Source organism: Sander lucioperca, chromosome 2 (assembly GCF_008315115.2).
Source record: "Sander lucioperca isolate FBNREF2018 chromosome 2, SLUC_FBN_1.2, whole genome shotgun sequence".
Taxonomy (NCBI): Eukaryota; Metazoa; Chordata; class Actinopteri; order Perciformes; family Percidae; genus Sander; species Sander lucioperca.
The window spans coordinates 5,340,466-5,472,399 of NC_050174.1; the positions used below are offsets into that span (position 1 = coordinate 5,340,466).

Here is a 131,934-nt window from a genome sequence, read left to right on the forward strand (position 1 = left end):
AGCTTGAAAGATTTATTTTTTATTAAAATGTCTGTTACACACATTCATGGTCCCCTGAAGATGAATTGTAATCTTTCCCAGACCTTTCATCTAGCGCCATCATCTGGTCAAATTTTCATTTTATCCAATACTTTATTGGTTTATGACCAATACCTGCAAAACTATTGGAATTGATTCCCATCAACCTCAGCTTTACTTTGTGATTAGTGCTAATCAGCAAATGTTAGCATGCTTACACGTCATTATATAAATTATACCTGCTTAACATCAATATTCTATCAATCTGTCTATCTATCTATCAATCAATCTATCTACCTATCTACTTTTCTTTCTTTCTATATGCTAGCATTAACATTGTGAGCATGTTGATGTAAGCATTTCAGCCTCACAGAGCTGCTAGCATGGCTGTAGACTGTTAATCTTGTTTATAAGTGTAATGTCAAGGCCAGGTACAACCTCCAATCTTTAAAAAAAATAATGAATTCTTCACCTTCTTCATTTTTCTTTTCTTATAATTTGATAGAAAAAGACAGAGCGTGCACACGTGATGATAAATACTGAGGTGCTGCGAATGGATCACGCCTAATAAGGCATAAAGCAAAGAGCAATATAACTCTCTCTTTACTTATATAAGACAGAGGCTACATATATCGACAGTATGCTCCGAAGCTGCCCTCATACTGCTGCTCTGTAGGAGAATTATTTATTTCTTGCTCTGTTCCTGGAGGATGTTGTTGACAGTGTCTCATCTCACTGTTTGAGTACCACTGGCTTCCATTAGGGCAGGAATTGCAATGTGATGTCTTTGTTGGAGGTTCACCAGTTACACTATATTCAAAAGCTTTGAAAGCAGAAGTAATACTGAGGCAAGAAAGGAAACATTTATTGTTTATGAATGTGGTGTCACACAGGTCCTGTCAGAAAAAGAACAGGGAGGTGAGGTGTTTGTATGAGGTCTTTGAAATAATCCTGCCTCCCCTCTTCTCTTTCAACAGGCAGCTGGACTTTGGAATTGTTCCCATCAAGAACAATCTGCACATTCGTGTAAAAGCAATACATTGCAATTGCAAAAGACAGTCTAACATTCCACATAACAACTAGGTTTTACATTTGTGATGCCCACTGTAGTTTATATTGTTATAAAAATGTACAGAATAACATTTTTGTGTCTCAGTGCAAAAGATATATTCGAAAAGAATTTCAGAAAAGCCGTGCCCTTGATAAACATCCCCCAACGTCTCCCCCTGATCTGTGCCCCAACAGTAAAATAATTGGCCTATTCACAAGACCACCAATAAATAACCAACAGAAGCAGTATTACAGTCACCGTCAGATAGCAGCAGTGTTTCAGCTTTGACTTTAAATACATATTCACAAACACAGTGTGTCACTGTACACCCACAATTCATCAGAACAACTTTAACTATAGATAATAATAATTACAGTTGTATTGATAGTAATTACCATGACAATAACAACCAAAAAAAAAGTGTCACATCTGCATTAAAGTATTTACATTGCTTTTTCAAGTTCTGTGGCTTAATTTCCCGTGTGTGAATTTCCCAAGTAAAAGAAGGCAATGAAGTGTCTCTAAGGTAAAAGGCTGGGAGAGGGGAGTTTATTAGCTGGTACAGATGCTGTTGATGGAGATGATGGCGGGGTCCACCAGTCCCAGCTCCTCATGCTCGTTAACACACAGCTGATAGCCGCAGCCCCGCCTACGCTTCAGCGGGGTCACCTTGGCGTCGGGCTTGGCGCGTGGTGGCAGGAGGAAGCCAACGCTCCCCGCGATCAGCATGTGCCAGATGCTGTGGATGTAGAAGTAGTTCTCCTCTGTCTCCACGAAGGCATAGAGGGCCACGGCAGACGTGGCAATCATGGTTCCCGGGAAGAGGAAGAACACCCACCGCTTCCAGGTGGGCGGGTAGCAACGCCGCCGACGGATGGTGCGCACCGTCTGACAGACACATAAAACAATGTTTTCAACTTTACCATTTAGACCTATTTTCTTTAATTAAGTTTAAAATAACAAACTAAAGTCCAACTCTATTTCATAGTTTATGTGGTAACAGCTAGTTTTAGTTTTTACATTCCTTAAATGGAGTGAATATCAAACTAAAAAGGCACAAAAAGCCTGCACAATTGGGTCATATGTAAGATGAAAATGGGTCCATTTGATGAATACCCACTAATTTATTTGAGCTTCTTTATTTGAACACTATGTCAATAACCTAAAATACTGACCTGTTCACTACTCAGCAAAGCTAAAACAATGCTTCTCCAGGCTGCACGTATGTGAATGCGTACAGGTGTTGTTCGGACACGTTTGTGTGTGTGTTTGGGGGTATAACATACGTGTCTAAAGTGTCATGTTTAGCAAACCACTGTGTAAAGACAACGCAGAAGAAATCAGGAAATGGAAACAAATTGCACTCTGGTAACAGTGTGAACAAACCACTACATCCACGAAACACGAAAGAAATTTGGATTTCACTGCAAGTTGGAGCAATGACAGGATGGCCATCATTATTAAGTACCTTAAAGGTGCTCTAAGCAATGTTGGGTGACGGCACTTCTGTTGACTTTCAAAGTATTTTCAAACAAAACAAGGCTAGCTCGCCCCTCCCTCTTCCTCATCCCGTCCCCTCTCCCTCTCTTCCGTGCTTCCGCGCACTAACCCCTCAACCCCCACCCCCAAATCCTTCTTGTCGGTTATTGGCTGGAACGCTGGAAGACTGTTTGTTATGTTTGGTGGTGCAGGTTGGCCAGTTTGTTTTTGTTGCCATTTGTGGAGCCTGGGCTGTCTACAGAGACCGCTTTTTTACAGTGTGTTAGGGGACAGACAGCTTGCGGATAGTGAGGAGATGTTTGCTGTATGTGACAAAAAATGTTGTAGCCTAAAAAACGCGTGACATTAAAAAGGAATTTAGATTCCTATGCTCTGCTAGAAGATCACTGGCAGTAGTATGCTGAAACGTATGACCAAACTCTTTTTCTGAAATAAACAAAGTGCAGATCAGCACTACATGTTGTTGAGATTTGGGAGGTATGCACAAAAAGCTTTAATTCCAGTTTAAGACACTGTCTAACTGTGTGCTATGCAATAAAACTGAAAAATAAAATGTTTTTCTGTAATTAGTCTCAAGTTAAACAGTCCTTTCCAAAACACTTACAAATAAATAACAGTTGTATATCAATTTCTTTCCAGAAAATGATTAGAAACTAAGGGACCCTTACAATTTTACATTATTATTTTATTTATTTTACAATTGATCTCAAAGGCCCGCGTGTTTAATGCTCTCCTTTCCTTAATTTAATGAACACATTTCATGCCGAAATAGGATATTGAATTGGGAGATCACACAGGGAGCAGTCATTCAAAAATGGAGCGCAATGGGATTTGAGTGAGGGAGCAGCAGGCAGTTTACTTTGATTGGAAGAACAGAGGGATGGGATTCTTAATAAATCTCCGTTGGTTTTATTGTCTGAAATTTGCATTCATGCCTACTGCTGCAGCATAAAGTCCATCACAATGATCATAATCAGCTGACAGATGTTTTAAATTGATCATCAGTGATTGGCCCGTCACCACTTTGGCTATTTTGCTATTTATGCTCGTGTTCTGTTTGGCAGTAACTGTATATGATGTCTCTATTTGTTTAATACAGATAATGTGCTTATTCTTTGCTGAATGTGTGGCACAGAGAGACATTTTATTTTGTTTCTTTCTAAACAGTGTTTGGAGAGTGCTTCATTATTGGATTCAGTCTCTATTTTCATCGGTTCATAAACATTGATAGCTTGCATTAGATTTATTTTCCCAAAACATTACCATAAAGAATCCCGACCTTGTCAAGGGAAATGCAAGCTGTTCATGAATGACACAAATTAAATGCATTCTATGAATGTATAATGAATACATAAATGGTTTTGATTAAGTTATTATGATGCATACATTTTAGGATAAAGACTAATAATTTACATGAAGCCAAGTAAAAAAAAAACATGAAATGTTTTGTTACTGCTCCACTCCCTTTGGAACTGTACATTTTTCTGGTTAGGACTAACAATTTCAGACTAGGATGGTGTTTTCATGCATAAGGACCTCATTTATTTTGGAGGGTTAGGAATATTTGGCATTGACAGATTTGAACTTATCCCTTTCTTCTTACTGTTCATGACACCTCTGCAAAGTAGAAGATGCTCCGTGCCCTTCACTTGACTGATCTAATTCGGTTGTGTCTGGGAACATTCAGAATGCCAGGCTTTGCAGAAACATGACAAGTTGAAATGAAAGGGCTCTTGTAGAAAATGTGTGGCGCTCAAACTCAGAGGTGCAGCACTGAGGAAAGAGTGCTGAAATGCAGACATACGCTATGGAACAGCTGATAAATTATGAAGTGTCACGTAATCAAAGCATGCGCACAGACTTATCTTTAAAAAAAATGGCAACATTAGCATAACATCCAAGTTACTTTTGTGGCTAGTTACTGTGTGGTTCATTGCCATAGGAAGATTGTGTCTTATTGTTTCAGTGATTTTGACACTGCATACAATCTGTGTATACTTCTATTGTGATATTGACACAGTATACCAGACCATAATATTTCAAATTTGTCAAATAACATATGTCAACAAGCCATCTATAATTGAATTACAACCAGCCAAATAGTGGAAGCCAATGGCTTTATGTAAACATCCAAATACATAATACATTTGAATGATACAGTAGTGCCCTGCATGAATTCTGAAGCGCTGTTGTTAATCTCAGGAGAAAAGACTCTCACTATGCTTATATATACTGTCCTACCTCTGGTGCTTAAACTGGAGGGTTTACATGGTGAATTAAACAGTACATCATCTTCCACAGTTTCTGTAGGATCCTCCAGCTCACATACAGATAACTCTCAGAGCTACAACTCCCACACTTTATTCAAAGCAAAGCTTTCTCCAAGGCAGCCTCAACTCTTGTTTTCAAACTCATGTCAGAGGTTTGGTGTTAAAGGCTTTTTTTCCCAAGAACCTTGCCTGAAAGACTATTATTTTTTATCTTTTCAGTTCAGGGAGCACAATATGACTCGGAGAAGAGTCAGTGGAAGTACAAGCTGACTTATAATGGAACTACAACCCATGACTAATACCCGCAGGCTGAAAAACTTTTAAAGCCCCTTCCATGCTAATGTAAAATAGCTTCATTGGTCAGAAACCCACTGTTTTTAACCATGCACATGTTCCAGCCCCATGTTCCAGCTCTAAGCTCAAATAATGGATTAAATCATTTTACACTTACTAGCATATGCAACAATAGAGGGACAGTGCTGGCACATTTCATCTGCATGTTTGAACAAGCTTGTCTATGAATGTCAAACACACGTGTATTAAAATTAATCATCTTTTATTCTGTGTAGAAATCCCTTGTAGACCAGTTGTTCACACACTGTAAGACGTAATATTTTGGGGGAAATACAAGATTAAAAATGTAATGTTATAATTTTGTCAAACAGAAACATACTGAATGCTACAAATAGGTTTATTAAATGACTTTGTTTTCTGCTATATTACCATCAACTGTTTAACTTGGTAATTTTTTTTTTTTTAAGATTATTTTTATATATATATATATATATATATACATTTTAGGCCTTTATTTCCACAGGACAGATGAAGACATGAAAGGGGAGAGAGAGGGGGAATGACATGCAGCAAAGGGCCGAACCCGCGGCCACCGCGCTGAGGAGCAAACCCCTATACATGTGCGCCCACTCCACCAACTGAGCTAACCCGGCCACACGGCTACTGTTTTTAAATGCAAGTAGACTCATTATGGAATAAACCCACTTTTAGCTCTAGGCTACTGGTCTACTGTGCAGTAAATATATGAGTTTCCCTTACCCATGCCACGGCCATGATGCCCAAAGCAAACAGGCTGGGCCCCAGCAGGTTCCACAGACCGTGACGGTCTAGCTGCAAAGCCATAGACAGAGACATCGCCCCCAGCAGATACAGCACCTTGACAAAAAAAACACATGGATCAATAACGGCACTTCATAAAACATTTTTGACACTGTTACATCCGCAGTAAATAGCAGGATATTTCTGATGTCAGAAAAATATTTTCGCTTTTCATGTAAGAAAAATGCTGACAAAAGCCGAGACAGCTTTTAGTCACTGTATGTATTGTGGACCTACATGCACCTGTGTCCTGTTTTTTTTTGGGATGTGAGAGTTCTACTTTTCCTAACACAGGTGGGGCATTCATGGAAGTCTAGTGTAGAACTGTGTTGCTGCTGCAATAAAAGCTTGAATGTACTACAAACAGGCAGGAGGAAGAAAGATAGTGCTGTAGTACTGTGGGTGCAAGTTCGGTAAGGTTAAGTAAAATAAATAGTAAAGTGAAGAAGAATTTAAATAGTAGTAGTTATTTGGTACTGGTCACCATGGTAATGCAATATGAACTCTAGCTTGAAAAGTGTTTCTTGTTGGCATTGTGATATAGCCAGCAGGCTAAATTAGAAAACTATATATCAGTATATTAATGGTTAGGGCTGGATGTGTTCTAAATTTTCTAATTTTTAACCAATTTAATGAAGAGATCAACACCAACAATAAATTGATCCTACTAGCATGTATTGTCTGTGTAGCTTGATACAGCTTCCTCCATTGTTCAAAAACACATCAATGAGCCACACTATTGCACTGGGTGGCGTGTTCCTTCATTATCTTGCACACACACACACACACACACACACACACACACACACACACACACACACACACACACACACACACACACAGTATTTCATTTTGACTCAATCCCACATACTGTCCTGAGGCCTGTACTACGAAGCAAGATTTGGCGTTAACAAGGTAACTTCAGGTTCAACCCAGGGTTTTGTGTATCACGACGGTGGATCACTTGTTACCGGGTTAAATCGTCGTGGTAACTTATGCTGAATACTTAACCTGCTCGGGAGCAGGTTATGTTCGAGATTAGAGATCAACTAGTGTAAAAGCACCACCTACTGACCAATCAATACTCGATTGATAACGACGTTACAGTGTTCTTTGAAGATCCGGTGGAGCGCGGTGCGCGGAGAGAGAGAGGTGAGCTCATAAAAGTTAAAACATTTAGAGACCGACAACCCCGTTAACATTCCCTGATGGGTATTTTTTATGAAAGATATATATTTTCAGTGGAGGGAAATATGTATAGGCTATTTGTCGGCTTTTTGAAAATTCTGGATTTCCAGGGTAGCCAATGCCACACATCGGTTTGAATTATGTTTTTATATTTTTTTTATTTTCTCTCACGATCGCTTACCACTGCCAGGGTTGCAACTGCTAATATTATAGGCTAAAGCAATGAAAGTTTATGAAAAGCAAAAGTGTAATTATGGTCAGATCTTGTGCCTGACTGATGGGGAAGTGATATTGATAAGCTTTTTTTTGCCAGCTTTCCTTCCTGCGTTTTGCCTGTAAAACCGTGTCTGTGTTCTTCATATTTATGTAGAATTATAGTTTGCTCTTCTTATGTAAAATATGCAGCTCTGGTAGATGTTTGCAATTGGTCATGCTGTGCAAACAGCGCCTCTTTTATGTGAACGCGCACGTCGCTGGATTGGGAAACCCTGGGTTGATTGAACTAGTTGTTAACCACCGTCGTGACACAGCTTAAGCGGGACCGCGGTTGTTAGGTTAGGTGAAGCCGGGTAACTGAAATAAATCCAGGGCATGTTGATCTTGATTCGTAGTATAGGCCTCAGGTGTAGTAAATATGCACCAGAGCAACAAATGTGGTTTAATCTTCAGCTGAAAATAGACCTCCACAAATACGCTATTTATTCCTGTTTGAATAATACAAAACTGCAGTGCCCAGATGTTTTAGGAGATAAGCCTTTTTTAAGTAAACAATATCTTAGTGATCCATTGTTAAATATTTACATATTTTAAAAACAATGGGCTTAGGGTTAAGTACCATAGAAAGGGCAGTGAAGTCAGAAAGTATTGAGAGACGGTTCAACACGTTGTTTGTAAGAAAGAAATATTAAATAATGCCAGACTTATCCTGTAATGTTAACAGCCACTACTACAGCTGGCTTTTACAAAAATCATGCAAATTTGTGTTAAAAAAGAGAAGCCTGCCATTATGTAAATATGCCATCAGTTTAATGTATCAGTGAGGGAACGGTCAGTACAAAAAATATTGTCTTTTGAAGTCTGTTGAAGTCCAAATAAATATGTGTAGATATAAATAAGTGCTCTCAGAGTAATACCCAACTAAACTTCCTATATATAAGTGAGAGCCACAATATAACAAAGAAAACAAAACGCTGATAGGCCCATGCTATAAATAATGCCATTTTAACTTTTTTTTTGTCAAGCTTACAATTTGACATAAAGCCACAGGATATAAAATGGATAAAGTGAGAGGGAAAAAATCAATAAGATGTGCCACACATACTTTGGGAGAACCTAAGCCTGCGCAGGATGTCGGAGGTCTACAATCTTCTGTCTGGAAGGGAACGTGAGGAGAAATTGGGGATTTTTGAGCGGGGAAGGGATGACCTGTGCTGCAGGAGAACAGAACTAATTGGCACAGACCAAGGGGTAGAGGATCAGCGTAGTGTAGCCCGAGGACTCTGTGCAGCAACAATCATCACTCATACTGCACCGCTGGATCAAACTGGGGCACCCAAAAATGCATGTAAACATGTATTGTTGTATGCAGGCATGAATGCATGGATGCTCACAGGCAAGGGTTTCGCTGTAATGAATTATTATCTGTCTTGGTGACAGACGAGCCTTTGGAAATTCTGCAGTCAGATGATCAGGTTTTAAAATCTCCAAGGAGTGCCCAACTTATTTTGGTGAGAACAATGTTATCATAACCGCTCAGTAAAAGAGGGCCAAAACTACAAAGATGAGAACCAAGTTGTAATAAAACGTAATTATCCTTTAAATTTATGTTTATGATTCTGACGGAGTGACTATTAGCGAGTTGAAATTAATAACTTTCTATATGTGAACGAGCAAAAATGCCCTTGCAAGATATTCTGCTGACATATTTGTGATGACTTCTAGACCTTTGAAGGTCCATAAGTCTCACACACACACACACACACACACACACACACACACACACACACACATGCACACTATCAGGTGCTCCTAGGTCCTTCACCCTCTACTGCTGCTGCGGTCATAGACATAAACAAACAAACACACACATACACAAACAAACAACCGCACACAAACACACACACACACACACACACACACACACACACACACACACACACACTGAGTCTCGCTAGTACACAAACACACACATCTCCACTTCCCAGTCCTGACATGTGCGATTTGATTAGTGACTGCGTACTGCAGTGCTCAGCAAAAATGAAAACTCTAGAGGACAGCAGATGTTCGTATACTCTCCCTCCCTCCCACTACTCCGCCCCTCCCCCTCTGTCTCATTTATGGACATGGGCACACACACATTACACATACACCCACAGACACACACTTTCCCTAAGACTGCTTTGTGTCTTCAAGCATCTTGATCTGCCATCTTGGTGTGCAGCCAGGGAATGACCCAGGGAGAAGGTGCACCTGTTAGTGTTTACTGTTATCCACCGCAATATGTCAACAACCAGAGAATTTAGCACCAGGCATCGCTGATTCTAACACATTGAGCTTTTAATTATTGACTACAAATTGAGGCATATGCTGTACTCATTTGTATCTTTACTTCACAGCTCTTCAGCTCTACCTTTTAGTCCTCTAACCCCTCTTTGCTTTAGGGTTTATCTCAAGTTGTCGACCACTAACATGGAACTCTCAGCCAAGGTGCTGCCAGACTGCAACATATGACAGTAGACAGGCATTAGGGTCAGAAGATGTCTAGTTTCAGACGTCAGTACCACTGCCCACTTCTAATATTTTGCCAAGCAAATCACACTGTTCTGGAGTTGCTCTTGTGAATGGCTGGCTTCTTTGTTTAGAAGCACAATCGAGCCAATCAGACGGTGGCGAAGACGGTTCAACACAAATACAAAAACCATCTCGGACACCATAAATCAGAACCTTTTGTGGGAAGATCTAAAGGTGGTGACATAGGATGCACTCCACATGGCCTTGTCGATGTGCAGCTGTTTACATTGCATCAAATATTTATATTCAATTATATATTATTATAATTATTCATATTAAATTATAAATAATTTTAGATAATATATATCAAAAAGCTCACAAGTTTTATTAAAGTGGAAACAAAATGGTCATTCAGCTGGACTGTCATTACAAATGTGCCTACACTCAGCTACAACTACAGTTCCATTAAATTTTTCCTTCAACTATGTCACTTGACTCTCCTTTAAGGATAATTAGGATGAACTACAGTATGCGCCTACCTGTTTGATGATGGACTTTAGCCTGGCCATCGCAATGACAGTGACCCACACTGACATGAGCGACCCGAGGAAATCACAGAACTGCAGGACGTCATACTCCATGATGCAAAAGACCACAATACCCGGCTGGTCACATGCATGGTAGAACTGTCAGAGAGGGAAAAGGCAGTGAGTGGTCAGACCAACCAGCAGATATGTCTGAAAAAACATCAAAAATTGGTTCAGTAAAATTTAGGGCTGTCAAACGATATTTTTTTTTTAATCGCGATTAGTGGCTGAATTTCTATAGTTAATCGCGATTAATCGCATATTTTATCACATGATTAAAATTCTATTATTTTGCATTTCAGAACAGTTTTTAAGTACATATTAACAATCGAAAGCAATTCTTACCAGTGTATCTTGATTGGGAATCAAATGAATGCAAAGAAAGTTACTTTATGAACTTGATTTTAAGATTTGTAATTATTTATTTATTGTAAACAAAAGAAAAATGTGTGAATCTGTCATTATTGCACAATTCCTCCAATTACCTAACTAAAAAACTAAAAATCCCTATCCTTACTAGAGTCAATATAGTGTTTAGTAACTCCTAAATAATGTTGATGACTCACTGACATCCAGTGATCACCGGTTAATGAGACAGCGTTTGCAGCACTTTGCAGCTGTTCCAGTGTGGCTGCTTTCTCCGTGTCATACAGGCTGTGTATCCGTGAAAACTACTGTTCCCCTCGACGGCAACGAGACAGGTCAGAACATGCCAACCGTAGTACGTCTTTAAGACCCGAGTCCTCTACGATACTGACAGGTCTGCAGTTAGTTGCCATCCGTTTCGCAAGAGCTGTAGTAATTTTTTGGGATTTGGTTTCATCCACAGGTCGGCAAGTAGCACTCTCCAAAATAGTGCTTTGCCTGAGTGGGTAGCATGCTAGCGGGTAGCATCACGTTAACTGTACTACTATGCTTAGCTCCGTAGGTGGTAGCTCAAGCTTGACGTGCTTGGGTGATATTTTAATTTGGCTTTACACAATGTGCATATGGCTTTCGCCTTGTCTACCGGGAGTTTTGGAAAATAAAAAGTGCCATTCAGGATTGCTGCTGTCTTTCTCCATCATGCCTGCAGCCTGCAGCAGCAGGATGTGTTACGAGGAAGTGGCAGCTTGATGATAAGTAATGGTGCTGCAAAGGGTCAAAATGGTAGCCTGTTAGGCACGACGCAAAGCCGAGTGAAGTGTAAAATAAATTAATAAATGCCGGCATGCGATTAATGCGATTAAAAAAAATTAATCGCATCGCGTCGGCCCTTAATCGCATCGCGATCAACGCGTTGAGTATTTTCTTACCTGACAACACACTAACATACACACTATTAAGTGATGGTCTGGTTTGGTCTATATATATATATATATATATATATATATATACAAGGCATGAAATTGGCACCCGCCCACCCGCCAAATGCGGGTAACTTTTGTGATTGGCGGGTGAAACTGTCAATCTACCTGCCTGGCGGGTAGCCAATGAGAATTGAGTGATTCAGACACCTAACTATCGGTAAGCAGCGTACGCCGTTGTTTACGGGCCTGGTCCAATCAGGGGCCCGCATTACTGGAAGACATTGATTGACAGCCTATCGCATTTTCAATACTCACACAATCCCAGCAGTCCCATGTGCAGCCACTGACCAAGCGGGAGTGAGAACCCTCTTAATACATCCATGGTGAGAACAGGTAAAGTTAATTTCCTAGTTTCTGATATGAAGACGAGACGTGTGTGTGACTCGAACATCTCACATTTACCAACAAAACGTACAGCGAAAGACCGTGCAAAACATTTCAGACCGTCCTGTCAACATGTATACAATTTAACATTAATGTACGCTGTCACTGAAGCTGCTGCTGTTTCAATACTGTCGGCTCTCTGCAGCGGGCGGGGCTGCTCCGTTTCCCCCGTGACTGACGCGCACACACACACACACAATCACACGCAAACACACGCACAGACACACACACAAACGCACACGGTGGATGCAGGAAAAAACGCAGATGAGACCTACAGGATGACCTAAATTGAGGACAGCTTCTCTCGTTATTGTAAGTGTAATGATAAGTTAAAGTCCAACAAGTACTTTATCAAACCGTATGACTGTGTGTCCCTGGCCAGGATAGGAAATTAACTAACAATGTAAAGATTAACAAGCCACTGACAATGACAGATATGTTCATATTTGATTCATTCAATACATTCTTATTTTGTGTCTTAAATCCACCAGCCTTTTTCATATTTTACCAACATTTGCAGCATCCTGAGCCTTTTTGGTAAGGTTCCTAGGAAATCTCAGCCCAGAATAATGAATTAATAGTAATAAGTATTATTCTCCCCAAAACAAGTTTCCTTTTTATTTATTTTTTTATTTTTAAGAACTATACAAAAAAGATTCATGTGTTATGGTGCGCATTCACCATTGTTTTGTTGTTGTTGTGGTGCGCGTAGGCTACTCCTGATTTTGTCAGTCATCTCATCTCTTATAGGCAGTGGCGTAACGAGCCAACACCGGGCCCCTATGCAGGATTATCAAGGCGGGCCCCCATACTACAGCACGTAATGACGGCGCAATGTCCACGAGTAGGCTACCATCAATAGGACAGGATAGGATCATAGAGACACACCAATTCCTGTTTTTCTTTATGACACAAAAAAAAAGTGGCTGGTAAAAAGTCCCTGTGGCAGGTGGATTTAAAAATCCACCTGCCACAGTGGCCGGTGGTCAAAAAAGTTAACTTCATGCCCTGTATATATATATATATCCACCACTGTCACATCCTGATTACTTTCTGGAAACAAATGCTTTTGTGTTTGTACATGCTTTAATAATTTCAAGTTATTGTCAATTTTTGAAAGTTTTTTTCAAAAAATATAAATGTCTAAACATAATTCCCACATATTATTAGAAAAAAATACATACATCCTAAAGATTCACTGTGACAGATAAAAGATGATTTATAAAATCCAACAATTAATATTTTATGTGGCTTAGTATTCTATGCACTAAAAAGGTATGTATAAAGGCTTTAGGCACACGTTATTGAAGGCCCAGTTTACTATGCAACTTTATTTTATACAATACATGTAGTAGGGGGTCCCTGCTCCATCTCTCTTTTAGTTAAGGGGTCCTTGGCTTAAAAAAACATTAAAGACCACTGTTATAGAGACATGCACTACTGTGTTAGTGTGGCAGTCACTCACAGTGGAAAAGAACATGGTGAAAATGTAGACTGAAGCCTCCAGCAAGTAGTGGCTTCGGATGGCGATGGCCACAGGCGGGACGAACATCAGGTTACTGAGACAGAGCAGCAGGGTGGAGAGGAGCTGGAAACTGTAGGAATAGGCCTCCGAGTTGTCTGTGCATCCCCAGCCATCCCAGCCTAACACACACGTGCGCGCACACCACACACACACACACACACACACACACACACACACAGTCAGTACTGTACTGTATGATGGTCTAAGGAAGTAGAGATCTAAGAGAGTAGAGAGCTTTTGTGTCTGCAGTCTTTATAGGTTGGAAAGAACTGGAGTTAAAGGAGTTTTCACTTCCTGAAACGCTAAAAAAAAACTAGGAAAATCTTCTTGAACTTTTTACCTTAATGGATGAGAAGGAGCTCTACTGTTAATGAATCGGGTTGTTTCAAAAGCTCATCCCTTTAGAATTTTTAGTATCTCTTAAAATGGATAAAATATTTATCTCTTGACAAGATCAATGCTCCATCGGCCCTTTCTTATAAACATACATTTCTCTGTGAAAAATCAAAAACAGATCTGTGTGAAGTTGTTTGTCTTGTAAGGAATAAAGGCACCTGGTGTGAACTCCCTCTTATGTTAAAACACCCCCGCTTTGCCACTTGAATTGGATCCTTATCAAGTAGTTGATTGGATAAGACAGTGAGAATTAAATATTCGTGAGCACTGTTGAACGGAGGGTTTGTGGTGTGAGACGTGCCAAGGGCGAGTGCTGAATGCAAAGCGCCTGCCAGGAAGCAGTTACACATGTGAAGTATGACAACGGCTTTAACTATAGAGAAAGCAGTCCCGATAAAAGAAGATCAAAGGCAGGATTTTAAGTTTCATAAGCTCTTCTTTTATTGAAAAGCTGTTCGTAATTAAGAGTGTGTTTTATTGGCTTATATTAGAAGATTAATACCAGGCGGCTGTATGACTCATTGTACAGCAGCACATACAATTTAATTGCTTTCAATTCTGAAAAGAGACCTCACCTTGCTCTCTCTCGTTTTCTTGTCACTCTGCATGATCTGCATGATCTTCCAACAAATTAGAAATTCTTTGCCACAGTGATGACCCAGTTCCTCACAGAAAGTTGTATCTTATCTTGTATGCAAACAAAGCTTTTGACGGCTGAAAATCAATTCCACTTATTAATTCATGGTCATGCTTTTTGCTAATTATTAATTACTGATGGATAATTAACGGCATTGTTGAGTACACACCAAGTGTATTCATTCATGTATCCACTTCTATCAAACAACTTGCTTTGTTTTGTTGGTAACAGGCTTCCATAACCGTGTTTAGTGAATGGAAATGCAATTTAAAAAGGCGGACATTCGAATACAATCAGATTAAGACATACATAACATAGACATCCTAATTTAAATTGTGTTCACATTCAAATTGTGCACAAATTCAAATCAACAAAGAGGAAAAAAAGCTCCTATGTGAGCCTGAAAAATACACTGACAATGACATGCATTGCAATAGATTTTATAAGTAAATTGTTACCTGCTTTGCATTCACAGGCAGCATAGAGATAGTTGTTTGTGCGCAGAAGCTTGCACTGTCCATACGTCCCACAGTCATTGATGCATGGAGTCAGGTATGCACGCATATACACCTCGGCGGTGACATTGGTGCATGCCTCAAATCTGGAAAAGTCACAGACAGGCAGAACGCAGATAGAGGTGAGCATGAGAAACATCACTGGTAAATTTATCAGTATTAAGGTAGAAAATGTACAGTGGTGAACTGCAACTGTGAACTGCAATGTTTTATTATAAATTAAACTACCCAACAATATAACGGCCTATAAGTCCAGCTGAAAAGTCCACTGCCAAACCTCCCAGATTCAGTCAGTGTGGCTGTAGACTGTCTTATTGTTTTATGTGCCCCAGCACTATGTTGGAGATCAAAAGGTCGTTTTAGGGTTGTCAGAAGTCAGACAACTTTACTCTGTTAAGCTTGTGCAATCTCTAAAAGCATTTACAAAAGTAGTTTTCCACAAATGATGTCTGTGCTTTATAGACCAACAAGGAAGTTAGGGTTCTACTGTGATAGTTTAACCTTCATTAAGTATCTCAGTTAGGTACCACACTTGGATTTCTTTACAATACTCCTATATACGCCTATAATAATATAATAAGAAAGACCTCCATTTGTAATGTCAAAACTTTCTTTTTTGTACTTTTAGAGAACCATTTCAACAAAAATGTACATTTTTATAGGAATTTCATGTACTGATAGAAGTTGTTGTTATGCCATGCTATGAGTTATAACTACAGTGTAGAAACTAACAACTGCACATGAATCTATATATAATTAGTCAATGTCTGATTAGAAAGAAACTTGCATATTTCTGCTTGCATTGTATCCTTTCTAATTGCTCATTCAATCAGGAGGTAACAAATGTGTTTCTTTTCCTTTTCATAGAACCCATTCCTTTAATTGGCACAATTGCTCACTTCCTAATCCCTAAATTATAACACTCAACTTAATTGTAGCCTTGAAGAGCACCTATCATTCACACTACCGCTTTTCATCTCTAACAAGACCTGATTAATTTAACGTGTAAATTTGTGGAAATCTAACACATAGCTACGTGAATGTTTTCCACATTTTCATACCTCAGCAATGCCTTTCATATGAGGATGAGACCATGTACCGTACCATCTGCTATTATTTGTTATTGAAATTCAATTGGAACTCCCAAGTGGCCGGCGACTAAATCTGCTCAATTTCATTCCGTTCACATCTTCGTGCCATTAAGGGTTCGGCAATACAGCTCAATCTGCTGAATAGCTAATACGCTAATACAATGCGTTGGCCAACTTAAAGTAACATTTTTCCCCTCCTTCTCTTTACAACATATCTCACAATGACTTGAAACAACCTTCAGAAAAAGAGTGTGTACTTATTGCACTCATCTGTGGATTAAACTGTAAATGAAGCTGCAGAGAATAGAGATGACTAGATATTTCTATTCAAGAAAAGAAATATATTGTAGGTGCAATGCACTATGGTCTGCTTAGTATACTAAAGATAAAAAAAACTAACATTTCTTCCTGTATGAACGGTGATCATTGTGTCTAAATTCCCCAATATGCAAATGTGGAAGATGAAAAATCTACTTTTTTAAACTTCAAAATCTAACCCTCTTCCATGTCATATGCTAGGTGTGCACCAGAGGCACATTCATGAAGCCAATCCCAAATGAATCTGCTGGGTGACAGATGGGAGAGAATGTGGCTGGATGAGGGAGGCAGCACTGTTTAATCAGTGAGCATGGTGTCTTCATTAGAGCACAGAATTATTAATTTTGGTAAATAGGATTTTTGTACAATGATGTTTTTAAGAGATACTGAATGTCTTATTTTTGCAATTGTCTTCCTATAATTGACAGCAAATATTGTCTCACAGAGGTTGCTTTGGGGCCACTGGGACCAAGCCAAAGAATTAATTATAAGACTGTCAAAAATGTATAAGCTCATAAATTATGTTTTGGAGACTTTATGGGTTGACTACTCCAGAGCACACAATTAACACAATTGTTTCCTTTTTAAAGGTATAAAGGAAATAGTTCAACATTTTGTGAAATCCACTCATTCACTTTCTTGCCGAGAGCTCCAGGAGAAGATAGCTACCACTCTTATTTCTGTATGCTAAATATGGCGCTAGCAGCTGGCTAACTTAGCGTAGAGAACGGAGAAAAAGGTGGCTCTGTCCAAAGGTAAAAAAACACCTACTGACAACTCTAAAGCTCACTATTAACACTAAATATGTTTGCTTAATACGTAAAATGGGGATTTCTTATTTTTTACACGTGTTTGTAAGGGAAACTAGCAGAGACTCTAGGAAGTTACTGGTCCCAAGCAGTCTGGCTCATAACCCAATGTAAAACATTGAATTGTCGTTATAGTTTGGCTTTTGTACGGTTTAAACAAACCAGATATACTGTAACATGTTGATCAGTGAGCTTTAGAGGCACTGTTCTGCTGATTCTTACATTTGAACAGTGCTAGCTGTTTCCCCCTGTTTCCAGTCTTTATGCTAAGCTAATTAAGGCTGGCTGCTGGCAGTAGCTTCATATTTAGCATAGGCCTCCAGCCATGATAGTAGTACTGGTCATCTAAATCACCTCAAGAGCGCAAATAAGCGTATATTATAGTTTAAGTGTCAGACCTTTCCTCTAAAGCTATACAGTGCAGGATTTGGCGGTTGCTGTTGTAAACACATTCAAAGTTGGCCACAAATAAATAAACACACACACACACACACACACACACACACACACACACACACACACACACACACACACACACACACACACACACACACACACACACACACACACACATCTCTGCACAACCCTGGAGTAAGGTGTTGCATTGCCAGATTTTGTGTGAATGCAGCCAAGTGGACATGCTTCATACTGTCCACTGTGGCCTCTCTGAAAAAACCCTGCATAATATACTTTAAAAAAAAACAGCAGTTACTTTTCATGTATAATTCTAAATGCACTTGAGTAAAGTTTTCCAGTGAAGCACAGTGTAACCATATAGAGGATATCTTATAGAAATATAGAATTAGCATTGCCTGTCTTACCCATGTTCAGTGACACATAGAGAGCGCAGACTGAGGTACCAGATGCCTGTTTGCGGATAGGGAATCCTCAATTTGGTGATATTAACAGAGGCATTCACAGAAAGGAAAAACCCGGCCCCCGATTCTGCAACAGGTGAAAAAAAGTGATAGAAACATATTTTAAAACAGAAAAAAATGCATTAACAAGAAGAAGTTACATACATTTACATTTATTTGCTTCTGAAATGTTGCAGTTAAAACATTTGAAATTGTTGAAATAATGGAAGAGTTGAAGTTGCAGTCGAAATACAAATACTGAAAGGAGCTGAAATTCAAACAGATGTGCTAAGTGAAGTTGAAGTGTCAATTTAGGTGTAAGCAGTGAGGTGATGTTGAAGTATAAGTTGCAATGAAACCCCTGACCACTGAACCACTAAAAGGAGTTGAAATGTCAGTCGTGTGTAGGTGATAAATTGAGCTTGAAGTGTTAATTAAAGTGGAAGTCCTGATAGAAATTAGTGCCAGTTCTTAAGATAATGTCAGTTGAAGGTTGGCTGACGTTTAAGCTAAACAGTTGGAGTAAATTGTGTATGAATAGTCAAAGTTTTGGGAGTTAGAGGAGCTGGAGAATGTTTTTGTTGCTCAAATGTGAAGACCTAGAAGAGTCTCACACTCATTTATAAAAAAATATATATATTACTTGTAATCTTAAACATTAATTATAATATGCTATAATAATATAATGGAATATACTGTTTATTAATTTGGGGGTATATTGTCAAAGGTAAATTTGACATACCTGATTCACATTTCAATGAGGAGTTTTCCCGTAAGAAGAGAGGCATCCCATGGTTCAGGCAGCCAAACACTGTGACATTAGCTCCTTTCAGTGTAGACTGCAGGAGGAAACACAAGCAAATGTCATTCATCCATCCAACCATCAACCATCTGCTGCCATCATGCTGGTGAGCTAACACTGTTCATGATTACCTCAGGTGTCATTTATGCCGTCAGATAGTAAACTTTAAAACTAACAAATCAAGTGAAACTGCTCTCACTCTGTCTGCCTGAGGCACCTAAATGAAGATGTTGGCAGTTTATCTCCTTAAAGCATCAATTATACATTAACACGTTCAGGCATAAAAAAAAAACAATCCTGGAGAATTATTCAAGCGTTGGAAGCTGCATCTGCTTATACAAATTGGCTCATTCAGCAGAGAGGTGAAAGGAGACCACTACAGTCCAATTTTGTGTATAAGTAAAAGGACAATGGGAGTACAAATAGCAGCAATAAATTACTGCATCTGTTCATAAAGTATCAGTGTGCACTCAGGCATCAAATCCCGCCGCCCACCCCCCCCACCCACCCACTCCCATGCACAAAATGAGCATAATGTATATGCAGGGAGTTGGCAAAGTTGTTGATTAATGCAATGACTCAACAAACACTTTGCCAGGTGCTGAGATTTCAGACTTCCTAAACTCGCCATCTGGCCTATACTCTCTTGGTAGTAAGACTCAATCACGCCCACTGGCATTTCAAGATAGCCCCTCCCCCCTCCTACCCCCTTTCGTCCCGACTCTGCCCTTCAGTTTGAAGATGAAGAATTGAGTGAGAAACACTCATGGATGGATTACCAGACGGACCAAAGGAAGCCCAGGGGCCTCCAAACTCAGACTCTTTATATGAAGTAACTGTTATCAAAAATTTTGGTTGGTAAGTCAAAGAGCTCAGTAGACATGTTTTTAGTCATGCTAGAAGCTTTGCAATGTCAGCCTCTTGGTTGGCTTGTCCACCACTTTGGTTCAGACTGAAATACTATATCTTGACAGCTATGAAATGGATTGCTATGACATTTACGACAGATATTCAAGGTCCCTAGAGGTGAAATTCTAATGACTTTGGTGATCCTCTGGCTTTTCCTCTAGTGCCAGCAGTTTTCACAGACATTCATGGACCCTAGAGGATGAAGCCTCCTGACTTTGGTGAACCCCTGACTTTTCCTTTTGCTCCACTACGAGGTTGACATTTGGAGATAATAGAAAATAACTTCTAACGACTTTGGTGATGCTCTGACTTTTCCTCTAACACCACCAGCAAAGTCAAAGTTTCTTTTATTCTAGGTTATAGCTCAACATCTATTTGATGAATTGGCACATTTGGCACAGATTCATGGTTCTCAGACAATGTTTACTAATGACTTGTGTGATCCTGTGACCTTTCATTTTGTTCACATAATATAGCTACATAGTGCAAATCCCACACAGTAAAATTCCAGGTGCAGTTTTCAACGAATAGGAAAAGGATGGGCATTGTACACATCTGTGCCCAGGGGTCCCTTTTCCTTAGCTTGCACGGCAGCTGGGTTCTTGCGATATCACGAGATCATGCAGGAATTGCAGGGTCACATATCACACAAAATCATCTTTTCAGGCTTCAAGTAATGCGTTTGTGTCCAAACAACAGGCTGTTCGAAAAATAAGTTTCCCCAAACTTGTTGCCTCTACCCCTGGCCCAGATAAATTGAAAAATTGAGCCAAAGGAAAAATATTTTCTTGTGTTGTGGTTCCAAAAATCTCTTTACATGTTCTTCTGGACACACAGAAAATCTTAAGTGATGACATCATTGTGCATGAGGAGCAACACAGCAAGAACGGCCAGCCAAAAATAAAACCAGTTTCTGAATTTGTTTTACTCTGCCTTAAGCAATTGAAATGAAGAAATAGTAATAAATAACACATCCTATTCTCACTTAGATATGCTAGCGGTTTAGATAAAATTCTTGTAAATTATTTATATATACATATTTATATATCATTCCCTCTCATAAAATCTAAATGATATTCTGAAAACATTTCTATTTCAATCCAAAGTTAAGGCCCCCAAAATATAGGCAGGCTATAAGGTAATTAATAACCTAAAATAAAATTCTTATGGTCTTTTGATTACAGTCATAATTGCAGTCTCTTCTGAAAAAAAAAAACTCATGGCATTTACTATCAGAAACTTAGTCTAAGTGATAAAGACCCAAATTCATGGACACAAAAACCTGGTATCATGGTAAAATATATTTTTTTCCGCCTATTGCCCCATTTCTGAACTCAAAATGGTTTACACAGATGAAAGCGTGAGGCTGTGTGCTTTCAAATGATGTATAGTTCTTAAGTGAGACTTCAACAGGATGCAATTTGGGCCACTACTTATCAATGATGAACATTTATTTAGGTGGCTAAGCTAGAGCCAGGCTACTGCCACTTTCAAGAGTTTATTTCCTCATACTTCAGCTTTAGTCAATAATATATTGTAATTCAGATTATTTACATTGTGTTGACACAAATCATTTAAGCTCAACCTTCAGAATTAGAATCCATAATATCCTATGGCTGGTTTTAAATGATGGCCCCACATGTAACGTGCCCCTCCATCACCTTGGTTCAACAGGATATCAAATTAAGGAAGCAAGATGCTCTCAAGATACAGATGATTATTTTGTGATATGTTTGATTCTTCTCAAATATATCAGCTGAACCACTCATGTGCTGTAGAAACCAGGAAATTCATTTGTTTTCGACTCCACTCTGCCTGTCTGTGTGGAGCTCAAATTAAGATTTACTGATAACTTTGGAGGCTCCAGATGATTTCCCCTCAAGCTGGATGCCGATCCTGCACCCTGCATCTTTACTGTCCTGTAACCAGTGATTCAAAAATGATTTCAATCACTTCTTAAAAGGGCTGTTGTCAGAGCATTGTTGATGAATTATTGTTCAGCTCTTGTTGTGCTTGCCTCTTTTTTTGTTGTGCCCCATTTTAAATTCATGCCTGTAATTTGTTTGGGGTTTTATTTATTGCTGTTACTTGTAAAGCACTTTGTAACATTGTTGTGACCATTGCTACATTAATCACGTTTAATATTGTGATGTATATGCCTGATCCATTAGCAGCTGTTAGTTAGGATTGTGGAACGTGAGTTGCAGAGGAATAATTCAATCAGGAGCGCAACCTTCCAACAATGCAATGCTCAAGGTTACTGACTGATGCAAACTACTGTGGAGGAACTAAGAAAACAAACAAATAATTACTACAACAGGACAGATTTCTGACTTCAAATTTCATAAAAATGCTGCAAATGAAAAAAACTTTTGATGAATGCCAGTTAATCTCTGTTGTTTACTCATGGGGCATCTGCTTTGCTAAATTTCCCAGGAGTTATGCTGATGACATGTGCCAAGAAAGACACAATGTCAACTATAGCAAGAGCATGGATGAAGCTGGCATGTGCACTATATGCTGCACATCCCAGTGCCCAAACTAATTAAAATAAACTCCATGATGAGTTTTAATTTTGCTCAGTGAAATATTAAAATGTCTTCTGTTTTGACTCATACTGGTTTTGCAAATATACCAATGTTGCTAAGCGACAGCTAACATGTTAGTTTTTTCAGTTCAATATCTAATATTTCTAATCAAATTAAACATGTTATAAAGAAGTTCTCAGATGGGGTCCCAAACTTGACATGGAAGATGGATAAATAGGTAAATGAATGAATATATAAGCATGGTGACAAATCATAATTTTGCAACAAAAAAAGAATAGATAAATAGATGAATGGGCATAAATAAAGCATATTATATTTTGATATATTTGATAATAAATAAATGTGGATGTGAATAAATATTGAAATGAATCTATAAATAAATAAATACATACATTACACAATACATACACATAATTTTTCATTATTACTATTTATCTATTGTCATTGCCTATTTATTTGTATTATCTTTTGGCAACATTTCTATTTATTCATTTATTTTTAATCCATCATGCTCATTTATTTATTTATTTATTTATTTGAGCCCCCTGAAACTAACATGTAAAAGCTAACAAGGCGTACAGTGACACAGTCTCAGGAACTAATGCTCATTACAGTGCTTACAATTTCTTTCTCTGCATAAGTCCTACCTGGAGAACACATTGAAAAATGGATCTAAAGTGATTAAAGTGATCCACAGCCAGTTGAGGTATCAGTGCAAATAGAAGCCATATGCATTCCATTCACACTTTCTCACAGAGAGTGATGCAAGGCAGACAAGCAGCTCCAGCTATTGTCTCCTAAAGCCCTGCAAATCTGCCAGAGTCCCCCACTGGCAGCGGCTGACTGGAATCTGCGCCTGTGACAAGCAAGTGACAGATCATCGCCGAGGGGGGATAAATCTGTCCATAGAATAATATAGCATGACAGTCTCTCTGAAGAATACATCTTGTGACTCACACAGCAACAGCAACCAGGTTTCATCACAGCATATTGTCTCTGTTACATCTGCCAAGTTAAAATCAACCAACTATACACACTTCTGCGGTTTGTGGTAGTGGTTGGAAGGGGTCAGGGTCTAGCCCAGGATGAATGAGGCAGGAAAACACCCAGGAGATCGCTATTACAGCGCTAACACAGACACAAACAGAGGTTCTCCTGACGACTGTAGGATGAAGCACACATAAACACAAGGACAACATGGAACTTCACAGAGAAAGGACCAGGATTCCCATTTAAACCCAAGCCGATCTCTTTGAGGTGACAGTAAAGCCACTAACCCACTGTGTCGCCACATCAACCAAGCAATCAATCAATAAACCATCACAATAATTACAGTCAATTAGAGTATTTCCTTTCCTTTAAAGTAAACTATTCCTGTTTTTCGCTGACATTTTGGGAAATAGGGTGTGTGCTTTTTTTACAGGGGGTTAGATGAGAAGACCGATTATCAAGTTTATCTCTGGGTGTTCAGTGGAGATGAAAGATGTGTTTTGCCTAGCTTATCACAAAGTCTGGAAGCAGGGAGAGACAGCATAAAGGCTACATGATAACAACTGCAAACCTGTCTTTTTTACATCAGTCAGGCTGAAACATACGGTTATTTTCATTAATGTTTTAATCTGACATTATGTTCTTGATTGAACAATGAAATAGTTTTTTTCTGTGAAATCTCAGAAAATAGAAACAAAAACTCCAAAAAAGTCAATATCTAGTATAGATATTGACTTTTTTTATACATTCACATTTGAGAAGGTGGAACCAGTAGATCTTTTGTTGTTTTTGCTTAAAAAATGACTTAAATGATTACAAAACTGCTGATTTTTTAAATTGTTTTAAAACTAATCAATTAGCTGACTAATCCTCTCAGCTCTTTTTACATATTGAAGCTTTTTTAGTGACTAATAACACACAGAAAGTCTGTACTTAAAGTGCCGAGGAAGATGACATGATACGATCAAAAAGCTCCAGAGCAGCTTGTGGTGAGATTGTTTTGTTCATTTTAGAGTTGTTGGCTTATTTTTCTTTGTTTCCTCCTGCCTCTGCCATTTGTGCTAAGCTACAGATACTGAAGACAAATCTTTTCTGAATTCAAAGAGATGAAACTGATATCAATCTAACTCCCAGGAAGACAGAAAGAAAAGCATATTTCCCAAAATGTCAGCATATTTCTTTAAACTGAACAATCAAAGATATTTGTGATGGTTTTACTGTATGCTTCATCCTCAAGTTACTTTAACACTGGCTGGCTTGCTTTCTATTAGGAGTAAAATGTCCAAAAGTCCATCAGCCTGTAGCTCTCCAGTTTATGGCTTCAAAGCCACTGCAGGTGCATTCCTAATGCCATTACTATCTGAAGGACAGCCTAACAAAGACATATCAAATCCTGTTTGGCTGATATTTGCATTTTGTTCGCTCTCAATTAGAGACATATGTCACAAGCCCAAACACTGGCGCCTGTTTCATTGTAAAACCTTTTCAGATCCCACAGAAAAATCTATGACTATACGAGCATCCGTATTTTGCAGGCTAGCTCTGCCAGACACAATTCCCTGCACTGTTTAATATTTATTTAACTGATTACTATTCGATCCTTGCGATAGTAAAGCATACAGCAGGTCCAACATCTGTCCAAAACCAAGTTCAGAATCCTCAAGGTGTCTGGTAACCATTATTTTTGGCTGATATATTAGGAATATAGTAGTTATACATACAATAGCCTGTACATGCCTACAAATGTCTCAAGCAATGTCAAGTATCTAAATAAACACTTAATCTTGCATAATCCTTAATTCTTTTGACATATATTTGAAGCTAATTTTACATACAACGTATACCTAATTAAAGTGCCTTGATGATGAAAATAAGCATATTGTGTTTGTCAACTGATCATAAATGAAAACATAATCTTGTTTTCTTGTATACAAATTTTAGTAAACTGTATCGGAAAACATTGACTTTAGTTTGAGTAGTGTTTACATCTTTATAAAAAAAGCCTTCCAACCTATTTGTATAATATCAAATTGTCTTTTAAATGTATATTTAGAATTGGATCACAGACTATGCCTTTAAACAAGCAGTATTAGTGTCATCAGAGCGACTCACCATGTTGAGTTTGAGCTCCATGTTGAGGACGCCTCCACTGTCTAAAACAGGCATCAGGTTGATGGCGAACACAGCGGCCCTGTCCGGTGGGATCGATATATTCGGACCAAAGAAGACGTAGAAGTGCACAGAGAAGGTGTCCAGCTCATTGCGCAGAGTCGGACGGATGGGCCAGCACTTGTTAGTGTCGGCTGTGGGGGCGAGGTAAATAATGCTATCCTCCGAGGTGTGCAGATGACTGGCGTTCTGGCTGGGCAGGGAGGCCACTGAAAGCGTCTCAGACAGGGAGAAACCCATCGCTGTTCCAAAAGACTGAGGCATGTTCATAGAGGAGCTGGGCTGTGCTTGGTCCTTTGACAAATTGGACTTGGAGCAATCTAGTCAGAGGAGAAAGATATCAAATTCACAAAGAAAATCAATCAAACTGATTCCAGTATGATGGATTTTCCCTGGCTTGTTGCAGAAGCTTAAAAAAATGCACCTTGGAACACCTTGTTCAATGTAATAATCCCTATCATAAAGTCAAACAACCAATCCCCAGCAAGCCTCAAACAAAAGGCAATAACCAAGTCAGTTATTTTACTTGGGTTATTATGCATGCTAAGCAACTAAGTCTTTTGCAAATGTTTGAAACGATCCCCTTCGGCTGGCTTCCATAATGTAAACCGCGAGGTTCACCGTTGTACACTGCTTTTTAATGAGACAAAGATTCACAGTAATTGCAAACAGTATGCTTTCACTCAACACAAAGCAACTCTGCAAAATGGTCATTGAGTACCATCACATACTGCCAATCCCCAAGGGGAAAGGATTTCAAAGGCTTTTCTAGCTCAGCCTCGTTTGCATAGTGTTGTCTCTGAAAGGGTTTGAAGTATTTTGATGTCCGTTCAGGCAGCTGAAGCACTCCAAAAAAATAGTGAAATACCAAATGCTGGCTTGAGGCAAATATAACTTTGGTAGAAAAAAAGACAAATCTGTGTGAAATCAGTAAAGACCCAAATATATATTGATTTTTATGCATATGTGTGGGTGGGTGGGAGAGTCGAGGGGCTGTGTAAATATACACATAACATTTACAATCTAAAGCACTGGCTTTCTTTCGCTTTAAAGAACACAACAGAAACTCTCTTCAGTACCCAATCAGCTATTGAGGGCAAGACACCTGCAGTGAAAATACTGTATAAACAACAATAATAAATAATAAAGTGCAACCTACTTTCACTACTTCCTGTCTAGCCAGCGACTGTGATATCTGTAAATTGGACTAAATTCAAATAAGGGCACATATTTCTGAGACGGCTCATAACAACAATAACCAATATAAGCGAGAAAGCATGAGAAGGTGACTCCAGATGGTCTTTTCTCTGAACCTGAGGTCTTCAATTTAAATCCACAAAAGGTCAAGTAAGATCTGCCTGGCAGGCAGGGGGAGAGACAGAGTGTGAATAATTAGTGTCTGTGTTGCCATAGTGACAAAGTGCACTGTACAGTGTCCAACAGAGGGAGGGGATCACTACATGGGAGGGAACTTCCCACAGATTTGTGAGCCATCCCTGTGGAGTGAGCATAAAAAATATCTCAGCTCTCCACAACACCAGAACAGCATGTAGCACTTATGCATGGTATCACTAGCCTCTTAGCAATCCCATACGGATCCCCTCAGTTTGGGCTCTGGTCTTTATTTGAACAAGCCTCTTAATGGTCCGACTGTGTCTGGCTTCCCTTTTCCCATCAAAACACATCTTTAAAATGAATTTCTGCCACAGAAGCATGAGCATCCTGGATACATTTAAAAAGACATTCGGAGATTTTTGGGTGGATCCATAGACAAAATTACACCTCAGAATCAGTCATTTTTTTAAGAGCGCCTGTTCAAAAGAAAGCGACAATCCTTTATACTTTGACTGTACAGTATAATTTTGGATGTTGAATATGATATGCTGCAGAGATCTACTTTGAGCTTTTATTTGGCCTAATTTATGAGTTCTCAGGTTTATATAAAAAAAAGAAAAACACCCCAGTATCATCTTGAATTGCACATCAAAAGCAGCAGGAAGAAAAATGATGAAGAACCCTGGAAGCAAACAGCTCACATATTGTAGCAATGAACATCATCACAATTCATTTTAAAATGATGAGAGAAAAGAAGTATCTAACACCTCTCATAAATAATTAAATAATTTTGTTAAATTGGCAAAATACTCTCTCATTTTACCAAACAGTCTGCACAAACCCCTGATGGGACAAATAACACAAACATTGCAAGTTACTTTCTCATTAAACCAAGAAGACAAGAATACCAGTGGGCTCAAATACCGTGCCTGACATTAACAGTAATAAAACAATAATTAAAAAAAATGCACAACCTACTGATGATTTTTTTTTGCCATTATAGTGATTGTAAAGTTAAGCAATGAACAGAATAACCCACTCAGAAAACAAAGGAACTCATTGAAATTTAATTTCTGCTTCTTTTGATGCGATATGTAAAAAAGTCTTATCCAGCCTACTATTATTGCATCTGTATACAGATACAGGTCTATACTGTCTCTGTTATACCTAAGGATTGTGTAAATGGTTGGATTATATCATCTATAATCTGAAATATATATTGGGGAGCTAGTACTAAGATCAGAGGAAAAGGGTGAAGCTGAATACAATGATTCAGTTACAATTTTTTAAAGACTTAAAGGATAAGGTGAATGGATGAGAGAGGGTATTCTCTTCATCTCAGTATCTCAGTGTTTTATAGTTGTATGTTGTTTATTTTTCTAATATAAAGAATGAATGCATGTTGCTGCTTTATTAAGTAAAGTATGACTTGAAAAGTAAATTGAGCTCTGAACCAACGGAAAATCACAACAACCCAGAGATAAATTTCATAAGATTTATTAATCACATTTTGCCCATAAAACACACTCACCTGTGACCTGCACCCCGATGCGAAAGTATACGTTGCAGTTACTTTGATATCTCTCCACCAGGATGTAGTACCATTGTTCCCAGGCAGGTACGAGAGTTTCTAATTCACAAGGGTTGCACTCCCTGCAGTCGAGGGCACTTGAGTTATGCACCGGTGGAGCTCGCGCTCTTATCTTCAGCACCACGGGACAACTGTCGCCACTCTTGTTCTTGGTGCTGCAGTTTACCAGCTGAACTTTCACCTTTGATATATAATTGGGGATGAACACTCTGCACAGGCACGCACACACACACACACACACACACACACACACACACACACACACAGAGCAAAACACACACACACACACACACACACACACACACACACACACACACATGTTTCAGGCTGTTATAATACCAAGCTAGTCTATACACTATATCAGTAAGAAGAATTTAGAGCAGTACTGTATATAACATGTATTCAAGTTAATGTTTATTAGACACAAAAACTATTCTAAATGAATTATTTTTATGGTAATGTAACACATAATTTGCTGGGTTTTTTTAGCAGGTAAACCCACACCTTTGCAGCAACTTCATAAGTAATAGCTAGCCTGTTCTTAAATAAGAATACTGATATTCTGCAAAGACTGGTGCTTTAAATCAAAAACGTATATTATTTTCATACAGTACATACACACATCAAACACAAAACACATCCAACAACTTACTTTAGGTGTAACTATATCGTACATAATATAATATTTAAACAATATACTCATATTTCAACACCCTTCACATCATTTCTTTTCATGAAGAACTCACATAATACTGACTCTCCTTCCTTTAGGCACCTGCGCCTTCAGAAGATCATGGATAATAGAACATAAACCTTGAAAATTAATATTCCTCTGCTAACAAGACTGGGGTGACTTTTAGAGAAGATAGTTAATAAAGATGCTCAGACTATAAACACACACTTTGAAATGGCATCTTTTTAAAATGAAAATGCAAGATAAGCTTTAAGCTTAAGCATACGCCACTCTCTTACAGTAAATAGTCTACAATTAGGTGCTTGATTTCAAAGCCAACCCATCCTTACTTTTGGTTTTTGGAAGCTCAGTTAGAAGACTTACTTATAAAGTGCAGATCTGTTATGGACGGGGATCATCTGGTCGAAGAAGTATCCAGGATAAAGCACTGAAATCCCAATAAGCCTCTGGACAATGAGCTGAGGTTGAAACAGATACTGGCATTCTTCAGACAGACCCTACAAAAATAACACAGCAGTTGTTTAAATGGTATTTAAGTGGTTAACTCACCAATATTTTAAAAAGCTGTTAAGGAGGAGATTAGATATCATTCAGACTGACTGAAAATTCCTAATGGACTGTGTATATAATGCTTGTCAGCCTCCTGGATTAATATCACTTTGTCCTCCTTCTGCCTGCCACACAGCATAACATGCACACACTATTTCACTCATGTTGTTCTGAACCATTAATGCTTGATATGCATTACTCTGTGAGATGAGCCGAGCAGACAGAACGACTCAGAGCCAGGAGGCCGTGCATTGTTTCTACACATGATCTGCTGTTAAAATTTGTTTTAAAAAGGAACGGGGACGCCTTATGCAACTGATTCAAAAGGACAGGTGTGATTGCCAAATGAGGCCCTTCATTCCTGTCAGCCGATCACTGACCCCGCCTGCTTGAGCCACAATTACTGTGGCATGTCATTAGTCCGGGAGCTGCCGAGGTGACCCTTTGATTTATTACAGCCTGTCAGTTGGACCTGCACATGTGTCTTGTAGAACAAGTTGTGTTTTAATTAAGGCTCAACCAATATGGGGTTTTTAAGGCCAATGATTTTACACTATAAATGCACACATCTTTTGATGGTGTTCAATAGCTTTAAATTTGACCATTTTCATGCCAAAAAAGATATGGGCATTAATTTATTTTTCAGTCTTGGCGAGATTTTAAAACCTCTAAAACCCGATTTAGGCCATAGCACTAAAAAAAAACATTGAAACCCTGACTAATTGCATTACTTCAGCTCTTTCAGTCAGAATAAAGCACTGAGACTATGCAATTTTAGGGAAATCTCTTGGGTATACACTGAGCTTCCACTTTATTAGGTTCACCTGAACAATCTAATGCAATCCACCACAATAGTGCTGCAATAAATGCAACATTTCAGAGGGTATGTATAGCTTTATTGAACTCTATGGTCATTTTTGAGTATGTAGTTAGTAGCGTTAGTGTTATAGTAGTATTGTTGCACAATAAAATGAGATAGAAAGGAACACCTCCCAATAAAATTTTAAGGCTCACATAGGGAGGATGTATTACAGTTTATATGGCATAATATGGCATTAGCCTTTGTCAGCTAAAATAACTTTCTGTGTTTGGTCTTTAGATTATTTAAAATAATTATGCAAATTCTATTATTATTGCCCTACACTTTAATGTAGTTGTACTAACAAACGTCTAAAAGTACAAAGACAGTTGGATGCATGGGTAAACATTTTATATAAATTATTTCTCTTATCACTTCCCATTCATTTCCCGTATTTTTCTATTTGCATGACGTGTTTTGCCTTTAATCAGGATATGACACACCTGGTCTTGATAAGCAAACAATGGAAAAACCATCTGGACAGTTACCAATGCAGGGGACATTTCAGCAAGTCAAAAAAAGAAAGAAGAAAATACAGTTTATCACTGCTCTCTTTGTTTTTGGTTGTTAAATCCTTATATCCTGTGTGCTATGTTCAGTATTTGACTGAGATTGATATAAATGAACCGTGCATTCCCCCTGTTCTGCTTGCATTGCTTCCACCCATGTTTCCTTTCTTAACTGATAACATCACATTTTCATTGCTTAAAAATTGCTTCAGGAAGCAGAATGCGGAAAAGGTATGTTATTTCCATCTATACAGTGTGTCATTGAAGGCAGGTCACATTTTAGCCACATCAGCTTCTATTCTCAGCGCCCCCACAGCAAACTATTCAATGTTGGTAGCAACTTTTGTTGATATTTTTGATTGTTTTGATTGTTGTGTATTCCAGGTGCACTTGTTCCAGCCTGGGGGAATCACAAAGGAAACAACCTTGAACACCATGCCAGTGACAAATACATTGCCTGAAATGGAAATCAGCAGGTGTTTTTATGTGGCCAAATAGGAGAACATGATGAGATGAAGAAAGACTCTCTGACACTGCACTGCCTCTTTAAGCTCTGCAGCACACGCAGGAATACTAATCCCAACGAACACTTACATCATTTTTATTAGATTTTTTTTCGATCATGAAAGAGAGTTAAGTTACCATGAAGAAAATATTATAGATGTACAGTAGATCTCATTTAAATTATCCTACATGACACTTAAATTTGCTTTCATTTTACCAGCCTCAATTGGTGAGTGATGTATAACGTGTGACTGAAGCTTTTCATTTGCTGCATTTGCATGGAATGCTGATGCTTGTTGAGATTGTATCTCCACACTAGCTCTGATTCTAGGGATGACAATGTTGGTCAGACGGTTGGTCCATCACTTTGTTCCGGACTGACATCTCAGCAACTATTGGATGGACTGTTATCAAATTCTGTACAGACATTGATGTTCCTCAGGAGGAAGAATTCCAAGAACTTTTGTTATCCATATAATTTGGTACAAACATTCGTGAAATAACTTTGGCCTATATCAGGTTTCTAATTTGACTAAATACTTGCAAAGCAACATCCGCATCAGCCATCAGCCTAACGACGATAATAAACATTATACCTGCATGTAAGCATTGACACTGTGAGCATGATAGCACGCTCATGTTAGCATTTAGCTCAAAGCATCACCATGCCAATGTATGGTCTGACAGAGCTGCTAGCATGGCTGTAGACTCTTGTTAAAGGATGAATCTGGTGGTTAACCTAAACAGTAAAAGCGACTCATGGCTGAACAGACAAACAAAAGAGAACTATCTACAGAAGACAGTTTTGTCCACTGTTTGTTTATAAGTGGATGTCTGGGAGGTGCAGTGCAGAAACAACAAAGTGACCAATGTTAGCACCAACTACGTTGACAAAAACACAACTTTGTGATTCAAATTCTAATATGAAACAATTATGTTTATTTGTGATAAATGTTCAGGCTCACCTTCACTGAGATCTTGCCTTCATCCTTGGGTAAATGTGCGGCCAGGAACCAGTCTCCAGGGAGCGGGCTGGTCACGTTGAATGCTCCTGTTGTACGGTTTGGAAGAGTCCAGGTAAGAGTCACAGCAAAGGATCCTGGGACGACTGTATCCCGAGGGAAGCGGGTGTACAGGGGATTGATTACTGGAGGAGCCCCAGACCTGAAATACCTGTTAATCACAAAGACAAAATTTAATCCCTGTTAGGCCTAATATTTCCACAAACAACAGGGGCATCTGCCATATACGTATAAAATGCATCCATATGAACAGCTGACAGCATGAGCACAGATGGCATCTTTATTTTTAAAATATGAAAAATTAAAATCCAAAACATTAATATTCATATCCAGCACTACATATTTGAATGTGATAACCATGCCCACATCAATCACAACATCACAGGGACACAGTAGAGTCACCTGAGATACCAGCTCTCATGCTTACCAATATGATAAATATAGACAGGTAAAATTAAAAGTTAATTGCAGCTAATGCTTTGACAGCAGTTCCCTCCATATGTCAAGGCTGCCAGTAATAGATGACATTGCTCAGGTTGAACCAGCTGCTATAACCCTTTGCCCAAAAGGTAATGTGTATAAGATGCTTATTGTTATCTATTTATACCCTAGAGAAGGAGCAGAATTCAGCCTCTAAGTGTCTTACTTGAACAAAAGAAAGGTTTAAGCTAAACACAAGCAACTCCAGAAAGAGAAAAATATGTTATAGTATATAGTCCTTGTCTTACACAGTCACATTGCGGTTTGGGCAGCTGTCTCCAAACGTGCCCCCTTGCTCCTTGAAGGTGATGAGGTTCCATACGGCCATCATGGTGTCGTCAGGCACATTGAAGTGGAACAGTTCCACACTGGCGAAGGAGTTGAAAGCATTCAGCTTACGAGGCGTACGGGTGAAGTATTCTGTCACAAAAAGGCAATCTGTAGGGAACAGAACCAAAGGAAAGCGTCCCTGAATATTTGTGAGGATACATTTAAGGAACACATGGGATATCCATATTTACAGAATTGCACAGCTCTTCTTTGAGTTCACCATGTGTTAGCGTGCTGATGTTTACCATCTTAGTTTAGTGCATTAGCATGCTAACATTTTTGCTAATTTGCACTACACAAACATTTCGGACGAGTTTTGCAGGAATGTAGTCATAAACCAAAGTATAAGACTAATTGAAATTTTGATCTGAAGATGGCGTTAGATAAAAAGTTGGATCATCAATGTAATTAGGATTCATCTCTTGGGAACCATGAGTATCTGTACCAGATTTTGTGCCAATTCATCTAGTAGATGTTGAGATATTTCACAGGAGGAAAACTTTGACCTACTGGTTGAGCTAGAAAAAAAGTAATGAGAATATCAAAACTATTAGAATTCATCCTCTGGGGACTATTGTTTTCTGTACAAAATTGAATGGCAACCCATCCAGACCAGTAGTTGTCGAGAGATTTCAATTCTAAATAATACCAAATACCAAAATACCAAAGTGCCGGACTGATCCACCGAAAGACAGATCAACATTGCCATCTCTAGCCACGCTGCTAGCGTGGCTGACAATGAGTTAAGACTTTTTCTTACTGACAGTACAAACATTTTCCAATTTGTCAGCACTATCGTTCTTGTAAACAGAACAGAGACATAAGCAGACAGGTGTTATCTGCCATATTACACCTACATGAGTCATTGAGCTACACCCAGTGGGTGGCCAAAATCAGGGGGAAATGGAGTGTGAGTCAGTTAATTGCTATACTAGAACGTACGGCATCGCTTAGATAAGTGTTATCATAAATATAAACATAAATGGATATGAACGAAGACAGTGGTTTCATTAGAACAATGTGGAGTCTTGATGTGTTACTGGAGGAGAATGTTTTACATTTGTAGCACACTCCCTTTGTGTTTATGCATATCAAGCTTTTTTACCATCTGTACTTGGAATACCTGTGGTGATGTCGTTCACCGTTTTGTTTCGTTGTGGGGATAATTTATCTCACCTGCAATTTGTACAAAAATAGTAAAATCTCACAAAACAGTTTTGAGGATGCAACGAAAAGCCTGTGCCTCTAAAACAGCATGAGCCCAATTAATTTAAGAGTTTTAGCGAGCTCACTGTACTATAGTATTATAATGCTGTCATTTGCAGCTGCATGGTTTGCTATTGCTTCTGCTTTTTTACCTTAATGATGACACAGAGTAAAGAAAACCATATGACCCTCTACAGTGACAAGGCACTGAGGCGTGGATGCAAAATGAAAAACGGTTTGCTTGAATGTGCAGTGTGTTACAATGTATGTTAGGAAAAAGAGAAAAATTGCTCTGCTCTGCTTCTCTCCCCCACACTATTACCAGTCCTCAAAGCTCGCGCTGGCTCTCACCTATGGAAGCAACCTTGAATACTAAAGACGCAGAATAGGAAGGCAGAAACTCAGAAGAATGAAGCAATCTTACTGTCAAGAGCTAGTTTAATCCAATACAAAGCTCCCAGCCTTAATTTCACTCTCATTCCAGCCTTTCTCTGGTCCGCCATGTGTGTTATATAGTATGTGAGCCTTCTTTACATTAAGGATGTTCTTTGCCCTTTCATTACATGGCTATGGTGTCCTTGAGTGCAGAGAAAGGCGCCTTTAAATAAAATGTATTATTATGTAACTGAGGCTGAGGAGAAACTGGTTCCATGTCACAGACTGAAGTGCTGGTAGAGTGTGGCACTAACAATGCTCGAGTCTTCAGTAAGCTCACCGTATGTTCACCTTGTCTGATTAGAAAGAAACAGACTTCTTCTTCCAGCTTCAGTTCACAGCTAAGACCACTACAAGTTAATAACATACTGTAACCAGTTGATTACTTGTTGACTGGACAGAGGTTAGAGAGGAAAAAGTCCACATCTGGATATTAGACGTGTTGTTAATTGTGATTACACTATTCAAAAGTCTTTAATTAGGATGAATTGTGCATTGCCAAAGGTAAAGTCCCTATTTTTACATCAAAAATAAGCTTTCACACAGTAGTAAGTAGACGTTGCTTCATATTGAAAAACTTTGGAAACCAGTGGTCTAACGAGCTACGCTTTGGTATGTTGAAATGCCTGACAAAGGTCACTGTACCAAAACGTAGCTATTTATTACATTTACCACAAGTGTTGACAGGGTGAAGCAGACTATTTTTAGTCATCATTTATTCTTTTACACACCCGTCTGTATACAGGTGTGCAAAAACACTTCTTTTACTTGTTATTTATATCAGTCAATGGACTGTAAATGGTCAATATTCTGAAATATCATTAAAATGGTAATTGCCACAACCTTGTATTTGCCAGATTTCACATGTCACAATTATGATTCCTAATGTTTTGTAATGTGTGAGGAACAAAAAGGTGGATACAGTTACACTTGTAACTAGCCTTGACAGACTACATCTCAAACATGCCAGCATCTTAGGTTGTTTTGACAAATTAAGTACATGACTAAAACCAACATGCGAAGTATTATTATAGAAAATTAGAATAATAAACTTTAATAATCTATCTTTAAACCCCTTCTATGTGAAAAAAAGAACCTGCAATGGAATTGTCTCAGTGACAATCCAGCAGCCACACGCTGTAACTGCACTCAATGTGAAGGTGGGAACACGCCAAAATATTTAAATATGCTTATTTGTTTGCCAGCTAAATAAAGACATTTAAAGATAAAGGCAGCAGAATGCTTACAGTTGTTCTTACAGCACAGTTCAGAATTCAGTAATCTTCAATGAGCGCCTCCAAACCACTGTTTTACTCTGTTAGAGGCTTAATACAAGCATAATCCTGCTTTTTGTCATCTCAACTAGAGATTTATCCTTTAATGCTTAGCAGGATAGTCTTTAAACCTTATTTTTTGGAACAGCGTAAAGGCTGCTTCTCAAAATTCCTCCTCTTTTAGCATCATTTTGTAGAAGTAAAGACAGATAAAAGAAGGAGAACCATCTGTAAGAACAATGATTAAAAGACAGAATTTGGCGCAAACTGACCATCAATTCCAACTCTTGGTCAAACACACTATTTCAACAGGATAAACTGACTTCCAGCTGATCATCGAGACAATGAGCATTTAAATAAACAAGCTAAAGCACTGAATTCTGCATTCATGACTCAATTGTCAAATATCACTTTGATCCTCCTCACTGTGATACTAAAAAAATAACCCCAGTAATCCACGCAAAAAGGGTAAAGAGAGACATGACTTTAACAAAGTCCAGGGATTTACAAAAACCACTGGAGAGAAACAGCAACAAGTCTGTCACGGGACTGCAACATCCTTAGACAAACCTTTAAGGTCTTTGGTGACCACAGCCAGTACAGCGTGTGCTGTAGGTATGGATTCATTGTTGTCTCACATTTGAGCGCTGAGGTCTTTGTTTGCCTCTGTCTTGAAGCTGTAAAGACATCTTGGTGGTTGGACACCAAAAAACAGAAAAACACCCTTCATGTCTGTCTACATAAGATTTTTTTTCTTTTTTTAAAGGAAATAAATATGCAGAAAGAGAAAAACTTGTTGGGTCACGTCTGATAAAATGAGTCGAAATTTAAAGAATTTCAAAGGTTTCACTTTAATGTTGCAAGATTATTAAGTAAATGTTATTTTTTACAATTAGGGCTAAATTAACATTAGAAATAACAAGGTTTAACTTAAACATTGACCAATTGTCCGATGAATCCGATCATATTCTATATCAGTCTTTGCCTTCTTTAACAAAGCAAAAGATAGACAAACAAATAAACAAACAACCAAAGGCAACAACAATGAAAGCGTCCAGCCTGATGTGTTTTCTTGTGGCCACATTCAGCCCTCAGTATCGTAACGTGCAACCTATAGGAGCATCTGTCAATGTGTTGCGTGACATAATTAGCTGCAACCTTCCCCATGCGTCACGTAACTGAAGCCAGTCTGTGTTCATGAAAACGGTTTTGTTTGGTGGCCGAGACTAAAAGCAGCAGCTGTGAATGTTTAGAAGACTCAAAAGATTCAAACCACAAACGGGATCCGATGCTGCTGCCGCTGCTGCTCTCTGGGAGGATTTCAGCACCCCCGACAAAAGGAACAGCTCCCCGTGAATCAAAGCAACACTCTCACTGAATGGAAACCACTCACCTCCAAGAGCGCACAGATAGGTGTAAACAAGCAAGAGGAGCCTCGGACGGCTACATCCTGAGCTCAGACGCTCCAGTTGCCACATCGTTAAAAGCAAAATATTTAGTGGAGGGCTACAGCCCGGGTGCAGTTCTCAGTCGCTGTGCTGGTCTACATTTTTTCAGATTTTTGCCAACGACCAGCTGTTTGTGCATGACGTAATTCAGACGACGACGGGACAGCGCCTCCCTTTGGCTTTGATTTGACAACCTCAATATGTCGACTTATTTCATTGGACCTCCGGCACTGTCAGTCTGGGGACGGTGTAGACGTAGCCTACATTGCACCACAAGGCTCGTCACTTCGGTGTCCGGGCCACCACACAGCACACAGGGCCGAGTGGGGGAGTACAGAGGCGGCAGCTTCACCCCGGAGGCTGCATCTTCACCCAGGAGCCGGGACATAAAGTTGGGGGGGAGGGAGAGGGAGAGAGAGAGAGAGAGAGAGAGAGAGAGAGAGAGAGAGAGAGAGAGAGAGAGAGTATAAAGCATCTGACCTGGTCTGATCCTGTGCAGCCCCCCTGGACTCATCCGTGCCCTGAGAAATACGACTGTTTATCTTATTGAATTTGCAGCTTCTTCTGCATTGCAGTGTATTGCCTTTGCAACAAAACTTTTGTTTAGAGGATTTCTATCAATTATTACGTTTCAATCAGTAAGCTGTGTCTTTGTATTTTCATTATGTTACCTATGATCCTGTATCTGTGATTGGTGCAATACTTTTTACACCGCACCAGCACTTCCAAATCCATTCTTAGATAGTTGGATTTGGATTTCTGTTACTGTTTAATAACAGTTGAACTGACCCTACATTTTGAGTAGCCTAATTTCACTACACTATAACATATTGAACATTTCTTTTCTTTTAAAATGTGTCCTTATTTGGAGTTAAAACAATGCTTTATAGTCAATTGTTTGTATTTTTGTCACCTTTATCAAATATTCAAGTCGAGTTTGCACCCAATGGTAACTAAACTAAATGTTGACTGTTCCATGTCCAATAATGGCATTAACATAGCTGCACTGAAGTGTAAATAAGAGGGTATAAAAATGATTGCATTTTTGTTATTGTGTTTTATTCAAATTGAAAACAAATCTTGGCAAATCTTTTCCTCCTAAATTAATACACATCAGTTATCTCCTGGACTTTGACATATTCATTTGAAGCATCTCTCTCATGTTCAGCAGTGACTGCAGACTCATTGGGGGAAGAAGAAAATTTTCGGCATCAGACAAAAATCCATTTCCCTGCAGGAGCTGGACATTAAGACTGACTCAACTCCTCAGTCATGATTATTTTTAGGCTGTGGGGTGACTTCAACATGAGTCATAGCTGTCCAAACAGATCTGTCAAGAGAGTGAATGAGCTCCTGATTCAGGTTGGGTAGAATTTATTTGTCGTAAATGAATCATTAAACTGAATTGTTGATACTGAACTAAAGACCGATTTCTAGGAGGTTGAGAGTGATAACTATGCTGAATTTCACTTTGTGACAAATCTTTTGCTGACCTCAAACCAACCCAACACACTTGTTTTGGGGGGTAAATTTGTTCACAGTTAAGTCTACCAATCATCACTACGGCTGCAACTACTGACTACAGAATAGCATTCTATGAATTAACATATTTCAATGAATGTATGAACAGTAAACGGTCACAATGAGCCTCACAAAAGCAACATGCTTTGCAGAGTGACAGGAATATGTGATACTTTAAGATCTTGCCCTCCTCCACAGGAAGGTCCGAAAGAATCATACTTAAGACCTAGAGTTTGTATTTTGTTGTTTGTCCTAACTGGAAGAGTACAGAGTTGACACCATTTCAGACCATCAAGTGTAGTCCAATTTAAAATCAAAAAATATTACAGAAAGTACATTTTGTGACCAAGAAGAAATGAGGTGGATTCTGAAAGAACCTGTAAGATGTGTGGAGCGATGTGTGGAAGTTTTCTTCAAAGTTGTAAAGGTTGCCAGATGCCCTGGATACCACAACCCACGCATAGCAACCCATCATGTATGGCGAGCATGGCCATTAAGCGATGCAATAATAAGCTCAGCTAGAATACAGCTCCATTGTGTCTGACTGAAAAAAAGAAAAAAAAAAAACAGTCTGGCATGTCCTTCTTGCTGAAGACAATATTTATCCCTATAATGCAGTGAAACTTTAAAGATGTATAGCACTGATACAACATTGACACAAAATGGATTTGTAAGAGGAAAAGTATTGTGGTCCTCTAAAGATTAGTGCCAGGTTTGACGCTTGACCCTGTTGAATGTGACACACTGGCTGCACATAGCTGTTTATAAGAGCATCTGTCTGGCAAAGTGTCCTGATTGCCTGTATGCTGGGGAAGGCTGTCATCCTCTAGGTTGTGAAGTGTTGTACAACCTCAAAGCCAAAATGCTCGACAGCAAATCGAAAGCTTGCCAGATATTCTGACAAGACAAAAGGACAACCTCGTCCTTCTGTTAAGAGACCTGGAAGCCACCCAGCGATTAATAATTACCGCAGTTAAGAGCAGTCACGGTCAGGGAGAAAGGTTAGGTCATAAATCTAGAGTGAAATCACACGTTGTTATAAATACCCGATTGATTATACTACATTTACGTAGTCGGTGTCTTTTATTACATATTGTGAAAACAGGCATGAGACAATACTTTTCTGAGTCATCAGAACATTTCTGGAAAGTTTTTCTTCCTTCAATAAAACCTAAACTTTTAAAACTGGTTCATGCTGTTTGGTAATGATCCCACAGTGACATTTGGTGGAAGAAGATGAAGCATAACCAGCGAACCAGTTTTAAAAATTGGTGGTAGGAGGTGGTGGAGGATGTGTGGGTGGCACACACACCATGGCTAGTTATTTTTGCTCTCCCTAAGGTGAGGCTCTCCACAGCCTCAGTGTACCAGCCAAACAATCATACACAGATGAGCATGAAGGGCTTCAAGTTGAGCATTTTAACCAGCTGGCTGCCATTCAAACATTCAAATCTACTGCTGTACTTAATCCTTGGCCACTTAAAGTCCTATGGAGAAAGAATGTAACTTGTTGCTAAAGTAAACTCAGATGGTCCATACCAATATGTGGGCATACCAACTGTGTGCAGCATGTTCAGTTAAAGAGATAAATTGACAAAATGGAAAAGAGGGAGGAAAGGACAGGGTGGCCAGCTGGTAAAGTTAAGCACTCCTCCTCGGTGGCTCAGCTTCAGTACATAGTACACTCTGCCTGTACTATGCAAACTATAAGACTACATCCTATTGCCGCCTGCTATTAACACAATATTTGCACAATTATTAACATGGAAAGCAAATAGACGGCTGGCTCAGAAGGAACAATAAACTAGCACCTCTGGATAAGAGCTTAAGTGGGCATACAAAGATAATTGCACTGAACTTGGACATCTTCAGCTTGGTTTTCCTCAAAACAGCTCCTCTGTCAATACCAGAAGACCACTGTGTTATCACAAAGGCATTTAGCTTGAAAAAGGTTGAGTGTGCTACTACCAACCCTCTAGACTGTGGCCAGTCAGACATTTATAGCTAAACAGCGCCCCCTTATGAATATTGTTTTTCTCTGATATTCCTATATCAGGCACTGCAGGTACTGAGTAGAAGTAATGGTCCTGAATAAAAAGATAGCAACTTGTATGTTTTCACATTTTTATAATTCATCATTTACAGTATTTAGTTTAAAAAAACCCAATCAAAGTTTGAGGGGAAAGAGGAAAAGAATACAGTGAAGTACAGTTTGCATTTACACTGGAAAAGTAACAGTTAAGGCACACCTTATTAGCGGAAATATCCCACAACAGCACATCATCCAATCACGTCCCCACTGATCCCAGGTAGTGTGATTCTACGTAAGTGATTCATCTTTTTTTCTGTGTTTGTTGTTTATAATCTGGTGACACCTCACAAGTAAAACTACAAAGACTAGTTTAAGTACTGCACATGTCCAACTCTAACAGGTAAGTCTTCACCTGTCCAAGCTAAATAAGCATTACATCCTGAACACTCCAAAACGTGTCTTCTTCGTTGGTGCATTCAGTGCTGCACTGAGGCTCAGTCCCAAAACCAGACGAGTATCAGCAGGATCAATAATCCCATCATCCCACAGTCTGTATAAAAAAAAAAAATAATAATAATAAAAAAAAAAGCACCACATTAGATTGCACAATGCACCTCACTTATCTGATGCGTCTTGTAATACTTGTGCAGGTCTTTCATCAATTACTTTATTACAGAAATCAAGATGTTGCTTACTGTACATTCGGTGAATCAGTTTATCACACACACAGAATGATGTATCATGACCAAAGCTCACCTAGCACTAGAGAAGTATGGACTGCCTTCCTCTTCAAACCGCTGCACTATTGGTTTCTTCATGGCGGCCTCTTGCTCTGTTGTGAACTGTGAATAAATTGTTAAAACAAAAAATAATTGGTGCTGTAGGTCTGCAAAACTCAACTGCAGGAAAAATGTTAACAGTCATGTACAGTATAGTCTTGCATTGCAAGACTTTCCTCCACAGCACTGCGGAGGAGGGTCTGGCTAGTCCACACAGCATTCCAGGACAGGAGAAAAACGTGCTCTGGTTTATTGCCATTTCTTTAAACCAATCACAATCGTCTTGGGCGGACTCAATGACGGTGCCGCTGCAAATAGCCTCGGGATGTAACTTGTTTTGGTGGAACATGTGTACGTTCAAAGGTTGTATTAGTCGTGCAACAGAAAACTCAGATTGGACAGATAGTCTAGCTAGCTTGATATACCTGAAGAGATCTGAGGAGCAATTAACAATAGTCCTCATAAATCTACCGAGTTTAGAATGCCAACACAAAGAAAGCGGAAGGTGACGGACATCCGGCTGAATTTCCAGTGGCACCTGAACAATCCTGGAAATGAAATGTCGCAAATATAGACTACTGACTACTGTATTACAATATAGTCTGCATTACAGACAACCGTTTTAGCTAGGTTGACTAAATAAACTAGCAACTGAGGTAACACTGTATGTAGGTTAGACACATTAATTTAATCCTGTGTCCCTGTCAGTCATTCAGTTATCTCTTGTTATATGGCAAATAAAAGTCACAAATTTTCATTTTTGAGTATTTTTAAAATCAAAATCCCTCGACTCGTCTTGAACTATGGGTTGTAGGGCTGCACGATTATGGATGGAAAATGATAATCACGATTATTTTGATCAATACATTGATCACGATTCATTATTACGATTATTTTTTTATTTTAACCAAAACTAATTTTATTGTCACATAGGCTAATTATAACTGCTTTCACGTCCATATTGTGCTACATTCCTGCCAATACAGCCACATTGTGCTACATTCCTCCTTTGTTGAAGGATACTATGAAGGAGTATGCCATTTCAGCTGTTACAGATACAGGCAACGCAATTTTCTGTTCACGTTAACGGCGCATGTTAAAATCCGGTGCCAATAGGGCAATGGTGCCCGGTATCTACCGGACGAAATAGCAACACGGATTACGGTGCCACTTAAATGTCTGCGTTGCGCTCTGATGCTCAAAAACAGACGTTAGAGGCAACAGAAACATCGCTGCATGTCACGCTAGTAAACACTAATAACACGTTACACAGCAGATAACGTTAGCCTACCATTAGCTACAGTAGTAAACACGGCTAAAATACTGACAGCTAAACGGTGTAGTGTGAGCGTGTAGCGGGACGTACAACAGCCTGCCGCTAAAGCTATGAGCTAAAAGACTCAAACTAGTACTGGTCACTGCTGTTGTCTGAAAAACAACACAGACGGGACAAAATGTTGCATTTACTGGTAAACTGGTACACCTTGTGACGACTTATGACCGACTGCTACCTGTTGTGGAATTTTCCTCACGTTACTCTGTCCTCTGTGACTGTCAACATCTAAACTAAACAACTGCGCGGTGCAGGGAACAACTCTGATTGGCTCATGGTGGCACGTGTTCAAAGAGTGGTTTACGCATAGACTGTATATAAGAATGGACCAACAGATCCCGTTGCTCTGGACGGAGACCAGTGAAGGCCGTTAGAAGCACTTTTCTGGTGAGCGCTGAGCGTTACTGCGCAGCCTCCAACTGAGAGAAACGACGTAAATGTGACGTGAGCAACGTGTCTGAAAGTTGTAAGTCTTCTGGTAGCTGTGCCGAGAGAAAACTCAATCATTCCGAATCTTGCAGAGAAGGAGAGCGTAGGTATATGTAAGGAGATAACGTGGACACAGGCTAATTATTGCTAACTAAAATGCTAGTTAACATTAGTAATTACACTTAAACAGCTAATGTAAGTCCAAACTGCCTGCGAGCTTCTCCTGTACTATACGGTAATTCCTCTACTATGCAACAGTAAGTCGCGTGGTTATGACACAATCGTTAGCCTATTTTTACAAAAACGTATACTACGGAGCCATAACGTGAGGTACAAGGTAATGGAGCCTTTTATACATTGTCGTGTTTCTTTAGAAATAAACAATGGACAAATAAAGTCTTTAAACGCTTCAGATGTAAAGTTATTCACGGTCAAAGTGACGTAAAAATGAATGGCAGTCAATGGAATGCTAACGTCGGGTGATCGCTTTGTAGCATCAAAATGGCGCCATAGGAGATTCAAGCTCTGAGGCGAAGCTTACCCCCTTGGGTTTACAGAGCTTTGGAAAAAAAAAAAACTTTGATACAGAGCGTTCTATGAACGGAATGAAGCATTTTAAATATCGCTCGATCACATGAATTTGATCGTGGGAAGCCAAAATCGTGATCGTGATTAAAATTCGATTAATTGTGCAGCCCTAATGGGTTGTATACATAAATGTATCCAATCAAATGTGATTTTGGGCGACGAGCTAAGCATGCCCATCCTATAAAGCTACTATGTATTAGCTTGTGGTTCATGGTCGCTAAAACGGATCATGGGTTAAATGTGTGTGTTTGGATGTCAGTTGGCAAAGACCTTGAGCGAGATTGAGGTTGAATTTATTACTTTCCCCCTTGTCCATCGTCTCTTAATCTAAATACATGGGTGAGAGAGGTGTGGGCCAACAGTGTCTTGCTGCTGTATTTGCCAAGCCAAGCCAAGCCAAGCCTTTGTTTTGTTTTTTTGCATGTTACTGCTGGTTATATCTCCAACAATATAACTTGTTCTTCAGGTTTTAACTGTGAATACAAGTAGAATAAAGATGGTAAAAAGAGAGACTACATTTCAATTTATAAATAAAAAGGGAACTGATGATTAGTTTCCTTTTAAATGCCATACATTGTTAAATCATCTTAAACATCACTGATTGAAACACTTGCCATCAGGGCACTGATGTGACATGACATTCTGAAGCTATTAAAGCACTCTTAATACACCCATAACAGCATACCTGACACAATTTAATTACAGCCACTTGATGACTGCACTATTCAAGGTAAGTCATCACAATAACACTTAAGGCTGATATAATTTTATCCTTGTATAAGAGCCTTGTTAAACCATTACTGCAAGAAAAGTATCTTCATATATGTTTATGTTTTTTGGCAGCAAATCCTCAAAAGCTAATTTAAGCCTTTCCAGTGAAGCATCGACTGGATGATTAACATGAATCTTTACCTCCTTTCCCTCACGTGCCCTCTGATCCTTGGTGATGGTGGCCAGGACAGTGGCTGCCTGTTCACCCCCCATTACAGAGATTCGGGAATTTGGCCACATGTACAGGAATCGAGGGCTGTGAGAAGAAAAAAAGCAATTTTCAAATTTGTTTGTTATTTGCAGTTCCAGAATAGTCAGCTAAATCACAGACAAGCAACTAATAAGAACAAAAAAAACAGAATCCTGCATTAATGAAGATCTCCTACTCTAGTTATAGTCTGATAATCTGATGACAACTACAGCAAAACATCTTTTATGAGCACTTCGGCCAGAAAAAGTACCACTTAGGGAATACTAAATAATTCACAAAAATCTAACCAAAATGTATACCACTAGCAAACATTTTCCAATATTCTAAATCATCTGTGCTTATTTAAATTTTACAAGATAATGTTTGCCATTTGTTTTCTAAATGTATCTAAATTGATAACAAAAAGGAGAAAAAGCTAAGTGAGACACAGATGAGAAGAGTTTAATTTAATCCAATCAGACAATAGCTTGTGTCTATTTACAGAATATATGCAAATGTTACTACAGTATATTACAATGAAAGGTATGAGTGTGTACACAACACAACAACCATTTTACAGGTGTTGGGTGTCAAGAAGAGGCCACTTCCACCTAAATATAAAAATCAAAGTGCATCTGATGCAAATTATTACACATATTGAACAGCATGCACAGTACATGTTGTACGTTTAAATTATGCACTAACAATTTAGATGCAGTTAGTGATCTTCATATTTATGTAATACTATAGGTCTTGGCCAGTCTTCTATTTTGTTCATTTGTAATGCTACTGGTGCGGTCGATTTTATTTTACATTAACTTACCTGTAGGCTCTGCCGCACATGCCATAGTTTCCTGCACCATAGGAGCCGCCAATGATAACAGTAATCTTGGGTACATTTGCACAGGCAACTGCAGTTACCATCTTAGCTCCATCCTTGGCAATTCCTCCTGCTTCATACTCTCTACCCACCATGAAGCCTAAAATAAAGATGCAGAGGAGAGATTGCAAATACAAACTGGATTGACTTTGTGTGTTTTCATCTCAAGGGACAGGTGTGTTACAAATAAACGATCAATGGTAAACAGGTAAACTGAGAGCATGCTGTGAAATAAAATGTACATCATGTCATATCTGATTATGTAAACTGTGATATTTTCACTTTTATCAAATATAATTTTGCAGTGTACAATTACAAGCTTGTATTAAATACAGGGTTCATTAGGTGCCTAAGATCTCAATAAAACACTAACATATATAACTACTAACAAATATTGAGTTATTTAAGTACCTAAATCCTAATAAATACCCTTCGTTATTGCTTTCACTCAGAATTCAAGTGATGGAGTAATAGAAAGAGAAAATAAAAACTCAGATGAATAATAATCCCCAAACCTCAGATATTAAGAGTTTTCACTGACCTGTTATGTTTTGGAGAAAAATAAGTGGAATGTTTCGTTGGCAGCACAATTCGATGAAATGCGTTCCCTGAAAATGAATCAAAATATTCAGTGTATCTAGTATATTCCCACTGCAACAGAAAAACTGCTTGAGGACAAAAACACAGACATGTATTATCATGACCTTTAAATAAAATGATGAGGATGATAATGATGCATTTTTCTTGGCAACATAACCTGCGCCAACAGAACAGAATATATATTTAAAGCACACAAGTGTACATGCTGAACTGCCTGACGTACTAGTCTAGTGCCTGGGCTGTTGCTATGCGTGTTTACATATACTGTCTGAATCACATCTGGAGTTTGTGCTGACACAGGAAGCTGTCCTGAAGTGTGTGTCCTTTGAACAGTTGGCCTCACCTTTATCATCATCATCTTCATCTGAGCCAAGATCAGAAATGTATCAACTTGGGAGGGAGGTCATCTGGCTTCACACTGGCTTTGTACTTGCTAGATTTTACTTTGAATATGAAGGAGCTGAATGGCCTTCAGCCTTGCCAGAAAAATACACTCAACAACAAAGAGCTACCAGGAGCTATTGCACAGGAAAACAAGCACAAAAGTGCACTGTGCAGAGACACCTAATTTCCATCTTATTTGTATTGGTGAATTACTCAGGTGTTTTCTTTATTTTGGCAGCTACCTCCGCTGGCTTTCTTTCAGTGAAGCATCCTGCCTTGCCTTGCAAAGTGTAAACAGAAGTTGGAGACAGCATGAAAGACGGCTGCTTATAAGAAACTGTCAGTTGGTGAAAAATGATCCATCAGTTTGCTGCTCCTAAATGTGTGGAGAACAACAACAGGAATCTAATCTTTTCTCTGTTACCTCTCCCTTTCACAAACACCTGGGGAAAAGCTAATAACAATTTAACAGTTAGCATAACAGAACCACGGGCACGTCTTAAGTGATGACAGCGTGTCTCAAAAATGCATCTCGAAACACAGGTGCTATATTGATTTTTCCTGGATATGCTCTCTGAGCACGTCTGTTCCACATCTGTATGTCTGTAACACTGTGTCAGTCCCTTTCAACTGCAATTACACTGATGAGATAATGCTCATACTGTTATATTGAGACCTCACAGAAAAATGAGTCAAAGAAACCTTTTTTTTTTTTTCAGGTCAAGCTTGTAATCTAATTCAAAATGTCTTTGAAAAATATATTAGTCTATAATCACAAATTCAGCTCCTCATCTTTCCAAAGCCTGTGTAAAGTTCAGCTTTTCACAGCAGACTGGCTTGCAAATTAAGCGAATTATATTAAATGAAAATTGTGATTGTCCCTTGTTCATTGTTTCTAAATGCTATGTTATTACAATGCCATTCGTCAGAGTACTCTTGAGATGGCCCAGAGAAGTGCAATATGAGTGCCTTATCGTACAAGAGAAACTCTGCGCCTTGATCTTGAAAGGTCAGTACAAACCACCTACGAAGACTAAAGCTCCTTCAAGAGAGACATTTTGGTAGTCAGTGTTGTAAGCAGCATACTCTGTGGAGAATACTATCTGAAGTGCTTCAGTATTAAGTTAAAGACCTTGACATTTAGAGAAATACATTGCCAGTACAATGCTAACTCCTTTGAAAATTTAACTTAATCAAGAGGCTTAGCTTGGTACACTTTACACAGGTGTTGCCTGTTTATTTATAATATCATAGGATCAGAGCTGTACCACAAGTAACGTTTTGAAAAATCCATATTTATTCTTTTGAAAACATTCACTATTAGCGTTTTCGGTCCAAAGGATATTTATTTACCTTTTTCGCAGACTCTGAAAACAAGACTCCGTTGTTGCCAATGATTCCGACAGGGTAACCAAATATTCTTGAAAATCCTGAACAGGTATATATTGAGAGTCAAATGTTAAGGTTGGTAGATTCCATTAAAAAAACATAATTCTCTGGGTTGTAGAAATAGAAAAGAATGTCATTTCACATACCTGTAACAAGTGTATCTCCATAGAAAGCCTTGAACTCATCAAATTTACTGCCATCTACGATCCTGGCGATGACCTGCAATCAAATGTATAGAGAAGAGTTGTTAAAGTCAATAATGCTAAGTCAAAAATACAGGACCAGTGACAGAAAATGGATGAGACTTACATTACAAGTTTACAATGTTTTCTTTTTGCTTGTTTTAAACAACACATTTATTGACATGTTAGACTGGTGATATTCTATATTTTTGTTATTGTCAACAAGTCCATTCAGTCCTACTGAAGAAGTAACTTTTTCTTTTAAACCACAAGTATATAGTTTTTTTTTTTTTTTTTAAAGGCTAAGTAATTTAATAAAACAGTTGGGCACTGTAGTTTTTAGCAAAGTTACTTAAACAGGAGTGAGTGAGTGGTAAGGTGTATTTATTTGGGACTATTTTCAGCCAAGGATATGGTGATAGTGAGTATTTACAACAGCATGATAGTGTATGTTCAATCAATTCAATAAACTACAATGCCCATGCTCATGGTAATGAAGGAACACGTTACCCAGCGCAACAGTGTTGCTCATTGATTTGTTTGTAATAGCTTCTGGACAAAAATGGAGCTCTATGGCACAGAGGAAGCTAAATCAGGGTTTGGCTACACAGATGACACTTGTTAGTAGGATCAATTCATTGTTGGTCTTGGTTGTTAGAAATTGGTAGACAAATTACATATAAAATCACCAGACTGATACTTTAAAAAAAGAAACTGATACAATAAACAATTTTAATGTAAGTGATTTAAGGGTGCCCTGTGTTGAAAAGCCTATTGCAGTTGAAAAACTCCTGTAAAGAGGGAGCAGTCACTTGATCTTGTATCCTAAATGGACTATCAGTACTGTTCTACACTACAGTAGTACAGTTTGACATCTCTAGAGTTAGCAGAAATTCTAGCTCCTGGGTCTACATCAAGAATCAAAGGCACAGGCTTTAAACCAAATGAGAACATCTGGCAAGCCCTGCCAGAGAGAGCAAAAAACAAAGTGATTGATGATCATTTAAGTACAGCCTTTAACTTATTTTGCTTGCCCCTTTGAGACAATGTATAGGAAACTGGACAAATACCTCTCTGACATCAAAGTTGCGTTTCAAATTACCCCCAACTATGCCATAGAGTTCATCTGCAGGGTAGAGAGGGGCTTCAGTAGGTTCTGTGGTGACCTGAAAAATATAACAGACTCCACTTTAACAGAAAGCACAGACAGCTTAACGTGCTAGACAATAAAAGGTAATTGTTAATGATTGTCATCATTGGACTGACCTCAATATTTTTTCTGTAGTTGAGGTTTCTCACTGTCTTTCTTGCTAAATGTAGTGCGTGGTTATCATCTAACGCATAGTGGTCTGTCACACCAGATTTTCTGTAAAATAAGCAACAAATCAATCACTGACATTATTACAGCACATAAATCATTACTTAAAAAATGATAGCACTGGTAAGAGTGCGTGATGGGTTTCATTTAAATCTGTAAATGTGGACCACCAACATTTTCTGACTATTTAGTTGTGTCATAAAAATGAGATCTACCTACAGTGAAAAAAATATGATGAAAAGAGTAACGCTTGCACACTGACTCCATACCACAATGTATTTAAATGAACGTTTTGTCGCAGCTGAGTCTTCTCATGTCAAAAACATTTTGACCTGAAGAAAACCCTGTTACTCTTTCCAATTGTCTTGCATCTACATGTGATCTGCGTACATTACACAATTCTCAATTCTTTCGGAGAACAACCTACTCTCTCTGTGTAAACCCAGCTTGTAAATGGCACCACTGGAAAATATTTGTACCACATTGTTTGTCCTGTTTTGTCAAGAATGTTGATCTATTTTAGGGTGCAGTCCCAGTATTCCTATGGACAACATCTTAATGATGTTTCAGTTGATGAACAACACATCTCTAAAAAGCAGAAACATGAGATCAAAAACCCATGCATGCAATGTAATGAAAAATACTGTTCTTGCATACTTGCAGTGAAGATCAGCACCACCAAGGTCCTCTGCAGAAACTTCTTCCCCAGTGGCAGCTTTGACCTGTAAATACAAACGCACAGAGACTTTCAAACAAACAAAAACAACTAACACAATATGAGTGAAGTAGTTTTCACCATTAAGTAGTGTCTGCTACCTGATCGCTATTTACTGTACAGCTTGAATGAAATTAATACAACAAAAAGTACATGCCATTAGTAAGTTATTTATTGTGCTGAATTGGTAAATTGTTGGTAAAACCTATTTATGGTATATGAGTCACCAATCAACTAACAGGATTATCGGCCAACTTGATGCTCCAACTTTCATCCTAGTCTTATATAGTCTAACAACAAAAATATGTCCTACCAGTGGAGGGCCTCCAAGGAAAATGGTTCCTTGCTTCCGCACAATAATGCTCTCGTCTGCCATGGCAGGCACATAAGCTCCTCCAGCAGTACAGGAGCCCATCACAACAGCAATCTGAAAGAGTCAAGAAAAAGTCTAATACTAACAACAGGCATTCAAGATAGCCAAGCCACGAAAGCTCTGCTATGAAATGAATGGCTGATTTCTATGACAGTATAATCAAAGCTCAAGGACAACTTGGCTTCAAGTAAGTTTTTAGCTTCACACTTGATTGTACCAGTAGAAAGTCAGATTCAGTATTTGATTTTACGCTTGTTTATGACATTGTCCTTCTAGGCCCTTTTCAATAAAGAACTGAATTGTCAATGCGATTAACAACAATGTATTAGGCACTGGCAACTGGACTCGTAAATTTGTAATAGAGCAATCTAGTGGTAAATGTGGCAGGCGGTAATACTTAATAGGGCTTGGGGAAAAAAACCTTAAGGAAACAAGAACAGATGCCACAGAAGGAAAAGCCTTGAATAATATATGATTTTAATCGTTTGGAGAGACAATATTAGCAAGAATTAATAGGCATTCAGTTTGTTGAAGTTGTAAGAACATATTTAGCTATGTTTATAACCCCTGGGTCTTCTGGAGAGATGTGAGGGCAAGACCTGACTGCTCTACAGCACCCATCACATTTATCAGCTCTCACACAAACTGACTTATTTTTGTTTTGTTTTTAAACACAAGAATGTCTATTCTTCAACAGTCAATAACTAGATGAATCCGTTTCCTCTTTGATATAATTTTTCAGACATCCCCGTACGCTTCTAAGAACTGATCCATGTATTAACGTGAAGTTATTTCAAATAAAACAAATGTACTATCCAAGATGACAACAATAGGCTACAGTAGAAGACGGTGACCAAAGGTGGACAACAAACTATGAAGTCATGGTAAAGTCTCAGCTGCTCCAAGTGTTTTATATGATACACATGTGAAATAAAATGTTATCAACCAAACATAAGCATCACCTGTGCTATTCCTTCTGAAGATAGCCTGGCCTGGTTGTAGAAAATACGTCCAAAGTGATCTCTGTCTGGAAAGACGTCGGCCTGCCTGGGAAGATTGGCCCCTCCGGAATCCACTAAAGGAGTAAAGAACATCAGAATAGTTAGTGAACTCAGCGATTATTATTCAAATCTGGCCTCTGGCTATATTACAGACACTCAGTCTTCCTTATACGATAAAGCCTAAATAGCCTTAAAGAGGGACTTCTAGGATGTCCCAAGTCTACACTGACACAGGGCCCTTTGACTTTGGAACAACTGCAGAGGAGACCAGGCTGATCAAGTTACTGAATAAATCACAGTAGAAATACAACTTCTAGTATGCTCATTTTATAAAGTTACTGATATACAATATTTCAGTTTTTCTCCAGAATGACTTTCATATTTATATGTTCAATTCTGCTAGTGAACGTATATCCCCCCCCTCTGCCATTTTGTAAATAAAGGTTTGTTGATTTACCAAACTCTTTTGAATATTGAAAAACTCACCCAAATAAATGCATGGCAAGTGGTTCTGCTGAGCTATTTCCTGTGCCCGAAGGTGTTTCTTTACTGTAATTGGAAAGTATGTTCCGCCTTTGACAGTGGCATCATTTGCAACAATAACACATTCCACCCTATGACAAATAAAAAAAAAAAAAACATTGAAATCTGTGGTGCACCTGAAGCACTCAAGGGAAATCTCATTTTGGAAATTAATCAAAAAGCTAATCACGTGACAAAAATTAAATTAACACCCCATGTAATTATCATAGACTTTACAATTTGAATATTCTGCATCTAATGAAGGATGTTTAATCTGCATTTAAAAGAGGCACAGACAGTGGCTTAAAATCCTAATTTATTTTGTAGTCCGTTTTTAGCAGAAATATCTGCTCATTCATGGTGCTTACCCTGAAACCCGCCCAATCCCAGTAAGGATACCGCCTGCAGGGACTTCCTCTTTTCCATACAATTCATATGCTGCAAACTGAGAGAATTCCAAAAAAGGGGTCCTGCAAGAAAACCAAATTAAAAAGAAACATGTCATACATGCTTGCAATTTAAAATAACAATTTTACACTTGAGATGTAGGAAAGTGTGTACAGTAAGGCATGGATACCCGACCCGAGCCCGACGGGTCCCGACGGGCCGGGGCGGGTTCGGACAGATATTTAGAAATGATGGTCGGGTTCGGATCGGGCTCGGTCACATCAGCGCGATAAGGCATTTGTTGTAAAATGGTGCTGCTCCTTTAAGGGAGCTCAGTGTGTGTGTAAAGTGGGCAGAAGAGAGATAGAGAAAGAGGAAGCAGACGTGTAGATGTGACTGGAGCAGAGTTGGTGGAATAAGTTGAAGTTTTGTACACAGTGTATGCGGTGTCCGAGATAAACCCCAGACTGAAAGCCAAGTTCATTCATCTGCTCACCAGAAACGGGATTTTAACCCCAACGTTATATAACGTTGGCCCTGGAGGTAACGAGTCTCCCCTGGTTTTCTGATCACGGTCGGAATCGAAGCAAGCAGGAAAGGTTAACACCTTGAACATTTTAAATTAAACAGCTTATTAACGTGAGCTTGTTCCCCAGTGTGCGCTGATGCCTCATCTGTTGACATTTCCGAATGCCTTCCAGTTGCTTAATAAAAGCGGACTTTCCACACAAACAAACGTACATGTGTCATTAGTATGAGAAAAAAAAACAAGATTTTGTGTCGGGCTCAGGTCGGACTCGGACATAAATATCATAATGCCTGTCGGGTTCGGGCCGGGTTAGGTCACGGCTCTGTCGGACTCGATCCGGGTTCGGACGGAAAAATTCGGCCCGATCCAGGCTCTAGTGTACAGCATCAGACATTAGAACTACTGGGGTCTTGGTTTGTGTAATGACATCAAACCTGAGCACTACAAATCTTTTGCATCTGGTCTACTGGGTATGAGTCAGCAATCAATGTTGAGTCAAAGATGGAAGGAGATGATACTATACCCTGGATCCAGCAGTCTGTCTATACGCTCCCTAGGCAGGAGTTTCCCACGAGAAGTATGAAGTCTTCTGGCTTTTTCTCCCCCACCTGGATTAATAAAAAATAAACAGAATGTTAACAAACAAGTTGGCAACACTTTGGATAGTCCAGTGTTGATTTAGTTTAACTTAGTTTAGTTGTTGATTTATTTAAGTGTAGAGCCTAGTCTCGCTTTGCCAGACCTTCCTCCACAGCACTGCGGCGAAGGGTCGGGCTAGTCCACACAGCATTCCGGGATGGGAGAAAAATGTGCTCTGTTGATTGGCATTTCTTTAAGCCAATCACCATCATTGGCATTTCTATATCCAATCACAATCGCCATAGGCGGCGCTAAGCTCCGCACGAAATAGCCTCGGGAAGGAACTTGTTTTGGTGGAAGTGTACGTTCAAAAGTTGTTGTAGTCGTGCAAGAGAAAACTCAGATTGGACAAATAGTCTAGCTAGCTGTCTCAATTTACCATGCAGAAATCTGAGAAGCAGTTGACCACAATCCTCATAAATCCACCGGAGTTTAAAATTCCAACCCAAAGAAATCAGAAGCAAACGGACATCGGCAAAAAGACATGCATCCGGTGGAATTTCCTGCGGCACCGGAGCAATCCAGGAAGTGTAACGTTGTGAATATAGACTATGTAGATCCTAACCCAAACCACAAATCTATATACACCCTACACATTAAAACAGTTATAGTTATACACAGTATTCTACTCAAAGTTAGATGAGTACTAGCACTGAAATATCGACTGTAAATAAAAGTGTGACTGGCAATGTTTGCAAACAGTGTAAGAGCTTAGAGTTTTTACCCTTTTATACGGATTTTTATTAGAACAGATAAGGGTAAGTAAAGGTGTTTTGTCGAGGAGCATCTCGCTGCAGTCTTTTTTTTTTAACCTACGTCGTCTCCCCATACGCTCGAACGGACCAAGACGGTAGCAAAGCTGATATCCTCGTTTCACATTAGATGACCGAAACTGATGTAAGCTAAACACAAACGACATTTCATGCAACAACAGTGAACTGTAATTGGGCCCGTGTACTTTTTCGTTCATTTCCGACTTCGAAACGAAAAGAGTGGTTCGGAAATAACGTAAGACTGCTCCGGTGAAAGCCTTGTTTTCATGAGCTTCTGGGGCTAGCTGCTAACTAGCTCGGAAGCTACATCTGATGGCAGGCAGGTTGCTAATTAGCCAATGCCAAAAAGTATGGAAGTAGCCTACTAGTTTCCCCTGCTTTCTATCAATATTCCTCAGTATTTGTCTTTTGGGGTAGTTTGCTAACATGCTCGTAGACATGGAAATGAACTGTTTGCGTGCTAGCTAAGTCAACGGTCAACACCTTTTATATTGTAACGTGAAAGCTCAGGCTGCGTTAGCTTCAGCTAAACCACAGCCGCAACTTGCACTGCCCCGTTAAAATGCAACTTCAACCCTCGGATATAACGGTAATCACGTAGCGATTTTACTGTATCTAAACATCTGTATGTGTGTTCGACCTTTTGAAATACTTAGATTAGGTGTGTTACTGTGCAGGTAATTTCCGAGGAGCATCTGGCATGATTGTGAATTCTCCTGAACCAGACAGAGAGACCATTTAAAGACTCAGGAACCCTTTGCAGGTGTTTTGGATTAATTAGCTGATTAGAGTGGGACACTTTGAGCCTAAAATATTGAACCTTTTCACAATATTCAAATTTTCTGAGGGTTTTCATAAACTGTAAGCCATAGTCATCAAAATTATAACAAATACAGGCTTGAAATATTTCGCGTTGCATGTAATAATTCTATATAATTAGTTTTACCTTTTAAGTTGAATTACTGAAATAAATGAACTTTTGCACAATATTCTAATTTTTCGAGTTTCACCTGTATGCTTCTGGTTCACCTGTTAATTGTTAAAGCAAAATCGCCCCTTTGTACATTTGGTTGTGACTGAATTGCTGTTAATATGAAAGTCCATAACGAAACAACACACCATTCTACTTTTTTGAGGGCTAAATTAAATGAAATATGGCTTGTTTTCCGTTTGAACACATTGTCATCAATATTAACAAGGTTTAAAATGACCCATTTTTCAAATTTGGATATCATTTCAAAATCAGAAATCAGTAGTAACTACATGAAAACTTCACTGTTGCATGAAATGTCGTTTGTGTTTAGCCTACATCATCAGTTTCTATCTAATGTGAATCAAGAGGCTCTATCAGCTTCACTACCAGGCTGTCTTTCTTTTTCTTTTGTCTTCAAAAAAACTTTATTATTCAAGTACAGATCCATGAACACATTGAAAACATTAAATGCATACATACATACACGAAAAAGGGGCGCATGAAATTTACATTAAAGAGGTTGTAAGGCATTGTAAATGTTAAGAGTCCGGATGGCTTTCTTATTTGTCAAGTTTTAAAATGTAATTTCATGTCATTTTTAAATTGGTGACTAGCCTATTCGGTTTTCTTTCAGATCATTTACATTTATAGATATAAAATTTTCAAATAAAATTAAAAGATTCAAAATAAAAAACATGGCATTTATCCAAATAATTTTCTTAATAGTAAAAAAAAATTTACCAGGCTGTCTTGGTCCGTTCGAGCGTATGGGGAATGACGTAAGCAAAAAAAAAATGGCTGACTTGAATGTGGGCGGGGCTTGATGTCAAACCCCGCCTTCCCGCAGACTGCAGCGAGATACACTTGGTTTTGTCAACACTTTCATCACCCAGATGGCCTGAACTTGGAAACTAACTCACTGTTGGAATGAAAACACAGCGATGAAATTAAGTTTGGCAAAGTGTGTATCCGTCATGTGCTCACACCTACCCAATTTAACCTTCTCTGTCCGGCTTTTCAATTCATCAACAAGCACTTGCATTCGCTCATAATTCTCCTGAAAAACAAGAAGAGTATAAAGACATTAGTTTAGTTTGTCATGTTGTATGATTTCTATAGATTGTGGCAGACATAGCACCTAATGACTGTTAACTGAGAACACCCTTTAGCTTGCAATAACACCCAATCATCGTATAAGTGGGCGAACATCATGACATTTCCCAATTAGAAAAGAAGACAAGTAATGATTATGGCGCTAATTACATTGTTAAAGTAAGCTCTTAGATCATCTGCAATAGCGAAGTTTACTACCCCCTCAACACTCTTGTCATTAAACTGTATTTGTCAAGAGGAAATGAAAAATGTCAAGAACATAGCTGTATTAACACTGATTTAATGTGGGACACGATCAAAAAATAGACATGTTTACATTGGTATAAGCTGGAAATATAAAGAAAATGTGTGTGTGGTGCCATCAAGTGACATCTTTTGGTGTTGCATCAGTAAAGACGAATTGGTTGTTGGTTACTGGATGTGGACACTATGTACCAGTAATTACACTAATGTATCTTATGATTAGAATTTGTCAATTATAACTTCAACACTCTTAAGCATTAAAACCTACAAACATTTCTTTTTAAAGTAAACCCTATTTGGCTTTTCTCCTACCTTGGCCTGATACGTTTCTGTATTTGTTATATTATGTTTAAGTGCTAAGTAATGCTGGTGCCTACTGTAACTGGTCAGTTTTAGAGGTTACAGTTGAACAACAAATGTTGTTTATGGTAGATTTTGCACGTTGATGCATTTCATGTTTTGTAACTCATCAGTTATACTGCATATACCCTGAGCCAGAGGTTCTTAACTCTGGTCACTGAGTACCACAGCTCTGCTGGTTGCCACTCTAGCAATCCACATCTCCACTTGGGATGCACTGTATACAATCCCAGCTATGAAAAGTTTCAACTGGGAAAATGATGATTACTTGAGAGCCACAAAATGGGGCTAGCTAGGACGCATACAAGAAAATTACAATTTCACTCCAGTAAACCGACTTGGTGGCATAACTAACTAGCAGGACTATTCTTCTCGACCAGAACTGAGTTTCACTTACGAACCTGTCATGACACGTGGAGCTGAAGGCTGATTCTAACTGTTTAAAGGCAGGAAGAATTGTGTAGAAATAGTAGAAATGCAGCTGTCAGGCAAACGTATGATGATGATGATGCTTAACGTTAGACCTTGGCTGACATAAAAATGACAGCTCAAGGTGTTGAAGTTGACCTCTTGTATCCAGTAAACTAGCTAAAATTAGCCTCTGCGTGATTTAGGAACTGAATAAACTCTATTCTTCATGCTTGACAACATTAGCTGACATAAGCGTGGTTTTAAATCTGCCTGTCAGTTGTGTAGTTAAACAGTTAGCTAACGTTGACATTAGCAGTGGGTAATAGCCATAGACTGTAGCTGACGTTAGCAACAGGCTAACCTACCTGAAATTCAGAAGACTGTTTATCCGGCTGAGACCCGAGTCGAGCTACTTTATCGGCGTAGTAAGACCGTGTGCAAGCCAAAGGTGTACTCCTGCAGCGAAGCAACCACGGTCTGACCGTCTGGAGAAGCATTTTGATGCTCACGTCGATCTAAACGTGCAATGTTTAACCTAGCAGTTAAATCTTCTTCTGTGGTTAGGGTTAGTAGGAGTAAAGCTCCATATCGCCACCTGCTGCTATGCAAACTGTCGACATGTTTTATATACAGTCTACAGTATGTGCTCAACATATGCTACTCTTTTATCAGTTATCTTCAATGTAAATCTTTGACATAATAATTTTAACTTAAGGTTCATTTACAAGCTTTTTCTGTAGCTTTCAACTGCATCCTATGAATTAGGTAGTAACGTATGGATGAAAGTTCCAAAAAAGCTTGTAAGTCGACATTGAATTAAGATTTTTAATGAATTCATTTTATTTTGTCCACACACTATTCCCATAGTCAACAATAAGACTTAGTTCATATGTAGTCTACATCTTCCGTGTAGTCTACATCCTCTATGCTCTGTTCAAAAAATGTAAAAAAAAAAATAAAAAAAATAAAAATGAATTCATCTATGCAAAATGTGGTTTCTCACATTAGCAATTTATCAATTATAACTCCAATGATCAATTAAAACGTGAGGCTTTAAAGCATTAAAACTGAAAATTGCAGTGTTTTTATGATTCAAATTAAGCTACAAACCAAGATGCCAAGTGAGAGAAAAAGAGATTAGACAGATCCATACTGCCATCATGTGGATTTTACAAGCATTAAACCTCCCAAATCGTTGCATAGTTTGTGTGTGTGTGTGTGTGTGTGTGTGTGTGTGTGTGTGTGTGTGTGTGTGTGTGTGTGTGTGTGTGTGTGTGTGGTAACATCAGCATTCCACATGTGAAAAACATCACGTTTTCATTCCATAACAAATGCATGCTGAACATAGTGATTACACAAACAAGATACAACATGCTAATTAGTAAGCTGATTATGTTGCCAGACTTTATGCTAAGCTAAGATAACCGGCTGTAACTTCATATTTACCTTTCACACGAGAGTTTGTAGATCTTCTCATCTAAGTCTCAGCAAATATCACTGTCACTGTGTGTGTGTTTGTGTGTGTGTGTGTGTGTGTGTGTGCGTGTGCGTGTGCGTGTGCGTGTGCGTGTGTGAGCTATCTATATATATATATATATATATATATATATATATATATATATATATATAAAAATACACATTCTTTGCCTTGGCAACACCACATCTCCACAAAAAAAATCTAGAAAATGAAAAAAAAAAAAAAAAAAAAAGCTAAATTAGGCTATTATCTTGATATCTTGATTTGAAAGCAAAGGAATTTATCTAAGTTTCTTTTTTTGACCCATCTTAGATGAAAGTTTTGAGCATCAGTATGAAGCCATACATTTTCAAAAACATGTGTCTCAAAAAGTCTAAAGAACATTTCTATTGGACTGTAACATGATACTGAAACGGGTGCAGAGAAAAGGCCTTGTCTCGTTTAGAAATGGTGACTAAAGGTGGTTTTAAGTGGGAATCAGAGTTAGCCTAAAAGCTTAAAAAAAAACCCATCTCTTCTGACCCAAGTGCTTTATTCGAGCTAGAGTACATTTGGCAGAGTACAGGCTGAAGAGCATTCAAACCAAGAGCTTTTAGTTCATTTAGTTTTAAGAGGCCTTTCTCCTCCAACGCTTCCACCTATTCTGTCGGCATGCATAGAAATGTTGATGACCTCCACTCAAATGGCTGCTCCTGTTTTCTTAGGAAATATACAATCCTCCACTCTCTGTGCGAACTTAAACCCTCTCACTCATCCAGCTCTCTCTACTTTGCCGTGAGCCTTGAACCCTTCTCACGGCCGCAGTGGTGAAGTGACAGAATAGATGTAGAGGCATGAAAAGCCTCTTAAAAGTTTAAAAAAATATATATATATATTAACAAATAACATATTTTGTCGACTGGAAGTGGAATGAAGGAAAAGCACACATGGGGTGGATGAAAAAGAAAGGAAGAAAATGGTCATTTGCTCATTAAATTTGTTGAAAATCCAAATGGTCAAGCCACTAGGTCACTTTAAAACATTATGCCAGCATATACTAATTGTTTTTTTTTATTATAGTATTTTATTAGTCAATTTTGTACAGCATACAGACATCTCAAAGCTTCCTTGATTTGCAGCTAGAACTGATACATATTCCACTGCACAGGTTATTGTCGCTCATGTCTTGAGTAAGGGCAGGTATCAAACCTGAATACCTTTTTGGTACTGACTGAAATGTGTTCGTTGCACTGTGTATTAATAAATTGAAAGGTGGTGCTTGACTGTTTGGTCACATTTGTAATTATTTGCTTTTGTTTTTTATCATATTTTAGGAAGTGTTTTGATTTAAGAGCAGTACCTGTAGTGCTGGTTGTGTTTAGACAAGCAGCACTACTGGAAGGACACAGGACTGGAAGAATTTTAAACAATGTCCAGTCTAAGTCTTACAGTAAGATGAATTCAATTTAAAGGGACACTTCATCAGTTTTACATATGAAGGTCTGTTTCTCATCATGGAGCGTAGCTACAACTCTGGAGGGAGCTTTCTAAAGTCTGGGGAATAACCCTGACAATGTCATCAGAGTTAACTGCTCAAGCATGTGTTATAAACAGGGGGTGTGGAGTCTGAAAGACATGGGCAAGAAGGAAGGGTCTAATGAATGACGCTACCTACTTGCATTATGGGAAATGTGGGATCCGGCTTTGCTTGGAGCTTGACACATAATTTAAAGTCAGGAAATCTCAGTCTCTTGCAAGTAACCCAAATGTATGGGAGTACAATATAAAATCAATAAAGTACACCTTACACCCCATTTCAAATGAATAAATCAAGAGGCAATGTGCACATTTTACTGTATGGAACTATTACATTTATTTAACAAAACCTGTTTCAACAGCCTTAATTGCTGTTTGGTTTGAACTGTACACAGAAAAGCTGCTTCTTCCATCCTTTCCCACACACACACACACACACACACACACACACACACATAGGCCTACATACACAGCGACTGATTCCTCTCTTTATACAAGCTGAGCTGAAATCTCTCATCCTTCCCTTTGTGAAAAGGGATAGTGATGCTCATTTTTACAGCTCAAAGAAGTCATTAATGTGTGACCAGGCAATAAATGTAGGATATCAAAGCTCTGCAGAGTGTGCCGCCCTCCCGCCCACTAACCGTCACAACCTCTTAAAGACGGTGGGGACATGAATGAATCATTAGTTCACCCTGTAATAGGGCAGGAAATTGTAAGCAGCATCAGTTGTTGTGAGAAATGTCCCTTTGAATCACTCAAAAGTATAAAGCTCCTTACAAATCTTTCATCTCATTACAGGATCACCACCAGATAAGCTGATGGACGTGCTCCCTCGTATGTACCATGATCCAATCTCTTTCACAGTTATGATGAGATGGGCAATGTGAGAAACGGGAAGAGATATTAATTCATAAGTCAGATATGACAAGGATAGATTTGTGTGAGTTTGAATGCAATACAAGACCATAAAAGTGTTAGGGCTTGTTCTGACTCTGAACGCAGAGATTTCACACACAGACAGTAGAGTGGTTTGTAAAGGTTTTAATGAACAAATGAATACTCAATGGAGCAGTGAGGGTTATGTCAGAGCAGGGAGAGTGCTGGAGTTCCGAGGCGAGCCGAGGGAGATGGATCCTGGATGGGCGAGACTCGAAGCAGACAGGCAGAGATGTGAGCGAGTAGTTTCCACAGATGGAGAGTTTGGGCTGGGTGGTGAAGCTGGTGGTAGTAGGCACAGCGGAGGAAGCAGCAGGTCGGAGCGGTCTCTACACAAAACACAAAGTCAAAATGAGCTTCAGAGGATCACGACAAAAACTGTCGAGCACAAACAATAAGGACACAATTGGAGATTCACTAGAACACAGAGCCTAGTTACCACAAGGGTGTAGATAACGAACTGGCGCTGAAGGGGTGATCAGCCCGGGTTTAAATATTGCTGGATGATTCTGGTAGATGAGCTGCAGCTGTGAGGAATCGGCAGTGCAGGGTTGAATCGGCCACGCCCCTTGACCTGCTTCTCCTGGTCCCACCTCCAGCACTCCAGGTGAAAACAAACACACAGAGACACACAGACAAACAGAACAAAAACACCCAGAACAGGGCAGAAAAGGAGCTGCCCCTAACAAAAAGAGAATACTATGAGCCTTACAGCTGTTATATAATCCCATTAAAAATACACCAAAGTGCATCCTGAACACATAGCATGAACTGTCCCTGCACCAAAGAAACACATCTCTATTCACAGGAATTTCCTTTCATACTGTAGGTCTAATCCTCCCACTGTAGTAAGACACATTTTTGCAGCACTGGGAGCATCATTTTTATTTATTTTATATTTTTGGTCGGGACAGGGACTGACAGAAATGAGCTTTCATCCTGGTGGTCCACTAATGTGACACGGTGGGCAGAAATGCCAGCACTGTGACAAACTTTCTTTTCTAATGCCATGCTATAAAATGCCACGCTGAGCTATTGTCTTGCAGGTTAGTTGTTAGTGTTTTTCCTGCACACCTCGATGTGTGAAAAATCCTGTTGGTGCATATTAGCCATATGTTTCTACTGTCTGAAAGCAGATTTTCTCCAATCCTGGGTTATAAAGTAATGTCTTGTACTTGGCCAAAGTTATTAAGTTGCCCGCAGTGTACAGCGGGCAACTTACTTTGTAAAGGAGTATAAAAGTCACCAAAGTGAAAAAAAATCCTAGCATTTCCAGTCCCTTTGTCCCTTTTGCGCAAAATGGGTTTTCTAAGGGAATAAAAGACCAAAGATACACAGCAGCATATCCATCGCTTTCTCCTGGGATTTTACAGTATGTATCCCATCAAAAGAATGACCAATGATTATAAGTTCAGCTGAGGTTCTATGATCAAAGTGTGGTGTCTTGAATAGTAGTGCTGTGATGCTGTATGAAGAGGAATCCGCCGACACTGATCTTGATTATAAAAAGGTTTATTACAAGCAAAGATTCAGCATCAATTTTACAAGCTCCTGCAGGAAGCTTGGAGAACGACCAACTCAAATTCTTCCAAAAGTCGTTCTGCCTTTTCTTTGTGTGAGCAACGTATATATCTTATGCATTGTATGACCTAACGTGGGAGGGTGTATGTGTTAGTATATGAACTGGCCAATCGTAGCCTGTTATCTGGCACAACTCCAAAAAAGGTATCTTCTGTCTTGGGGGAACCTCTGCTCATGTTAACAGTTTCCAGATGTTCTCAGTAAGTGTAAAGCAAAGTTCATAGGACTCCCTTATAACAAACATTTAAGCAAAGTTTATAGAAAGTTATTGAATAGTCATATACTACAAAAGCAAAGTAGCTACTGGAAAGAAATGGTGTTGTTCACTAACGTCCCCAATCCTGTTATCAGGTGAGGTTAGGTTAAAAAAATCTCCTAGCAACCACGACTCGTACTGTGCCAAAAGAAAGAGCTTTTTTTTAGTAGTTTAATCTGTCAAGAGCCAAGAATGGGCAAGAAGGCTCTGCTGATGTGTAGTGATTGGTTTTGATTGAGCACTAACTGGTGATAAAATAGCATCTGATATGTTTTATGTTGAATGCTGCTGTAATTTGTGCTTTACTGATTTTACTGATTAGCTCTCACTAAAATCAGCTGCTGCATTGGGTGTTTGGATGGCAATTTGCAGACTCTTCGGTTTAAATGGCATTATTCTGTGGTGTTTTGGCACATTTGTATATAAAGTTTTGCAGTGAGCTGCAAAGGAGAGCTTTGTGTCTTGTTTTTAGCTATGCTAGCTCTGGCTTTAGGGATGGCAATATTTATCTGGCCGTCGGTTGGTCCACCACTTTGGGCCAGACTGAAATATCTCAACAACTGATGGATCCGCATGACATTTTCTACAGACGTTCGTGATTCTCAGAGGAGGAAGCCTGCTGACTTTGGTGATCCCCTGACTTTTCCTCAAGCGCCACCATCAGGTTGACGTTAGGGTTAGGGTTAGTTAGTTAAATGAAATGTTTAAACAACTATTGAATGAATTGCCATACAATGTGGTTCAGGCATTCGGGATGATTTGTAATACATTTGGTGATCCCTTATCTTGCCATACAGCACCATCATCAGGTTAAATGTTTTATTCTGTCCAATACTTTGGTTTATGACACAATACCTTCAAAACCTATAACATCCCCATGAGCCTCAGCTGTACTTTGTGTTTAGTGCTATTTCTCAAATGTTAGCACGCTAACACGCTACACTAGATAGTGAACATGTTAAATCTGCCAAATGGTAGCATCTGTGCGTAAGTACAGCCTCACAGTGCTGCTACATGGCTGTAGTGTAGACTCTTGTTCAATGCTTTTGTACTGAGCTGTGTTCTAAAGGAGAGCTTGACATACTTTGTTTTGAAGTGCAGTAAATATTCACTCCGTTGCATCTATAATCCTCTTCAGGAGACTCCAAAGTGTGCTGTCAGTGCTCTAAAAGTGAATTCATTAAGAGTGATTCTCACAGTGCTCTGAAATTGGTAGACTATTGTAATGTTATGTAAAGTGGCACTTTGCAAACATTATGGAAGCAGACAGCAGTGGTCACAAACATACATACTTTTAACATCCAAGTGTGCAGAAGTAAATTCTATCTTTGCAGCTTAATGAGCCAAATCTACCAACAATGTGATGCAACACATACACGCTAAAGTCATCTAGCTATTGTTTGTTTAATCCAACTTCTATGTCTGTCAGGAAAGTGGGCAATTTGCAAGTGCTCTTGATATAACATGTTAAAGTAGGGTTGGCTCATTCCCACATTGCGTCCCCACCTTTCCTCCTTCTCTCCCACTTTTGGTTGTTTGAAGTGCCGGTTGGAGAGCTGTAACAGGAGTATCATTTACTGTAATGCTGGAGCGCCCTCCTCCACAGCTCTCACTTAGATCACTTAATCCACTTCAACAGTCCAGCACTGTGCTCTGCGTGAACACAGCACGTTCACAATAGGAGGTTAGACAGAGACATGCGTTGACCTATCAGCTTGCACTAAAAGGCCACACTAAAATACCTGAAACCCCTGTTTTGTAGCTCACTTAATATGAATGTGGAGTATGCCTCTAACACAGCTACCAGTCAAAATCCATAGCTTTGTTAGCAAAGTTTTGTCACATTACTATAAAGAGGACATTGAAGATTAATAGTGATAATTAATGTGATAGTTTTGTACATATCCAGTACTGGTACTACTGTCTGTACTTAATAGTTTTTTTAAATACAGGTTTGTTTGTAGTGAATGTAGAAAAAGTGATAAAAACCAAAAAAAATGTTAAACTGCCAGTCAAGTCATTGGAATTAACTCAATAGCATCAGCAGATATAACATGGATACTTAATATTGAAGCATCTGCTTTCTGCTCAAGTGTAGAGACGATTCAGAGGCAAGTTCTTGTTGGTTGTTTGGCCATGAGACAGTGCTGCAAGTTTATTTCACGGGCAGAAAGCCATAACCTTTGATGCCAAATTAAATGTCTGCTGTGGCTGACAGCAGGCTGTAGCCAGTGTAATTGTGTGGTAGTAGGATTAGATTGTCAAGGAAACTGTTAGAATATTAATGCCCTGGGCATGCACAGAAGAGGCCAGTAGTTAATGAGTCCATTAACAGGTTGCCATACACAAATGTGTGAATTAAGGAATGAAATATGTAGAGACCAGTGGAGAAGTCAAGTATTGTGTCATGAACATATAATACCTTTTTGCAGGGGGTTAGGAAATTTGCTGTCACTGAGTGTAGGTTAACCTGTGTCATAAGTCCATCACACCCCCCAATCCTTTTTCATATGCTCATCGTAATACTATGAATACTCTTTGAAGATACAGAAAACCCTTCTTTTCTACACACCATAACACCACAAAGGGAAAACAAGGTCATTTACTTCAGCTGGGCAACTAGAGGAGTCAAACTAAATGTTTGTCAGTTGAACCAACATGGGGCACAAGCTGCCTGTCCCACATAAATGCAGATATACTCAGTGGTGGAAGGTAACTAAGTACATTTACTCAAGTACAATTTTCAGGTACATGTACTTTACTTAAGTAATTCCATTTCATGCTACTCTCTACTTCCACTCACTACATTTCAGAGGCAAATATTGCACTTTTTACTCCACTTTATTTAATTAATAACTGAAGTTACTAGTAACTTTACAGATTCTGATTAATAATACAAAATATAATGAACAAATAAATTATGATATATCATTATAGTTTAAGATAATACTAATACTTTATTGATTTTTATTTTATTTTAGTGAATTTACAAGCTACCCAGCAGCATGTAAAAACTTAACTTAAACTTAAAAATGAACTAATTAGCCCCACCTTTACCAGCTGCAACATTAAAGTGATGGTAACACATTAATGCATTAATAATTATAATCCAATATTAAAATATATGATGCTGATATAGGCTCATCTGCATAATCAGTTATTTGACATTTGGTATATTTGGATGGTAATACTTTTGTACTTCAACAAAAGTTTAGAATTTTGAATGACTTTCACTTGTAATAGAGTATTTTACACTGTGGTATTGCTACTTCTACGTTAGTAAAATACTTTCCTTAAACATTTGGAATCATTGTTGCAGAACTTCTCAGAAAGTATCAGACAAAAACTCCACACAATAATTTAATAAAATCAACCACAGGCTAGAAAAAAAGAGAGCAAAGGCATTTTGTATTGAAGAGGAAAGAAAAAACTCAATTAACAACAGGAAGTTTCTTTCCACTGTAAGCTTGAATTAATACATGTTTACAGTAAATGTATAACACATGAGTTCAGTCAAGCTATATGTTCTACACATTATTGTACGCACGTAACATCATTTCTGTATCAGGTCATGTTAGCCAGCTAACTTGTAGCAATCAGATGACACGATTAACATTGAGGTTTGACTTTTGACAAACCCTATTTTCCTATTATTAATGGGGACATAGGCCGCACAGTAGCTATTTAGTACAGAAGGTACAGATTTTATGATTTATTCAAAAGCAGAAAACGCAGCTGAGAAGTCAAAGACAGTAAGGTGAATGAATTGTCACTTTAATTTGAAAGCGTATAGCTGACTGCAGCAAACACAGAGGTGTTTCAGATTTAGAAAGAAAGCACAGAATAAGGCAAACACTGAAAAACAAACACAGTACAGTGTCACTGTGTGTGTCTGTCAAAGAAATTACAAAACTATCAGTCATAACAGTGTAATATCTTACATAGGGTCCCTCCTGTATCAAACTCATTAGACTTTGTCTCAGTGGCTTTACTGCAAAATGTCCCTTTACATTCACACCAGTGCAGTTATTATCAGTAGTTTCTTCAACTCAAATTGATTACGTCTGTGTCACAGCCACAAAAATATTGTAAAGACATTTTAAAAAGAAATAGCAATCTTTAAATAGATTTCTCATTGGCATTTAACTCGAGAAGGGCGTGCTCAGAAACCTAGAAAAGACTTAAGACTTGCATGAGTGTCTCAGGCTCACACATACTGATCTTTTTTCTGATTTTAATATCTAACTATTCAGACCTACAGTAAAATTATCAGACAGGAAGTTAGGTGTCAGGCAGGTTAGAACTAGGTATGAACACTGCACCTTTTATCAGTTCAAAAAGTAAATCAGAGAGATTAACCAATCCTTATGTTATTTTAATCCCATAAACAGTAAAACCTGGAAATCTCTCTTGGCTCATTGCTACCTTCTTTTCCTTCTTGATTTACAGGTTGAGCACGTCTTTTGCACTCAAGGAGTCTAGAACTGGAAGATAAAGCTATAATATGCAACTCCTGGGATTAAAATAACAATACAAGTGAGGTGAGTGCCATTTGGGCATGGGGATCATGCAGCAGAAATGCAATAGCAACAAGAACAAAGCTTGAAAGCAGAAAGAAAAAGTACGGTGAAGAATATTGTAGCTTCAAAAACTTGTAGTTAATGGCACAATACTTCAAACAATCAGACTTCGACAGCAGTAGCCATGAATAGTGTATTTTCTATCCCGTGCATGTGTTAAGCAAAGCGGGCGACAAAGAGGAGTTTGGTCCTGATTACTTCAAAGTGAACAACAGACAATCGATACAAATTGGACTGGATAATCTGGGTTACCGTTTGTGTTAATTTGCTCATGACTGATCTTTTTTTTTTTTTTTTTAAATAAAATTCATCCTTAAATGTTGTACTCAAAAACAGTATTTTGTTAAAAACCTAATAGCAGAGTCCATCACGTTTCATCTCTGTGTAGTTGAACCCTCAGCAGGACGAAATGGAATCAGAAGCGCAGCAGCATAAAGGCACTGTGTTATTTCTACAAGCTGATAGAAGTATATCCAAGAGAAATCACAAGCGTATCGTTGACCACTTGTTTTTCAGAAAAGTTTCCAAAAGTCCAAACATAAAACTCCAGGCAGGAAATGGAGAGCTGGTTGACCTCCAAACACCAATCAAACAGTTTCACTGAAATCTGTCACACAGAATCCAGTGAGCATCCAGAGGAGTCTGAACTGAGGGGGCAGAACCAAGAGCAAAGGTCACACAGTAGTGAGGGGACCGAGGGCAATCTTGTGAGTTTGTTTGATCAACTCCCACTGGGTCGCAGCACACACACACACACACACACACACACACACACACACACACACACACACACACACACACACAAACACACAAACACACACACACACACACACACACACACACACACACAGTGACAGTTATAATTTGCTGAGAGTTAGATGAGAAGATCTACAAACTCTCGTGTGAAAGGTAAATATGAAGTTACAGCTGGTTATCTTAGCTTAGCATAAAGTCTGGCAACATAATCAACTTACTAATTAGCATCTTGTTTGTGTAATCACTATGTTCAGCATGCATTTGTTATGGAATAAAAATGTGATGTTTTTCACATGTGGAATGCTGATGTTACTAATTTAGACAAACATAACAAACAAAAAGTGTATTAACATTTAAAAAAAGGCAAAGTTGGTATGAGGTATTAACATGAAGTGCCTGAAGGCAAGCAGGAAACAGAACCAAAATGTAAAAAAAAAAAAAAAATGGCAACACTGCATTTACAGTAGTAATTCAAGCTGTCCAGGTCAATCAAAACACAAAACAATACAATTTATGCAAATACCCACAGGAAGTTGTAATAATAACAAGCCTTAGATATAGTTGTTGTGTGTTTGTCATGTGCATCTACAGAAATGAAAGCTACACCCCTAAAGGTCCCATGGCATGAAAATTTCACTTTATGAGGTTATATGCGTTCCCCCAGCCTGCCTATGGTCCCCCAGTGGCTAGAAATGGTGATAGGTGTAAACCGAGCCCTAGGTATCCTGCTCTGCCTTTGAGAAAATGAAAGCTCTGATGGGCCGATCTGGAATCTCATCCTTATGAGCTCATAAGGAGCAAGGTTACTTCCCCTTTCTCTGCTTTGCCCACCCAGAGAATTTGGCCCACCCATGAGAGAGAGAGAGACATCATGGCTTTCAAACGAGCAAAGTGGCAGTTGGTCAAGGCCACACCCCCACTTGCCCCCCCTCTCCTCCTCAATAGCTACAGACACAGAAATGGCACATCCTAAGGAAAGCTCATTGTGGGACTGGCTCTAGTGGCTGTAATTCTGCACCAAGGCTGAATTTCGGGAAAAAGACTTCAGATACAGTATTAGGGGACCACTAAGGTCTATATAAAAGCATCTAAAGAGCACCATGTCATGGTACCTTTAAAGATGCAATTAAGCACATAAACAGTATATCAGGGTGTGGAATAAGGTTGGCAGCAGACTCTGAACAGAAAAACAAAGTTTTGAAGAGAAACTTCTTCTGTGATATTTACAAGAACCAATAGTAACCCTTTCAAGTGTTGCCATTTTTAAGTATGTTTATGTTGTGCCAAATTGGAAGATCTCAGAGAAAATGTTCTGGTGTCAGCCGGGAATGATCCAGCCACGATGTTTTTATAGCCTTCAGGTATAACAAAGTACAAAAGGAAAGCATGTGAACAACTACACTTGTGTTGTAGCTGCTTGTCTGTACAAATATGTTGGTAAAAAAGAGGCCTAAAAGTTTAGGAATGTTATCTGGCCAACAGCATCCTCTCCAGATTCAGTGCACATGGACATTCATTCATCCTCACAACAACAAAGTAAGACAATTAAGAAGACACATTTAAGAAGAAAAAAAAGAAAATCTCTGCTCGGTTCTGCTTCTTCATTTTGAAATTCAAAAACGCCCCTGTCCAAGAGTCTGTTTGGTTAGTTCCATTCAAATCCATTTTATACATTAAGAATTGTACATAGGTGTTGGTGACGCCGCAGAGTGCCTGAATTGAAGTGGTCTAGCATTCCTAGTAGTTGACCTCGTAGACAGTTGCTTTCTTATCTCCTGAGCCCGTCACAATGTACTTGTCATCTATGGAGATGTCACAGCTCAGCACTGAGGACGACTCCTTTGACTGTAAGGGGAATAAAAGATGTGTGAAAATGTAAAAGGTGCACAGACTGAGAAAAAGCCAAGAAGGGATGAAGGCCATGTGTGTGACAGACAGGTGTTGAACAGTAGATGTGATTTATTTCTCTGTCCAGTCAGTCCACAATATATATATAGAGTGCAGTGACACATTTAACTCCCACTGCAACTGTATCTTTTCTAAACACCAATAAAGGCTTCTTGTTCAAATGTTTGTGCCCCTCATATAGCCTACAGTTACTTTTACCTTTAAGATTTCTGATTTTGCTGTACTCAGTACCTCCACTTGTGTGTTTATCTTTTTGTTTGACCTTCTACTTCAAAAAAGCTGAAAGGTGTTTGATGTCTTGCAATTCCATAAAATCAGTACTCATTACTCTAGTAATCATACTGTACTGTAGTTGGCCTCTCAGCTGCCTGGATGTATATGTTCTTGTGGTACGTTCTTCTAGCCTGACATCGTCACACTCAGATTCTAGTCAGAATATGAGTCTGATACTGCTCCATTGGGCTGTGATTATGGGGCGTGTTTCAACCGAACCAGGAAAGAAAATGCCTCTGCACTCAATTGGATAGACCTACAACCAATCAGAGCAACGGAGTATGTGACGTTGCCGAATCCCATAGGAAGGTCGGAAAAAACATATTTCCGACCGACAAATGCCTTGATCGCGGTTCTCTGTTCTTCTTTTAAAATTAATGCACTGTCAATATCTTCTACAACAGACGCGATGGCGGAATCTACACATCTCAATTCTCCAGCGGCAGCCATCTTTGTTGTAAACAAATTCAACCCAAGCGCTCTTTGGTGACGTGGTTGATTACGTTACTGTTGATCATCTGTCCATCATCGTATAAAGCCCGCCCTGACAATTTGATTGGTCCGAACAGCTCTGGTTCGAGCATAGTTGCTCCACAATGGATCAAGTCCAGACCGAACTTCCCGACCTCAAATGTTGTGGGCGGGGCTAAATTCGGCTGGCATCCAGGCTAACATTCTTCCCCACTTACCTGAAATATGCTGGCCCCATAGGGGGTTCTCCAGGTGTTGAGCAGATTGTCTTTTCCTGTGCTCACGAACCACTTCCCTGCAGAGGATGACAAACTACATTAGGCCACATCAGGGAAAAATATGTGCCCTAAATTTTAATGTCTCAATTAAAGTAAATGCGCTTCACAGCCTCTTTCACACATAGTTCCCGGTAGATAACCTTTGATTTTCACTACTCACACAAGCACTACATTCAGGAACATTTCTGTCGTGCGTCTTTTCACACATGCCATGGCAATGGTGGAATAGATGGGGCAAGGGACAGTCCAGCAGATGGCAGTAATTCCACACTTATAGATGCCAACCGCCATAAAACTCAATAGAAGTAGAAGAAGATGAAAACGGTGCGATTATTTTGCTACGGTTTTCAGGTTGAACGACATGTTTCCTCAGAACGTTGTGCAACAGAATTACTACAACTACTATTTCTAGTCATAGTTCCATTATCTTTAGTGTTAATATAATTGCGACTGTTTATCGTACCCCAACCGTCACTGGTAGATGCCAGCCCACCAAGAGCCTGGGTCTGTCCGAGGTTTCTGCCTACCTACTCTATCTGTAAACTGTCTTGAGATAACTTTTGTTATGATTTGATACTATAAATAAAATTGAAGCAGGGGTGTATGGGTCTATGGCTCTATGGCTCTTTGCCTTGTCCTGTGAGGCTCTTACTGTGTGGCTGGGGGCTGTGTTATTGGTTGATTTTTTCTTTTTTTACTTTTTGAAACATATTTTTAGATAAGTTAAAAAAAAAACACATTTAAATGCATCTGCCAATACTGTCAGAACATTTGGCAATAATCTTAAAATAAAACATAATGCAGCAGAGTTTTGAGGACAGATTCTGCAACCTGAGGAAATAAAGTGGCAACAGATCACCTTCCTCATTAACCCTTTACTACTAAATCAGAATGTTTAAAAGCCCCTTTAGTGACAAATGATGCAGCATCCCAGTTGGAGATGATTGAACTTTCGGAGGATGACAGACTGAAATCTGGGTTGAGAGCAGGAACCACAGAGTTCTGGAAAATAGTGCCCACAGACAGATATCCCAATGTTAACCAGGTTGCACTCAAGCTAATGTCAATGTTTGCAGCAACTTATGTCTGTGAATCAGTGTTTTGTACACTGAAACAAGTAAAGTCAAAACATAGTTCTGTTCTTATGGACACATGTGAAAGAGTCGCTTTGAGTGGCTACTACAGAGTACAAGCCAGACCTGAAAAGGATTGTGGATAACAAACACTGTCAGGTTTCTCACTGAGTCAATCTAGGTAAGAAAAAAACTACAAAAACTGCTATATATTATGACTGTCATTAGATCTGGGAGTCACTGTTGCTGTTGTAGTGTGGACATGCATGTGTTGTGTGGCCTCTGCTATGGTGCAGGTTTTCTTTGGCTCTTTCTGCTGAACTGGTTGGCAACCCCTGGTTTAAATAAACCGTTTGCTAAGTTTTTTCGGGGCCGAACGTGGGCCACGTGTACGTGTACACGGTGGAAGACGTCTATCTAGTGCAGTGGTAACTATTTATTTGATTGGCCCAATCATAGTGAGAAATAATGACTCATTGTTTTAGAACACTTCGATCTAGGATGCATCAATTACTATAGGTTGAAATTCAAGAAACAATGTAGATAAGGTAACTCTCAGTCAAACATTGAGATATTCAGTGCAAAATGAAAGTTGTAACTGGGTGAAATATTGCCACTGTCTTGAATATTACCAGACTTTGTTGAAATGAGAGAAATGAGGGGGCACCAGCCTCTAATTTTAACCACTGGAGCGAAAATCGATCCAGACTTAGTGGGATAAATACTTAACCAGGCTATAATGCTCAAATTCTGACATGGGCAGCATTGTTTTGTTATACCTAATTAAACTCAAAAATAAGTATAATGTACGTAGAGACATTTTTTGAACATTAGTATGATTCTACATTAATTATGTACAATACAGTACTGACAGATAAACTAGCAGCTTCAAAATAAAACAAGTAATTGTAATCATAATTTTGGTATATTATCCAGTTGGTCAATTTAACCATGAAGTGATGACAATGTAAACATCAAAATCATCTATTTGTTCCTGCAGATAGTTCATGGTGGTGCTCCATTGTAACACTTGTACTTGTTGGCTAATTCCATTTTATTCAGAAGTCTTAATCCTAACTACTAAAAAGTAATCTTGGTCCAACATGATTTCTAGCTGTACAATGATTCCTCTGAAAAACACCTTTATTTACATAGTAAATTTTCTAATCATGTGTCCTACACAAAGCTGACACATTTAGATATATAAATATCTATATATATTTAGACATATAGAAAGATATTTAAAGGCAGGATTGTTGATTCTTACCACAGTGAGCAAATCTGAGTGAGAGCACACAGCTTTCATGCAGGTGGAGCTGGTACTTGTCAGGTTTGGTAACATGAAGGACCTCCACATTATTGTTCTCCATCCCAACTGCCAGCCATTCGCCCGTTGGACAGTATCCCAGTGAGAAGATCTGCAACAAAGCCCAACAGTTAAAATGTCTTATAGTTTATAAAAGAATATAACACATAACCATCTCTTTTATTAGTCTAATCTTGAATTGTTTCAGTGCATAAAGATTGTGTTTGTCTGCTGAGGTGGCCACTGATATTAACATATCTAGGGCAGGCAAATCTATGCAAGCAAAAGTCCACTGTATGCTTTTCTACACCATCATTAGCATTTCATACTAATCTGTCAAAACAGATCTGTTTCAGTTTCTAAAATCAAAGCTGTTCTTTCAGGGGGTGTGGGGGTTGGAACAGATAGCATTAGCACTCTATTGGCCATGTCTCTCCCTGTCTGCCCAGCCCTCTCTGAGCTCTCTTTTATGTACACTCACCTCCTCCTGTGCACACTGAGATTGTGAAATTGAAGTAAAATTGCAGTAATGGTCTATTATTGCTGCTCTTCTCACCTGAAAAAATCCTAAATTCTAACTGCCAGTGTTAGCATTAAAGGTTTTTGAGCACTGGGCAGAAAACCAGAGCACAGTCTGGCCTTTATGGTGGGTTAAATGTTCTGAACTGAGCTTGTAAATTACTGCAATAGAGCAAAGCCAGAGAGTGTAATCACACAAACTGTGAATAGCTGTGACTTGTCCTGAGACGCACAATTTTCAACAATCTGTGCATTTTACTTTAACCACCAAATAATAATGGAACGCAGTACAATCCCAAACCTGTTTGCAACTTAAACCTGCAAATTAGTTCCTCTCTACTGCTACACAAACTTTGATCAATACAGACATTTAGCATAAAAACAGTGAGTATCAGCAGTTCATCAGCTGGTTAAAGTGTTGGCGAATGATGCCCTCTAAAAGTGGTAGGTATAGTTGCGGCACTAATAGAAAGGGTGTGTTTGTGTGGACAAAGTGTCTTGTGTACCTGGGAGGTGAAGTCGTGCTGCTGCAGCTGCCGTCCCTCTCTCAGGTCCCAGGACCGCACAGTGTTATCCAGGCCTCCAGTCCACAGCTTTGTCCCATCATTAGAGATGTCTATACAGCTGGCTCCGTCGGTGTGGCCCTGGAACTGCCTGAAGAAAAACACAGTCAGACAAACCCACATACAGTCAGTATGTAGGCCTCAGGTTGCAAGAGTTGTTGCTAGTTTGTTGACATCAGCCACGTCAGCACCCAATGGAGTGACATGTCAGAAATTATTTCATAATGACCCACTTTAACTTAAATTCTTATTAAAATCTGTGAGAATGTGTCAGATAAAGTCAAGATTTGGAGTCACACAGTAAGAACACACACACACACACACACACACACACACACACACACACACACACACACACACACACACACACACACACACACAGTATTTAAAACAACAAAGCAAAACAATTGCAATACATTATTGATTTCTGGCAGTTCAGCTTCATTCCAAAATATACAAAAAAATGTAGGCACTTTGTTACACACAGTTAAACTAAGGACTAGATGGATTAAAAATAACTTGAATGTGCAAAGAGAGCAAAAAAGCCCAGAAGGCACTGTTCATAACCTAAATATTATAAAACAATTTTTACGATACAATGTCAAACATTTTTGAAAAATCATCTGCCATTTTAAAGGTTAATGACATAGGGTATTTTATTGATGACTGTCTTGCATTGCAAAGTATGGTGGACCAATCATTTGTGGACTTCTGGACTGGACTGTGGACTCAGAAGTCGGTTTAGATGTCATTGGTTGTTGTAGCTATTTTCAGTTTAATGGTATGAGGTTCCAACAACAGGTTTTAAGTTGGTTTCGTTTTTATCACCCAGCAATAATCAAAACCCTCACACATCACCCTCCCCAGCTTCATACCTAACCAGAGTCTGGTTGTGAAGATCCCACACGGCTATGTTTCCATCAGAGCAGCAGGAAAAGCAGACCTTGGAGTCGGGGCTGATGGCCAGAGCATAACATGCAGGTGCTGACGAAGTTAGTTCAGCCTTGATTCGTGGAGTTGGTGTTGCCAAATCCCAGATCGACAAAGTACTCGCCTCGCCCCCGACAATGAGAGTCCGCCCATCCGGAAGTAGCCGACAGGAACGGATGTAGTTATCTCTGTTCTAATGTACCAGACGCACAGAAGTACTTTAATTACTATCATTAAAAAAGTACCAATGCATAAACTAGTTGCTGTTAGCAGGTAACAGGTTAAACATGTTCTGTGTTTTAACCATGAAGTCACATTGCATGTATGTAAGGGTCATTGCACTCACAAGGCAGTCCAGCTGGGATACAGGGGTCTTGTTTCCCGGGTGACTGATGTCCCACACCTTGACGCAGCCCTTGCCGCCGGTGTAGACATGACGCGTTGGATTACTGATGGTGACAGCACACACCACCTCCCCGTGGCTGAGAGTATTGATCTGTCGTGCGTGGCGCGGGATGCCGGGGCCAATCAGTGCGTCCGGAGGAAAAGGCACAGGCTGCATTTGTCCATCAGCGCTGACATGAAAGGAGTAAGCTCTAGAGGAAAGAAAAGGGTCATGTGGAGAGAAGAGAGGTGGACGTGTGGGTAAAGGTACATGCAAACGTGGGAAAGAAGTGGAGATTTATTTATAAATGGAGATGGAGATAAATGGAGATTTATTAAACAGAGAGGAAACATACGGTTTTCCACCAGGAATGCCCGAGAGGTTGGGAGGAAGTCCAGGTACACGTATGTGGTGGTGAGGATCAAATCCCACCTAGAGAATATGGGTTTAGAGTACAATCTAACACATCACACAAAAACTAGAGCTGTTGGTAGCTGCTATCATGATGAGTGTCTATATTTCTGTTACTCAGAAAAGTTTTCCTAAAGCCAATCTCTTTACATGCTGCACGCTTACATTTCTGTTAGCTACCCAATAAAATAATACTCTCTCCCTCACGGCACATTCTTCCATATGTACAGTATCACATATATACAAAATTATTACTTTTGTAATTGTAATTTGTAATGAGCAGTAGAAGAAGGCAAATGATTGGAATGCCTAAACAATATGTATGATTTCATTTTATTTTGCCCTATTTAAGCTGTACTGACTGTTTACTAGTCCTTGGCAGACAAAACTTTAAATTAATACCATACTCAGATTGACACAATGCGTGTGTGTGTGTGTGTGTGTGTGTGTGTGTGTGTGTGTGTGTGTGTGTGTGTGTGTGTATGTGTGTGTGTGTGTGTGTGTGTGTGTGTGTGTTTGGGTACCACTTGTGTGCGTCCATAAGCTGCCACTGCAGCAGCAGCCACCACACTCATCTGTGGAGAAATGTTATGCAGGCCGGTGTAGGCTGCTCCGGCTCCACTCAGCTCTCCGTTCATACCCGGGTGAGGAACCATTCCAAACGGACTGGGGTATGAGCACGGCACTGCCAACGGTGTACGGAGACCAGGAGCTACAAGACAAAACGATTTCCAAAAACATCTACTTTAGTCAAACTTCGTACTGATTCAAATCCACTATCTCACTGATGCACGCGGAGAAGATTTATGTTCTGTTGGCAACACTGACCCAGCGTCTCGACTCCTGGCGGTTTACTGGGTACAGACCTCAGGCCCGGGGTGGAGGTGCTGCTGGGTGTCGGGGCGTCAGAGCGGGATGTGGGGGTGCTGGACTTGGACACAGGCGTTGTGGCCTTCTCATTCTACAACACAAATTTCTTTTTAAATCTTAATCACAAAAGGTTTAAACACTAGTCTAAACAGTTCATTCAGATGGAGAGCAGATATCTCTTTGCAGAAGGCTTGTAGAGATAACAGACACACCATTTATAAATGTAATAGCAGAGCATAGATCATTCAATACAGGAACTATTCATGCTGAGACTGAGTTCAGGACATGAAAATTCTATTCGATATTCTATTAAATATGTATTAAATGCTTTCTCCACCTGATATAATCCAGGGTTTATCACCTTCATTTTGCCCCTTTTTATACTTTTTGATTTATTATCTTCTGACTAACAGGAGTTTTCCTTCTTTAACACCAAACCTTCATTCTCTTCTATACCTTACTTACAATGATTCCATTTTTCTGAATGCATAAAAATAGAAACCCTAGAGAAATGATGAAAAAGAAGATCAGAGGGCTATAATTACCCCAATGACTCACCACATTAATCTCTTTGGATTTGGATGAAGGTGTGCTGCTGGAGGAGGCGATGGAGGACGGACTCAGCGGAGCATCCTTCTTCAACAGGCGACTCTTGTCCAATCCGTTCTCCCGAGGCGAGTGGGCAGGACTTCCTCTAGGAGACGCTGGATCCTGTGGTGGGTGAACAGGGAAAGATGAGAGAGTGAGAGGGGTTTTTGTTTTTTAACACAAAAGATACCATGATGCCTAAACCGTTTTGTACCTCATTGGAGACATCCACTACTAAGTTGTCGTCACTCTTCTCTCCATCGCTTTCCTAAGATGGACACATAGAAGACACACACTTGACTTTCACTCCGTGGTGAAACATTTTGGATCTTTTTTTGAGACAGTATAAACAAGCATATGTATCAAATTGGCATATGTGTCTGCGCTCAGCATTTTATAAAATGGCTGGACTTCTGGCGTTAAACATTTCTACTGCATGTAGACCTAAGTTCTTCATCAGTAAACATACTTATATTCAGTGCTTTTATTAAATTCAATATCCCACCTATTCGTTAGTACATAAAATAGAAATGACTCATACATTCATAAAAAGGGTAATCATAAAATCAAGGATTTACTAAATGATCTGAGAGAAGACCATAAAGACTACTTTAATCATTCCTCTGGCATTACTTCTTTTATATTTTTGCATGTTTTAATTATTAGATTAAAGTGGTATGAATCAGCCTTTCCTTCAGAAATAAGTTAAAATTAAAGCTGCAAGCAGCGATGGACGAGCCCTCGCGCCTCTGCGCGCGTCGGGGTTACTGGCGGACTCCGCTCCTTGCGACCGTGCATTTGCGCAGCACTCAGACACTGCAAATCGTCACCAATGATAAGGGAACTCCCCGCTGAGTTCAACGATACCTCACACAAGACTCTACGTCATACAGTTCATTAACTGCGAAAAGGGGCGTGGCTAAATTATAGGGGGCGGGTCAAACCATCACCAATTAAAAAGGAACTCTCTTCTGAGTTCAATGATACCTCACACAAGACTCTACCTTAGATGGGTCAGCATTTATGAAAGGGGGCGTGGCTTAAACCTAGGGAGTGGGCCAAACCATCACCAATGAAGAAGAAAGTCTCTGCTGAGTTCAATGATACCTCACACAAGACTACCTTAAACGGTTCAAATGTTATGAAAGGGGACGTGGCCTGAGTAAGTGGGTGTGGTTAAAGTATAGGAGGCGGCTCAGTATCACATGTAGACCACACATTGTAAGTTTCATGTAAATCGGATGATGTTTGTCATATAAGGCTTATTTCCTGTTGCCAGCGGGGGGGGGCGCTATGACCAAAAGTCAAATATGGCCTGTAGATGTCCTCAGGCCTGGACCCTTGTCAATCGTGAAAAATTTTGGGCAGATACGACAACATACACTCAAGTTACAACAACTTCTTTGTCCATCGCTAAACACTCAAAATGGCCGCCACGCCACGCCCACACCATTTGACGAAAAGTTTTTCTTTTAATAACTTTTCATGTCTAAGGTGTTGAGATGGTACAGACCAAATTTGAAGTCCATCGGATGAAATCTCTAGGAGGAGTTCGTTAAAGTATAGCACCTTGACTTATAGGCCTACTTCCTGTTGCCACTAGGGGGCACTATGACAAGTAAATATCAGCCTTTATTTGTCCTCAGGGTTGAACTCTTATGAATCCTGAAAAGTTTCGAGCCAGTTGGACAATGTACACTCAAGTTACACCCACTTCCTGTTTCGGTGGCGAAACGCACAAAATGGCCGCTCCGCCACGGCCATGCCCTATGATGAAATTTTTTTCTTTTAACAACTTTTCATCTTTAACGTCTTAAGATGGTACAGACCAAATTTGAAGATGATCGGATGAAATCTCTAGGAGGAGTTTCTTAAAGTATTACGTGGAAATTGGGTTTAAGGTATGGCTCCAATTACGTTTTCTGTGTGTCTTGCCATGATACATATGTGTACCAAGTTTCGTGAGTCTAGGTTAAACGTACTGCAGGGGCTAACATTTTTTTAACTTTGTAGTTACTTTGTAACAAATTTTCACCAGACTTGATGCGACCGCCAAATTTGGTGAGTTTTTGAATATGTTAAGCCCCTCAAAAAGCCAATTAATTTGCCAGGAAAAAGAATAATAACTAGAACTGCAAGCAGTTATGACGGGGCCCAAGCCACCCACGGCAGTCGCCCCCGACGCCCGGGGGAACGCGCGAAAGCGGAACCCGAAGTCGGGCGGCGGGGAGGCAAACGTCGCTAAACATCGATAGGTGCGAGCCGCGACGTCTGCGGTACGCCGCCACTGGAAACGCAGCGGTCAACAGTTCACCTCCACGCATATACGGAGTACCTTTAAGAATTCTCTACAATAAACAAACTTCTTAACCCCCCTGACCGCGGGAGACAGCAGAGAAAAATGAGAGAGTGACCGAGAGGGTGGAGGGGGGAGGCAGGTGTGGTGGTTGAAGGAGCAGGGGAGGTGGTCAAGTTGTTGCAAATGGCGTCATAGGCGCTGATTTATGTTTTCCAATGTTAACCAATCACACTATGACAGACTCTCCACTTAGCACCAACTGCAATGTTTAATTGCACAGTATCGGCGCCTATGAATGGTGTTGATTTTGGATTGAAAAAGTGAGAGAAAAGAGTTGCATTTGTCCACTGTGAAGGTTGTAGCAACTTTGTCAAGTGGGTTAAGTAGTTTGTTTATTGTAAAACACCAGGGGAGCACACAAAAGCAAAAACCAAAACCAAAACGGTAGGAGGCAAACCTCAGTAAATATTGAGAAGTGTGAGCTGCAAGGTCTGTGGTACATTTCCATTGCAAATATCCCATTAACATTGAGTAAAAGGGCCAAAACTCGTCTACGTTGATTATAGCGCCCCCTAATGGCCGATCTTCGCCACATTTGGTACAGAGCCTCAGAGCGGCATGCCAAACGAGCACTACAAGTTTCGTGTTGATTGCATTTATTGTGGCAGAGATATTGCAATTGCAAATTCCCCATTTAAATGCATTGAGTTATTGGCCAAAACAAATAAACGTTGCTTATAGCGCCCCCTAAAGGCCGATCTTTGCCAAATTTGGTACAGAGCATCATAGTGGGATGATGAACAACGATCTCAATTTATTTGCTGATAACATTTAATTTGGCCGAGATATGATATGTTACGTGTGTGGTAGCTAGCTAGGAAAATTTGTTTGGTCGTCAAATGTGCAAACTTCAACGTAGCAAAATTCCTTGGGTAGCTTTTGGTCACGTCCATCTGGAGATGCTACCTACCAGGTTTCGTGCTGATCCGTCACACGGCCTAGGACGAGTTCGAAAAAGTTGGTTTTGCGCATTGTGCGATATTGCGGAAAGAAATGTAAGCAAAAATGGGCGTGGCCTATATGATGTTATTCAGCTTGATTCAAGGAACACGTGGATGTAAGTATTTTTTATGTGCGATGTGTAATGTGGGAGTTAAAGGCAAAAAAACATTATAGCGCCACCTAGTGGTCCACATGTGTAATTTTTGGTAGGTGTGGTCCATGACCCATTGTCTATCTACCCTGTAAATTTAAAGTTGTTCACATTAGTGTAAGTAGTAAATGTAGACGTGGGTCCCATAGGCCACGCCCACTTTGACCCCTCAGTACCCCACTCTAGGGTTGGCCTCAGGAGTGGCCCTAGATGTTACCCATCAAATTTTGTAAAAATCAGATTAGCGGTTCATGAGATATAAACTTTTTGTACTTGTAGCGCCCCCTAGTGTCCAATTTTTGTAAAACGGGTGAGTGACCTTCAGAGGGTCATGATAAACAAGAATCTAAAGTTTGGCGTTGATGGCATTTATTTTGGCTGAGACATGGCAAAGTTGGTGTTTTAATAGTTAGCTACACAAATTTGTTTGTGCGTAATATGCGCAAATTTTATCCTATCAAAATTATTTTCATTAACTTTTTGTCGGGCCCATCTGGAGATGCTATATGCCAAATTTCGTGCCGATCGGTCGCACGGTCTAGGAGGAGTTCGAAAAAGTAGGTTTTTGATAAATCGCGATTTTTCACGATAAAAGTTTAGGCGGAAATGGGCGTGGCCTATATCACGTGATTCAGTTGGATCCAGAGAACGCGTGGATGTATGGTTTTTGAATGTCCGGTGTACGGTGTGGGAGTTATAGGGCCAAACGCGTTTTTTTCTGCTATAGTGCCACCTAGTGGTGGAAGTGGGTCTATTTTTGCGCCTGAGGTCCTTGCGGAGTTTGGGACCATTACTGAAAATGCCAACCCCCCACCATGTACAGTTTAGGCTGTAGTTAGAGTTTTAGGCGGGGAAGAATAATGGAAAAAAATAATGTCTGATGATGATGATTAATCAGTAGAAAAACAATAGGGTTCTACAGCCCTGCGGTATGAACGGCATAGCTTTGCTATTGCCCGTTCTTACAGACTCGGGCTTGGACACTTAATAATTCCTTAAGTTTCAATAGGGCCTTCGCCGCTGTCGGCGCTCGGGCCCTAATAATAATTCCTTCAGTTCCAATAGGGCCTTCGCCGCTGTCGGCGCTCGTGCCCTAATTAAAGCTGCAAGCAGCGTTGGATGGGCCCTCGCTCCTCTGTGTGCGGCAGGGTTACTGGCGGACGCTGTTCCACACGACCCTGCATTTGCGCAACAGTCGGACACAGTGCACACGATGGAGTGTGCTTAAATGGTCGCCAATGAAAAAGGAACTCTCTGCTGAGTTCAATGATACCTCACCAGGGCATGAAATTAACACCCGACCACCAGCAAAATGCGGGTGAATTTTGCAAAAAACACTGTCAATCTACCTGCCACATCGGCAGGTAGCCAATGAGAATTGAGTGATTCTGACGCGTAACTATCGGTAAGCAGGGTACGGGGTTGCTTATGGGCCCGGACCAATCGGGCCCGCATCACTGGAAGACATTGATTGACAGCCGGGTCCCCCTATCGCATTTTCATTACTTGTAACAATCCCAGCAGTCCCACATGCAGCCAATGACCAAGCGGGAGTGAGAACGGGTTGATCATTTCCTAGTTTCTGATATGAAGACGAGACGTGTGTGTGACTCGAACATCTCACACCAACAAAACGTACAGCGAAAGACCGTGCAAAACATTTCAGACCGCCCTGCCAACCTGTATACATTTTAACATCAATTTACGCTGTGACGTTTATTCACTCTAAAGTCAGCGGCTGCTGTTTCAATCCTGTCGGCTGTCTGCAGCGGGCGGGGCTGCTTAGTTCCCCCCGTGACTCACACACACACACACACACACACACACAAACAAACAAACACAAACACACACGGTGGATGCAGGAAAAACCGGAGATGAGACGTACAGGATGACCTAAATTGAGGACAGCTACGTTATTGTAAGTGCAATGATAAGTTAAAGTCCAATAAGTACTTTATGAAACCGTATGAATGTGTGTCCGAGGCCAGGATAGGAAATTAACTAACAATGTCAAGATCAACAAGCCACTGACAGTGACAGATATGTTCATATTTGATTCATTCAATAAATTATTTTTTGGTCTTAAATCCACCAGCCATTTTCATATTATACCAACATTTGCAGCATCCTGAGCCTTTTTGGTAAGGTTCCTAGGAAATCTCAGCCCAGAGTAATTAATTAATAGTAATTATTATTCTCCCCAAAACAAGTTTCCTTTTTATTTTTAAAGAACTATACAAAAAAAAAAATTGGCTCCCCTACTACAGCGTGTGATGACGGCGCAATGTCCACGAGTAGGCTACCATCAATAGGACAGGATAGGATCATAGAGACACAGCAATTCCTGTTTTTCACCTTTATGAGGCAAAAAAAACTGGCTGGTAAAAAGTCACAGTGGCAGGTGGATTTAAAAATCCAACTTTTTGACACCCAGCCAGTGGCTGGGTGTCAAAAAGTTAACTTCAGGCCCTGTACCTCACACGATAGTCTACGATAAACGGGTCAGTAGTTATGAAGGAGGCGTGGCTTAAGCATAGGGGGCAGGCCAAAGCATCACCAATGACAAAGGAACTCTCTGCTGAGTTCAATGATACCTCACACAAGACTCTACCTTAAACAATATACTTATCACGTCAGAAAAGGTAATATTTATGTTGACTCACATAGCGTGTAGAGGCCAACTCCTTGTCATCTGTCTTCTGTTTCTTGCTGTCGGAAGAGTAATCACTTGAACTCCTGTGCTTCTCTCGGGTCCGAAAACTGGCCGAGGGAGACACAGATGAGCTCTGCAAGAAAAAAGAACCATTTACTTAAAAGGAGATGAAAAAACATCCTTCTTCATTTATAAGAAAGAAGTGTCTAAACAGGTCTCATTCATGCATACATTTGAATATATTGTAACCATCTCTATCTTGTCTTAGAACAACGCCGCTCCTTAAACAGTTTTGGAACTACTTTCTACCAAAGAAACAGTCCCACTGAAAACAGTTCACAGAACACAGTTGACACTGTGTTCTGTGAATTATTCAGAGTAATGAGGACACTGACATTTTGCATATTTTTCATAAAAACTACTGTATCTGCATGGTTACATACCAGAAGAGGTAGGAGAGATAATTTTTGTAACTTAGGATAACCAACCCTTTAATACCAAAATTGAAATTGCATTTAGTAATGTCAAAGGAAATTAGACGCAGGGGCTCAGAGGCTAAATCATTATGTGTGAAAAGCGCAAGTAAGCTACAGTTCAAATGCTACAAAATGTCTTACTACTGTATGTCAAGACTTCTACTTTGAGCTAATTCAGCATGCAGCCTGACAGCAATGCAAACACTTGGACTGAGATCCACTCCACTGCTGAATATCCTTATCACTTTCAAACTCCTCTTCAAACCATTTTATTTTGACTGTATCACACAATGCCATAGCAGTGCTGCATCCTTGACAGTTTGACTACACCATAATGGCTTTAACTCAGCAGCATTGTTTTTGAAATGTGGGAAGGTGGGAGGGAGTTGATCCATTGATGTCTCTATTTTCTTAATCAAATATGGCATCCTTTAAATACCGTTACTGAAGGATTAATCCTCTCTTTCTTAATCCTCTCTGAGAGGCAAAGATCAAAATAAGGTCAACTAAACATTTCCTCTCTCTCTCTCTCTCTCTCTCTCTCTCTCTCTCTCATTGGGAGGCTCTCCTTACCCAGCACACAACGGACAGAGAGAAGAAAAATAAAGCAGGACCTTTAACTCGACCTTTCCACTAACTCACGCTTGTAACCTTTTAACTGCCCTTTGCCGTGCTGCAAGTGTTGATGACAAAGATTCTGTGGGGGAGGAGTGAGGTTCAGTGTGTGTGTGTGTGTGTGTGTGTGTGTGTGTGTGTGTGTGTGTGTGTGTGCAACACTTGTACCTGTTTTTATTTAGTACTCCATGTGTGGCAAACAAGGTTTAGTTAAGATGTCAGTGTGTCTACAGGTGTCTTCTCTTGAGTGAGACAGAGCAGGTTGAGTGAGTCTCTCTCTCTCTCTCTCTCTCTCTCTCGACTGATTAGTTTAATTAGCCTGCAAATTAGCTCTTTGAAAAACATCAAGGCAAATTAATTTTACTGCAGAGACAAATGGATGGTCTGCCTGCAGTACAAGCACTTTAAGTGTGAAGAACCGTGCGGTGTGACAGGGTGAAATTATTAATTTACCAGCACAACATAATTATATTTGCCTCCCATTTCAAATTGATTCTGCAAGCCGTGATAATGATATCTGTAACCTTCACTGTTTTGCTCAATTACACTTGAGAGGCCCAGAATAACCAAACTTCTCTTGTATATGTTGTTAAGAAGTCAAGGCCAGCAATCTGATATATCTGATTGTGCATCTTTGTCAGGAACTACCTGCTCCCAATCACACAGTTCACACCTGGAAGCTGCCTGAGCTGATGGGCTTTGAGCAGTTGGGGGTTTAAGGACCTTGCTCAAAGGTACCTCAGTTGTAGTTCTGAGAGAGTGAGTTGCTCTTTCACGTTCAGATTTTCAGATTCCCAGATTTATCCTGGGAGTCCGAAGATTGAACCAGCAACTCTCAGGTCACAAGCTCACTTTTCTATACTTTCTGCTACCACTTTTCCAAAGATTTCTTTAAAAACAAAATGGACGTGGTGTGGTGTTTACTTAAAAACACAATAATTTGTGTACATTCACAGCAAATTCAGCCATTCATACAATATGTTAAACCCTATTTACAATGCCATTACTATATATTAAATCTTTACTTTGTTTCTCTTCCACCTTCCCTATTTTCTTTCCCCTGAGAAAGACATCACAAGTTTGCTTCATGCCACCGTTAGTGAGAAAGCGATGCAGCTATTTTGAAATCTTATATTTTATTCCCTTTGTTTCTAAGCTGCTTTTGCTTGGCTTTGTTCATACCAAAAATCTGTTTTAACTCTGGGTTCAAGTCAGTTGGTTTACTCTTTCGCCTCTGATACTTCTGTTCGACACAATTTGTTTCTAATTCTACAGCCAACTCAGTACTCAGTGTGGGATGATCTTTGTAAAGATCATCCCAACATTAACAAGGAGACGGACTGCAGCTTACCAGTGAACAAAAAACAAGACAAAAAATTACAAAAAAGGAGTGTGATGGCCACCACAGCGGTCACACTAACAAGCTGCAGTATGTCTACCTTCAACAAGTGATTCATTCTAAAGGTCAATCTAAAAAAAGTGGCTTCATTCGAAAATCATTCTCTACTTATTATTCTAAACATAGAGTACATAATCAAGGATGGCAACTTTTATTAAAGAGTGATTTTACGTTGAGTGTTCATATTTAAGGTTATTGAGCTTTCAAAAGAATCTCTCTTGTATTTGCAACTACCCAAACCACGTATCACATCGTGGACTGAAAAGGGAACATTATAGAAGAAAAAAAAATCAATGGCACTGACAACTGAACAAACAAAATAGCTTCATTAGATAAGTGTGTCTGACAGGCCTGAGGAGGTGCAGTCACGACTATATAGGCCTAATAGATTGTCTGTATTGGCAACAATAAGTATGCAGACACACATGTACATCAGCACCCACAAACCTTTATAAGTGTGTGAGGTGCTAACGCCAAGGACATTAAGGCACAGATGTTCATGCAATTCACACACACTGCCCTGTGGACTGTTGCCAAGGCAACTGTAGACCACTGACAAGGGGCTTATTGGTTTCATGAAGTGACTTTTGGCTGGGTGTGTTCTCACAGGGCGCTAATGAAAGGCATTCATCATTCTGGTCTCTCTATCTTTACCACTGATTTCTGGCTCACACACACACACACACACACACACACGTGTGTGTGTGTGTGTGTGTGTGTGTGTATGTGTGTGTGTGTGTGTGTGTGTGTGTGTAAGAAGGTATACTACATGGGGGGCCAGAGATAACATATTAAACATTCCTCTTGTCTCCACCTCCTCCAAAACACCCACAACTGTGTGTGTGTGTGTGTGTGTGTGTGTGTGTGTGTGTGTGTGTGTGTGTGTGTGTGTGTGTGTGTGTGTGTGTGCGCATTCGGGCTGCCAAAGAAATGCTAATCTGCTCATTGAGTATTCAACAAACCAAATGTTTGCCTTGGAAGAAAAAAGCTCAGCTTAAGGGACTAATTACTACAAGTGCTGGATGTAATGTTGCTCTGTTGAACTGCCTCCAGTCAGACGTTAGCTTTTCTATTTTTTTCAACGGCTTGTTCTGTCTTCCTCTTTGTCTCCATTTCCACAAATCTGAATGTTTTAAAATACATTTTTGGTTTTTTGTGTTTTTTTTACAGTGACTGTGGAACACTGTACATAAAAAACTAGTGGATCAGAGGATACTAATCTCTTTAGAGAAATGAAGGCAGTAGTCTGATCATTGTTAATATTAAAATGACGTTTAAATGTCTTTAATATTTAAACTTTTTTATGTGATCATTTGTATGTTTATAATTATACGTTTTATATTGAAGTATATAATGTAGCTATATATTACTAACATCTAAAACTCCTTTAAAGATATGCAGAACAGGTTAATACACAATACTGCTCTCTAATCGTATGTTTTTTCCTAAACATTCTGTAAAATTACATTGTTGGTACCAAAATCAGAATTTCATTACAGTAATTTACATTGTGACTTTATAACAAATAACAAGTTGACAAAAAATATTTAAATAAATAGTAAGTAAAAGTATATTTGACGCAGTTCTGAACTAGCGTCATATGAGTCTCACTTCATGTTCTTTGCATATGATAGCAAATATTAGTCTTCAGCCACTAGCAGGCGTGTTATGAATGAAAATGAATGAAGATATCTGGTGTGGAATGTTGATGGCAGTAGGTTGTCACCTGATTTTTTTTTTTTTTTACTTTATCGGGCTAGGTTGAGTGATAAGAAATGAGACTGCACAGCAACACATCCGTATGTAGCAGAGAAAATAAAAGGAAGGACTTACCTTGACCGAGTCTCTGTCTGAGGAGGCGAAGGGCAGGAAACAGAAATAAAATGACTGATTAAGGCATTTAATGTCTCAGCAACAAGCGCAATAATGCATGACCAAAGATAGACACACAAAAAACAGACAGATAATGGAAACCTCACAGAGAGAGAGAGAGAGCAATACAGCTAATGATGGATTGCCATTGTTACTGATTCTCCTGCTTAATGATGATGTTACCTGAGGTATCACTAATGCCAGCTAAAGCTAAAAGTACATTAACTCTCAATCTTCTTGTTTATTTTTCCTGATAGCCTACAGCATGTTAAGTGAAATGTTATGATGGGAAACAAAGCAGAAATACACGATGATACTGCTGTACTCTGTCAGAATACAGTTTGATCACCCTGTTCACATAAAGAAAGACATATGAAGTACAGTACTGCAGCAGCTGCTGGTGTAAAAACAAGCATTTCGAAAGTTTAAAGATGGTTGTCAATCAACTCTGTTCTGAAAAGTGTTGCCAAAGGCTGCTTAAAACTGCTTATTGCCCGGAAGTTGCTGGATTTGTAAATTAAGGAGCCCAGGGGGTCAAAATGACACTAAATCTGGCAACAAAGTGACCTAATTCGAAACAGCATGCATTAGAATAAAGACATGCATTTAAAAAGACAAATAAAGAAACCCTACTGTACATATACATATATATATGTTATTGATTGGGCTCCTAATGTGGATAGGTATTACCTGAGTTAGCAGCTGTTAGCTTTACTGCAGCTACAGGCCAAGGTTAACTGCTCTACTGCACTGTAAAAACCCTCGCAGTCATGCTGCAATAGGGTAATTAAGAGCAGGCACACACTGTTTCTATACACACGCACACACACACACACACACACACACACACACACACACACACACACACACACACACAGTTTATATGTACTGTAATTAAATGCTTGAGTTCAAAGTCAGCTCACAGAAGAATTAGAGGCGTTCTGCATGTACAAAAGAAAAGAGGCATCATGGTAGTTGTGTATCGCTCCCTATTAGGCCAATTAAAATGGCCCAATGACAAAACATTTTTAATTGCTTTATCTGCTCTTCATTCAGAGTACTAAAAATTAAGTATCAGCCAAGACAATTGGTGGTATAATTCATAACTTTGACTGAATATTCCAGACATGTAAAATTATTCTAGGATCATTAACTGAACAACAGATAAAAGCTTCAGTATTTATGTCTATTAAACACATTTAGCATCTGCTTGAATGACAGTATGCAATAGCACAGACATGTTATATGGGGGTATTGTGTTTTTTAAAATGTCAGATAAACAAAATTATATTTTAGCCTGGTATACGTAAATACCATTTATCTGGATAATTCATTTGTCAGTGAATGTGACAAAGAAAAACTGACTTAAAATCTACAGCAATAACAAAAAAATCATAAAAAGATCTAATAAAGCTCTTATTTAATATGATGATACAATAATGTATAATGCATAATAGACATTTCAACAATACATAAATTGACAATGAATTGTAGCTTTGAAGATTTATATATTTCCCTCTCATGTGTGCATCATTCCAAGAAGTGACTGTAAAGTATGAATGCATTGCATGAAGTAACCAAAAAAAAACCTGCACATTGTGGCTGTTCAACTCATAAAAAAACAGCAATGCACGCTAAGACTTACTGCAGACATAAACACATCAACACCTACAGTACACACACACAAGGACAGGCCTTACCTCTCGGGTGTTCGGTGTTGTTGTTGTCGTGGTGTTTCCTCTCGTCTTTGAGCGGCAGCTGGTGGCTCAGGGCGGAGGACAGAGCCAGCAGGCTGGCAGTACCGGCCCCTGGGGGCAGGGGGGGCTGAAGGCCCGCTGGGTGTGGCGTGAGCGGGATGGGGATGGCGTGGCCGTGGGAGAGGTGCTGAGCCTGGAGCTGCTGCTGCTGAACCACACACAGAAATAATGATTAGTTTAATGCTGCATTTTGACCTGAAGCAGTCTGCATGGTCAAAGAAAAATAAGAAGCTGAGATGGTGAGACAAACAGAAAGAACTGGGGGTGCAAAGTGCAAAGGAAGAAAAAACATAAGGAGCACCACATGGTAGCTTAAACATTAAGAGCCTGAACAGTACTGGATAATACGTGAGATACAAGTATTGTAGTGTCCTCAAAAAACTGTAAAAAGTCTCTCGACACCTGAATAAGTGACAGGTGTGTTGGAGAAAAGCACAACTCGAACAGAAATTCAAAAAAACTCTCGCTTACTGCTGGTACAGTCGGAGCAAAACATGTTGAATAAATAAAGATACCAGCAGTAAGAAAGGCAATGTTTTATTTTTTTATTAAAGCTTTAAAATATCTAAAAATGATATTATCAGCTTAAGGATCCCATAAATGTATTTAAACGTAACACAAGATTTGGTTAAGATGATGGACAAATTTGTGACACTGCGTCCAAATCACCTCATACATACAGTATCTTTGGTATTTCTGTAGTGCAATTCCTCATTGCCTATCGGCCTACATATACACCGAAACTTCTAATCTGTGATAAAATAAAACCGTCTGATAATATCTGCCATGCCAATGTCAATCCACGGCTCTTAATCCACTGCTACAATTAAGAGGTGCTTTTTGGAAATATCAAAGAACACATATTGAAAGGCCTATTTTTCACAATGTAAAAGTAGTTAAAAGCTGACCCAGGATTATAACAAAGTCTCATTAAGTCTGAGTGTTGGCCAATGTACTAAACATTGGTGAATGTATAAGGTAGAAATAAAACTTTATTGTTGCATTCATACCTTTCTCTTCAAGAGCGAGCAACTGACTGGTCTGCTCATTTAGCAGTTACACATTTATCTCTGTTACATCTGTCTTACAGCATCTTCTATTAAAGACCATATTCCCTTGTGACTGTGTGTGTGTGTGTGTGTGTGTGTGTGTGTGTGTGTGTGTGTGTGTGTGTGTGCGCATGTGTGCAATACACCCACTCCTATGATGGCGTTGAGTTCAGCCATGGTGACCTGCTTGGCCCGCTCCACCGCCTGCACAACCTGCTGCTGATGCTGGGAGAGGGACAGACAGACGGAGACAATCAGAGATAGCGAATTGAAGCAGCAACTGAGACGGAGGAAAGAAGATCTGTTGGATTTTTAAAGAGGGATTATGAAGATTATGACCTCTATGGACAAACAGGAGGAACTACAACAACACATTCATTCCTCCTACACAATTATCTGGTATAAATGAAGATGGTAAGAGAGTATATCAAAAAAGACTCTCTGCAGTGATACTCTCTGAAGTGATGCTTTTTTATGTCAGCTGTACACTGTAACATTACACGGTCTGACATACACTTATCCATCAGCAATGCACTGATCATAAAACCTGACGAACTGTTGTATATCTCATTAAACCAGCCATAAATGTGCAGTTAGCTACAGTTTTTTATGGTACCTCGAGCCAGATCCAGTTTAAATGCCATCAGACAAGAAGCAGGGACATGGAGTTATAACTGCTCTTTATTTGGAAAACAAAAGCCCCTCCTCACAATTTGATACTCACCAGTGTGTTCATTAAAACTCACCAGATAGAAAAAATGAGCAGCTAATTGGGGTGTACTCCACTTGGTCAAGTGTAACTTGCACAGGCCAGTTAATTCTGTCTTTGGGGAATTGCAGAATTTAAAAACCAAACAAGTGGAGGTCCAAAGGGACGAGTCAAGATCCATGTTTGCTAATGCATCCAAGATATACAGTAGTGCAAGTGGCAAAACATATAAACAATATCTTATGGAGAAGCCCAGTGTGCATATAATTATGTTCTCTGTGCTGGAGATGATGTTTCACTAGGATAGTGAAACATCATTTTCCATCCATAATTTTTTCAATCAACATGTTTAAGGCACAGCAGCTATAACCATAAATTTGTTGTCTGTTTTCTGCCCACACATCTCAAAATGGTGTAGCTGCAAAAACTTCTACACAGAGAGAAAACAGACGTATTTGTAGAGAGAAAGAGACAGATACCCAGAGAGACAGACAGCTAACAGGGCAAAGTCATCCAAAGGGTACAGAGCGAGAAACACAGAACCAGACGATGAGAGATAGCAGCAAAGATTCATCCAGGAGCACAAAACATCAAAGTAGGGCAGAGATGAAAGAGCTTATCCAGTGTGAAAATGAACCTGACCATCGAGTTCAGCATCACCTCTGCAGAGTCTAACCTGCCTGAACGTGACTCACACACATGAAAAGATCCATCAGTTTGATGAATATTGGCAAATAGCTTCTAAACTATAATCAAAAATTCTAATAATTATAGCCCTGGGATAGACACTTTTACACTGTTGCAAGGGAAATACATATCAAAAGTTTCCTGCAACCATTACAAAAACCAATACATTCACATAAAAGTAAGATAACAATTTGATACATTCAATAATTAGCTAGTAATTGTCACATTTAAACAGACAAAATTACCAAAAATATTGGCTCAGTCTAGCTGAATTATGCCAGATTTAAGGCTGGGTTTGTTTAAAAAAAAATAAATAAATAAAATAAAATAAAATAATAATAATAATAATAATAATAATAATAATAATAATACAGGTGCCACCACAGTAACTGAGTTTTGGCACCGATACAAAAACAGTACTATTCAACTCCATTAATACTTGCTGAGGACAAATGCTTGTCTACAAAAAAAGGACAACATGAACATATACCTTTGCCTCAATAAAATGCAGTATTTAGCAAAATCATGATTTACTGTAAGTCAAGAAATACCTGATCAAAGAATGAGCATAAGAAGACTGTGACCCATGACCTCAGTACCAACTTTAGTTGCTAGACAGTTTTTTTTACTCTGGGATGAGCCCCTAATTATGTATGTATAAGGTGTGGGACCCAATCATATTTATATATGCACAATTATATGTATTAGGCATAATCTAACTAAAATGAAAGCAGTCTGTCTGTCTGTCCTTCAATTTTCTCTGCGACAGCTCATCCGATCGACGTCACGCTGGGTGGGTGTATTCCTGAGGACCCACGTATGTGCATTGTTGACTGCGAGGGTTATCTCGATAACAATATACATCATGGTATAGAATGTTTTGATAATTTAATAAATAGTATATATGAAAAAACCACATGGTGAAGCCTATTGTTGTTCTGATAATGTTAAAAAATAAAAATAAAAAATAACTCGAACACACACCCAGTAAACGAGGCTGTGCATCAAAACAAAGCAGTAAAAACCGTTTCCCTGCCTCCCCTCTCTGTGGGCCTCAGGGCTGTGTAGCAGCTCCACAGTCTAATGCCATTATTCCTAATCCACCCTAAACCCTCCTAATCCATGGCTAATCTGGAGGAGAGCTTTGGAGTCCACACTCACTCCTTGCTGTTGTTCCCACACACACACACACACACACACACACACACACACACACACACACACACACACACACACACACACACACACACACACACCACTTTCAACTCCTCCAGAGGAAAGATTAACCAGCTAAACACACACACACACACAGACACACACACACACACACACACACACACACAATGACACAAATAATTTTCTCACACACAAACACTCAGCCGCTGGCTCCTGCATATGTTAGTGGGAGACATTTAATAAGTTCAGCGCATATCTGCCTATCCTGAGCAGGGAGGATTAGCCCAGGATAAGCTGTGTGTGTGTACATGGTTGTGTGCATGCATGTGTGTGTCCATATCTGTCTGTTTTGCCTCACAATCCACCACACACTTTTTTCTCTCTCTCTCTCTCTCTCTCTCTCTCTCTCTCTCTCTCTCTCTCTCTCTCTCTGCGACAGGCACTTTTGAGTCTTACCTCTTGAGAGAGGAAGGGGATGACTTGGGCGCAGATTGCGTTCAGCCGTTTGACGATCTCCGCCTGCAAGACAGAGAGGTGGGCACACACAATCATCTTTAAATTCACCAACAGACAAGGTGTCATCCTCTTCACATAACCTATAAATGCTCACATCAAGTCAGTGTGATGACTGTTAGATTAAAGTAATACAGTAACACTACAGTAATTTGATGCATTCTCAGTTGTTGAAAGCTTTTACGTGTGCTGTTAGAAACACTGTCTGGTGGGTCTTTGCCAAGAAAAATCTTCTGGCTCACAGGAAGTCAGGGTTCGCAAACGTTTTATGAGGAAGGAAATGCACCTGACCTGTTTGTTAGACCTCAAGGATACACACAATGCGTTTTAATGAGTAACACAGAATGTTTTACTGTTTGCAGCAATGGCCATGAAAAGAGCAAAAAGCACCAGAAACTCAAACTTCATCTGCGGAAAAATGCAAGATAAAAGACATCAAAGTACCACCCACACTGTGTGTTTTAACGATGATCTCTGGAGCGTGCAGTGCACAGGCAGCACAGTAATGAGCGCTTAACACCAATGTCACCAAAACAGAAAAAACAACCCTCACAGACAGACTGCTGTCTGAAGCTTTATTATTGAGTGTTAAAAGTTTGACTAATGAAAAATTATTTAGACTTGAACAAAAAATTTGGTTGTTTAGCTGTCAACCAGGGAGTGAGTTAGTAACACTTTATGACCTGTATAACTGCTAACATAATTAGATGACTAGTAAATGAGTCGATGGACAGAAAATGAATTGGCAACTATATTGATAATCAATTCAATTATAAATCAAACTCAAATGCCAAACATGATCTGGTTTCTGCCTCTCAGATGTGATATTTCCTGACAAAATAAGTAATCCAAAGACACTTGTGCTCTGAGAAATCGTGAATGCCTTTTTAAGTATACTTCCTGAGATTTTACAGACTAAAAGATAAAATAAATTGCAAGAATAATCAGTAGATGAATTGATAGTGAAAATAATCAAAGTTGCTGCCCTGGTTAAAGGTCATCTTTAATGTAATTAAGATTAAGAGACAAACATTCCTCAAGGTGGGTACCTAATCTTGCTAACCAGGCGTTTAAGTCAATACACCCCATTTTCACACACACATTTACGATGACAATAATACAAATCTAGTTTGCAAATAATAATAATAATAATAATAATAATAATAATACAATAATATTTTATTTATAATGCCCTTTTCATCAAAAGATCTCAAAGTGCTACAGGATAGAAACAAAAAAGATGAGCAGTTTTAAAATAAAAAAAAATAAAAAGTTAAAAAAAACAAAAGAATAACAACATCTAAAGGGGACCAAAAGCTTTGCTAAAAAGAAATGTATTAAGACCTTTTTTAAAACAGTCAGTGGATTGAGGTGCCCTCAAAGTGTCAGGGAGGGCATTCCACAGACGTGGGGCAGCAGCACAAAAGGCCCTATCTCCCATTGTCCTGAGTCTGGTTCTGGGTATGTGGAGGAGGTTTGAGTGAGTGGAGCGGAGGGAGCGTGTTGTGTTTTGTGGGTTGATAAGTTATTTGAGGTAGGGGGGGGGGCATGTCCATGGATGCATTGGTGTGTGAGGAGGGAAACCTTGTACTCAATCCTGGTGGATACGGGAAGCCAGTGAAGTGAGTGGAGAATGGGGGTAATGTGCTCATTTTTCCGCACTCTCATCAGGATCCTAGCTGCAGAGTTTGGGATGTACTGAAGCCTCTGCAGACTCTTTCTAGGAATCCCAATGAGAAGTGCGTTACAGTAGTCCAGTCTGAAGGAGACAAAGGCATGAACCAGCTTTTCGGCATCTGAGAGGGAGAGAATGGGGCGGAGTTTGGAAATGTTACGGAGGTGGTAGAAGGATGTCTTGCATAGGTGATTTATATGGGCTTCAAAAGTGAGTTGGGAGTCCATTTTTACACCAAGATTTGTGACTGTTGATGGAGAGGGGGATGTTGGAGTCAGAAAAGGTGATGCTGGTTATGGATGATGATTTGGTCTGGTGAGGGGTGCCAACCAGGATGGCTTTGGTTTTGGAGCTGTTGAGTTGAAGGAAGTTGTGCTCCATCCATACCTTTATTTCCTCCAGACAGGTGGTGAGTTTTGATGGGGATGACTGTGAGGGTGGGGTTGCAGCTGTGACATTTACATAGAGCTGTGTGTCATCGGCCTAGCAGTGGAATTAAATTTTGTCTTGTCAAAACCTGGCGCCTACATTACCCACAATGCAACCTGATCACTGACAGCAGTGTGTTAGGCTAGTAGCTAGTATGTCACAGAAGCACATTTCAATAGAAATTTCTTAACCCTTGTGTTGTCCTCTGGTCAAATTTTTATATCAGAAATATGGGTTTCTTTGAACCAAAATGCCCAAATATAACATGGATGCATGGATGTACGTTGTATGGAACCCATACAACATTCTTCGCAGGTAAAATTAATGATTACTTTCATTGAATTTTGGGTGTTTTATTCAATTTTTATAACATTTAAAAAACATGTTTAAACGGTTTTAAAACAGTATCCTGACTAAACTTTGACATAAACCAGTCTGTGATTCACTCAACATCCTTTGATCTTAGCTATTAGTCAAAATAATTCATAATTTCTTCCTTTTTAACTCAAAAATTAGCTATGTCATATAAATTAGGTTTATTGACCATGAATTTAAAACACAACGTTGTGACAAAAACGTTTTGAAAAGTTTCAAAAGCATAAAACAAGAGCCCAAAATGCTGAAAAAAGCACCAAAAATTCAATTTCACTTTTGACCTGGATGGACAACAAGTTCATGGTCGAAGGGAAGACAACACAAGGGTTACTTGTAAGTGGAGCAAGTACCACTTTATTGACAAGATGTGTGACTTTTAAAACTATTAGAGAGGCATTTTTGTGAGCAAGATTTAGTGTCAACTTCATTATATATTAACAATTTTCATAATAGATGGGATGAGTGCCTCCTTATGGGTTTTTATAAATGCTGTGTCCATCCCATATATATCTTTTGCCTTTGACCCATTAAGAGAAAAGATGATTGAATTTACTTTGAAGTTTGTCACTTCTCTAAAAGTCATAATGGGGGCATCTGTATTTAAAGTAGTGAGAGAGTAATTTGATCTGGCAAAATTCTGAGACAGAGCATTTATGGAATTAATAAAACAATTAACAATTAAATGCTGCTGCCACTTTACTTGGATCATGGGTTACATTTCCATCTATATTCAGTTGTATTGGTTTATTGATGGTGTATGATTTCCCTGTTAATTTTTTTAGATTATGCCAGATTTCTCTGGTATTTCCCTTGGCTTCACGAATAGCATCAATAAAAAATGTTGCTTTTGCCTGCCTGAGTTCTTTTAAAACCTTATTCCTCAGTGTGGTATATAATCGTCTCTCATGAGCCAGTTTATTCTTGAGAGCCATCTTAAGGGCGTGGTCCCTCTGTTTCATTAGTGACCTTATAGTCTCATTTATCCAAGGTAGATGGTTTCTTTTGCCAGGTTTACTTTTACTTTTTCTCATAAAACTGTGTATAATTGTTTCAAGTTTAACCATGAGAGATTTACAGTTTTCATCAACACTTTTATGAGCAAGGTGTTCATTCCAATTGATTTCTTTAATTGCATGCTCAAGACTGGGTAACTGATTTTTAGGAATTACATACGGATTTAACTTTGTATAGGTTAATACATTTGATGCCTTTTTTGAGAGCTTTCTTACAATCAGGATCATATTGTGGTCAGATAGCCCTGTGACCAAATTGTAAGATGTTTTTATTCTTTCTGGTCTATTTGTGAAAGCCAAATCAATAAGTGTCTCTGATGAACTAGATATCTTCATAGGCCCTTCAATTACCTGTTGGAAATCGAGATTACTTGTAACACGTTTTAGCTCTTTCCTTTTTATTTTATCAACTACTGAAAAAGCCATCATGGACTGAGATGATTCCTTTAAGTCCAACACAAATGCAGAAGAAGCTACATGTCAAGGGCTTGTTTCATAACCTTGACAGAGGGGAACTTTGCTCTGGAATCAGTAGTAACAGAAGCCCCTGGAGGCCATGAGAGCAAACCTGCAGACACACACTGATACATACCCTTCAGACAGACGCACTGGCAACACTGCAGCAGGATGGTACACATAAACACAACCATGTGCACACAGGCACAAGCAGATACACACCTCCACAGCCTTCTCTGTATTCATCAGATGTTTTTACTGAACCCAAGTTGGCTTTTCAAGATTATACAGCACACTCTCTCCACATCAGGTAGGATTTCTTTTTGTCCCAAAGGGAGTGCTAGTAGTGCAACTCAAATCCAAACACAAACACAGAAAAAAGACACAGACTTGCACAAAAGCATACACTTAATAGCACACAGAGATAAACATCACTTTCTTTATTTAAAAGACTAAATATGTACAACAGTGGTTAAATTGGTCCGGATGTGCCTGCTTGCAGTCAGTTGCCAAAGTCAAAATTTGATGAAAGTGATGCTTTTGAAAACATGATATTTCTGACAATAAATGAAAGATTTTTGAAATGGCATTTTTCATTCTATTTTGTCTTGGCGGAGCTGAGATGAGAACAGACGTATTTTTGTTCAGCTGCTTAATCTCGTTGTCAGTCGACCATCGCGCACCACTCGCACATCCACATCTTGGTAGGCTTAGGCTATATTTTTTGGTGAATGTTCCTGGGAGATCCTTAGTTGTGGAAGTGGAAGCACGCAAAAGTTCGAGAAGACTTTCTACTGCCTTGAAAAAAAAAATCTCACGACCTGCGGGCTGCCGCTGCTGCCGCAGATCGACTTTGTCAAGTTCATCTGAGAGTACAACGTTGGTCGTACAAAAATTGCCCTGGCCTTGAATGACAAGGTAAGGAAAATAAGACTACATCTCAATTAAATAACCAGGACTAGGTTGACCGTGTGATTTTTCTCAGGAGATGTTTTGAGCATTTTACGTCAGACACCGGATTATCAGTAAACTGCCATGAGAACTGCTAGCTGGCTACTTAAAATAAACTAGCAATCTATTCAGTCAGCATATTTGTGTTTGATCTGTGTGAATTACAGAAATATCAGACTTGCTAGACCTACTTTGAGCTACCAAGCAACCTTTCCACGAGTTTCCTACAGTTAATATGTATCAAAAGAGTATATCACCAGTACGGTTGTCTATATGATGTATGTGGTCATGTTCTGTGTAGAAAGGTTATTAGGAGGTGTTTATATGTATTTGCTAGCAGCTTTAGCTAGCGAGCTAGCAGAAGCTAGTTGAAGTTAGTCTGTCACCGTCAGTGAAGATTCCGTTCTCTCGTCTTTCTGTACGGATGTAAACAGTGTCGTGTTGATTGAACATCAGTATGTTTAAGTGTAACATGTAATGTCTATTAAGTCTCTCTGTACTTTGTATCATTTTGTTTGTATCGCCGGTGCTCTGTTCAGTATACATTTTGTTAGCCAGAGCCTGTCAATGTTCTATGGAGGCTACGCCGCTGTCAGTTGATGTGCGCGTGCCAGTAGACACACACGCAAACGGCAGACCGATGCGTTGTGTTGGTGATTGATTATCACACCGTCACGTAACCAGTTTAAATCTTAATATAGTATTCTTGGTATTTGATCTATGAAAAGGTTGTTTGTATTGTAATGTAGTTCATAGAAGTAATCCAATGTAGCCTCTGATCTGTTGTATGTGTTCACTTTAAAGGAATAATCTAACAGATAGCAAGATAGCCATGTAGCTTGTGTCTACCTACTTGAATGTGCTATAGCAATTGTTTCAAGATGTAATATGATCTATAGTGTCATTTGTTGATGTATTTTTGATATATTATACCGTAAGACTAGGTATCTATTTCACAATTATTAATAATAGTTATTAATGGGTGTTGTATTTTATCTGATCTATACCAATGCTTTACATATTGGCTTGTTTATTGTATTCAGTGTAATTATAGACCATTTCTATATTATATATTCCATGTAATGGCTAAAGTTACGGTCTAGGATCTCATAGTATCGAGATATTTATATAATTATAGTGTATTTTATAATTGTATGTGTTGTTAATTGTCCAGTGTCCTGGTGTGTGCTAGGCCTATCTGTTGGCATTGTTATTTAATTACTTTTTGAAAAGAAACTAAAACAACAAAAAAAGAGAGATATTTGGCTCAGAAATAAACGTCCAGCGCTTGAGAAAGACATAATTTCTGTATCTCCACTTCTTTCCAACCCACAGTGCTATCCAGCCTGTGGCCTTGTACCTGCCCAGATACCCCTAGGTCTGAGGCCGGTAAAACCTGCTCTACCCACTGAGCCAACCTGGCCACGCACCGGCAATTTTCTTGTCCAGTTTTGTTATCTTACATCCGTTGCCCTCACAGATTCCTGCAGCTAAGCTTGGATGTACATTTACATTCCAATAAAGGCTACTGATAACATGCCTCTGAAGTTTGACTTTTTGCACCATTACAATACTTATAGGCAACTAGTCATCATATCTTCCGCTCCATGAAACACGTTAATGCTCAGTAGTACACATATATGGCTCTTTAATGTATTTGCATTGTACTAAAATGCGTTTTAATGGGCATGAATGCGGCTGAAACAGGTGCATCCCAAATTTAACATTTTAATATAACATTATAGTCATTATGGCCTTTAGAAAAAATGTTTTTTGTGGAGGTGGGGTAGTGCACTGTGGCGCGGCCTAAGCTTTTGTCCTTAATGGAATTTTTCTTCCCTTACATTACTTTTACTTTTATACTTTAAGTAGTTTTAAAACCAGTACTTTTACACTTTAACTTGAGTAAAAAGCTTGAGTTGGTACTTCAACTTCTACAGATGTCTTTTTAAACCCTAGTATCTATACTTCTACCTGAGTAATGAATGTGAATACTTTTGATACCTCTGGTGATGCCATTCTCAAGAGAATTGATTGGTCAGTAGGCGGTGCTTTATTACAGGTTGATCTGTTAACTCGCACATAACCTGCTTCAGAGCAGGTTAGGTGTGCAACATAAGTTTCCATGGCAATGTGCCCCAGTAAGAAGTGAACCACAGTCGTAACACTGAAAACCCAGGGTTAAACCTGGAGTTACCCTGCTAACCCCACATCCTGCTTCGTAGTACATGCCTCAAATCTGGAACAGGCAACAAGTCAAAACACAGGAGCAGGCAACACAAAAAAACACAAACAGTTCAGGTTCAGATGGATGAAAAACAAAGGCATAAGCATAAATGATGAAATCTTACAGGGAATGAGTTAAAATGGGCCGGTTATATAATGCAGAAAGTGGAAACAGGTGGGAAAGTGGAAACAGGTGAGCAAGTGGGCGGTGAAGAGGTTACAACAGGGCAGAGCAGTGGTAGTCAGGTGACTGGGACAGGTGGAAAGTCTGAGGGTATCTGGTGGACAGGTAGACAAATGGCAATGAAGGGGCCTGGATAATTTGAAATGTGACTGAAAGGAGGGACCAGAGAGCCAGAATGGATAAGAATAAACACAACTGAGACAGCCATAACAGGAGAAACAACAAAAGGATTGCCACCAACAAAGAGGATAATGTCAGGAAATGCTGGAGACCCTCACTTGGCACTAAAGGCATAGAGGTAGACTGAGCACATCACATTTACAGCTCAAACCTTATTGGTGTTTGGAGGTTTACAATTCAGGCATTCAAGACTACACCACACTGTAAAACTTTTCACCGTAAATTTACAGTAATATACTGGCAGAAGCTTTGCCAGTAAAGTACTGTTTATTTACAGTACGCATACTGTTTTTAAAGTTTAAGGTATTTTACTGTAAATAGACATACAGTTTCTTACTGTATTATTTGAATTTACAGTAATTCCCACCTTTTCCTTTATTTGCCCAAGATGCATTGGTATTAACAGTAAATACCTGTAATCTGTAACATTTGCAGATAGTGCTGTAATATTATTTTCTCCCAGAATGCATTGCCATTTACAGTATGATCCTGTATAACATTAAGACAGTAAGATACTGTGAGATTTTAGCTGTAAATGTACATCAAAGGTTTACAGTGCAGTTTTTCTGCATTTCATGAATCATTGTCAAGGGTTGACTATTTTTGTGGTCTAACCACCCATAAAGCCTTGTTTGGAAAAGACTTAAAAAGAGATATTCAAATACAGTTAGAGATTAGTCGCAGGTTGCGTTGAATGACCTGCTGAGGAGTTGCACACAGAACCAGACAAAAATATTGTTGTAATGGCAGCAAACCCAGCAGGTTTCTAGCTCTAAAACTAAAACTGTGTGAATCCAGGGCTTTCATTGACTCAATACAATCCCCTAGTAAAGGTCTGGTTTCAGATCAGAGGGAGATACACAACACATTTTAAACATATTACTGTACAAATATTTGTACATCATCTGGTTTTGAGAGATGTAAGGGTTTGCAATGTATACATGTATTATTACATGTTTCTACATAAACTTAAGACTGCAATGAGTGGAATGTAAAGAGGGAAATTTCCAGGCCCTGACGAAATCCTATTCAAAGTATTTGGGACCTCCTTCTGTCAGTCGACTAGTCAATTAATCATTTCAGGTGTACAATGCACCAGATTTCAGATATTTCAAAGTGCCAGAAATCGAGAGAATCTGTCTTAATGCAAACACAAATATTACAAAATTAGCACAAAAAGTAAGGAAATTTGTGTTTGGTAAATTATTTCTCTGTGATAACAATGCTTTTTGGCAATAAATCTTATACCGTTGGAAAGCCTGTTTAGTTCCCTTTCAAATGGTGCTCTAAGGAACATGCATTTGTGGGATGAGCAGCAGCGCTGAGTATGTGGGTTGCGCCCATGAAAAATTTGCCAAATCTTCTCTGCCATTGCCAAACAGCTTATTCTGCCATTGACTCGTTTGGTGTTTGGTGGAATGGATGATTCTGCCTACGGCAGTTGGAGCGTAGGGTCAAAGTGTAGAGAAGACGCGGAGAACGCTATGTTGATTGCTGCAACGAAAAACGAGGCTTGTCATCATTGGAGGCAATCTCAATGCAGAGAGATATAGAGATGAGATTCTGCAACCAGTGGCAATCCCATATCTCCACAGTCTGGGACCGAACTCTATCCTCCAAGATGACAACGCTCGCCCCCACAGGGCGGGGTTTATCAGAGACTACCTCCAGAATGTGGGAGTGGAGAGGAGGGAATGGCCTGCCAGCAGTCCTGACCTCAACTCCACTGAACACTTGGAGGATCAGCTTGGGCGTGCTATTCGTGCCAGAGTGACCAACACAACCACGTTAGCTGACTTGCGACAAATGCTGGTTGAAGAATGGGATGCCATCCCACAGCAGTGTGTGACCAGGCTGGTGACCAGCATGAGGAGGAGGTGCCAGGCTGTTGTGGCTGTGTATGGTTCTTCCACACGCTACTGAGGCTCCTGTTTGTGAAATGAATAAATTGCTAAATTGCCAATATGTCTTGTTTCTTCAAACTTCAATCATCCAATCCACCAAACACCAAACGAGTCAATGGCAGAATAAGCTGTTTGGCATTGGCAGAGAAGATTTGGCAAATTTGTCATAGGCGCAACCCACATACTCAGTGCTGATGCTCATCCCACTAATGCATGTTCCTTACAAATGGGGCACCATTTGAAAGGGAACTAAACAGGCTTTCCAACGGTATAAGATTTATTGCCAAAAAGCATTGTTACCACAGAGAAATAATCTACCAAACACAAATTTTCTTACTTTTTGTGCTAAGTTTACATAACAATCCCTTCCAGCCGCATTTTAAGTACAAACAGTGCCATATATATATATAAATAAAGTTTTTTCTTATATATTATGTCTAATACTTTGGACGTGCTCAGTGTTACAGATCAGCAGTCCAGGGCTGAAAGTTGACTTTTACATGTCTGATTTTATCTTTGCTCAGGCAGAAGATATGTAATCTGCCAAAGAAGCAGTAGGTGAAGGTTTTGCCAGTTAAGAGTAGATGCTACAGAATAGAAGAGAAGCTAAAAAAAAAATGCTGCCATTTTCTCCTCGGCCAGACAGCAGACAGACAGAAGAGCCAAACATAAGGGCAATAGCATAACTGAGCATAAGCGGAGTCTTATTCACTCTGCAGACATTTTCAGTCCTTCCCACATATTTCAGGGGTAATGTACTGAAGAGCTTCCACTGAGTACATTGATACATTCAATGTTCACGCTTGATGATTCACTTACTGAAAACTATCTCACTATGTATACCCAAAATACCCTAAAACATTTTTGACATCCAAGGGCTCTCATTCTTTCTGAGGATGTGTTTTTATTATGAGCGTTGTGCTGAGCTTTTAGGACAAGACTTCAGAGGCAATCACTAATGTAGATCTTAAAAAACATCTTTTGTAAGACACAAGATGTCTGAGCACCAGCTATGAGTAGACTTAGGGAGCAATTTACTGTCAAGGAGATGCATGGGGAACTCGACTGAGGGTTGCAGTTCAACTTACCTGTGACTACCACTGTGCTGCAGCTGCTCACACTCCCACAGACAATCTAAAACACTGACATTTTCTTTTTATATTTAACCTTTATCTAGGGAAGACTTGTTGTGCACACATGCCCTTTTTCAGCTCGGATCTGTTCCACAATCACACACACTGGGGAGCTGCCCAGTACATATTAGCCTCTGAGAAACTCTACTGTATTAGTTAGTTGGAGTTTAAGTGCCTTGCTCAAGGTAGCGTGATGTGTTGAAGGCAAAGGAGGCCATGCTCAGTATTTGCACCTTAAGAAGTGCTTCCTCTGGTCAAGCTTATGGAAATAGATATTTAAGGACACAGTGAATGGATAGCAGACAGCTTCAGGAAGTTAGGGCCAGGCTGTATGAGATGTTGCCACATCTGCTTGGACATAAGAGGGCTGCTAGGCAACGCCTTAATTTGATCTTCACCTATCAAGCTCCTATCAAGTTAGCTCTAAGTATTGTTATTGATTTTGAAGTAATTGGGGGGCATATTAGGGCTATTAGAGAGCTGACAGGAAGTGAGTATATATTTTATATTTTAAGTAAAAAAGTGAAATAGTTTACAGGCTCCAGCTTCTCACATGTGGATATTTGCTGGTTTTCTTAGTCCTCTATGATATTCAACTAATTATCTTTAGGGGCGTTTTTATTTTTTTATTTATTCTTTTATTATTTTTTCAAAAGATTCATGGATAAATCGAGAAAATATTAAACCGATTAATTTATAACAATGATTAGTTTCAACCCTGACAAACACAGAAGTGTAAAAATAAGGACTCTTAAGCTGTAAGATTGCTTATCTTTTTTGTTTCTAACTTATAGCACTTTGAGATCTTTTGATGAAAAGTGCATTATAAATAAAATGTATTATTATTATTATTATCTCCACTAACAACTACAACTACAACCTCCAATCGATTCATATTGAAGAGTTGACCCTGAGATGTACATAGCACAGAAAAGGAAACAAAAGCACTGGAGCAGAAAAGGAAATGGAGATGCCTTACCACGAGGCAACACAACCAATTTCAGGTGACATTTTACATCAATAGCAGACAATTGTGACTGTCGGCCAGAGTGCAGGGGATGTCAGCCTGTTTGGCTCACACGTCTGTTCACGCTACAGAGACCAAAACGAAAAAGCAGGGCTACTTTTTTCTCAAAAAGTGTGCTGTGGTTTGTGTAAACATAGAGATTTTTTTTCCTGCAGCAAGCAGGCCTTAGCTTCGACCTGGACCTGTCACCATCACGAGTGAATAAATAACTAAAAAAGACTTGCCTTGAGAGTCCTCTAAGGTTAGGACTCAAATTCAGGTGGATCCATGGAGCTTATTGCTAGATCAGAGGACTCTGTGGTCACATAAATCCCAGTAACCTCAGAGGCGAGATCATGTGCGCTGAATATATCTTTGACCCTCTGTGTGATTCGCTGGAGAAAATGTTGCTCCAGTTAAAAAAGAGAAAAATCAGTGAGCAGTAGCTGTACAACATCAAACTTATGGGGTGACGCCTGCGAGCTAGTTCAGGCAGCCAACTCGAGCTGCACTGCGTACACACACGTGACATGCCTCACTCCCCGTATCATTTACCAAACACACCCCCTCAATTTGCCGGTCTATTTAAGCTGCACAATTCCCCCATCTCTGCCTTGCCATGCTGCTGCTGCCCTGCACCTGTATCACCGCCCGCTGTTAGCCCCACCACCACCCCAGCATCCACCTGCGGGCTCCGGCCAGGGGGGAAGCTACTTTAACATCACTCCCCAATATCTCATATAAACCCATAATGCGGGGAGTGATGAGGTCAGAGTCTGGCCGCCAAACACAATGTTCTGCTGTTATAATAAACATTTCAAATGTGAGTTGTCTGACTGAACTTGTTTTATGGTTTGCCCCTTGTGTTCATATCAACAACATGCACTAAATGGTGTGATCTGCCTGAGTCATTGACGTTTATAAACAGAATAAGGGCTCCTGCAGAACTTGCCACTGAATATGCTTTCATTATTTACCTGAGAGCACCTACTTGCTATCTTTTAGCTTTTGGATTGCAGTGTTCTCTTTGTGATAACAGGATGGCCCAGCAAAAAATACTTATCACCAAAGATGTTGCCCAGAATAATAAAAACAAACAGCTCAAATACTCTCACTTTAACTCCTAACAACAAAGAAATTAGATCAGACAGGAGCTCTAGAGTCAGATTGGGTCAGATAGAAGATCAAATGTCCATCTCCCCTGTGGAGCTTGGTAAGCACCACATCAGCACCACTTTTCACCACCAGCTAATACACCTAATGGAACCCACCATATAAAGACTGTATTCCCTTGTGACTGTGTGTGTGTGTGTGTGTGTGTGTGTGTGTGTGTGTGTGTGTGTGTGTGTGTGTGTGTGTGTGTGTGTGTGTGTGTGTGTGTGTGTGTGTGTGTGTGTAAGACACCATTAGATAGGTAGAGATGGACAGATATGAAACAACAACAAAGGGTGCTATACAGACAGGCTACAAACAGCTCAAGCTGCAAAATGTGTGCATAATGTAAATGATGCAGTTTTTTTTGCACCTTATTAAAGTTTAAAATACTGTAAACCCTCTCTTCCTCCTGACAGGGTCAGTAGTGTTGATACCTTGATTTGCAGTTGACTATTTCATTTATTAGTCGTCGTGCAGTGGAAGCAAGCATATCCTTGAGCAGATGATGATGAGGCATGGATGAGGAGTAAAAAAGCAACATTTTTAATTGTGGCTTTTAGTGAAGCAATGGCTGCTGCTTCTGTACAGAGGTGTATGGATGCGAAGTCGGAGCCAGGAGGGGTGGGATCGTTGCGTGAGTGACTCCCGCCAGCGCAGAATTGTGACAAATGTCAATCTGGAGTGACGTAAAAGTTGCATGAATTCCGATTTGACTGTTCAGACTAAGGTTGCATTGCAAAATATATACACATACAAGTTTTACGTTCGTAAACCATCATAAAATATCAAGAAAACCTAAATGCATTTTCTAGAAGTAAGACATTACGTGACCAAAATCCTCGAAATGAAACAAATGGCTCCCTATCTGCTGCTGTAAAATGAGTTGTCAGACCTCGTTGAAAACACTGCCAGTCTTCAGTATCAAAACGTCTTATTACTTCCTTCTTTCACCACTTTCTCCCTCCTCCTCCTTCCCCTTTTCTCCCCATCCTTCGCTTGCTTTATTTCTCTTTCAGCCTCACTAATTTGCAATTGATTAGCTGTCCTCTCACAGCTCAGTCCCATGCTCTACACCCCTCGTACCTTCCTCTCCGCCTTCCCGCCAGTCCTCTCCTCTATCCATGAGTCAATTTCTCTTTAACGAGGGCACCAGAGCCCTTCCGTGTAAATAAAACAGAGCAGAGCCAAAAATCAATGGGCCTATTACCCTCAGAAAATGCTAAACAAGCAATGTTAGAAATTCGCTTGGTAGAAGAGACTGACTGCCTTAATGGGACCGCCCCCCCCCCCCCCCTTTAATCTCGGCATCCACTCAACAAGCCACATACTCCGTATCGTCATATTGAATGCCGTGGATAGAACACATCAAATCTCATGCACGATGTTGTACACACAAACACAGCCTGCACATAAAAATAATTTGCTTCCAATACTCTCTCTCTCACACACACACACACACACACACACACACACGTACTGCTGGCAGAAATTAGGGATGCACTCTCCAAAGAAATCATTGGGCACCACACAGAGGCACGTGCCACATTTTACCTCTTTTTATTTATTCTCCCCATACCACCTGATTAGTGTGCCATAAAAAGCTGCATGTGTGTGCAACATTCTCACACACACACACACACACACACACACACACACACACACACACACACACACAGCAGCAGACAGCAGGATTTATAGTGGACAACCCATACCTCCTGATTAGTGTGCCAGTAAAAAGCTCCAAACACACACAAACACTACAACAGAAACAAAGACCAACACACACACACACCCGAGTAAAGGTCTACAATATATATGCACACGCACCACACACATGGATACACATATAGTACACACACAACTAAATAAAGCATTACAGTGTGCATAGACAAATGCACACAAGCACACACACATACTAAGTAAACATGTACAGTATACATACAGGCTGTTATACAGATACCTCACAACACACACACACACACACACACACACACACACACACACACACACATAAAGCAAAGTAAATGCAGTACAGATAGACACAAACAGAAAACCATACACACAGCAAAACAAAGGCCAAGCATACATCACTTTCTCTCATACTCACAAAGACACACACACACACAATCACACTACACACACCATTTCTCTGGAAATGATTGTGTAGCTGGTTAGCTGAGGCCCATTTAGCCTGGCAGCTGATGTGTGGTTAACACAGACATTTATGCTAATGACCTTCCGCGTTTAAAAAAAGGCAGCAGTAATGTAAAGGCTCGTTAAAGGCCAAATCCTCATTCACTCGAGTCATTTGTCAGCCCATTTTCTCGTTTAATTAAACTGATGAAATCATTGTTCATATGATTACTATTCAACCTCACAAGGCAACCAAACCGTTGTTTTTACCCTGTAAATCACTTTCCATTATAAAATGGAACACCTTTAATGTATATTCTAGGATGATTTTCTGATTTTCGAGAGCTCCAGTTTGTACCTCTCATGTTTTTCCATTACATTCAAGTCATAGCTAAGGATCCAGTTTTTCTAAAAATGATTACCCGGCGATCTCTGAAAAAAAACACAAGCTTTTTTGAGAAAACTGACCGCTGTGCTGAAGGTATTTCCAGAATCTTCAAAGACTCTTCTGGGTGACAAACAGATTCTGTATGCACTTTTTTACCTTGTTTCTCAATTTGTGATTTCGATTCCTGATATAGGCATCCAGAAATGGCTCTTTTTGTAAAACACAAGCAACAATTTTGCACTATTTTGTATGAGAGTAAAAAATATTGGAAAGAAACATCAATACATACCAATACTGATAATAATGGGTTTTTTTTATTATTTGGATTCACATTTCACAAATTATTGCACAGAGATTAGTAATTTCCTGGAGATACCATCTTTGTTTGGACTAGGAAACAGAGTAGTTTGTTGCCTGATGAATGGAGAAAAAGGAATATTTTTGTTCATCTAGATGTTTAGAAGAGTTTTTTTCTTCTTCTGGAAATACCTTTTTAAAAAATGATGAGTGTTAAATGACCTTTTGGGGTTTTTTCAAATATCAGTAGGTAATTATTTTTAGGGAAATCTTATTCTTAGCACTGGAGCTTGAATGTGATACATGACAGACCCAAACTGGACTAACACAAGAATATCATTGGCAGGGAATTTGTTGACAAAAGAAAGGTAAAAGGCTCATTATAAGGAGATAAAAACAATTAAAACTTGTGTATTCTTGCCAGTTTGTATAAAACATGGGGCCTCAGAAAACATAATGGGATTTTGACACCTGAGATATTTCAGTTTTAAAAGATTTCAAAATCAGAATTTAAAACTGGTGTAAGAAAAACTCAAGTTCTCATCTTATTTATATATCATCTGCATTCCTCTGACACCTACTACAGTGTGGTTTGAATTAGTTTTTACTTCTTTTTTACATTCAAGTAAAACGTTTCCTACCTGCTTGTGCATCTCGATGTTGAGTCCGTATGACATTTCGTAGTACTAAAAAAAAACAAAGATCAAAGTAAGGTCAAACAAACATGTCTTTTCTCTTCCCCTTTTTGCACACACCAGAAATACTGATGCACGCACGCACACACACACACACACACACACACACACACACACACACACACACACACACACACACACACACACACACACAGTCAATGAGACTCACCATGACATAGTGTCTCTGCATCTCAGTTTTCTCACTGGCCAGTTTCTCACACTCCAATTTCAGACTGTGACGCAGAAGGAAAATGTTATGTTAGTAAATTACATGATTAAACACACAGCAACCCATACACACACACACACACACACACACATCGAAAGTAAAAACGAACAAAAAACACCTGGGATCCTATGACTTTAAAGGGGCGCTACGCAGTTTTGGTAATTTCTTCGCTGTTTTCTCGCTTTTTGCTTGCAGGTTTCTCTATAGAGCTCCCCCTACAGCTTCAGAATAGATATTTGGCAGCTCTTATGTTTATTCGTGTTTGACTCCTCGCTCGGTCAGTCTGCCGTTTCCTCTTTCTCTGTTCCTCCGCCAATACTTTCCTAGCTTTCTGCTTCTTTTTTGCCGGCTCAGCCATGACGATAGTGTGAAAAACTCCATCGCTACCTTGTTAGCCGGTTCCTGAATGGGCGTATGTGTGTGCAGTGCCGTGAAGCAATTTGTTACATCGCGAGACCTGATATCACGCTATACTTCCTGACGCTGAGGCCGGCGTTGCAAGGGTGGTTTTTCCGCTCACAGGCGATAGAGGGAAGCGAGACGACCACCATTCAACTCGAAAAAAAAGTCATATAACCATTCCAATGACTACTAAGCTGTTCAGTTAAGATAAATTAAGCTAAAAAAAACTGCATAGTTCCCCTTTAAATTATGATACTCTACAAGATACCTTACATGTTTTCTCGCATGAAACAAATTCACAAAATATAAAGATTGGAGATGTTAAATGCATAATACTGAGCCTGTGACTACATCCTGTTACTTTAAATTTGCATTTCTAAATTTAAGTGCAACAAAGAAAGTAAGAAAAAAAATAGTTGCTTGGATAACCCCAGTTTCCCCTGCAGACAGACACTTACTCAGCAGGTGGAGTGCAGTAATTAATGGATCAATAAACGACCACACAAACCTTATCATATATTCTTTACAGTGTGAGTGGATGCCCAAACTGCACTATCAACAAAAAAGCAACCAGATAATTAGGATCCATTTTACAACTGTGGTTACACAAAAGCTTAACTCTTTCAAATGTTGTCTGTTACTGGAAAGCCTCCAAATGTCACTACAGCAAGCTTTTGTAAATGTCATTTATGAGAAAACTGGCAGGTATACAATGTTGCAAGGTAAAGTTAGGATGCTGATGTGCCAAATAGAGACATTTGTGCATGTGACTGAAACATAAATTATAAAATCAGCTGAATAATTTTGGCACTAGGACATTAAAACTTTTGGATCTTCAATACGTTAACATAAACCTTTATTTGAGCTTGATGGTGATGAATTTCTGACAGTATTTAGTTGGTTCCATCAACCCAGAAGGTTGGAGAATTTACTCAGCTAACAATCTAAGTTGGAGAAACAGGCTTTTTCTTTTTTTTTTCTTTTTTACATAATACGAATTTCAATAAGCTTTACCAGATATTTAAAATTATATTAAATGTGATTAGAGATTGGATAATTACTTTGACAAATGTCTAAGATCAAAGAAAGAAGACATTTTACTTCATTCTAAGTAAAGCCTGACATCCATAAAAGCAAATATCTCCAAAGAAAATATTGATGTATTCAACGTGTATATCTGACCAACCCATACTTCCTTATATTTTACCACACCAGTGTCTCGCCGCAGTTTGGATTTCACACGTATGCAGCAGTTTGACCTCAGTATTACGCATGCAGCAGACATCCTTGGTTCAGCTCATTCAGTTCCAGGATTGGCCAGCAAACTGGACCGCTGCACCATCTCACCAGGTGATTGGGCAATACTTAGGAGGAGGCCAGAGGTGGGCGATTATTATGCATTGGTATCGTGCTTATGGTTCTGCCCCCAAGCAATGTATTTCACACTTCATCATGTCGTGTAAAAAAGTATTTCACACCACTTGAATTTGCAGAGAGAGACGTGCATACCAAGGTTGATGGGGTTTACCTGTGGTTAGTCACCAGTGATAGATGGACCTAGCAAATTGTCCCATGATGCTGGCTCTACTCTACTGAGGGCTTTGAGGAGAACTCCACATGGATATTTACCTCAAACTAAGAATGTTTTATTTCTTAGTCAATTCCTAAACAAAAATCAGTTTCCGTCTTGTATTTCATTTCATTGCATCATCCAAACCTTTTGGTCACATACTGTGTGATTCATGGTGCAAGGGAAGTCAACATCACAGAAATGACCCTTTTTCTCAGCTAACGGTTATTTTAATTATCAACAAATCTACAGATTTTCTCAATGAATCGTTTGAAAATGCCCATAATTTATTGACTAATCGTTGCAGCTTTAATTTGAATCTCTTTACAGCCCAATGCAAAATGTTTTAGTATTTTTCGTCAATGTTTTGCTGATGAGCAGATGTTTCCATGTTAATGTCATGCTCCATCCAAACTCTCACCTGTGGTACTGGGCTTGTAGGAAGTGGAACTCCTCCTTGATCCGGTCGCAGGACTCGGTGACAGTGAACTTTAACGGCTGTCCCGGCTGGTGGGGGACCTCAACCCAAACCAAACAGCGTGTGTGTGTGGGGGGGGAGGGAGAGAGAGAGAGAGAGAGAGAGAGAGAGAGAGAGAGAGAGAGAGAGAGAGAGAGAGAGAGGAAGAACTGAGTCACCAAAGTTCAGTGTCACGACACGCACACACACACACACACACACACACACACACCCACACACACACACACACACACACAGGGGCAATGCTGTAGATGACAAAAGGCCTCTGTGATACGGATGGCCTTTTGGTTTCCTCAGTCTCTTTACACGTTAACCCACGCACACTCACAGACACACGCAGCTGCAGCAGTTTGACAATGAGCGCAATTGTCCGTGCGAGCGCGCAGTGGCACGGGAACTTGATCTAAACTGATTACGCATCAGGCGCGCGGCTGTTAATCTGAACATACTTTGACATAGTGCCTCAGCTACTTACCGGATGCCGTGCCGGGGGATACATCTTGCTCAGATCTCGAATCATTTAAAATGTATTGCAAAGTTCATCCACATAAACAAGAAAACAAATTGTGTGAGCACGGATCTTTTCCCGTGCGTAAAAGGTCAGTCAGTGGCCGGTTTGCAGGCTATGTGCAGGTTCCGTGAAGAGTGGAAACATCCTTGGATCTTTGGCTGGACGTCATTGTTTTAGACAGTGTTTCAAAAGTCCATTCAGCGTGATAATCGAAGCAATAGTTGTCTCAGTCTTCCCCAAAATCTCCAGCGCGTTTATTCTACGCGCACAGAGCTTGATATTCTCCCTCTGAACTAACAACGAATCCTCTATTTTCTCTGATTTTCTCTACAGAACATCGACTTTTGACTCATCATGACCTTGCTTGTCCGCGACTGAGCTTCTCCACGGCGTCCCGTCGTCACGTATTTATCAGTTATTTTCCAACAGCCTCCGTGAATGCTCACATCCTCACACAGCACCGGCGGAACGACCACCTCACCGACTGTAGCAGCCTGCCACTGCGAAGCCAAATTTAGAAGCAACCAGTCGTACGAGCGCAATTACATATTCACAAAAAGTATAAGAGCCCGTAGCGTGGCGTTGGGACGTGTAGTTTAATTCATATTAGTCGATAATGAGCACTACAGATGTGCGTCTGCTGTAAAGAACTACAACTTCCCGGCTCCTCCGCGAAGCCCCCAAAGCCAATGATGTGTGGTCAGAAGGAGGAGCGGCCATTAAAGACAGCCAATAGCGAGAGATTAGTGTACATACTGCGTTCCATCCTCCTGCCAATCATCGATATGTTGTCCAATCACCTCCAACAGGATGCAATTTATGCAGACTCCCCACGTGGGGCTCAGTCTGGTACTAAAAGATGTCACAGGGATTAATCTGGAAACTATCTGTTGACTTATGAGGTTTTTTTTACAGAGACTTCCAGGCAGAAGCGAACATGTGGCCTCTAGGTGTCTCGTGTTTTTCCTGTTGTTTAAATTGAATCTCCTATTAAAACAGTCTGCTATTATGTACCCAGCCCTGCAATTAAATTGTCATTGAGATCCCTTATATGTACCTCTACTTGCTTGTATTGGATGCATCATAGTTGTTGACCAAATATTGTAAACACTTAATGAATTTCAATTTTAATTATTATCACTGCTACAAAGGTTATATTAGGCTTTCTTAACCCCCTTTATTATGTCTCAAGGATGTGTGTTGGAACATATTTTAAAGGTGTTCTAGACTTATGCAACTGCAGTTTGGCAGTGGTGGAAGAAGTGTTCAGATCTATTGCTTAAGTAAAAGTAGCAATATTATAGTGTTGAAATACTATGTTACAAATAAAAGCCCTGCATTCAAAATGTTACTGAAGTAAAAACATGAAAGCATCAGCATCATAATATAGGCTACTTAAAGTACCAGAAGTACTCATTATACAGAATGACCCATTTCATAATAATATATATCATATAATTGGACTGGATATGATTGTATTATTGATGCATTAATGTGTTTATCACTTTAATTTTGCAGCTGGTGAAAGTTGGGTTAATTTTATTTACTTTGTATACTGCTGGGTAGCTCGCGAATTTCCATTTACAGATCAATAAAGTCTTAACTTAACCTATAATGATATATCAGAATGTATTTGTTGGTTGTATATTTTGTATTATTAATCACAATCAGAATCAGCAAAGTAACCAGTACCTAAAATTATAAAATAAATGTAGTGAAGTCATAAGCACAATATTTGCCTCTGAACTGCAGTAGAAGTGTAAAGTTGCAGAAAATGGAAATAAGTAAAAGTAAAATTCATGTAAAATTACTTAAAGGAGCAAAAATCAGAATCAGTTTACATGACATTTACACATTATTTGTCTACAATCCAAGTAAGGCACCTATTGTCAAGTAAATTGAAATACAGTCTATTATAACTAGGACTCACTCACCTCTCTTTCTCTGTCTCACAGACACACACCCATCATTCAGTATGTCAGCCTACATTTGCAGCTGCGAGTCGATTAGTGTGGGTATGAAACATGCTGTTGCTGGGTCAGCAGCTCGCACTGCGTTCAGTCATTTAGCTGCACTAACTGACTGTGTTGGAAATCTTAATCATCTTCTGCTGCATTAAGCTTTATATTTCTTCTCTCTTTCTCTGAATGTGTTACCGTCTCTTAGAATCAGATCTGTTATCATTTGTGTGCCTAATTGTGTCTCAAAGCTGCTGTGCTGCTTTATTTAACACGGTAAAGGAGGACCTCTATCACTGTTTCATCTTTTTTTTCCTTGCCACACACGCACATACACACACACACACACACACACACACACACATACACACACACACACACACACACACACACACACACACACACACACATTCACACAGGCGTACAAATGGTTATCCACAATATGACACCACATCAATCCTCTCTCCTCTATTCAGTCTGCCTGCCTCTGTCTCTCTGTCTTTCCTGTTGTCTCTGCCTCTCTCATACATACACGGGATTGTGCACACATACACACCGCTTCAGCCATTCAAATACACATCTCTATCTACCACACATACAAACTAATATCTCAGGTAAGCACAGGGCCTAAAGTGACCTGCTGCCGTCTCTGTGAATCCACTAAGGCTCAGAAAAGGTAATATCATGCCCTCCCTCTTTTCCCTCCAAGGGTTGAGCTGTGATGTGGGCGAGCAGGGGAGGTGCAGAGGTGATGGAGGGGGGCAGGTGAGGAGGAATAAACAGATTTATTTGCCTGCGCCCCTCTCTGATTATTTTGCCCCTGCCTTTTGTTCCAGACCTTATGAAACCCAAATGTCAAGTGAGGCGAGGGCCTCATATTGAGCCTTGTCAATCACATCCCTCTACGCACCTGAAGCCCTGACGCCGGATTATTGGCTTCAACACAAGGGCTGCCTTTGCCGCCAGCCACAATGCCTCAGGCGATTCGACAGCCAAGTGTTTTTTTTTTCTAAAGAGGAACTTCATTTGGCAGCTGATGCGCAGGAGATTGCACAGGAGCGGATTTTGAGGGTAGATGGGTAGCAAGTTGGATGTGTGTGTGTGTGTGTGTGTGTGTGTGTGTGTGTGTGTGTGTGTGTGTGTAGGGGGTTGGGGCCAAGTGGCTTATCAAGGAAGGGAGGATTAAGAGGGAAGGAGGTGGGTTTGAGGTGGGTAGTGGGTGGCGAGAAACCCCGGCCTTAACATCTTGCTCAGTGCTTGATCCCGACTAGCTATCAGCACCTGTACATATGTCTCTTAATCTCCCTGCACCTCTCTCTCTCAAGTCCTCCCTCCTTTCACTCTCTCACACACACACACAAACACACACACACACACACATATGCTTATCTATTTATATTATACTCCCTCACTATTAGTAACTTTGACATCCATGCACTCTCTCACATACAGCCCACTGGTCATGGTATTTAATCTGTGTCAGACTTAGAAGAGTACTCCACTGATTAATGACAAATTGATACAGCATAACCAGAGATATCGTTTCATATGCTTGTAAAAACCTGGCAACTACATTGCCCACAAAGCAACTAGACCGCCAACAGTCGGTCGGAGATTCGGGTGCTAGTAGGGGCTCATGTAGACTCAAGCTGCTAGCCTCAGCAGAGATGATGAGCGTGCTACAGGGGTCAGGTAAGCTCACTTCTTTCTAACTCACCAGCAGATTTTTTTTCCTTCGATTAGAAACATATTTCTGATACGTCGAAGACAAACATAATCTGGGACAAAATACATTTCCCTCAAGATGTAAATGAGAATGCAGTTTGGTTGCATGGGTGACAGCGCTCATTAGAGAGGTGGGCTAAACATGTGCATCCACAGACTTAGTTGTTAGCTACTTTGACGTGCACAAGACACTTTGAAGTCTGTGGAAATTTTCACAGGAAAACGCAGACTAACAAGACCGCAAAATAGTCTCGGGAAGGAATTTGTTTTGGTGGAACATTTGCACCCCGCCAAAGAAAACACCACATACAATGTTAAATGAAGTTAACTGTTCACACAATACAGTAACGTGAGCTATTTTAAATTAGCTGAATACATGGTTAAGTGATTTGCTCTTACCAGTGTATCGCCATGTGTATTTTGTCCATAGCAAATCCCCACCAATAGGTCCCAAAAAGTTTCAGTTAGACAGTAAATGCTGTAAACATATTCTTTGTATATCTTTACAATCATTCCACGAAAGAACCAAGCAGGCCTGCCTTGTTGCACGATCCAAATTTTCTTCAAAACTTGACATTTTTTCAGCGTGTAACGTTAGCTTCCTAGCTCGAAGGTTCTAGTTGCTGTTTCTCGAAGAGACCAGAATTCAGAATGTAAACACAAAGAAAGCGGAAGGTGAGGGACATCCGACGGACCGGAACTATCCGGTAAATGAACCGTCGTCGATCCAGACTAAGGAAAGATCAATAACTGTAGCATGATGCTCCTGTACTGAACTCCTGTCTGCTGCATGAAAGTTGGATGAGGTACACGCCCATCCCCCATCCCGACCTACACACCCTTACTTTGGACACGTAAACTTGCTACTTCCTGCATTGGCACTGAACGTTGGCATTGGACACAAATCGTGAAATCCAGAATCTTCTAATACATTCTTAGGGACACCGGGCTACAGTACAGGAAGGTTACCTATTATGTTAATTAGATGGCATAAGTTTTTCTTTATAGATAAGTGAATCAATCCTGTTGGCTAAGTGTTGCTTGAGTCCCCTGTTCTAATTCATAGGAGTCTGCCATATTGTCTTTTTTATTACCATTAGAGGGTGCCAAAGTCAGACATGTTCTAATCATACACACAGTAGCTTTAACATTATGGCTCTTGACTTTCTTCAAAATCATTAGGGAAAGTCAGATGGTGGAATGGGTCTATTAGATCGTTCATTTGAGGAAAAAGGATTAAAACAAAGAAATTAATAATTCATTAATTATTTGCCTGCATTGCACCTTCTCTATTTTTCATAGCTAGCTTTTCCTATTTTTTGATGTTCCCACTGTTCCTACGACACTAATCAAGTTGAAACAATTATCACACTCCTCTATGACCAGCCTTTGGACTGGTTTGAGTGATGACCACAGACCACAGTGTTAAAGTAAGACTCACATTTCTAGAGATGGATTTAGGGCCACACAAGTTCATCCTTGGCTTGAATTACAACTGAAACATAAATCACCAACACTACCTGATCATGAAAACATGTATACACAACAGCTTTTCCATTATGCTACATAACAATGCAGTGGTATCTAACAGCAGCTCCAATTGTCTTATATGTATGCACACTGCAGTTTAAATGAACCCTTCACACACATAAACTACTCTTTGCACTTATTCTATCACCTGAAATGTGATACATCTCTGTCTCTCAAGATTTAATGTCACTCACATCCTAACATGCCAATTAAACTTTGAAGCACTTTAAATATCCAAGGAATATAATTCACAGACACACATCAGGGTAAGACAAGACAAGTTTATTTACATGTATATAGCTCATTGTTGATGCCAATTCAAAGGGCTTTACATATAGAAGAAATATAAGACACACATTTAAAGGATAGAAACCATTTCAAAATGAATTAAAAAGATGAAAAAAACAGGCAACTGACTTCTTGCTGTGACAATTATCCTGCAGGCTTCTGCTGTTGTCCTATAGCTCAGCAGAGTTACAGAGGAATATTTACTATATGACAAGCACAATAGTATTGTCCTTTCACACCCGAACCATCCTCTGGGTATATAGAATAATAATATAACACCTGTCTGTCATAGTGTGTGTGTGTGTGTGTGTGTGTGTGTGTGTGTGTGTGTGTGTGTGTGTGTGTGTGTGTGTGTGTGTGTATGGGTGTGTGTGTGTGTGTGTGTGTGTGTGTGTGTGTGTGTGTGTGTGTGTTGTGGTGTGTGTGTGTGTGTGTGTGTGTGTGTGTGTGTGTGTGTGTGTGTGTGTGTGTGTGTATAGTGTGTGTGTGTTGGGGGTTAAATGTCTAACTAATCAAACTTCAGTGAGCACTAACCACTGGTCCGTGTTCTTAAATCTCCTGTCCTTACAGCAAGCTGCATCTGAATCCCTCATGCTCGCCTCTTTAACACGTCATTAATCCCCAGCGGCCGCCCCTTTGAACAGGGAGCTTGTGTGAGGGGATAACCAGGCCTCATCAGACACAGAGACGGAGAGGCGGGGGCATCGCTGGATTTACTCCACTACCAGCAGGTTAATCCTGCCTCCGCACTGAGTGAGCGAGGGGAGGCGATGTGTGTGTGTGTGTGTGTGTGTGTGTGTGTGTGTGTGTGTGTGTGTGTGTGTGTGTGTGTGTGTGTGTGTGAGGATGTGTGTGCCTTTATTGGAGACAGTTAAGGATCGGCTCTATCACAGTAATGACTCTGGGGGTACATCAGCATCTGGTGCTCAAAGTCATCCAGTCCCCAAAAAGGAACATACAGATTGCTGCCATTTCTTTATTAGATTACAAATGGATGGATGAAAGTGTTTGTGCTGATAAAAACCAAAATAGCATGCAGCAGCTAGATGACAAACGGACCAAGACGCTGAAGGCAGAAAAAGGTAGACAGACCCAGAAGAAGCACAATTAATTAACAGCAAAATGGTGACATTGAGAACGGCTGGAAAAAAAAAAAATCCTGAAGGCCTAAATAATGCAGCGAGCTAATCACAGACATTGTAGAAGAAAGTATCCATAAGCCATATGTAAACATTTAATAAATGCTTTGCAATGCACTATAATGTAGTTATGAGCAGCTATAAGGTCATTTTATATAACTATTATAACTTCTTTTAAGAAGACAATTTGTATATTATATGTGTTCATGTACAAGTCTCCACTTATGGGTGCTCACAGAAGGAGTTATATAATAGGAATACATAAATAAACACATATATCTGCTTGCAACTAAATTATCATGTGTCATGAACCATTTAATAAAAGTTTATGTACTGCTTATAAATGCTAAATATATAAGACTTAAAAATAAAAATAGTGAAAATTTGAACATGTACTCCTCTTATATCTGTACTAAAAGGAATTAGTCCACCTCAACCCATTGTTTCATTGTAGCAAATAAATTCCTCAGATGTGTGCTAAAAACAAACGTGTGTGTAATGCTGGTAAATGTAATTATTGTTTAGTTTACTGTATCACATTCACAAGGCGACAACAAGGCTGCTAACTTTTCTTTTCAATATAACAAGTCCTTTCCTTTGTCTGCTGTGCAGTAGAGTCTCGGATATGCAGTTGGACTTTTAACATTCTGTCTCCTCTTCAGTCTAAAAGACTAATCAGCCACTCGGCAGGGCTCTGGCTGCTAACCAGGACTAATTCTGCCTCCTGCTGGCTGGTGACACACACTGGGACAGCCATGATTGGCTGTTTAGCACCAGGGGGTACGCCTGTGATTGTCTGCTTAGCATATTTTCTACCCTCATTCTGATGGCACATACTCGCTCTTATCCTCATTGCATAGCACAAAGCAATGGAAATGGGAAGTTATACAGTAGATGCCTGTGTGTGTGTGTGTGTGTGTGTGTGTGTGTGTGTGTGTGTGTGTGTGTGTGTGTGTGTGTGTGTGTGTGTGTGTGTGTGTGTGTGTGTGTGTGTGTGTGCGTGCACGCGCTTTACATCGCATGCCACAAGAGTGTGTTTGGGAAAACAAAACAAAAATCATTAACAAGCTAAACCTCCCTCCTCCCCTTTCTTCCCTCTCTCTTTTTCTTTCTTCCTCTCTTCCACCGCAGCACAGATCAGATAGAATGTCACCTTTACAAACTGCCGTGAGCTAATTAGCTGTTAGCCATGTTTGTGTTCTTGACTGATGACAGGATCGTTTACTCTGGTCTCCAGCTGGCTCTGTTTGTCGGAGCCATCTCATTAGCATGGCAAATTAGTCCCACTCAGTCAGGGTTCTGCCTTGCCCAATAAGAAGTGATAGGTATGCAAATCAATCAAGAGGGCGGGGAAATGGAAATCACTAAATTGTGGAGATGGGAGGATGAGAATAATGTGTTAACTTTTATTTTGGAGGAGACATTTGAAAAAAAATCAAGTTGGCTTGTTTGCTGGTATTTAGAGACAACAATTTGGGGCGTATTTGTTACTAGCAGAATAATGAAAGAGAGACCAAACATTCAAGGGTGATGCCTTGCAATAGTGCATGAGATTGTTATTAATCTGAGGAAATGGACTTTAAATTGTAGAAACATTATTCTGAATTTGTGAGTTTAATTCCCCTAAAAGCCCAGCTTCATTTCCACTTCAAATTAGTGTCAGGCCAACCAGGTACAGAATGACTCTGAATTAAATAAAATTAACCAATCCTGGGGGGAAAAAATAAAATATATCAAAAAATGAACAAGGTTCAGCATGTTAATAAACAGCATTGCCTGGCAAAGGAACCTTGTTTGTCATCATTGCTTCGTAATTCTGCTAAGTGAGCCGTTAATACATTCCCAGCGTAAAACAATCTCTTTAATTTAATATTCTGTCATCAGGTTTTTCTCCTCATCAGCAGGAAGCTATTGATCACACTCAGGGCTGCTTTCACAACAAGACAGCTGCATTTTCTCTGCGCGTCAGTCAAATCAGTATGTGTATTTACATTTCCCTGCTCGTATAGCCGTGATTTGCTATTTAACTGAGGTGGAGGAAAGTTTGCGGAAAGCATATAGCACATGTAGGAACTTACACAGTTTTTTTTTGTTCAACACAGAACAATAGACTGAGCCACTGGGGTTTTCTAGGTACATTTATGTTGTTAGAGATGCAGGAGGTCTCTGTCTCACTCTGTCATTTCTGTGTGTTTTACTCCTTCAAGTCAATCTCTGTGAAGCTGCCGCTATCTCCAGTTTCATTTGTCGACAGGTCTGGCAGCAGGGAGGGAGGGGAGGAGGGCGGTGGTGGAGAGATGGATGGAGGTGGAGAGAAGGAGGGAAAGCAGTAATGTAAGAAAATTGGAGGATTAGACGGCGAGCCCTCTTCCTGTCTGCTGCAACCCCCCTCATCCTCCTCCTCTTCTTCCTCCTTCTCATGCCTTCATCCAACCCTCAGACTATAATAACACAGCCTGACATATCCCCCCCCCCTTCCCCCTCCCCCACTCCCCTCTCTCTGTTACCCTAACAGACCTGTCATACCTCCTCTTTCTCCTCCGCTACATTTTCCTCCTCTTTTTGCAGGTCTGATACCTGGACTTTCCCCCTTTTACTTCATCTTTTTTCAGTTAAAAGCAGGATTACGCTCTACTTGTGCCTCCCTCAGCCTTACTCTATCTGTCTGTTATTCTCAATTACTTTGCTTCCCTCCTGCCATCATCAGCTTCTCTCATCTTTACCAAGACCTGCTATAAAGGATGTGTAGGATCTGTATATCTAAGTTTGAGGTTGATTGTCATTGTCACTGTGTTTTTGCATGTGAGTACCAGAGCGTAGAGATGTGGCGCTGACACAACACAAGGCAAAGCGCTACTAGTGGTGGTGGTGGTGGTGGAGGTGGAGGGGGGATGTGAGCAATGAGTGGGAGTTTCAGAGTGTACGTAGAGGGGTCTGAAAGGGCCTAAATGGATCTGCGATTGGACTCTCTGAGGTCGTCATCAGCCCAGATTGGAGGCCATTAGGGCCTATTTAAAAGAATTACTTCCAGGATGCAATCAAAAACCCTGATAGGTAATCAATGGCAACCAGATCAGGGCACAAAGGCAGTCCATGTGTCTCAATCAGCCACCATTCAGCAGGACAGGGAGATCAGTACTGGCCAGAAACTGCATTCACTTTCTGTAGCGCATGCACACACATGCTGCGCATAATATACAATACCTGAGACACATGTATGCATGCATGCACACAAATACACATAGTTATAAAAGCGTACACAATCACTTGGACAATACTATGCATTGGCAGAATATCCGCACACACACACACACACACACACACACACACATCAAGTTGATTGATTTGCAGATGACCATGTTACTCTGATCTGCTCCCAGACAATGATTTATCAGGAGGCACATAATGCCTCCAACACCACCCCCTGAGCTTTAAAAGAAGAATTACAGGACATAAAGGAGAGAGATGGAAAGAGCAATGGAGGAAGAAGGAGAGAAAGAGGGAGCAAAAAGGCGAGTGGGGAGGAGTAATGGGGTAATAGGTAAGAACGAAGGAAGGGAGGAGGTTGTGGACAGACAGGTTGATGTATTAGACCTTCTAGTTAGCGGAGCCCTCTACACACACACACACACACACACACACACACACACCTGCAGCATCCAGTGAGAGTGATGAGTGGGGAAAGGTTGGTAATGCTGCTCAATGATGCGTATGGCGTTTAGTTCAGTCTGAGTGCGCCCCTTTCTCCAGCCATGCAGGCTCACAGTATGTCCCGACAGGCAGACAAAGAAAGAGAGACAGAAGGAGAAAGAGACTAGAGAGAGAGAGAGAGAGAGAGAGAGAGAGAGAGCACCAAGGCCACAAATTTGGTCAATATGCCTTGTTCATAAACAGAGCAAAACCCTCAGAGCACTCCGGCACAGTGAGGGGCAAAATTAGCACCTACATCTGAGCTGGAGGGAGTTCAGGGTGCACGTAAACATGCACATATGCATATACAAATAGAGATAGTCGCTCAAGAATGTGCAACAACTTTATTAGGTTATATACACCAGCGCATATAAATGCAGAAACACATATACCAATAGGAACAATAATAGTCCTGACATGATAAAACACCATCAAGAAGGGGATATGAAACACACAGCGCTCCCTGCAATAAGATTACAGGCTATCAGCCCTCAGTAGATTTGCCAGCGGGAGTCCCCAGTATAATAAAATCAGATTAAAGGACAATCACATTTATTTCTAGTATATACAATATATCAAGGTTGCTCAGTAGCTCTTATTGTGATAGGCTGTGAAAAGGCGAGCCTCTGTGTACTCTCTTTCTTCTAAGTTGACGTTAGGCTGTGTTTAATGAGCTTCAGGTGTCAAGGAGTAGGGAATGTAACAGGATATGTTGGTGAGGCTTATTGATTTATTGTTTTTCAAAGAAGTTTTTGTACTTTTATTATTGCCTGGCTGTCACCGGTAATGTCATTTCACAATCATTTCAGGTAAATAAAAGTTGAGGGACGGTGTGTAATTGTGAGCATGTGATTGCTCTGCAGCTGGATAAAATATTAGAAAATAAGAGAGAGAGAGGTTAATGTGACTTCTGACACAAACAGATCTACCGCTCTGGGAATAGGAAGGGGTGCGTGAGTATATGAAAAGATTTTAATTTATAGATATTCAGAATAGAGGCATGGGAGTGAATTACAAGTCTTAGTTAGTTTTACCTCCATTATTGCCACCAGTGAAACCACAAGTTCTGCTAAATACAACGAGCAACTGATGCTCAGATTTTAACGTTCTATCGCACTATAGACTGTTTACATTACAGCACTTTACTTAGTTTAAAATAATTCTATTTTAGGCATATAATGGTCTATTGGTGAAGTAGCATTGATCACTTTGAGGGGGTACATTTTGTCCCCACCGGGGATAAAAATAATTCAGCAGAGGCAGGGATATATATAGCCCAGAAAGGGAGAAATCCCACGCATCCCTCCTGAAAAATCGCACCCTGGTTGTACTGCATGTATAAATGTTACTGAGTAAAATATTTTTTTGGCCCAGATGCTCTTCAGTAGGTGGTCAAATAGCCCATGCAAGATTTGATTTATTGCCTCAATAAACATTTTCATTATGTGTTTATGGCCTAAATCGCTACTTTCAAGTCTTCTTCAATACAGCATGATGTTCATTTTGTAAACGATGGTCCCATTTATTTTAAAATAGACGATAAAGCAGGGGATGCTTTAGGGGCATGGCTACACGCAGACCTGTCAATCAGGACAGAGGCTTAGCAATGCGTATCCATGGCACTGTGTACATTAAAATATCTGTTAACCCTCTCACTGTGTGTTTTCACTTCATCAAAGTTGATTGGAACATTTTGGTTGCCTGAAAATCTTGTTCAGCATTCTACCAACCAAGCAAGCTAGCTAGCTCTAGCGTTAGCTGGTAACTGAAGGGAAAGTTTGCCAATTTTCTGTAATGCCATACATGCAGATGAACGGCGAAGGTCTGCGTTTACCAGCTGGTAAATCTCCACTGGATGACTCGCTTTTGAAGGGTTGAAAAACCGGCAACTCTCCCCCTTTAGTGTTTAGCTTAGCACAGCGCCATTGCAACCATAAACAACACTGGTTTGGCCGTGTCATCCTCCCTAGCTCTACCCTCTAGTGTTGACGAACTGACCGAAGAGCCGGTTAATTAACCCGACTTGTGTCACTGAACAGGGAGAATCGAGTGCCATACGTCAATGAACCGACTGTTCGTGCCGTTGTGTGTAGCTGGTATTCTTCTGCTACTGTGTGTGTAGTAATCTAGCTCATTAGCACCTCCACTGGAGTGGTGGTAGAATCAATCAGGAAATGGGCTACTGAACGAGACCGAATATAACCATGCAACCGCTCGAGTCTAATGTAATCAAGCGGTGTCTTGGTTCCCGGCAAGTTTGAGTTATTAACCAAGCCTTGTTTCTGGTGCATCTTAGATGATTGTGTTCATGGCAATTCATACATTATTGATGGGGAAGTACATCACATACAAATACGCGTCATGTTATCTTGGTAGTTATGTTAAGTTAAATGTTAGAGAAGTGAATGTTGCTACATGGTAGGTAGGCTGTCACGAGGAGACCGCGCACCAGGCTACTGAACGAAACTGTAAGGACCGAAACCGAAGGTACTGCATGAGTCTATATTGAAACGGGTGTCTAGGTTCTCGGCAAGTTTGAGTTATCAACCGATCCCAGAAGCCTTTATTTCTCGTGCATCTTAGATGATTGTGTACATAGAAATTCACAGGCTACATTATCGGTGGATATCACATACAAATACACATCATGTTATCTTGGTAGTTATGTTAAGTTAAATGTTTGTTACATGGTGGGTAGCCTGTCACGAGGAGACCCCGCACCAGGCTACCGAACGAGACCGTAACCGTGCCTAATGCATGAGTCTATGTAATCAAACGAGTGTCTAGGTTCTTATGTCTCGTGCATTTTAGAATTGTGCTCATGGAAATATATAGGCTACATTAACAAGGGGAAAGTATTATATCACATACAAATACACGTAATGTTATGTTGGTAGTTATGTTAAGTTAAATGTTAGAAGTGAATGTTGCTACATGGTAGTTAGACTGTCACGAGGAGACCGAGCACCAGGCTACCGATTGTAACCGTGGCCAGCGCGCGAGTCTAGTGTTGGTCAGTATGAGTGTATAAATAGTATGTCGAGACCGAATGTAACCGTGCAACCGCTCGAGTCTAATGTAATCAAGCGGTGTCTTGGTTCCTGGTGGGGGAAGTAAACGCGCGATCACCACCCCGCTGCCGCCGAGGACATGCGAACGGGTGACCGAATCTATTAACTCGGAGCCTAGTCTCACGGCAGGTCGTGTAAATGTCACGTTATTTTTAATCTATTGATATGTGTTCACGGGCACGTTTTTCTCGTTTTTTACGTGGTGGCCAGCACGAAAATGTGAAGTAATGTATTTCAATGGGAAGCATATTTCGTGGCCACAGCATGAAAATGGTAGGGAGTAGTATAAAGAGCTAAAAATCTGCACAGGGAGATTGGTCAGGGTGGTGGATGGATCAAACAACACAAGACTTTCACCCAGGCGAGCGGGGTTTGCGTCCCGCGTGTGGCATTTTGTTTCCCGTTATTGTCGCGTGTCCCCTGCGTCCGTCTCTCGGCGTGTGAGGCACCCTTTCCCTGTAGGGTTTTTCCTAAACCCAACCTCCGCCATCCCGTTATTGTCTCGCGGCCGCCTCCCGGCATATGAGGCGTCCTTTTCGGCCATCTCCCAGTAAAAAAACGGGCCCGTGAACACATAAAAATAACGTGACATTTACACGTAAAAAACGTACCCGTGAACACGTAAAAATAACGTGACATTTACACGTAAAAAACGAGAAAAACGTGCCCGTGAACACGTATCAATAGATTAAAAATAACGTGACATTTACACGAACTGCCGTGAGACTGTGTTGCAACTCGGGAGGCCAACCAACGACCGTCCGGTTGAACCGACTCACGTAAAAGAGTTGGTTGTCCCATCGCTACTACCCTCTCGTCAAAAATCGTCACTTCCAGTTGCAAAAAACCAAGATGCCCGTATCGCTAAACTCAATGCTTTAAAATGGCAGTCCACAAACCAAGCGGTGATGTCAAGGATGCCATGTCCACTATTTTTAAGGCACACAGTGTATGGATGGAATGCTAACAAATAAATAGTAATAGAATAGCAATAGAAGTAAAGTCATTAGGCAACAACAAAGGACTACAATAGATGTATGTACATCTTATAAATTCCAAAAGACCTTTACAAAAACAGAAATGATCCTGTCTTGAGTTTGAAAGCTGTGTTTGTTTGACTTTTGTTTTAACTTTAAATGCTAGAGTCATTGCTCATTTGGCAGACACTGAACACATAAGCCAAAACTACACATAACCCCCACTACATTTCAAAAAGATATTTTCCTTTAGTTTACATGCTTTATCAGTTTTTCTTTAAAGTACATCTCTATTAAAACTCTCTCATGAGCCAGAAGAATAGGCAGCATGTATGCAGTGTTGGTTCATCACTCTCATAGAGGTCACTTTGCACCATAGCATGCACTTAATGTGGTACCTGTCTCTTGACCGAGAAGCTCATTTCCCTCCATGCTTTTGCCTCCGCTGAACAGAGGCTCTGTGCACTCTGCTCCCAGCCAGCTTTGTGCTTATGCAACCAGCTGTTTGTCTGCTTTGCTCATTCTGTCCAGGGAAAGCAACTGTCTAAACAGCACTTGTATCATTGGACCGTAGAGGTTGTTATCAGAGCCTGATAATACAAAGAAGGTTAAATAGATTTGACTGATTCAACCAGAGGTAGGGGCTGCTTCTTTGCTTTTATGTTTAAGGTTGTTAAAAGAAGTTATATATGCAGTAACTGCAGTATCCTCCAGCATCTTTGTCAGATTTTACTGTCTGGATAAAGGTTGCTTAATAGCTCTCTGTGTAGTCTCGGGGACTGAAACCATACTTTTCTTTTTAAGCTGAGTACAGACAAACCCAACTATCAAGAATGATTTAACAAAAATGTGAGATAGACTAAATACCAAATGCAGTACTATAATATTGTGGTCTGTAATGTATTTAGTTAAATGGCAAATTAGAGGGCACTGAACAAATTCTAACGAACGTCTTTCAATGTTCACGTGTCAATGTCAAACTTATATCTCTCTTATGTGATGCCATCCATTTATTCATCTTAAAAATGTATCATGTTCGGGGTCTTAAAGGGCTGGAGCTCTTATCTAAAAATATTATTTTTTATTAACAGGTTTTAGAGCTGACTGTTGCTGGTAGAAATGATGCAGATGAGAGCAGTGAAAGAGAAACAAAACAGTAAAGCTGCAGTCTGAAAAACCAAATCAGTGAGGTGACGCTAAAATGCTCTGTAGAGCTGAGGTGAACTGCTGAGAGGGTGATAATAATCTGTGGGTTCAACACTACAAGCGACCCCTTTGACTACACATTGACATTTAATCCATTGTTAATATTGATTACTGCAGCTATACATGTGGATTATTTCCATGGTGTTTTATATGACTCCAAAGCTTTAGTTTGCTGCACCTTTAGTTGAAAATGTTTTTCTGGATTATCTGCAATTACAACAAAAAGGTATTGTATTACAGTAATGTCAAAATACAAGCTCCATCCAAGCATGGATTTATATTTGTACTCCACCTTTTTTTACGATTAGGAAGATTGCAACTGTGCCTAATTACTCTCAAATAACAGCCTAAAATGTAAAACTGGGAGGCTCAGACTTTTCAGCGGTCCACTCACCAACACGACAATATGTCCTTTTCCTCTGCCTAAATGCCACACAATTATGAGTGGCTCCAGGTTTGGCAGGCCAAGATGGTTGAAGGTTGTTGAGGAGTGAGATTGCATGCATCAGTGCACAAGCGTTTGTGTATTTGTGCGTGTGTACATTGTGTGAACAGAGAAATCATCTTATTTACCCACCTTGGTGTTAGGGTTGGTCATCGCCCGCCCAGCTAAATGCCATGCAAATGCTGCCGCTGCCGTCAAGCTGCCAATCACGACGCTTTTGGCATTTACGGCATGCCGCAGGAGCATTTACAGCGTCTGTGATCTTTACTAAATGAGAAATAACCCTAGCCTGTCCAAGCTGGCCGCGACGTTTAAACAACGCTATCCCCAAATTCCCACTGAAAAAATGCTGTGAAGTGAAGACATCCAATTGTGTCAGAGGAGTGATAAAGAAAACAAAGGGGGTGGAGGGGAGGTTGGTGGATATGTGGGTGGTAAGGGAGGTGTCTTACTCCCATAGTACAGCCTCATTATGATGATGTGATTTGCTGGAATGGCAGCAGCGGCTCTCGTCACTAATACCAGCTCCCCTGAGCCACAAAACAGCGCTTTATTAAACTTTATGAAAGGCTTAGTTGTCCAATTTATGAGCCTGCCTGCTGAGGACATGAGCGTGCAGAGACAGAGGAAACACTGCAGCACTACATCAGATGAGATTACACAGAACAAAAAGTTTTACCCCTGACAGTACTTTTTCTCTCGTTTTATTCTGAAATCCAAACACAAGACATTGTGTTACATTGTGTTCTTACACGACGTGAAGGAATCGGATCAGCTCACTAACTAAAAGACCTTCCTATCATCATGTATTTGTGGAAATACTCTGAATTCAGGCTTTAATTAAACAATTTTAATAAGCTTTATAGAAGTAGAATCGGAAGACAAAATGTGTCAAAGTCAGCATAATTTGTAGGATGACATTATCTTAATTTAGTTAATCTAGTAATGATGTTGTGTCTAAACTATTATTAAGAAATTCAGATTTATTGATAATTAGTTAAACATTAAAGTAAAACACAGTAAAGTATAAAATATGTATACAATTACACA

General features: G+C 39.8%; 3 protein-coding genes across 5 annotated transcripts; all 3 read right to left on the reverse strand.

The window, feature by feature from the left end:
* Positions 1-856: 856 nt before the first annotated feature.
* Positions 857-38,145, reverse strand: tmem8b (transmembrane protein 8B). The gene is made up of 13 exons (XM_031305895.2): positions 37,939-38,145; positions 33,549-33,738; positions 32,764-32,971; positions 29,741-29,874; positions 28,624-28,892; positions 25,701-26,077; positions 19,081-19,177; positions 18,303-18,426; positions 15,207-15,349; positions 13,656-13,834; positions 10,410-10,556; positions 5,893-6,009; positions 857-1,957 (listed from the first exon to the last, which is right to left on the reverse strand). The coding sequence occupies exons 1-13, from the start codon at positions 38,021-38,023 to the stop codon at positions 1,622-1,624; spliced, it is 2,406 nt and encodes an 801-aa protein (XP_031161755.1). The 5' UTR covers positions 38,024-38,145; the 3' UTR covers positions 857-1,621.
* A 2,438-nt stretch (positions 38,146-40,583) lies between these two features.
* On the reverse strand, positions 40,584-59,037 carry mccc2 (methylcrotonoyl-CoA carboxylase 2 (beta)). The gene is made up of 17 exons (XM_031305519.2): positions 58,794-59,037; positions 57,292-57,358; positions 54,440-54,524; positions 53,369-53,470; positions 52,965-53,092; positions 52,440-52,552; positions 51,418-51,531; positions 51,047-51,111; positions 50,338-50,437; positions 50,142-50,237; positions 49,036-49,108; positions 48,854-48,930; positions 47,058-47,124; positions 46,460-46,616; positions 45,588-45,702; positions 42,303-42,388; positions 40,584-42,096 (listed from the first exon to the last, which is right to left on the reverse strand). Exons 1-17 carry the CDS (start codon positions 58,923-58,925, stop codon positions 41,979-41,981), a joined length of 1,695 nt encoding a protein of 564 aa, XP_031161379.1. The 5' UTR covers positions 58,926-59,037; the 3' UTR covers positions 40,584-41,978.
* An 11,612-nt stretch (positions 59,038-70,649) lies between these two features.
* LOC116054300 (transducin-like enhancer protein 4) lies at positions 70,650-115,481 on the reverse strand. Of its 3 annotated transcripts, none has more exons than XM_035991049.1 (20): positions 114,820-115,481; positions 114,288-114,373; positions 111,835-111,898; positions 111,612-111,656; positions 95,409-95,471; positions 92,531-92,605; positions 91,275-91,476; positions 89,536-89,552; positions 85,223-85,345; positions 79,322-79,375; positions 79,078-79,230; positions 78,478-78,610; positions 78,174-78,361; positions 77,594-77,670; positions 77,200-77,449; positions 76,799-77,046; positions 75,867-76,014; positions 74,803-74,953; positions 72,403-72,479; positions 70,650-71,377 (listed from the first exon to the last, which is right to left on the reverse strand). In XM_035991049.1, the coding sequence occupies exons 1-20, from the start codon at positions 114,862-114,864 to the stop codon at positions 71,270-71,272; spliced, it is 2,307 nt and encodes a 768-aa protein (XP_035846942.1). In that variant the 5' UTR covers positions 114,865-115,481; the 3' UTR covers positions 70,650-71,269. The 3 variants fall into 3 exon arrangements, with proteins under 3 accessions (XP_035846942.1, XP_031161638.1, XP_035846947.1); XM_031305778.2 differs by having other exon boundaries at positions 91,275-91,479; XM_035991054.1 differs by lacking the exons at positions 95,409-95,471; positions 111,612-111,656; positions 111,835-111,898; positions 114,288-114,373; positions 114,820-115,481 and adding an exon at positions 94,761-94,865 and having other exon boundaries at positions 91,275-91,479.
* Between the last annotated feature and the right edge of the window lie 16,453 nt (positions 115,482-131,934).

Excerpts from the sequence above, each read along its gene's own strand:
- tmem8b (XM_031305895.2), bottom strand. The coding sequence starts at position 38,023 with ATGTGGCAACTGGAGCGTCTGAGCTCAGGATGTAGCCGTCCGAGGCTC. Across the intron at positions 28,893-29,740 it reads AACAGATCTGCACTTTATAA|AGTGTTCATCCCCAATTATA; the intron begins GTAAGTCTTCTA and ends GTGCCTGTGCAG. Across the intron at positions 1,958-5,892 it reads GCATCATGGCCGTGGCATGG|ACGGTGCGCACCATCCGTCG; the intron begins GTAAGGGAAACT and ends TGTGTCTGTCAG.
- mccc2 (XM_031305519.2), bottom strand. The coding sequence starts at position 58,925 with ATGCTTCTCCAGACGGTCAGACCGTGGTTGCTTCGCTGCAGGAGTACA. Across the intron at positions 53,093-53,368 it reads GGGATTGGGCGGGTTTCAGG|GGTGGAATGTGTTATTGTTG; the intron begins GTAAGCACCATG and ends TATTTGTCATAG. Across the intron at positions 50,238-50,337 it reads ACTACAGAAAAAATATTGAG|GTCACCACAGAACCTACTGA; the intron begins GTCAGTCCAATG and ends TATATTTTTCAG.
- LOC116054300 (XM_031305778.2), bottom strand. The coding sequence starts at position 114,864 with ATGATTCGAGATCTGAGCAAGATGTATCCCCCGGCACGGCATCCG. Across the intron at positions 95,472-111,611 it reads ACATCGAGATGCACAAGCAG|GCGGAGATCGTCAAACGGCT; the intron begins GTAGGAAACGTT and ends TCTGTCTTGCAG. Across the intron at positions 79,376-85,222 it reads AGTTGGCCTCTACACGCTAT|GAAAGCGATGGAGAGAAGAG; the intron begins GTGAGTCAACAT and ends TGTCCATCTTAG.